Source organism: Halichoeres trimaculatus, unplaced genomic scaffold (assembly GCF_033239565.1).
Source record: "Halichoeres trimaculatus isolate MK-OKI-2021-1 unplaced genomic scaffold, fHalTri1.1 fHalTri1_scaffold_3, whole genome shotgun sequence".
NCBI classification, from domain to species: Eukaryota; Metazoa; Chordata; class Actinopteri; order Labriformes; family Labridae; genus Halichoeres; species Halichoeres trimaculatus.
This window is the reverse complement of record NW_027437181.1, coordinates 12214845-12324869: the sequence shown is the minus strand read 5'-3', so window position 1 is coordinate 12324869 and position 110025 is coordinate 12214845. Positions and strand designations below refer to the sequence as shown.

Below are 110025 nucleotides of genomic sequence, written 5' to 3'. Positions count from 1 at the left end.
GCGTGTGCAATACATGCTGCCTGCCTCTCTCTGTGAGGATGAATCAATGATAGAAAAGCTAATTCTGCTGGGCAACACTCGCCCTCAGCAGTGGACTGCTCTAATTACACAACAGTGTAATTTAAATCGAGCAGACTCATGCTGGATTTTGAGCAAAGTGACTCCAAACACTCAGATAACACTGAAGTCTGAACACCTGACAGACTCTCCCTTGTGTATAAGGTACTCCAAAGGTACTCAAGGAGTCTTGCCATTTCTCTCTTTACTGTAAGTTTTTGTGTGTAGACACATCAGAGCTGCGAGTGTGTGTGTGTGGCTGAAAGGAGGCAGTTGCCAAGAGAGAGAATGCAGCCAATTTATGTAACTCTTACTTAATCGCTTTGCTGGTGTTTTACCGGTTTTGTATCCTGGGTGGCCACAGCCAGTTCAGTCTGGACCAAGCAGGGGGAGATGTGGAACTGGGGTGTTGTTATCCATCTCTAGGAACCAGTTTAGAGCTTTTGTGTTGTATGTATGTGTGTGTGAGTGTGTGTGTGTGTGTGTATGTGCGTCATTCTGGCTGTTGAACCTAAATCAGTAACCCGGACTGTTGTTCTCTACATTCCCCTGTGACTCTGTGGCTCAGTTGGGATCGAGTCACAATACCTCACCCAACCTCTCTGGCTGTCTAACAACTGGAGCAGTGACGCACCGAACCGCCCTGAAATGTACTTTGAGAGTCCTCCAAATTCTATCTTTAGATTTTTTTTATAAACATCTCACATTGTTTTCCATTAGGGACTACTAGAGGAATTTTGGAACTGGAACTCAGTTGTCACCACAAATAGGTCACATTGGTAATAATTACGTAATAAGATCTTAATAAATAATAATACGCGGTTTCAATAAGATCCATTGTCTAGTATTTTGGGGTGGCATCAAGCGGGTACCCCCTGTTTAGCAATATGAAGCTCATAAAAACAGCAGTTCTTTGAGGTTCCTCTGAGGCAGGAACCTCAGACACCAAGCAAAAAAAGATTTTTACAGATACTTACAGCCTGATTCATAAAATAACTTAATCATCTAATTAATTCTTTTATGAGTTATTAAAGGGCTTTGCATGTATAAAGGCATGGCTGATCTAACTCACAGGCTGGCACCCTGTCACAATCTGTAAAGAGGCTAAAGGCCCGCCTCTTAGTCTAATCCCAACTCTTAACAAAGTTAAGTTGAATCCAGTATTTTCAATATGGCGTCCGATGACAACAGGCTTCACAAACTCTGTATTGGAGACAGATGGGTGATGTCACGCAGACCACGCCCATTTATTAGTCTATGGCTGGCACCAGGGACTGTCATCATATTTCAAGCAGGTGCCAGTGACATAACACTCCTCTAAACATGTCACTTTGGCAACTTTGGTGTACAGTTTAGCATTTGGCAAATTGCTAGGATACACCTCAATTCTTCCTTCACGCATTGAGAACACGAGTCAAACAGGAAGAAGTACAGTTTTGATTTTCATCTCGAAGTTACAGTTTAACAAAAGTAGGTAGTCTCTATCACATTTTTATAGTGAGTTTTGAATCAACATCATTTCTTACTAGTTTTTCCCAGTCTGAACCAGCACCAAAATTCTGTCACAATTCATTGTACTCCCACTGTGTATGTAACCAATAAATTAGCATGTCGCCAAGTCTTCAGGTTGTGCATGCTTACAGAGGTGAGATAGAACAGAAGAGAAATTTCAGCTGATGCCAGCCCTTCATTTTCAAAGATTTATTCATCAAAACTATCATCCCTCTCCTTCACTTCCCACTGAGCTAGCAGGTGGAGGAGGATCTTTTCTCTCTGTGCTGTAGCCTTTTTGTCTCAACTCCAAAATCTCCTCTTTTACCACTCCTGTCAGGTGGGTTTATCTGGTTCTTTCAACAGTAGATAAGATTTTACCCCAAACCACCCTCTCCACCTTTTTCCTTCAGGGGACAAATTGTCCCCAAGTGAGCTGGACAACCTTTAAAAGTAATCCAGCACATTTTAAAACAGTTGTTGATGCTGTTTTGTGATGAGAGTCAGTGTTATGCAGTGGGTGTCACCCTGAGACTTTTAACCCAAATTTAATCTCTGATAAACCCACAACATTTACCCCCTTCACCTCTGTTCTGTCCAAAAACTGGAATAATCTTTATGTTTCATAATCTTACAACAGTGTGACTCACGCATATGAATCATAATGTTACAAAAGACTTCCAAAAAAGACAGCTTTGGGATGCTTCAGTTACATAAGACAACCATTTCTTTATTTTCAGCTGTACAGAACATAAACAATCTCACACACACTCACCCACACAGACTCACATACAGACCCACATGTAAGTCTTAAGAAAATCTACAAAACAAAAAGTGGCTGTTTATATACCATGTGGGCTCTGAGCACTGATAAAACAGTGAATGATAAAAAAATAAGATTATTCATCCTCCTCTTCATCCTCATCCTCCTCTTCATCGCTAATCACATACTTCTTTGGCTTCTTGGTGGCCATTTCTTCCTCGTCCTCTGCCTTTCTCTTTCCTGATCCCTCACCCTCCTGTATAAAACACAACATGAGTGATATGAGTGATGTGAAATAACAGGGATGCTGACAGCAGCAGACACTCTGTTCCTCTCAGTTCTCTGTTTGTCATGTTGCTGCTGATCTACTTTTTTTCTCTGACAGAGCAACATTTTGCAGAAACAGTCTGTACTGAATTAAGTGTATGTTCTTTAAGAGGACTTGTGTTCCCCACTCTGTTCCAGTTCACATGAGGGGAATCAGACAAGTTTGTTTTTAACTTACGGTGTGTCCTGCATCATACTGCCCCCTAACTGTGAAGCAGGGTAATATTTTTCCACATACACTACACATGCAAGACTAATCCATCCAACAGTGAAATAAAAAGTATTTGAAAAGTCTTGTCTGAAATTGAAAAGCAGACATTTGTAGCTCAAAAATATGTACAATAGAGAAGAAAGTAAATTCTGATTTGGGGTTGCTTTGAGCATTTCTACAGGAGTTGGTGGTTTTCTAATAATGTGTTGGTAAGGGTTTTAAATATGTACATACTTTACCAAACTGCCATAAGATAAGGAAAAATCCCCCGTGTGGCTACACTCACCTCATCACTGTCAAGCTTCTTGGCCTTCATCAGCCTCTGAGCCTTGTCATCATCAGAGCCTTCATCGCTGTCTGAAGAGTAGATCCTCGCCCGCTCCTCTGGAAAAGTGATAAAAAAAGGAGGATGTTGATCAGACCTAAGTGACCTGAAAAACTTTTGATGAGGACATAAAGATAGAAGTGTGATTGTGATTTAACTTCCAGTCTTCCTCACCTCTCAGGCCTCCTCCTCCCTTGTATTTGCTCTTGATTGCAGCCAGGCTGATGGCTTCTTCGCCCTCTTCCTCGTCATCGTAGCGATCGGGCTCCAGGTAACTGCTGCTCAGGCCTCTCTGGTGCTGCTTCTCCCTCATCCTTCTCTGCTGGGACTCTCTGCGGATGGAAGCGCGCAGGCGTTCTTCCTCTTTCTACAGGAAAAAAAACATGGTAATGGAATTTAATAACAAGCGCAAACTTCACAGTTGAAGGTGGTTTGTTGGAGTTTTATCACTCAACAGATTATAAAAATTTTCTTGTCAGAACAGACACTAAGTTCCATGAAACACTCAAACAGGACATTGGTGTGGAACTTAAGCCACTGCTATAACTACTATATATGGCAGACTAGAGTTCATTTCCAGGGACACGTGGTTAAAAAAGGTAAAAAAACAAAAAGTTACACTAGGATAATTAAATCTATGGTAAAAAATGTTAGCAGTGTGGGAATATTTTAAACTATAGAGTGAAAACAGTCCAACAGTCCATTTGGTTGTTTTACGAGTTGAGCTGAGTTTGTTACAACCAGTTTGACATGATCTTAAAAATAAATATGAAACAGAATTTATTGCAGCAACACTGGAAAAGCTACAAGTAGGTGTGTGAATTCCTTACCTTGGCCAACCTTGGTCTCTGTGGTAGGAAATTCAGATTTCTGCTGTCTTTTAAAAACCACAACATGCCCTGATTTACTGCATGATGTGACTGCTTTGAGCGCTGACATATGCCCATGTCATAGCGGAGCCTCAAGACACACTGGATTAATTCCTCCAGTTTCAGGTGATTTAGACCAGTGGATAGTGTTATCCAGGTAAAACAACAAAAAAGCAGAGAGATATTAACATAGAAAACTAGGTTCTCTATCTTTCTTCAGCTGTCTGAATTGATAAAAGCAAACAAAACTAGAAATGAAAACAAAAAACGTTTTTGTTTCTCAGAGTCCATGTGCTTTTTGTCTCACTGATTTGAACCCTTCCCACACATATTGTTTTCATTAATGTCACATTACTCCTGAGTCAATGCTGACATTAATAAAATACTTTGTCTTTACAATTTAATTTGATATTTACAAGAAGACAAAGGAGACACGACATTGCTGAAAATCAAAAGTCTGAGCCTCGTTGGTTTGAACGCATGAAATGTATTCCACTTAGCTGCACAGAAACGGGCAGCACGTGCAACTGAACAGAGAATAAATGAATTACTCGATTTACACAAGCCGAGAGCTTTGTGTAAAAACATGAACTCAAATCTCTTCTGTCTCACTGGCTTCCACATTGAAGGCGACCCCAATTCGCCTTGGTTAAGCCTCTGCTAGTAGCTCGACAGCTAACTCAGCAGGAGAACGACTCAATTACTACGCCTCTGGCATGAACGCTGACTGAAAGGTGTAAAAGAGGCATCAAACTAATATCTTCCAGGTGCCCTTTGCATTTTACATTTAATCTTTTAATATTTGCCAATCTCCATCTGGTAATTTGGGCAGAATCCCTGGAAAAACACCCCGCAGCTGAATAAGCTCTACTTGGCTCTTTTGACTGTAATCGAGACGCCTGATGAAAAACAAACATAAGACAACAAATTGCTCAAGCTTCTGTTGTAGTTTAGTGCCAGGGAGAAGCACAGTTAAAGATGTACTGAGAGTGTTGTAGGGGGAATTCTTAACCAGCTTTAGATCACGCTGATGGTTGACTTCATTGATACACTGATGATTTTGACATCTCTTAGATAATGTTGGCGTGAGGAGAGTCTGGCATGTGACTACACTTGGAGTCAAAAGTTTGTTTGTTTGTTAAACAGTTGGAAAGTCTCATCACTGCACGTCTTCATCACGTCCAATGAGACTATAAACTTTGTTATCAGCAGAACATGTTTTGGTTGACAGTAGATACAAAGCAACCCCCACCTCTGACACGCCGACACTGTTTCCATTAGACTGGACACTGAGTGACCTCATTATGTAAGCATGCCACAGTTTGACTTTATGTAACCCAGCCTGACGCTTGTCACCACCTGGCCCCATGTGACCTCTTTTGGTCTCTGTGGAAACTAAAGAATCCTCCGTCTGGGTGCAGGAAAGACAAACAGGACAGGAACAGATGGATAGAGTGTGTGTGTGTGTGTGTGTGTGCGTATGTGTGTGTTTGTGTGAGTGTTACCTTAATCATTTCGTTGCGATGCGACTCAGGATCTCGTCCGGCCATGGGAAGGATTCGGATCTTCTGGGTTTTTGAGCAGCGGTCAGCCAAGGACAGGGTCATCTTTCTGTGAGTGGCGCTGTCTGTTGAGTGGGGCCTGGAAGTACAGAAAAAAAACAAAACACAACACCCGTGTCAAACTCAATCAAATCCCACAGTGCTTTGTTAATAATCACTTTCTAAAACATTAAAATTGTTCTGAGTGGAAGCTTTTTTTTATCCCTTTCTTTAGTTATTAAACTTGAATTCCTGGTAATGTGCAAGAAAAGCCTCAATAACAATGCAAACTGACGCATTTGCATTGCAAATTGGCAACAACAACAGTGCTGACTGCCAAACCCCTCTGAGTCCGCACTTACAAAAAAATACCAGGTGGATTTTGGGCCATTTGCATGCTATGGAAAAAGTTTTGGCAGAACTATGCATCAATATGCAAAGGAAACTATGCAATGTATGTTAAAAGAGGTTAAAACCAACACCAGGGGTAGAAAAATCAGTAAATGATGCAAGTTATATTGACTGAAGTATGTGCATATTTTATGAGGAAGGTGAAACACATGACTGATTTTCAAGCACAATTATACACAATGTACTTTTTCAGAAATGTAAACATAACTATTTGTTTGCAGAAAAGCTACTCAGATAGACAAGGTCTGAAACTTGCTTTACATCTCTAAGAAAAACTGCTTTAGCTTTTTTTTACACACTGTCCCCCAGAAACTAGGTCCTTTATCTTCTTCCTATTTTTGTGGAATCCCTTTTTCATTGTTTTGCCACAGCACAGGTTTCCTTAGAATCAGCATTTTGTCCTTTTTCCGCCCGCATAGATGCCAACATTTATGGCTGCCTCAGCTTTGCAACTTTCTAAAAAACAAAAATGCTGAAATGACTCAACAAAAACAGCTAAAGAAGCATCTGACTCATCGTCTCATTCAGAGTTCATGCTCAGAAGTATGAAAAGTGTTTCAGGGGATGAAGTCGAGATCATCTCTAATTAAAAAATGAGCTTTCCACGTCAAACTTTCTGCTCAATCACTATCTGAAGTTCGTAAAGCTCCTCTTAAAAAAATAACTGTTACCTAACCATCCGTACGCTCAGCAGCCTTAGCCTTAATCCTAATCAAACTCTGCTCTGATGATTGGACCTGATCAGTACAAACGGCAATGTCCTGTCTGAGATTGTAGAGGCCTGCGGCGCTTTAAAGCAGCTTTGGACACTTTCCTACTAGACCCATGTGGTCCCAGAAGACAGAACGTCCAGGTGGACTCAGGGCCACTAAGAAGCTTAACCAGTTCTCACTGGGAGGAAACCTGGGCCAGCTTGCACAAGGTGATCCAGGGACTTACATAGTACACTCCTGAGCAGAGCCTGAATGAAGGCTGCTATTGTTGTTGTTTGGAATTAGAGGCACCCCAGGGTTTATTTAGTGCATGTACAGCTGTAAGAGAGCCAGACAGAAGAGGAGGAGGAGGAGGAGAAAGACACAGTTTCCTCTGTGCATGGTTTTAATAGCAGCCGGTCACCTATGCAACAATGGCATGTTGGGGCATTACCTAAAGGTGAGTTTGGTTTTGAATACAGCCTGTCCCTGCAGTCCAGTTCCCTGTCTGATGAACAGGTGGTTGTGGTCACCCTGGAGAGGAGCTTTGTAAACATCAAACACTTCATTCCCCAGGTGGAGGGACATGCTGTGACAGGAGAGAAACATGTAAGAACAATGGAAAGTACAGAGAAGCAGCTGTCCACAGCTCTGAACCTCAAACACTGTGATGTAACACAAACCTGCCATCAGACCATTTGACGATTCGTGCGTTGCTCTCTCTCGTTTCATTACCCTCCTCGTCTCTCTTAACTCGCCAGCGAATTGTATTCTCAACCTGCGAAAGAGAATAAATAAAGTTTGTAGTTTGCACACGACACAAAAATACAAACACAAATATTCAGTCACATACCTTCAGTTTGAGCCTTGTCCGTCCCTCTTCATCCAGCATTTCTTCATCCTCAAATTCATCCTCATAGTACTGAGGATCAAAAGGCCTGATGAAGAAAATGAAAGAAAAGTGGATCTTCAGAAACTTAAGAGTTAAACTGCTGTAATCACCAAGAGTTTACAAACAGTTAAGGATTTTTTTATCAAAAACAAAATTTTAAAAGTGGAATAATTGTGTAACTTATGTGTTTGTTTTTCTGAGGCTCTCACCTGGGCTCCACTGACAGGAAGTTAGGCAGCTTTACAAAATAAAGGTCAGACCCCAGGTCTGTGCTGACTTTTGGGATCTCAACTTCAATACGTGTTTCAGGGGCAGGTTCCTCTTCTGCCTGCTCCCCCTCCATCCCATCTTCTGTATCCTGACACACACAGGGAGGAGAAGAGAATATTTCATATTTAAAAAACAAGATTCACTGACCTTTGGTACAGGGATTAGCTTGGAGAAGCTTAGCGAGAGGCTCAGAGAAAAAGAGATTTGGGAATATAAAAAATGATTCTGGGTAATTAAAGAGGCTTAATGGTCGGTGTAGGAAAGAGACAGAGATCAGGAGGGCAGACAGATACCAGAGGCTGTCCTGGAGTGGGAGGCTTCTCTGCATCGCTGTCAGAAGAGATGTCATCGGCCTCTCCAAACAGGTCGTCTGCTGCTGCTGATGTCTTTGCTACACAATAGAATGAAAAGCATTTTAATAACCCCATAAAGTAGCTTATAATGCTGAAAGAAAATCAGATTTGAATTGTTGATTTGACTTTGAACCAGCGCCGTGATGTCTGCAGTGTAAACAAACGTGCAAAAACCTTTTCTTACTTTTCTTTGATCCAACATCACTGTCGGAGTCTGAATCAGAGGCATGTTTTAATTTGGTTTTCTGTCTGAGAAAGTCGTCTTCACTGTCGCTGCCTTTTGCAGACTCTGTAAACAAAAGTCAAAAGTTGACAAACTGCATGGTGTAAAACAAAATGTTCAGAACACATAAAAACTTCAGAGTGGATTTTGCTCTAATCCTCTCTAACAGAATCTGAATTGTAGAGAATAAAACTGAATTCCGGCTCATGATTCACAACGTACCCTGAGGTGTGCCTGCCTTCCTGTTCCTCGGCCCCTCGTCATCAGAGTTCTCTCTGTCTTCATCAGAGTAATGGCGTTTCTCCTCTTCGTCCTCTGATTGGTCACTCTTGGCTCCTCTTTCCCACTTCTCATCATCTGATTGGTTTTCTCTTCCAGAAGCTTCTCCATCAGAGTGAGGGGTACCGGGTCCTGACTGTGGGGTCCCAGGGTCACTGTGCACACTGTATGTAAGAGAAGCATAGTGAATGAATCATGTATAAAAATAACAACATCAGGATTATTTAGGCCTGAGACGATAGTCAATAAATCAATTAATTGTTCAATATTTGAAATGAACTCAATAATTTTGCCAGCCTCAATATATTGCCATGTGCATGCGTGTTTGTTTTTGTAGTTTGGGATAAAGCTGATGAGGCTTATGAAGCCACATTGATGAGAGAAGAAATGTCTTCACAGTCTGAACAGTCCAGTTGCCTGGTTTGGAGTATTTATAATAACTGGATGGAGCTGGATGAGTAAGAATTTTCATGGACACAGAGTATAGTTTGCTACATCATAAAAGAAATTCTGTATTTTAACTCAGTTTTTTTATTCGAGAGCAATTTCTGACTGAGAGCCCATTTCATTAATATTGTTTGCTTTTTTTTTTAATATTTGAAAGTTAATGATATTCCAATTACATTAGTAAAAAATACTCATGATAAACGTTTATTGTATTTGAAAAAGGTTTATTGCATTATAATGAAATGTGTTTTTATATAAGGGGTTAATTTGGTCTCAAAATAATATTGTCCATGACTTGTTTATTGTCAATAAGTGTGGGACAGTATATCATCCAGCAAAATTTGTTATCGGCCTTAGCCTAGGATTATTGTTACTTTATTTAAATTAATTAAAACAAAAGCAAAATTTCGGGTAAAGGCCCAATAAACAAGTTCCTTGAGGAGTTTAAAAGGATTGGCAGAAAATATCTGGAAAATGTAAACAGATTAACGGTTTAATTTGTTTAAAAAAACACTAATCAAACTTAGTCATTATTAAGCCTCTTAAATGTGAGGCACTGCTGAATATCTATGATTCATTTCAGTGTTAGTTGGAATTAGGAGTTGGAAGAAGAATAGAGCATTGTGAGATTCTGTTAAAAGCTATTTGAGCTTTTTTTTAATAATCTGAGATAACAAAAACTGTCAACAAAAAATATTACTGCTTGCAACTCTAGTCTAACATGTAAGTGCTTCTGTGACAAATGAGTCTGTGAAAACCTCTGAGCATTATTTACCCAGTACATTCCTGCCTTATCATGTCTATTTAACAATAAGGAACATCTAGTGCTTGTTGTTGTACCTTCTGTCTGAGCGCACACTGCCCCTAGAGCGAGGGCTTCCTGCTCCAGACATCCCACTGCCAGCTGGGCTTCCTCTGTCAGACCTGTGGCCTCTGTCCTCCTCGTCTTCATCCTCATCTCGATGTCCCTGCTCTGAGCCACTGTGCTGCTCAGCATCAGAGTGATCCCCTTGGTCTGAGTGCATGCTGGCGTCTGATTGGTTCCCTGATCGTTCAGACTGGTTGTCGCTGCCGCTGTGCTGACTGTGTTGCTCATCCTCACTGTCGTCTCCAAACAGCTCCTGTTAGGTTAGACAGTGTGTGCAGGAGAAGGGAGTTGAGCTGATATAAAAATAAACATCATCATCTGTAAATTACCCTGTGTTCCTAACAGAGAGAAAGTTTTTACACAATTTTTACTGTCTGAGGTAGAAAAAAGACAGGGTTGATGAGCTGTTACTTGAGGAGCTTCAGAACATCACAGAACTCTTTATTTTTCTGATCTGTACTCTGATCAGTGAAGATAAACTTTTTAATCATTCACCAAAGAGAATAATTGGGCAAGCTGAATTTTCAAAAGGTGTAGAAAAAGAAACAACATAGACTTTGTCTTTTTTTCTATCCAGTTAACTTCTGATCCTAGAAAATTTCTCACCAATTGCTAATGTTTTCAAGATTAAATTTAATCTTGTTTAACTGTCCCCTCCTGCACTGCTAGACCTACATCCCCACTCTTGATCACAAACCTTATTCATACTGGCTTTTCCTCCCTCCTCATCATCATCTCGTTCCCTCTCACTATCACTTCCACTGCCAGAGGCGTTGCTGGCAGATCGTGGTCGCTCCTGCTCCGAGTCTGATCCGGACCCAGAGCCAGACTCTGAAACACAACAAGGCAAAAACGTTTTATGAAGCACAAATCATTTCGTTATGATCAGTTCACAGTGGAGCATGCTATGTATTCATCAAGCAGTAAGGAGGAGACGGTGAGATGGCACAAGGTATTAGAGCACATTTATGGTGCTGAGCTGCATTTTCTAACGACATTACAAACTACAAACTAAGTAATAAACAAATACAAAAACACTACGCAATATAAGAGCACCAAAGAAAATTGCCAGCTGAGTTTCATTCAATAAAACTTGAAATATTTGAGTTTTCGTAAGCTACCCCATCACATGCAAACCGTAAAATCAATTAAAAACAGTTAAAGTTACTTGAATTAGGCATAATGATTTAATCTACACCTGGAAAAGGGTGCAGGAAAATAACGTCTGTGATGGTATTATTATTACTCTTTTTAATGATTTAATCTAATTTTATTTTCATTTCCAACTGAAATGGATGGAGCTTTAAGTTTATTTAAAACAATGCATCAATTGGTATAAGTAATAACGAGGCCAATCAAGCATCAAACCATGTGTATTCTCAGCGTTATTTTCACGAACTAAACTAACATTTTGGATGAAACCATGCAAATTAAACGCCCGAGAATAAAACACAACTGTTATTCTTCTGCAATTTTGAGTTTAAACGACTTTGAGCCCAGATACCGTGCTAAATCAAATAGAAAGCGCTCCATCCCTTTCACGTTAGTGCTAATGCAGCTAGCTAGCTAACACTAGCTCGTAGCATTAGCAGAAAACAATCAAAGCCAGCTGGCTAATTTGGTTATAAAATCATAATTCCAATTTATGAGAGACTAATTTACCCCTCTGTTCATTGTCGCTGTCCCCATCACTCCCGAACAATTCATCCATGTCCGCCATTTTTCCCTAAACTGTTGGGAAAAAGGAACGTGAGATGCAGGAAGTGATGCGTTGAGAAAGGTTTTGTTTCCGGGTTCAGACTGAGGCTGAGTTCGTGTTGTAGTAACAGCATATGACCACAAGGAGGTGGTATATACCACGGATATACAAGGCTCACAGCCTGTGGCTCTGTGCCATAGCTCTGTGCTCAAGTTTTCTTGCCACTGAACAAAGAAAGAAAGAAAGAAAGAAAGAAAGAAAGAAAGAAAGAAAGAAAGAAAGAAAGAAAGAAAGAAAGAAAGAAAGAAATGTTTCTTTATGTGTATATTTCTATTCTTTGTTGTAGTTTCTTTTTATTTTACTCCATAATTCTTCTAAAGGCAGGTGGTAACCTTTCTGTCTGAAACTCTGGACAGATGACTCTTCTCACAGTCAGCAGCTTAAAACCCTCATTTGATATAATTATATAGATATGTGGATGCATGAATTGAATGTATGTTTTGAAATTTCTATATACATATTCTAATCTAAAAGCAGATTCCTCAAAAAGCACAACATTTTTTTTTTGTTGCCAATTCTAATATGTCTATTCAATGTTACTATGGAATTTGTATGGTGGTTATTTTTAACTTTCTCATTCTTTCTTGATTTGTGATGCATTAATTTGTATTGTGCACTTGTCATAAATTATATTTTTTTCTTCCTGTCATTTTTTCCCTCAGCTTTATGTCAGATAGTCCCGATTAGATTAAAATGTGCATTGGAGCAACGGTAACAGAAATATTTTCCTGCTGTGGGTTTAAAAAAGTGCTTCTTTTTTATTCTGATTTTCATACCATTTTTCTACTTGTTTTGTCAATTTTTTTTTATTTTTGCCCCTTGCAAAAATTAGTTGTATTTTCCCTCCAATCCCTGATTGGCTAAACTTTATGTCAACACAGTATTTCTCCTCCTGCCTTCCTTATCCAAGGAAGGCCTGCCCTGAATCAACCACCATTCATTCACTCAACCTACTCACAAACTCTATGTCACAGAGGAGAAAAACCATGTTCAATGCTACATGCTCTGTAAGCCTGATGAGAACCCTGTTTTGCCAGGAGCTGGTATGTGTACACATATGTTATAAATCTACTCTATGTATATTATCTGTGGTGTTAAACAAATTTTCAAGGGCAGTAACCTTTAAGTACTCCGTCTTTTAACAGATTATCATATCTGATCTCAGTATAAGGCATCTACAATTTTTTTCTGCACCCAGGTCTCATCTGTAGTTCCTGTTACTTGTACAGCATCTTATTACAATGCACATATTATGTGTACTGAGAGTGCATGAAATTCAATCTCCCTGCTATTGTGTAACACACTTTGGAGGATGATCTCTCCCTGAACCATAAAATTAAAGGCAAGGTAAGGTTTGTATGTTGCACAGTGTTTTGCAGGCGCCACAGGGTGTTGTTGTGTGCAAGGGGGAGGTTGTTTCAAAAAGAGTGAGCTAGGTTTTGCTTTGATCAGGTCATCTTTGTGACAGGAGCCAGAGCAGCCTGTTTTTTTTTTCTGTAAAAAGACATGTATTTAGTCAATTCGGGTATTCTTGGTATTTGGTATTTGGTAACTCTTACAGCATTGCACCTGACGCATCACTAAATTTTGAAAATGCTATGTTGCTTTCTTCTGATTGGTACAGATTTATTTGATTTAATAATGTAGTGGTACAAAGCTTGACCAAAAGAAAATAAACTCAATGAGATAAAGTCTATTTGGAATCATGTCAAGGTCCTTTTTCAGGTTTAACTGCTCCTCTTGACCTTTTGCAGCAACTGAATTTGGCTGACTTATCAACATTAATGCCAATGTAGTTAACCGTATGATAAGTACTGAGAAATAGTGCATATCTTAAAAATGTAAAAAAATATATATATAAATATATATTTTCTAATTTTTATTACGAAAGAATTACACAAAAAGAAACTTTATTATATTGTATTAAATTATGTTTAATTTAATTTAATTCTACTTAAGTTACGATATTTTTTATCTTCAATAAAAATTCTTTATTGTTTCATTAAATTTCATTATTATTTTATTTTATTTTATTTTATCTTGTTTTATTTTAATTTCTTTTTATGTTTCTCTATTAATTGTCCCTCTTGATAAGAGGGGCGGGTTAAGTAACTTCATTGGTTCATTAATAGCAGCCCCTCTTTCTATTGGTTCGATCAGACGTCACTCAGACATTGCTCTGACTCTCTCTTCCTGTGTTACCGCCCTTGGTTTGAGTGAGCAGTGAAGACATCGCATTCATTGGGAAGACTGGTGTTATTTGGACATTCCATAGTAAGGTCCTGTTAGCCTCAGGTAAGAAAACGAATAACTCTTGTGGATTAGAATAACTATATCTGTTTAATGAGCTGTGAATTTAATATACTGTCACTCGATTATGTTCTGTGAAGCTGACTGGTTTAGCTCGGCTAGCAACTTAAGGGTTAGCGCGTTAGCTGTAACATGTCATCGGGCTATTTCTTATGGTGTTGCTGCATCCGACAAATGTAGCTCAGTTTCAAAAGTTAATTTCACTTAAAGCGCTTGGACTGGCTTTGACTAATTCCTTGCTAATACGCGGTAGGTTTCGTTGGGGTTATCATAATCACTAACAGTATGTTTACTGTCTGCATGAAAATCATAAACATGTTAAGAACGAGTTAGCTAACGGCGCCCTGTAGCTTGCGGTGATCACAGGAGATGGATGAAACTATTTCGGCCAGGTAACCCTCACAAGACTGGACATGAATTGGTGTTTCAGTGATAACTAAGGTGGTATATGTCGTTTTATTGCTCTAATAATGGACCACAGATGATTCTGGTATCTGTCAGGTTTATAGTTATTGATTTATTTGGATAAATTGTGAATGAAGTCTATTTGTATTTACACAAGTAACTTAATCTCAGCTGTCCATTCCTGTCAGCCAAACAATACATCTCACTGACAAGGTATCAGAACCGCCAGTGTTGATTTGTTCGACTTAGACAAGAGTTTCGGTGTCTTAGGGACACATTTTTGGTGGTATGACTCAGATCAGTGTGGAGGGTAATGGGAGAGGCAGAGGCTTATTAAACAACAGCACTACTTGTCAGATAGGTGCAAGGTCACTGTCACTGAAACACTCCTTGTTCGAGAGCTTATGTGAAAGCTTATGTGGGTGTTTAAAAGAGGTAGTTTGACCAGCAAGGCTAAATGGTAAATGCTGGGTGTGGTCCCAGTCTTCTGGAGGACGCCTGCATGGAGGGGAGTGTGTTTTTTCCCTTCTTTACAGCCTGAAGGCAGGTGGCCTTCATGGCGCCTTGAAGCAGGTAGAGGTGGCTGCTGACACGACACTTTTTGTGATACTGCCTACTGTTTTAACTCTGTGGATCAACATGCTCCTCTAATATTATTTGTGTAACCCAAATACTTCTCTCTAGAGAGTGAAACCTGGCCGTGAGTGCTTAGTTTCACCCTCAGTGTAATGCATCCACAGTCGTGAATAGCAGCTTGTCAGGAGTTGTAACAAAGGCGTGAAAGTGTCAGTCTCTCCTGAACCTGTATTATTCACACTGCAGTCCTTGCTGAGCTGAAAGGCAGGGCACTCATTTGAAAACTGTTCTCATTATATAATAATGGTGTGTGTGTCTCAAGAGTGTGGCCAGAACAGGGGAGTATACAAATCATGGTGTGTGTTGGTTGGAGAAACACCCCACTTCCTGTCGTGCACTTGCCAAGTTTGTACAGGAGTTGGCGGGAGAGAATTTTTGGAGTGAATGAACAAAATGCTGATTGTTTTTCCCTTTTCTGAAACATTGCTTCATTGGCTTTTAAAGAGGAAAAACACGTTTTAATCGAACCAGCTGGCACTCAAACATCACCATCACCACTGAAAGTCATTGTTTGATTCTGTATCCTCTCAGTGCTTTTACTTATGTAATGCAGTTAACAGCAGGATTGGTACCCTCTGTTACTATCTCTAGCTTCCATCTGTTTTCTATCATTTCTGACACTCCCGGGCAGCTCAAGAGGTTGAACATAACAAGAATAAAGAAGAATTGAGTAACATCAGGGTGGGAAAATGAAAAGAAGGGGAGTTTGTAGGTAGGTGGGTGGAGGAAGTGCAGACTCCAGTCCCAGGGGGAGCAGAGCTGGGTCATTCTAACTATAGCCTGTTTTGTGGGTGGTGTTCTGTAATGATACAATAAGCAGTATCAGATCTCAGCTGCAAGTTACTATTCCCTCTGCCTCTGCTTCCTAGATGTGAAACAGCAACAGAAGCCTGGATGGTAAATTCTCCTCTTGATGTGTATAAATATGATGTTTCCTTCAGCTGTAACAGATTATGTAATATCAGGCAGCTATGTCTGTAATGGGGTCTGATATAAAACAGACTTAGTCTAAAATAATCTTGCATTTTGTGCATGAATTTTGGTCTGTGAACAAAGCTTAGCGTGAGGTAGTGTGTTATAGTGCAGGGGTTCCCAGATGTTTCACCCTGTGACCCCCAAAATAGTGGTGTTAAAGACCAGTGACCCACCAATCCAAAATAAATAAATAAATAAATAAACAAAAATAGGAAATGTGTCACACTGATCAATTTTCTGTTTGTATAGTTTCACCTACAATTTGACTCCTACTTTTGGTTTTATTTTTACAGTAGTAGAGGGAAAATGCAGTTATAACTATTGAATTCATTATTAATATGGAAGGCATTTTGCAGGGTCCTGTCAGGTAATATAACAAAAAATCTTCCTCCATGCTCAAAGGCTGATCATTTTCTTCATAGCCTTCTGTTTCTTCAGGTGGTCCCTGCTGTATTTCCAAGCTAAATGACTGAAATTAAGCCTGTTTGTAGGTTGTTAAAATGCAGATGCTTTTTCAGAACCCTTAGTCTTCAGTTTGGAGTTTTTATCTGGTCATGAAACAGACTGACACTGATACTGACCTAGAAAAGCTAACAGGAACATCAGTGTAAAGATGGACCATGTCTGTACAGTTGTTTTAAATGTTTGAAACCTCTGTAGAGCTGAAACGATTCCTCGAATGATTCGAGGTACTCGATTACAAAAAATACTCGAGTAATTTTCTCAGCCTCGAGGAATCGTTTAACTTTAAGACAGATCAAAGAGTGGTATTTCAAATAGAGCTGAGGCCATATGAAGAGAGTTTTCAGTAGGGCTGCACGATTATCGCAATCGCAATCGCAATGTCAGGACATGCAATTACGTAATCGCAAAAGAGGATATCGCAATCGCAATCGCAATGTCGGCACATGCAATTCAGATTTTTCTCCATGATAACCAAGCAAATCTGCAGAGTCATCATGACACAACCTTTTTTATTTAATCGCAAGCACAATCGCAATCGCAATATTTTCCACCTAATCGCAAATCGCACCTTTTCCCCAAATCGTGCAGCTCTAGTTTTCAGACCCCTCGAGCTACCTCTTATACAAAATAGCATTTAGCAACAAATCTAGCTTCTTTTCTGGAGTTTGGAGACTGATGGGTCATTCTACGAAACGGGTGCCATTTGGGTCCGCAACATTTGATGAGATGTACAAGGCACAAAAAATGTGTTCAAGTGTTTTTACAAATCTTAGGGCTACCAAAGCAAGTGCTCTCATTGACATGCTGTATCAGAAAATTCTATTTCTTAAAGAGAAAAATTGTCATTTGAAAAATAACTGCTCTTTAACTAAAGAAAAATGTATTTTATCCGATTACTCGATGGGATTTTCAGTAGAATACTCGAATACTAAAATATACAATAGCTGCAGCCCTAAACCTCTGTTAGGGTTGATGTTTCCATAAAATAATAAGCTATACAATATTGTAACAACCTCTGGCCTCTTTTTCAATGGTGAGGAGTTTCACTGAGTGATAGGTGAGTGTTAAACAGCAGAATGTCATTTTAAAATTGGTGAAGAAATATGATGTACTGCTTTGTGCGGAATTGACACAACCTGAAAAATCCTCATAGGAGCTTTTAACTAGTCCTTTTCAAAAAGTGTTGTTTGCTCCTCCACAAATCAGCTCTACTTCACTAGCTTGTTAAAGCTTTCTAGCATTTATAAGCTGTTTTTGTACACATAACTCAGAGTGTCATATTAGCCATAAATATATTGGTTAATTAGAAGTTCTATCTGCTGATACTGTTATCTTGCCAATTATATCATGCATCCCTGCTTGATCCACAGCAAGGAACACGCCCAAGAGCGAATCACTCTGAGTACTATCAACAATTAAAAAAATGAGTTTTCTTAACATGCTGTTAATTGTCTCATCTGACACTTAAGCCTTAAAAAATGTGATATGTAGTACCAGATTAAAACTCCTGCTTTAAACCCTGGTTTTGTATTATACAAACAGTTTTACACCTGTAAGTTTATTTTTATTATTTTTTTTATTTTTGGACATATGCTGCTATTGCAATTCAGCATGCAATTTTTTAATGGGGGCATCTATCTTCTGTATTATTCACTAGACACAAGTAATAAATCATTCTATAGTTTGACCAAAACGACAACGGATACTGTCAACACACAAACAATTCTTTCTTGCACTTTTTAATTAAAAAGAAAAAAGGAACTCTGTGAAATTTAACTAAACCCCCGTTGTCAGTAAGATTAACAAACCATACAAAATAAAGTAAACAAGGAGTTTGGCTCTGTCAGCCACATTCATTCTACTGTATGGATATCTGTAGTTCACAGTTTTTTCCCAGAAAATCCTGCATTTTGACTTTTTCTGGTTTTAAGGAAGAACAGTTACAAGTTACTATATTCCCTCCAGGTCTCTGTGCATGATTTTTTTTATTGCAGCCTTTATTTGAAAATTGCATTTTATAACATTGCAATGTCAGTTTTAATTCAATTACTTGTTCAGGCCTAGTCAAGTTAACTGTAATAGCTGTGTCCGTCTGTCCTGGTACAGTCTTCAGTCCTGTGTTTACGTGCTGCACAGTAGCCCGAGGTTACTGGTCAGTGTGGGGCAGCTTAAGGTGAGTGTAGAGTGCAGACAGGTTTGCAGTATTATTGGCTCTGAGCCATATGTTGTTGTCCTGGAGGATTAGAAGACGAGGAAGAGAGAAAGGAATCAATCAGATTGGACTAATGGATCCTCTCTGTGTCTCTGTGCCTGGGCTTCAACCCACCCATAGCCATCATTATCCCTGTCTGCATGCTCCATTACTCTCCAGTCTGCTGGGCCTCACTGTCTGCAGCGCCTGTAGCTTTAAATGTGTTTATTATCAGTCAGTAAAGTGGAAAGTGATTTTCAAAGCGATGGATAATATGTTAAATGGTGTTGGATAGAGCTGATCTTGCTATAAGAGCATTATGTGCGTGCCTGTGTTTGCGCCCCCTGTGTGTGTGCCCCATGTGTGTGAGACTTAACGCTTATCCCTGGCTGGAGTCTCTGCTTTTTCCAGATCTTAGTCAGAAATGTAATCCCATCGTTTAGCCTTCAACACATCTTGGAATCAGTCCGGGTAACTTAAACCGAAAGATGACCACAAAGTCATAAATCAAACTCGATTTAATGCAGCGCTAATCTTTCCATATGCTCTCTCTGGCCAGAAGACTCGACTTCTGTGGAATCAGATGAAAAGAGTGAGGCCTGGACATGAGGGATTATGGCAGAATACATCAAAGTCTTCATTCCCAAACATGTCTCTGGACACTGGAAACCTGGCGAGCTGTTAAAAAGGAATATAAGCGTAATTAAACATTAGAGCCTCCATGTGTTTTTATCTGGACCTCTTTAGTAGTGATTATGAAAAATTAACTAAACTCTCCCTCCAAAAAATACAAGAGCCATGAAAACCTGGTAATGACATCATGAGAAATGAATCCTGGTGCGGTCTCATGATCACAGAACAAAAGACTGCCTCAGTGAAAGCAGAACATTTTTCATGAGGTTTGGATTAATGGGATATTTTTAATCTAACGTGGTAGAAAAAAATCTCTGGTATGGTGCTGCATTTGTATTATTTTATGCAAGTTATTTCAACAATGTTCCTGTAGAAGCACATTTAAAGTTTGAGTTTTAAGATGCTCCAAAGCAACTAATTTCCTGCCTGTTTAGATGTAAATCTAAATTTACTATTCTTTAGACTAGCCGGCTAGTCTGAAGAATAGTTAAAAATTCAGAAAACAGTCAAAACTGAGGAGTTTATTTAATGCTGTGAAACTCAAGATCGCATAGTCTGTAGGTAAACAATATCAATAGGGTTACTGGGTGTGGCCAACACTATGGCTAACTATGGCTAACGTCCACATGCCTGTGCAGGTTACACATGACTCAGGTTGAGTTAACCAGAATATAAATAAATAGTAGTAACTTGTTAAACCCCCAAGTAGGCCTATGACGATAATCAATCGGTAAGTTTGCCAGCCTCGATAAACTGACACGTGCATGCATGTTTGTTTTCCTCCTCTCTTTTGACCAAAGTGGCTGAATGAGAAGATGGCTCACTACGTCTATCTTTCCTAACATAGGGGTGCATAGGTTCTATAGCGGATATAGCGGATTTATAGCGGAGTGAGCATCTGTCAAAAATAAGATCTTTGGCATCTGTACACACGGAGAGAGCTGAAGTGAGCGTCCTGAGGGGTAAGGAGGAAACACATGCTAATATGAGTGATGGCACGAAAGATACCGTTCTTAAGCCGCCTGCCACAGTCCCAGCGTGGAATATTTTGTTTTTATCAGAATAAACAAAGTGTGAGCTCATGAACACCAACGAGCTGATATGTCGCATTTGTTTGAAAATAGTGGCGACGAAAAAGAAGGGGAGGTGCAGCAGAACCTTGTTCTTTGACAATCCGCTCTTACTGAGGCTTTTGGTCTGCAAAGTAAATAGAAATAAAAGCGCCAAATGGTGGGCGTTCAAAGACAGCTACATTGCCAAAGAAATGCAGCCCTTCAATACGGTTGAAAGCCAGAAATGTTAAAAATGTTTGACAGACAGTACGGATTGACTGGGAAAAAGTACATGTTACAAACAATTCAGGAACTGTATAAACTCCCTTTTATTAAGGCTATAGTTTTTATTGTTGGGTTGTTTTTTTTTTAGTTTAGTTCTTTCTTTAGAGACAGGGTCTATGTTTTATTGTTTTTGATGATTAGTATTGATTATTTTCATTGACATGTATTTTTTTCTAAAAGAGAGTCCATTTCATTTTCATTGTATTTTTTTCTCTTTCTTGTTTGTTAAATTTATTATATTTTTTGTTTAATTTATTTTATTCAAAATATTCTGACCCTTTAATTACAGTTAAATACTCTTACGAAATTAAAGTTTCTTTCTTTTGATATTGTGTACTAACTTTATTATCCCATTTATCATAATTACATCAATGAAAAATGGAAAAAAAATCAAAATAATATCGACAGTAATATTGTCTATCTGCAATAATATTTTGGAAAATTATCATCTAGCAAAATTTTTTATCATGACAGGCCTAGGTGAGTGAAACTATTGATTGATCGAGGCACAGTAACCAGTGATTTTACCCCTCTCTACAATCATGAAATGTTTCATACTCCATCAAAGCTCCTTCATATAAATACATGCCATAAATGTCCTTTTTGACAAATTTCAAAGTCTAAATTACTTCATTCAAAACCTTTCTTCTCTTGCATCACTGCAGTTTGAACAGCTGATCCCCTCTCTGTGTCAGCTGTAGTAACACCCAGCAGAAGCTGTGTACTTTTCTTCACTTTAGCTTGTTTGTTTTCATGGATCTGACTGAAGGTTATTATTTTACATCATCAAATTCATACCCTGGCTTTAATCAAACTCATCAGAGCCACTGACATTTGGGCTCAGAGTCGTTTGCTGCCACTCAGGCTTGTAAGTGCCTCTTCTGTGACTCATAATCATTTCACAAATAAACATGAGGAGCTGTAGTGGTGTGATGATGGAGGAGGTGAGGAGAGTAAGTCCAGGACAGAGGCTGACAGCGAAGACAAGAAACTAAGGATTGAAAGAGGCTCAGCGTCTCCATGGATTTCCTCACTCGGGGAACTCTAGGGAGATGACAAGAAATGTTTAAAGAATCCTGTCATAAACCACTGAGCTGAAGAGCGCTGTGTTTTCCTGTTTGAATTTGAAGACCCAGATTTCATTTCTGACATGAATCATTGAGATGGTTGAGTTTTTACAAACACAGCTTTGAGTTTTCTGCTTATTTTTGCCTGTGCAAGCTATTTGGGAAAGTAAGAGTTTAAATGTGTGTACAGTTTAGTGTGTGTGTGTGTGTGTGTGTTAGAGAAAGTGATTAGGACTTAAACCATCTGTGGAGTCCTGCAGGGAGTCTGGAAATCATGAGGTCATTTTAGTTTCGGACTGTGGCGTGGGAGAGGGAACTGAAGGAGCCTCTTTAGCTTGACAGGATACGACACCCACTCCTTAACGCCGTCTATCTGAGCTTTATTTGCTCTTTACTGCTGTTTTTCTGCCTATGCAAATATTTAAAGACTTGTCTCTTTGTTTTCAGACACTGTTCTGGAAAGAAAGTACACATGCTCCTATATTTATTAAAATAAAATGTTTTGTTCCTTTTTTGAAAGATAATTATTTTCCCTCGAGTAGCAAAACTTTGAGTTCACAGAGAGTTGTTTTTTATCCTCAAGGGAGCGGTCAGAGGATTTGTCCAAGCCTGAGAAAGACCTTTTGTTGCAGCTGTGTGTTTGTGTTGCATCACTGCAAGGCCTTATTATCCAGCCCAGCTGTGAGAGACTATTGTTTCACAGGAGAGGAGATAAACAACAGCCAGTTCAGTTTAGGTGTAATGACATTACACTGTTTGCTTCAGTTAAATAGAGGAACATGTCAAGCCCTGTCACAGCTCATGTGTTTTGTGTGTCCTCTTCTTCCTTCAGGTGTCTGTTCTGTGGTCTGGAGCTGAGACGCTGAGAAGAAAAGCTGAGGTCTGCTGTTCAGTGTTCAGCGTAGCGAGCTTTAGCCGGCACCATGGCGCTGTCATTCAAGAAGGACCTAGACAAATACAAGGATCTGGACGAAGATGAAATCCTCAACAAACTGTCGGCAGAGGAGCTGAAACAGCTGGAAGTGGCTCTCGAGGAGATGGACCCTGAGGTCAGGAGTGGGACAGTTCTCTTTAGAGGGAGGGGGAGTTCCTGGAGGAGAAGAGTTTTATTAAGTATGAGGAGGAACTAAAATCTTAAAACCCGATCCCACCAGATTTGATTGGCACTTCCTACTTTCTGCCTCTTGTCTTTCCTGGAATGCAGTGAACTTCATAAATCCAAATCCAAGGCAGAGTTTGCCTCAAACAACACCTCCCAGTCCCCAGCCTCCATGGTTAGGAAAACAATTTAAGGGAGGGGGTCAGAGCTGCAGTAACTCTGTCAGCCTGCTGCCAAGTGTTTGTGTGTTTGTTTGTGAAAAAAAGCTTTAGAGTATAATGAAATTCTCCCCGGGCGCCTGGGCGTTTTATTTAGATTCCAACTAACACAGAGAGAGATGGATGATACCGCACAGTGACCCACAGGAAATATTACATTCTTAACTTTGTTCCATTAAACAGACAAATTACAATATGCTGCATTCACATCAAGAAAGATTGCTTTTAGATTCTTTGGCAGCGAGCCAGATTAACTCCTCATTCTTCTCCCCCAGGTTTTACATCCCTACAGCAAACATTTCTGTTTGTCAGAAGGTCTACGCTCACATGCATCAAGTTAGACGACTTCTTAGTCTGTTTGCGTCCTGTTTAAAGGAACCTTCAATTTATTCCTATTCATCTGGACTCCTTAACTCCTACATCTCCTGTAACTAGAGAGGCTGTAAAGGATGAACCAGCCAAACTTTGACAAAAAGTTCAAGACACAAAGAAGTGAAGAAGGCCTCAGACACAGCAATGAAAAGCTGAACAATCTGTTTTAATGGATACCATGCTGATCTGACGTCAGTACATGTAGCTTCAAACTGATACCATAGGACAATGATGCTTCTGTAGTTGAACTTTTTTTCTGATATCACTAAGTTTCCAGCTATTGTGTGGATGGATTTAGCAGGAATTGACATTTACTGTTTGCCAGAGTGTACAGTCAGGTTATTGATGTCTTCTGTGGATTGTCCGTCCTCTCTCTACAGAATGCACTCCTCCCAGCCGGCTTACGTCAGAAGGACCAGACAGAAAAGAAACCAACAGGAACGTTCAACAGAGAAGGCCTCCTCAAGTATCTGGAGAAAGAAGCCATGGAGTACAAAGACAGAGAGGATGTTGTGCCCTTCACTGGGGAAAAAAAAGGTGTGTTGGTTAATCATTTTTCATAATACAGCACAAAACCCTGGATGACTTCCTGTACAACCCAGACAGAGGCTTTTCTCCGAACTGCCTACTGCTTTTGCTTGCAGTAAGGCTGTTCTGTTGGGTCTGTTTTGTTCCCAAAGCGGGGCTAGAGCTCACGTTTTTAGCCTTTATGTCTCTAATGTACAAAACAAACTATGGGTATATCTTGGCATCTTAGTTATGTTGTTAATCATATCACAACAGAATCATCATACTTGATTTTGAATCTTACATCTAAAGTGAAACTGTTCATTATAAAAATCTGGACGGGATTGACTTTTTATTTGTACTTTTAGAGTTGATAGAAAAATCTCTTCCATATAATCCACGTATGGTTTACAAAAAGTGAATCGGTGGTTCATATGGTCTGAAATGAATTTTTAAAAAGTAAACACCTCTTTTACAACTAATAGTGACAAGATTAACCGGTGTTTCTTTTGCGTCACTTCATTTTTGTCTCACGTATCGTAACGTTAGTGTTGTTGTATTGCAGTTATAATGCTGACTAATTCCAGTAGATGGCTGTAATTGACCAAAACCTGACACCTGCATTGACAAACAGCATAAGCGCCATGCATTGTGGGAAACAGTCCATTGCATACTGGATCAGTAGGGCATCCAGGGATTTTTGGCATACTGCAGATTTTGCAAGTTTTCATATAATGTCTACTACATACTGGATTTTGGCCAAAATAGTAGGCACAACTAGTGTAGTAGGCGGTTTGGAAAACAGCCAGAGACCTCAGGTTTTTAGAATGATGGGAGATTTTTGGTGATTTTTTTTTTTTTTCAGGCTTCAAAATATCCTTGGCTCTTTTTTTTAGTGCCCAACAGAACTTACTCAATATTTTCTCTTTCTGGGACCATCCTCTGTGACCCCTGGATATGGTTGTGTGTGAAATCCTTGTAGCTCAAAAACTCAGACCAGCCCATCCCTCATCAACAATCATGTCACTTTCAAAGTCTTTTAAATTACCTTTTCCCTTCATTGTGATGATGAGTTTAAACTTCAGCAAGTGGTCTTGATGGAATTGCTGCAGTGTGATTGGCTGATAAGATATTTGCATTAATAAGCAGCTGAGCAGGTAGTTGGTGAGTGTATATCATATCTTTTTATAACATCAGGAGTTTAATGCCAGGTACACACTATAGGATAATTGGGCTGTTTTTGTGTCTAGTTTTCCTGTGGTGCAGGGTGTGCTAAGAGTAACTTTGTCCGGTTGGAGCTGCTCAGAGGCCTTCGATTGAGGGATCGTTGATAATGAACATGTTTAATATTTGCAACTTAAAAGTGTGTGGGGTTCATAACTGTTTTTTTTCCCGAAATTTTAGAGGTCGAAAACAACCATCATTGCTTCCTGCTTCCTCCAGTTTGTCTGTCATGTTTGTTTACATCAAAGTCACATTTTACTACTCCATATTTGAAATATTGAAGAATTTGATGCTCTGCTGGAGAATCGGTTAGTGTGTGGAGTGCTATCGAGTGAGCACCAAACATTTTAAGATCAGAAGAGAGAGATTTTTTGTGATACGTTTTTTGTTATCATCAAGTGTGTGCTCTTTAAATGTGTGAAGGTTTAAAGAAACCTATAATGTGTGCCAGACTTAAATACATCTCAGAGGGTGATGAACTGAGGTGTGTCTGTATTTGCATCACTAGCACACTCACACTCACACTCACACTCACACACACTCACACTGCTCTGCTGTCTTGGCATATATTATTAATGCACTTCTTCTCTTATGCAGTGAGGGGGAGGTGTGTGTGCGTGTGTGTTTGTGTGTGTGCACACACCAGGGGACAGGAGGTAGGCAGTGTCAGGAGTCTGGGTTAACATGTCCTCAATGTGTCTTCTTGATGTCGGTAGATTTATCTTTCTGAGGCAGTTTTTTATTCAGTTAGATCACAGCACGTCTTCAGACCCAACAAACTTTTATCTAAGAGTTGATATCTACACTGTCTACATTAAGTAAAAAGAATCAACCATTAAGCTTCTTCTCTTTGTGACTTTCCTCTTAGCACAGCTGTTTTTGAGATCCCTGATCCTTCATTCTAACCACTGAGTCTCAGCCTGAGTCTTTCCAGTCAAATCAATGCAAATCTGAGCCAAAAGCCTCATTTATACTAAATGATTCTCCAATTGTGTTTATTTTGTTGCCTTTACTGCTTTGTTAACATGTAAATGATCAGGTCTCTGGATGTCTGATTGAAGATCAAGATGCAGTTCCTATCTTTTGTAATGAGCCTTTTTTGTAGATGATAATTATGCTGTAATGATCCAGCTTTTGAGCAGGTAAATGTGCCAGTGTGATTAGCATGTGATGCATTGACAGTTCGTGATATGATAGAGATGAAGACACGAAGAGGAATGAAATAATCTGCCAAGACACAGCTGCTATTTCTGGCATGTATTTCCCACAGGGGGGATGAACTCTGGATTGATTCTGTGTTACAGTAAACTCATAAATAACCTTATCACTCAGAGTGAAACTGGCTCTTTTTTAGACAGATTTTAAAACATATGAATCATTCTCTATGACATGGAGCAACAGGAGGAAAACACCAGTGAGAACAGGAAATAATTCCTGGTCAGAAATTTTTTGTTCAGTGGAATTTCTTTTGTTTTTTGGATCCCCAGAGATCCGCACGCGATTCCCTCATTGGAGAGGAAATATGGAGCTGACATCTTTCCCCTGACCCAGCTCTGGCCTGTTGGAAATTATACTCCCTCTGTGGGTGTGCATGCATGAGTGTGTGACAACATGGAAAACTCAGAGCGGTGTGGTGGTTCTGTGGAATGCAGCTGACTCGCTTTCCCTTGTTATACTCACCCCCTGCTGTCAATGTGGTTGTGTGTGTGTGTGTGTTCTTTCAATAACACGTGTAATGTCGGAGGAAACAGCCTGCTTAAATACCTTGAAAACCACTATAGCCTACCTGTTGAATGTTTTAGACCTTATTTTGAATTTTTGGCATCCATCTTTTTTTGGTGTTCAAGGTCTATCAGTCTCAACATTACACTTTTGAACTTCTGAATTAACTTTCTGTAAAAATGAGCGCTGTGGTATCATTAGATTTACTGGTTATTGTACCACTTAAATCAAGGTTAAGGCTGAATGCTGTTGACTAAGTTATCATGTGTCTTTGCTAAAGTAGATATAAAGGAGTATCTTCTGTTGACTCTTATTAAGCTCTGATAAACATCTGGTATGTTTTGGTCACAGCAGAGGGGTGTGGCTGTACATCATGTCTTCAGTTTTCTGATGAACTGATTTCCCAGATGAGGAACTTTCCATGCAGAGCACTTGTGAGAGGGAACTTAAAGACAAAAAGTCTACTACTGCTAATTATCTGATTCAGAAAGTTCCAGGATTAATTCTGGTTCACTGGTTTATGACATTGGTGTTTCTACATTCTGGGCTTTATTATTATTAATTTATTATTTATTTGGTGATGAAGAGAAAATAATTGCAGAAAAAGTGCTTAGCAGAAACTGAGAGCTTATCATAAGCATGAATGGTTGTTTACAGTACGGGATGGGCATTTAAATCCTGAATACTATTTAAGAGCCTCTGACGTCTAATCCCTGTTGATTTAAAATCAAAACCCCTAAGATATATTCTGGATTAAAATAACATAAATAGCACCATATTGACCTCCAGGATGTGACCCATCCGATCCTCGCTGGAAAAAAATGAAATCTGATCATGTGTTTTTGTCTTATGTTCAGTAGAAAATGTAATTTTTTACTTAATATAAGCCACACTCAACTGACCAGAGCAGAAGCATGTCTTGTTTCTAGTTATTTAATGACAAAAATAAGGTCTGAAGTGCTTGTAACTAATTAAAAGAATTGCCAATGGAACAAGGGAAATGTAACTTGCATTAAGACATTCATCTAGTTTCAAGCAAATTTTTGAGGATTTTTTTCTTGTTCCATTGGCAGATTTTTTTTACTTGATACAAGCAATTCAGTCCTCATTTTTGTCTTTAAATAACTTGAAACAAGACAGTTTTCTGGACTTGTCAGTTGAATGTGGGTCAGATCAAGTGTAATAAGACAATTTTTACTTAAAATAAGACTAAAACACTTGATAAGATTTCAGTTTTTTGCAGTGCTGGTATCAGGTCCTGCTACAGACTCGGAAAGTAACATTAAATACACATAGGGCGGATCTATTCAGCTCAGTACTATGTTTTACTGTATTCATCACCACAGCTAGAGCTGTACATTTTTTTGTACCAAGCTAAGATACTATGAAGGACAAAGATAACTGTTGGGCAGCTTGTAGATGTTTCATGCTTGTTTCCTGAATAACTCTCAACCTTAAATTCTTTCTGCTGAGGTTTACAGTTAAATAGTAATTCCTGTTTGTAATATGTTTTTATTTCACTTTTACAGAGCTAGAAAAGTCCGAAATTATCTGTTATCCTTATTCATGGTTTCATCCTTTTATTAAGGCATAGAGGATGAGTATCAATGTTGTTATCAGGACTTAAAAAGTCTGATTGTGTCCTGTTTTCCTGTCACACAGATGACAGCCACAACAACTTATAATGTATGAAACAAGCTGCTTACATTGCTTCTCTTCAGACCATGACTGTGGCTCTAAACTCAGCCTTTTCTTCCTCCATCTGTAACTCAAGAAGCCGCTGACAGGCAGACTCTTGTGTTCCCGTCTCATTCACACCCTGATATATGGATCATACAGACCACTGTGGGGCTGTCAGTCTCTTGGCTTCGTCTTCATCCTGAGGCTCTCCAGAGGGACTGGCACAGGATACGGCCTGATGACTGTATTTACTGTTTACTAGCTTTCAGGAAGTGCCAGAGCCCCCACTCGGGACCACTTTGAACAATTTGACTGGCATGAGGGACTCAGAATGGGGGTGGGGGAGGGCCTGTTCTTGGGGTGTTTTTGTTGAAGGAGAGAGGCCTATAGAGGGACACGGAGAGAAAGAGGCAGCCTCTGCACGGTCTCTTTTCCCTGTGCAAGTGTTTGTAATGCTCCAGCAGTGCACTTTAGATTCGGCTGCACTCATTGTTCCATGACTTCCTTCACACTTTCCGTTTCTTCTATCAGATAGGCTGACATGGTGGTACCATGGTCTGAGTTCAGACAGTTTAAGCAGTGATGGCTCAGGAATGTTGTGTAAAATAGCAGGAGGTTGACCAGGCTCATTCAAACTGCACATTTGATGAGTCTTCACTTTGTGGAAAGAAGAGTTTCTATTTGATTACCTTTACAGGGTGTCCGCGGGGTCTTAAAAAGTATTAAAAGCTGATAAATCAATCAATTTTGGGAAAATTAAGGGCCTAAAAAAGTATTAAAAGTCTTAATTGTGGTTTTATGAGGTATCAAGTTTCATAGGTATTCAAGCTTTGACCCAATAAATATCCATAAATATTTATTTTCCTCCTTGCAACTGTTCCCTGATTGGGACGTTAAACATTCAGCCGATAAAGTTCTAAAATAGAATAGAATAGAAAAGAATAGAGTAACTTTATTGATCCCAAACTGGAAAATTGTTGTGTCAACAGCAGAAATCAATGGAGTCAGTTGAAAAATACAAAAAGAAAAAAGAATAGAATAAAAAAAATTCATAAAGACTCTAGTCACAATAAAATACAACAATAAGGATTGTGAGCGGTATAAACACCAGCTATAAATAATGTCATTTCTAGTTTCATAAAGAGAAATTAAATAAATCATTAAAGCAAATCACACAATCTCCGGCACATGTCCTAAATTTTAAAAATGATTAAATAATTTCTCATTTTCTTCAGCGAGTTGGCCTTGAATAACTGCTGTTTCTTGTTGTGGGAGTGTTGATAAACCTGCCTTTAGTTTCATTTGTTCTTTCAAGCTTTATTCCTCCTTAGCTTACATCATTTCTATAAAAATGTTAACTACAACTGTTAAAAAGTGGATGCCAACAACAACTGAAAGTTGCGATAAAGTCTTAAAACTTTTTTAAAGGTTTTTGAAAAAGTCTAAAAAAGGTATTGAAATCAATCTCAGGATTTTAGCATATACCCTGCTTTAGTGCATTTTATTTTATAAACATATGCAGTGAAAAACAAGGTGAAAATAATGACCCACTACTGTACCTGTGCTAATTCCTAGTGAGCTGCAAGAAAGTGTTAAACATCTAATCAGCTTAGGTAAACGAGCCAACAAACACACAATGTGGTTTCTGCAGAAATAGAGTTTAAAGCTCAAGAGGAAAGGAAGGTGTGGAGCTTTTTAAGGTCGTGCTGGGAAGTGTGCTTAAACTGTAAGGAACTCAAAATCTTCTCATTCCTAATCAGTGTTAATTCCAAACCTTTCTGTGCATGTTATTTGCACTGTGGTTCTATCTGGGAATGTGTCCATCTGCTTGTAAACGGACTCACAGAGCAGCATTTGGCAGGCATGCAGTCTTATGACACGAGGATAGAGTGCAGGAGAATAACAAGGCACATTATCCAACAGTCGGACACTTTCTACAGAATTAGGGGTGTTGAGTAACATCTAATGAAACCTCTTCCTGGCCTGTGTGTACCTGTTTCTGCCATGTGTGTGCATGACAGAGTCTTTTATTGCTTGTCCATTCTTTATGAGACCTGGATCCTCTGTTTGAGTTCAGAACTTGAATGAAATACTTTTCTTTTTCCCTCTGTCCTTGTAGGTAAAGTCTTTGTTCCGAAGCAGAAACCAATCGAAACATGCCAAGAAGAAGTCACAAAATTGGATCCTGAGTTAGAGGAAGCCCTGTCCAGCGCCACAGATACAGAACTGTGTGATTTAGCAGGTAAGAATAGCGTAAAAAAAACCGCAGACATTGAACTCCTTCACTCCACTGTGAAAGTCACTCTCCTTCACTGTGTGAAAATCTGTGTGAAATGTGTTTCTCATGGCCTCTGGATTAGATTAACTTAACTTCAATTACCACCATGTACGTAAACACAGAAGCAGACAAAGTTTCTCTCTGCCCTCATTAAATCCTGTTTTTTTTTTTGTCTTTCAGCAATCCTGGGTGTTCACACACTGGTCACCAGTACTCAGACTTATGATGGGACTGGGAGTAAAGCGGGTTACAATAGTAAGTATAACCAGGGGATTAACCCTTTGAGTCAAAAGGCCAGAAGAATCACTTTTTTGACCTTTGGCTTTGTTTCTTACCTAGACGTGATCAAAGGGGAGAAGATGAATCCTGTCTTTGATGAGCCTCCAAATCCAACAAATGTAGAAGAAACTCTGCAGAGGGTAAAAAGCAACGACAGCTCCCTAAAAGAGATCAACCTCAACAATATTAAGGTACATGTAAAAATCAAGATTATTTTTATGTTTGTATGTTTGTATTGTAGAGTATCCCCTGACTGTTGTGTTTTTGTGTGTTCTTCAGAACATTCCTATCCCCACGCTGAAGGACTTTGCCAAAGCCATGGAGAAGAACACGCACGTCAAAAAGTTCAGTATGGCAGCTACGCGGAGTAACGACCCAATCGCTGTGGTAAGATGGCGGCTTGTGGGCTTTTTAACAGCTTTGTTTACAGCAGAAAACCCTGTCTTTAGCATCTTGTTTTATATGGTTCTCTCCCTTTCTTTCCACACTTCTCAGGCGTTTAGTGAAATGCTGCGGGAGAACAAGACGTTGCAAAGTTTGAACTTGGAGTCCAACTTTATCACCGGAGCAGGGGTGCAGGCTTTGGTTGATGCACTTCGAGACAACGACACACTCACAGAGATCAAGATAGACAACCAGGTAACACACAGAAACAATGTTTAAACACACAGTAATGTACAGTCACTTGGGACAAACCTGTTTGAATTAGGTCTGATACAGAAATCACATCTAATAGCTCGCAGCCACAGACATGGGCGGTGTTTCAGTGTTAAGTGTGGCTGTGTTAACTGGTGACTTTCAGCTGACAGCTGACTGTCCCATATAGCCAATAAAAAGGAATGTACTGAGATAGTCTTGTCACTCTTGTAAGCAAAGGGGTTTTCCACAGCTAAGAGTGGTAAAAAAATGTTTGTGCTATGCAGTGGGTGCTGAAGAAAAGCCAACTAACACAAACCACTGCCTGAACAAGATACAAAAAGACTAGTTGGGACTTCACAGGGAAGAAAGAGAAGTGAAGCTGTGCTCTTTGTCTGCTCCTCTGAAGTTTTATTCTAAGGTGAAGCTTGACTCGGTCCATGTGTGTGTTTCAGAGGCAGCAGCTGGGCACCACCATAGAAATGGAGATAGCTAAAATGTTGGAAGAGAACAACAGCATAGTCAAGTTTGGCTACCACTTCACCCAGCAAGGACCTCGCTCCAGAGCTGCCGCAGCCATCACTAAGAACAATGACCTGGGTATGACACACACAAACACACAAACACACAAACACACACACACACACACACACACACACACACACACACACACACACACACACACACACACACACACACACACACACACACACACACCTACAAACAGACACACAACATTCACAGACAGACACACAACCACAGGACCACACAATTCAAGATTGCAAAAGCTGGATGAGTTGTTGCTGATCTCACCACCTTCCAGCTGGTTTCTCAGTCTTTGTGAGAGTGATGACGTCTCCTCTCTTGTAGCTCTTCATCCTGTCAGAGTGGGAGTAGCTCAGGTTTGATGCATGGGTGTGTCAGAGTGTTTGAATGCACTAGTCAGGGCCTTAACAGAACATGGTTGACACGGTGTGAGAGTGATGAAATCTCACTTCTTGTTTCCTCTTCACGCTGACACGCGCTGTTGAAATCTGTCCTAACTTTGACTGCTCAGCCGATGACGATGTAATATTATGTTTTCATGATAAACTAACAGGCCTGTGTAAGTTGAAGGTTGCACAGCATGTTTATTGTTGTTTATTTTGACACGTTTTACTCTGGTTCTGGTGGAAAATTTCCACTTTGCCTGATATTCATCCTGCTTTTCTTCACTAGTTCGCAGGAAGCGAGTGGAAGGAGACCTGTAGGGAACGCCCCCAACCTGCCTCTCAGCCAATCCCATCTTTTCATCTCACCACCGCGTGGAATAATTTCAGCCAATGCCCTGGTCTCATCTCACTGTGTGGAAACTTTAGTCTTGTGCCAAACTGTGGGGCAAGGCGTGCTCAACCAGAACATACATCTGAGAAGAAGGGAAATAACTGGAATTGCCCTCTCCCTTTCACGTGTTTATACTTGTGTTTATTGTTATTATTTTGTTGTTCATGTCATGAAAAGTGTAAATCTAATTAGTTTTAGTCATTCCATTTCAGCTGCTCCTATTTTTTGAGCCTTTACATGGTCTGTCCAGATATTTTATCTGTGCTTTTTCTTCCTTTTATACTCTGCTATAAACATGAACATTACCAAGTAACAGAAAAACAATAACAGAAACTAACGTTCAAAGCATCACCCAAAGCTTCCTGATGAATTTCTGTGTTGAACCAGTTAATCTGAATCAGAAAGTGAAGTTAATAGAAGCCAGATGAGTCTGCTAATGCACACAGAACGGTTCTAGCTGAGAGTAAAGTTATCGTAAGGTACGATGAGTAGTCATGTAGTCACCAGCCAGCTCTGGGTTCAGATCAGATCACTCCTGTTTGTTCCCTCTGCAGGTGTTGTTTATTGGAGTTGCCTTGTAAAGCTGGCTCGGCTGTCTCTGGATGGTTAAGTTTTGCTGACCTCATGCTGCAGTCAGCCATAAAACAGATGCTGGCTCCTGCCCTTATCTGAATACTGTAGGTATCACGCTTGATATTTAATATCGCTTCACTGTTTTTATCCTTACTGAAGATGGTGTTTTTATGGGATCAAAATGTTGGCTCCTCTGATCACTTGTATTCCTGAACAGGAAATGATTACACGGTTTCTAGCAAGCTGAGATCATACTGTAAAAGAACCCAGATATTAACCTCAGTGTGTATTGAAGATGCTTTGACCTGCTCTTAAAAAATTATGTCCTAAATGTTTGCTCAGCACTCTGTTTTCTTCCTGATTCTTAACCATGCCAAAGACTAACACACGCAGTGCTCAGTGTCTCTATTGAACTTAGCTACTGGTTCAGGTTTCAGCTTTGTCATCTACAGTCAAATCCTTACACCACATTCTCAATATCTTTTTGACAACACATCATGTCATTTTGTGTCTCCGATTTTTATTATTTCCAGCGAGGGAGTGTGATGTTAGTTGGCAAACAGCTTGTGTGAAACTTCTCAGGTTGTGACTACTTGTGAAATGTTTCTATGAACTACATCTCACAGAAGGAAAGTCCTGTACCGATCCTAAATTTAACTTTCTCACTCCCACACACACACACTTATTTTCACTTGGCTCTCAGCAGTAGCAGGTCATTGGTTATGTAACAGATGACAATGTGCTGTGTGTGCCTCTAAATGATCCTCCATTGGTACACTAACCTGCTTGAGATGGATAAACAGGACTAAATTGGGCGTTACTTGAATCTTGTACATAATGTGTAATAGGAACAATACGCTGGCATGAAGTCATCAATTGTGAACGTCATCGACCAAAAACACCCCTCGCCTCACATTCCTGGGACTGGAGTGGTTTGGCTCGGTTCAGTACTTTGGGTATTTCTCTGTTTACTTCCTCCATGATCATGATCATATCTGTAAGTGTTTCCTCTTGGACCTGTTTCTTTCTTTTTTAAAGATTTCTGTGCATTGTTGGTGGAAATTGCTTCTTTGCCTGGGCTTGTTAAGAATATTCTGTGATTAATTGTAAAATGCCATCTCAGATTTAAAGTGCACACACAAATATACACACTCACACACTTTAATGTGTGTTCCAACATAACTTTACACAGGTCATTGCTGAGATGTTTTTGTACCTTAAATCAAAACCCAGGTGTATGCTTAACACAAGGAACATGTAATGTAATATTATAAAACCACAAACTGGTAAAACGCACTGCTGAATATATGACATCCTTGAAAATAAATGTTTTTACAAACTCTGTATCATGTATTTTATCTTAAAATGTATTCGTTCCAAAAAATCTTTCTCTCCACTCAGTCCCTTTGAACTCCTGTCTCAGATGTACATAATGAACTTGCAGGCTAAAAATTACTTATAAGTTTGGTTTCCCCTTGAAAATGTAGTTGTTCATAGCAATAAACACAGTTTTAACACTAAATAAGTCAGGTGGGGACTTAGAAATGAAAGAAGTACAAACATATTGTGTATTACTCCATTCAAAATAGCCTATTCCTGTTAGGCTGTGGTGAGCATAAAGGTTAGCAGTTATGGTAGCTGCTACTTGGCACAGTGTTGTCATAAGCCAAACATGATTTATTTGATTAACTTCTGGTTTGTTATTGAGGCACTGATACAGCGTACATGGACAAAAAGAAAACAACCACCCAGTGCAAATGTCAGTGTGTTTGTAGTGGATGCTATTTTGCAGCCCTTGTGCAGGCCTTCAGAGAGTAAAATATTCAAACAAGTCTGCACTGTTAAAAAGTACAGAAAATTAGACATGGGTGCAGATTTGTTGCTCGGTTTTTAAGTGATCTGGTAGAGTTTCAGGATTTTAGTCCCTTCACAGAACAAAAACTGGGCTTAAGATGTTTTGCTGAATGAAAACTTTACAATACCCCTTTAAAGCTCCTGTGGCGAATCTACTGCAGCTCTGTGTTCTCTTTGCGCATTTGCAGAAAGGCTGAAAGGAAAGTCAGAGTAAACATTCGAGCATAAAATTTACATACTTCATATATGCTGCTGTTTACCCTTTATTTTAGCATTCTTCAGAAGTTTATAAAGCTAGCAGATATTAAATCAGGTATGAAAGTAGTGAAGAAGATTTTAATTTGATAGGGGTACCATCAGTGAATTAGGAGAGTTAGTGCAGTTCACCCTCAGGGGACAATGAATGTTTGAATCTGAGAGGCTGCACTACTCATTGTTATCCTGGTTTCACTTAGTTTAGCTCATGGTTTTATTTTCTTTCATCTTTCCAAAGAAAACAGCAAGTTCAGGAAAGTCAGCGGGATTGATCCTCTGATGATCATGAATGTATTGTGAGATAACTGTTTTTCTTTAATTTAACTTTTGGACTTCTGTGCCTTTAATAAGAACACAGGAAAGTAGTTTTGAAAAGTGGGGAAAAGAGAGGGGGATAATGTGCAGTAGCCTATAGTGCCAGGAATCAAACCCCAACTGCCTCCTTTGAGGAAGATAGCCTTTGTACATGGGTTGTGCAATATAACCACTAGGCCAAAGTCTCCTCCCCAATAAGATATTTCTATCTGAAACAACACAGTAGACTGAAAGATAGCTGAGCTGCTGTCATGAGTAAAAACCTGCCTGATGTGTAACTTATGAAGCTGCAGATTTAGGCTAAACCTCAAGTGCAAGTATTTACATGCAAGTACAAACTAAATTTCTGATAATGCAGAGACAGACAGACCTTTCAGTGCTGGGAAGTGCTCTAGATGGTGCAGCCTAACCAACGTATGCTCCCTTTTAATCAGATCCAGTTTTTCAGATTGTTTGCACATGCCTGAGAGGTGATGTAATGTATATGACTCCATCGCTCTCTGGGCTTCCTGTGCTAGAGAGCTGCGGTGAGCTTCTGTCAGAGAAAACTCTGCACTGCTGGCAGCAAATTCTGGTTTGTGTGTGTGTGTGTGTGAGAGAGATAGAGATAGAGTGTGTGTATGACTCAAGTGTTCCTCCTCCACGAGAATAGGCAGGACGGGAACAGCAGGTTTGTGTCATGTCTGTTCATCACTCCTGGAGGCATTATTAGAGAGGAAAATCCAAAGGTAGGATCAGAACTTGAGACCAAAACACGAAGTGATGGCTTACGTAAGAGAATTGAAACTATGACTATAACTGAACACCACCTCTTTTGCTCTTCTGTAAAAATAGTGTAACTAGCAGGTCATAATCTGTGTCTTTAGATCAGATTTCAGAGCACTATTAAAAATTATTAGGGGTGAAACAACTGTGAGGAGTTTCTCCACAAACAGTTAAATTAAAGCACCAGCTCATAACATGCTGTGCCTTCAATAACAGAGTATGAAGTGAATGATATCCTCTGTGGCATGGGCAGTCAGATTAGCTGTGATATTAATTTGGATGGTGGTCAGGAGGTTGGATTAGGTGCAGCCCAGGTCGTGATGCTAACAAGGATTAAACATCACTGGACTGGATCGACTCTAACATCAGACTCAACCTGTCCTCACGTGATCTGCTTGGAAGGTAAAAACGCAGCTGGTGTTGCACAAAAAAAAGTTAGTCTAACACTTTTAATCCCCATTTTTTCTGCCTTTACTTCAGCTTCCACACACCATGCCCTCTGTCCTTAAACAGGTATGTCCACCTGCAGTTTCTCAGTTTCCATCAGGGTGAGTTTGAAGTCCTGCCAGCTCAAAACAAAGCTCCCAGCTGCCCCTCTCCTCCATGACCTCATGTGCTTGGTAAACAAAAGCTCACAGATTATGTGGAAAACACATTACTGCATTCAAGGAGCCTGGCTAAAGGTGTGAGCCAGTCTCTTGAGTACTTAACCACTTGAAGACTGTTTATTATTGAAGGAAAGCAAATAAATTGATACTCTAACAGGAAATGGAAATCCTCCGCTAAGCTGAACAGACTCCAAAACTTGTTTTTTGTTTTTGTTGGAGCCTCTTCAGTCGATAACTGACGTGTTTCTGGAACAAGAAGAGAAGAAAGAGACTGTCTCCTACAAACACATTGTTATACCCAGATGGGGTATGTAATCACCTAAACTGAAAACAGTGAGGTCAGAGAAGTCAGGAACAGCTTTGAGTGCATGTTTGATCTCATCTGTTGAAGTATGAGCCATGTTGTTATGTAATGTGGCAGACACATCACTCTTTATTCCAGAGGTGAAAAGAAGTTGCTCCTTCCTTCAAATTTGGTCAGAGAGTTCAGATTATTCTGAGCCACGAGTAGCCATAATGAAAAACAATGCATCCTGTGTTAAACTGTAACAGGAGTAACAGCCATGTCTGTTAAAAGGCAGCACTGTAGTAGTCGTATCCCTGAGCTATTGTGTTAAAAATAGTAAGTCCGCTCAGCCTCATAATGTCAAACACACTCTGCCAAGTGAAACCACAAGTAAAACCCCTGTTTGTAGTGGAAAAATAATCATCAGTACCACTGAATGATTGGCTGGAGTGAGGTTTCTGTGTGCTGGATTGTTTAAAAGTGAGGCCTTCAATTTTAAGACCTGCCCAGGCGTCTATACTATTACTTTCTTTTAAATAAAGACAAAAATACCCATCTAGCATAATGTGACTTAGTTTTGGAAGAACCATGATTATAATAATTTATATAATTACCTGGAGTGTGGCTGTTTTTTTGTATCTGTTGCAGCTTAACTGAGATTTTTTTTAAACAAATAGTCCTTGAAAGTTTATTACAAAATTATTTCCATCCAGACGGATCTTTTCAGAGAAACTGCAAAGAGTTTTCTGTTATGCGCAAACTATCTTTGATCACAAACTTAAACGGGGTGTAAAACGAGTGTAATTAAAGCTTTTCAATGATAAATATCTATTACAGCTTGTTGTGGAAGTTGCAGGGTTGATAGTGAATAAATGACTCCATCTGGTGGCTGAAATTCTTAATGGTTTGGCACAGGTGCAATACCTGAAATTCCCAATAGAGGTCAGAAACAGCTTATGTGAATTTACAGAGATCCTGTGAGTGTCTGTGTTGATCCTGTTTTGTGTGACACTTCTTTCTAATATCAGCATTGTCATGTATTCTCACAGTTGTGTTATATTTCACAGTTTAGCTGTGAATCTTTAAATGCTGATTTGCCTTGTTATCCTCTGTTATTTAGCTCTTACAGTTTTGATTTAACATGAACTTCAGTCCCTGCAAATAATAAAACCTGAGTTCTTCAGGCCAAATCTGATGTCTGCCTCCACAATAATGATAACAGGAGCCAGATTGCTCCGATTGCAACATCTCTATTTAGATACCAGGGGGTGCAATTTGATAAAGAGGCGGCTCCTGTGAGAGAGAAATAGATTGTTGTCATGGTAATGTTGTGACGGATGACTCATTCAGTTGCCTCTCCTCCCTCCTTCTCTTTGTTTCATTTGTTTGTATGTTACCTGTAAGAGAAAGGGAGAATGAGTTCATGCAGGTGAAGTCAGGGGATTCTTTCAGGGGATCACTCTGGAAATGTCGTCTCATGTTTGTTTTTTTCATCATGTATTGTATCTGCATTGAATTAGCTTCCACAAAAGGTTTACAAACCTTTCTTAAAGGCAGTGATTTGGCTCTCCTCTTACTGTACATGAGCAGATGTTCCTACTTGTACTTGGTTAGTGGATGAACATGGATAATGAACTGATTTGCAGTTCAACCAAATAAGAAAGTCCTTTTTTCCTCTTAGAAAACATCATTTGTCATTAATGAACTGAGCCCTTTCCCACTACCCTCTCTTTGTGCTCTTTACTCTTAATGACCTGATTTCCATCAGAAAATGTCAGACAGTGAGATCACAGCAGCTTCATTTATAACCAAGGGAAACTAGCTGTATTAATGAATGATTCAGAGAAAATCAACCCACTTGTTGCTTCCCTTTTTGTCTTCAATGTATAATGTTTCATGGAAGCTCATTCTTTCTACTCAAATATTAGCAGATGCCCCCGTTTTCTGTGTGCTCCTGCAAAATAGCACATTACTAACTTACTAACTTAACAGTTATAATATTTGTACCATTATTGTTGTCCATTGTCAGAACCGTCTTTCTTTATGAAGACGCAGCCACATGGGTATAACACATATGAAAAACAACCACTGGGAATTCAGTGGAACTAAAAATAATAGTGGAAAAAAAAAATCTAATGTTCAGGTCAAAGAGACAGGAGGCTGTGAACAAGGCCTGTCACTGCTGTCCAGTAATGAATACATATTAAGTCTGAGTACTGCAGGGATTTTATTTAATTTGGTCATTTAATCTTGGTAATCATTAACAAACCCGTTGCAGCCTGCAGGTGCATCTGATGATAGCAGAAGAAAAAATGAGATAAAGAGTTTCTAAAAGCATACAGGGAAAGCATTAGTAGTCTTACGAACTGACTTCCACTTTATTATTATTTAATTCAAATGGTTTTTTTTTTCTTGTGTTTTTTTTAATGACAAGCCATGATTGCAAAATTATGTTGTTGGAAGCCCATTTTATATGTTGTAAAGTGTAAAATAAAGAAACCTTTGTTTCTGCTTGACTGTCTTTGTCTATGTCTGTTGTAAGACTGTATCTCAGTCTGATTTCCATTTTAAAAAATTAAAGATAAATGTTTGTTTTTACAGTCTATGTCGACATGATTGTAAAGAATATGGAAACTTGTGTGTGGTCTTCAGTCACGTCCTTATTTGACTTTATGACACTGATATTCCAGTCTTGGAAAAATCCCCAATGTATTTGTAAATAGCTCTAATCATGTGGTGATTATTAAACAAGGCATTCATTTTTTCAAGGTTGGTCATATGAGACAGGGAACCAGGTTCCTCTCATAGATGCCATCTAAAATAACTCTCTGCTTTAGCAGCACTGGCTCCAGATGTCACATGCAGTGGTTACTAGTCACACAGACCTGCTGAATGTTTCCATCTGATGTAAAAAAAAGATTCCTCCAGTCCTTCTTCTTTGTGTCAAACAAGAAAAGTGAGTCAACTAATGAAGCTTTTTAAGCTTTATCAAGACACCAATGACCCTTCACAGACGCAAATGAGAGATTATTAAATTTGTTAAAGTGGTTGTTTGTATCCCCATTAGTTACTACCAAGGCAGCAACTACTCCTCTTCTTTGCGCTCCACTCAGTCAAATCTGTAATTACAAGTAGTACAGATTACATCAGTTTAAAAACACAATAACACATAACAGGTAAAATACATTATCAAGAACAAAACCATAAAAACCTGCTTGAGTCATATTCACACATGTCCAAAATATTACTATACAATCAATAGAAAGTGTCTTCATCATGTACTTAAACAGTGACTGCAACTTAGTTTAAAGTTTGCACATATGTCAAGAAGGATGATCATAACTCTGAGTTGAAACTCCTGGGCACACCAGGCCAGAAAAAAATTACTGAAACATGTAATTGATTTATTTTATTTATTTGACCTTTATGTTACTGGGTCAAAAATGTTAGAGAACCTGTTCTCGTTTACAAATGAGGGGTATCAGGGCCCTAAATGCTTGCTTATTGGCCGCGTTTCCTTTACACCCTATGATTGCACATAGAATTACGTAAAACCTGAACAACTTTTCGATAAACCTCACTCTTTAAAAAAAAAAAAAAAAAAAAAAAAAAAGTTTTTTTCCACGCTCTCGTGAGGTAGGCCTAGTGTTTCGGAAATTTCGATACGAGAGGTGCAAGTATTTTGAACAAATTTATTTAAATGCACTTTTCTTTTTTCTCTCTTTTTTAAATTAAGTGTTACTTCACACAAATGATAAATTTACGAAAATATGCTAAGCAAACTCTGGGTGTTTCTCCAAAGTGGCTAAACTCTGCTGGAGTGATCAGTGAATATCCGGTCTATAACCCTAGAACAGGACGACTAATGACCAGGGATGGGTCTTTGCTTCTCAGTATTCATATGTGTACCCTAGCGTGTATCAAATAGGCTACAAGGCCCCTCAGTAGTTTTTTTATCTCGTAATTTTTGAAAATGTTTTAAATAACCGTAATAGTTTATGGTATCAATGATTATTTTGAAAGTTCCACCGGAAGCTGTACTGTATGTTTTTCCGCCTGGACGTTCGGCGTTCTTTACGTTTTTACGTCAACGTAACGGATCTATGACAAAGCGAGCCGTGAGGTAGTGGTCCCCGAAACATGTCTCTGTTTCCCCGAGCCGTCATGCTGAAAATGACCGGGGATGGGAATCTCCCTGCCGCCTGAATCAGCGCCTTGCATTCTCACAACAAGTCAACAGGAGCATTAAAACAAACGGAGGCGTTCAGGCTCTTCATTTATTCAAGAGAAGATGGCGGAGTTTTCGCCCGTCCTGCCGATGCGGGATGGAGGAGGACGGTTGGGCCAACCCATCTTCCCTCGGTCCAGGTCAGGTTCCGAGTCAGAGAGCGAACTCTCCCAGAGCTTGGCCCGAACCAAGATCCGATCCTATGGCAGCACAGCCAGCGTCACGGCCTCTCTTGGGGAGAAATACATAGAGCATCGGGTTACAGACAGTGATACCTTGCAAGGGATTGCTCTCAAATACGGAGTTACGGTAAGTGTAACACTGCAACGTTAGGTTGGGGTTTGATGTTTATCTAGAGGCAACAAGATCTGACAGAATATGAAATCAGTTCATATGCATCAGTTAAGTCCTCACTGACAGGAGGCAACCACAACAACATCTCTCTTATGTGGACATCATTTATCTGTTACTCTCCCCCATTTACAGTCACTTCATGGAGTAACCTAAACTGTGAAACACCTCATTTAAGCTTCGGAGAAACCAGTGTTGTATAGTTCTTGCATCAGCTGGAACTCTTTTGAAATGTAGTTTCAGCATCTTGCAGGCTTAGTGGTGAAGGCATTTATACATACTTTCAATGGATTTCATTTTACTAAGTGTTATTTCACTTCTTTGTTTCACTTTCACGCTGCAAACACTTGGCAAAACCAGTGAGGTGTAGTGACAGCTGTGAGAGCCGACTATAAATACCTTGATATCAATGAGTTTAAGGAAGGTTGGTGAACTGGAGCAGCCCGAGGAAGGTAGCCTCTGCCCTGGAGACCAGAGGTCCTCAGATCTTCATTTACACAAATAGCCCAAAGCTCACTTTGCCTTAATGGTTAAGCTGAAATCACGTTAAATGTACATTTATTTGCACAATTGCCCCTGAGACAGATCCTGCATTATTACAGAATCAATAAGGGTTAAGCAGTGAGACTTATGCCTGAGGAAACGCTTTCAAACTTAACCTCTCAGACAAACTCTTTCTCAAGATATATCAGGAGATATAATATAACTTGCTCCTCTTCATTTTTATGCTTTCTTTCAATAATAATTCTTCTTATGAGTCTGCGATGAATCATCCATTGCTGCTGCTGTTGATTTGGTGGAGATTCCACTCTGACAACATTCATGAAAGAACAGAACAGAACGGCATCTGATGCTGTCATAGTCTCCTAAACATCTGGTGAAATACAAGAAAAGTGACAACAATCTGCTGGATAAGGGTTTAAAACTCTGTTTTAAAAGAGGGAACAACAATTATTACTCTTTTTGCTAAGTTTAACATCCTTTAACAGCTGCTAACTAACAGTATCACTCACACTAAGTCTGTATCAAATGACTGTCCCCCAAAAATATGGTAAATCAGCTATTGCTTTCCAGTTAAACAAGTTAAAATACTATTATCATTACTTCCACTACTAATACTAGCAGAACAAACAACATTAATGACATTTATAAAAGCTGTTTTTTACTTAGAAGGGAGATTTTAGACAAACTTTTGTGTAAAAAGCAAACATTTGTCTTAATGCACCAAATTTAGCCACAGCGGCTAAGCTTGGTCTGTTTTCTCACAAAATAAAAGAGCACAGTAAACAGGACATCGGCAAATCCACTGCTCTGGATTGTGACATCTTCTGTGGTTATTGCTACTAACTATGTTGTTTAGATTCCTGGATGCTTCTTGTTGAAGGTGTCAAAAGATCAGTTGAACCTCAGGCCAAAGCTTGAGTGTAAATATAAAGGAAGGAAGGAAGGAAGTGCTCTGTAAGTGTTTGTGATGCTATTTTCTCTGTCTGTCCCATTCAAACAACAGATGGAGCAGGTGAAGAGAGCCAACAAGCTGTTCAGCAACGACTGCATTTTCCTGAGGAACAGCCTCAACATCCCTGTGCTGTCGGAGAAGCGTTACATCTTTAACGGACTGTCTCTGGAGTCTCCTGATGGGGACGCCGAAGCATCATGCCAGGAGGTGGATTCCTCCTGTGTTGTCACGCAGGACATCGAGGGACCCACGCCTCCTCCTTCGCCTCCCCCTGAGGACTCCAAATGCCCCCAGCCCCAGCCCGAGGAGCTGTCAGCCAAAGACTTCTTACACAGACTGGACTTGCAAATAAAACAGTCAAAGCAGGCAGCTCGTAGGCTGAAAGAAGAGGAAGTAAGGTGAGGCATTCATGATCCAACACAAACGGCTGCTTCTTTGCTGTGTGTGCAGGTGTTTGGAGTGTACTTTTTCCCACCACTGAAGATCATTGTCTTACTTGCCTTATTTGGATGATGTATGTCTGTCAGCAAGAGATAAGATCCTGAAAACTTGGCCTGATTTCAGCTACAGTTGGAACAAAAACAGAGGGTTTGGATTAGTATCTGGGGTTCTACAAGGGGTTTTGAAACAGGGTCTATTTATAAATGCGATTTTTAAAAGTCTAAAACAGGAAAAAGAGCAGTTTGCACCCACTGTATGGTAGAAGAGATCTTTAGGAGAAGAGTGAGAACACCAAAAGTTGCAAAAAAAAGAAAAGAAAAGAATACTGCATACTTTCCAACTTGTAAGAAAATTCATTTCTAAACTGTGGTTGTTTTTTAAATATTCTTGCAAGATGGACAGAGCACATGTTTTTTTTTTGCAAATAAAAGTCCATGATCTTCTTAGAGTTGTTGCAAACCAACACTAGAATTGTTCTCTACCTCCAATTCAGCACAAAATACACCAAATCATAAGTAAAGAAGACTGATCAACCCTGAAAAAACATCTGGTTTCATGTCAATGATTACGAATCATAACAAGAAAATAAGCACCAACATTATGTTTATTTTGTCCCTGCAGGTTTGAGTCTATATAAATCCTAAATCTTAGACTCGCCACTTAAGGCCCATTTCCAGAAAGAATCCCCAAGTACAAAAGATAAACTCAGCTTTAGAGTGCTCTTAAAAGTTTTTCCCAGACACTCCTCCCTGAGCCCAGTTTCATCTGACATCTCAGTCAGCAGGAAGAGAAGCCAGATGTACTGGAGGGAAAATGTCCTCATAGATCACAATCTGGGTTTTGCCCCACTTGTCAGATGCCACATTATGCAACAGTCAGGTATTTAGCAGGAGATTTGGCTTGTTGAATCAGGCCTGAGCGTGCTTCCCGGACCCTGCATGTTGAAACACAGAGAGCTGTTCTGTTGTGGAGTAGTGATGGAGGACTGGAATAACCTCACTGTTGGTAGTTTCAGTTTAGTCATGCCTGAGTCACACTGCTGCAGTGTGTGAGCTTCTTTTTTTGCTCACTTCAGGCTGAGTGTAAGTGTGATTTGCTCAGAATGTTGTGATTGCAGAATGGATACGAGCCCTCCTGTAGCAGCTGCTCTGTTCATTTCCTTCCTGTCAGCTTCAGGATACGACCCAACCCAGCTTGTTTGACAGCAGTACAGCTGTCATCAGTTGTCCCCTCTTATCTGCTCACTTATCATTATCAGATCTGTCCTAAACAAAGAGAATCTCTTCTTACTGATCTAAAAAAAAAAAAAAAAAAAAAAAAAGGCATAGAATGAGAAATTTTATGCTCTTAAACTAATTTCTTTCTTCTTGAGATCAACTTGTGTTGACATGACAGAGAAGGACAGAAAAAAATCCTAGTTTCTTATCATTTGATTCTCCTGCTCTATGTTTCCTGACAATATTGCCGAAAGTATCAGTCACCATGATGACATTTCTTTGTTGCCTTAAATCTAAACCTGTGATTTGTTTGATGAAGGCACAAGCCTTGTGTAAATATCAAAGATTTTAATTTAGTGTCTAAATGTTTGCCCATCAGCTACAGCAGATCTTAGCCTTCTGTTGAAGCTCCATCTCTGTCCCTGACTCCAGCCACATAAAAGTCTGTGCCTGTGGAGCCGCGCTGTGTTTAAACAGAGACTCATGTAGTTGTTTCCACAAGGTCCCAGAGCAAACACAGAATGCATGCCTACTGGAAATGAATCAAACCACAATGCTTTTCTGGTAATCTGTGGGAAATGGCTGACAGATTCATACCTGTCCTTTTAAAGACCCTTTACCCACACATTGATATCAAAAAACATGATATTGTGTGGATAGGAAGATAAAATAAACATAAAAGTTAATAAAAGATAGCAGGAATGACATAACACAAGGATCCTTATTTAATAATTGTCATAGTTAAGTAAATGTAAGAAATATTCCCAAATTTTTTAGTGGGATCAAGTGCAAACTAAAGGCAAACTTTAAATCAGTTTCAAGCTATAGTATATTCATAAAAATCGGTGTTAAATAATTTAATTGAATCTTTTTTATTTATTTATTTATTTTATTTTATTTTATTTTATTTTTTAGATTCATTTATTTTTTGTTTGTTTATTTTTTGTTCTAATTTATTTATTTATTTATTTTAATTTGGGTGATTTTGTTTTATTAGAAGTGGGACTAAAATCTAACATCTAAAAACTGTGAACTGTTAAATTCTTGTGGAAAAAAAAAGTTCCTCTACATTATGTCTGGAAATGAAATTAATCTGGTAGTCTGGTAGTTTGTTTGGACCAGTAGGATAAGAAAACTGAAAGTTTAAGATGAATAACTACTTGTGCTTTTCAGTTGCACTAAGAGACACAATATGGAATATATAGGATTCTTAGAGGTTTTAAAAAAGTTAGATGAGACTCGTTTACTCCCCTCAACATCCCTCAGAGACCAGTCTTATAGTTAATCTTATTTCCTGAAAATATTTATTCCTTCAACCATAAGGAGTCTTTTTCTCTCAGTCACTTTCTCATTGTTTTAGACCTCCCTTTATATCTTTGATTTTTCTATATTTCACATTCTCGTTTTATCACTGATGGTTCCTGACTGCTCCCCATTCCTTGTTTCCAAACGCCTCCTGAACAGTAACACCTTAACTTCATTATCAAGCTTCAGAGACACAGGTTCATTATATGGAGAGGCCAGACAAGCCTTCAGCTGTGGCAGAGGACAACACTGTTGCCTGGTTAAACTCATCCATTATTTACACACACATAGCACACTCACCGAGACACTGTGGTGACTGTTTTATCAGAGGGAGAAAGACAAGAAAGGAGTGGAAAAAATGTGTCTGTCGATTTATATACAAACCGATGTGGGAAAAATCTACTCACAAGTTAAAGCTGTTGTGTCTTTTTTTTTCACCCACAGGAGCAGTGAGGAGGACTACACGGCCCCTACAACGTCATACCAGGAAATATAAAGGACCCCTCTGTTTACCTTCTGCTCTGTCTCATACTAAACGCACACACACACCTGCACACTCACACAACCTCAATGCTTATTTCCTCTCTTTCTTTTACCAAACCCTCTTTTATCAAGCGTCCTATTTGCCTTTTATTTATTGATATGCAAAAATGATGTCTACGATTGTTTTCGTTTTGTACAGTTGAACTCAGAGACTTTGCTGTGAATGGGGAGCATCTCGTATAAATAACATCTGAGCACACGCCCCTCGTCTACTCCTCATATGCTGCTGAAGCTACTGTACAGAACCCACCTGCTGCACGTTTACACACACGCAAAAACACATGCAGGCACAAAGCGTTAAGCAACTCCAGGAGGATTAGCTTGTTAGACTCGCTAACCGCCTCTCATGTTCTAAATCCCCTCTTAGAATAGTGTCATCGGAAAGTGTATTCAGGCCTTCCTCATCAGTGTTTACCCAGTACGAGCTCACCCCAAACAGAAGCGGTGGATGGACTCACGCCTTTGAACACGTCCTGTTTGCCTCATTGAAGCTTTTTTTTTCTTTGGAAACAGAAGGGAGTGCTCTATTTTTTGAGGTGTGAATGCATTATTTATGTGTGCCGAGAACTGTCTGTAACAGCCGTTTTATTGTGCTTTAAAACTATATTGTTTTATCTGAGAGAATAAATGTGTATTTAAAGCAACAGGAAGTGTTCTCATGAACATGTGGTGGTATTTTTTTCTGCACAGTTAGGTAGACAGATAAAGAAAAGGCAATGTTTTAATTGCTTTTAAACTTTAGGAAAAAATCACAAATATTTACATTTAAAAATACTTATCTTCTGGCTCTACAGAGATGGACATGTTGAACTCACAGAGACATGCAGAGAGAAGTGATGGTACGGACACTGCCCTCTAGCAGGCTCCAGAAGAATTACAGCAGAACTGAATACAGGAGTTCAGAGGGCATTGACATGATACACAACAAATATATTTTTGGTAGAATAAAAAGCAAGAAATACATAAAGATCTTACATAAACACTGGAAAAAATAAAGATAATTGGCTAAGACAGGTTACACAGAATGAGTACACTTTGATATAAAAATGAATCAGAGACAGCAGATGATAGCAAAGCTACAGCGTCATACTTAGAACATTCATTTCCCATGGGAGCAAATGCTAGCAATTTAGTGGTGAAAAGGTAACATAAAATACTTTAATTCTCTATTGATTATACAATTTTCATTATTACACAGTTTTACGTGCAAATATGATCAGTTAAGAAGCTGTAGAATAGCTCTGAGTTTGATTAAATCACTTCTCTCGATGCGCTTTAGGAATGTCTGGGAGGGGAAATAAGTTCCCCCGAGCAGGTAGATGTGGATACACAGTATAAACTTTACCATGCCATGGGAAATACATGTTAATAGTCAGGGTTTGGTTGGAGTTCATTAATCAGATTCAGTCGTGTGTGGGAGGACAGTGAGGGCGATGGCATTACAGGCTGCTGTAGATCCTCTTGATGGTGTCGCCCTCATCTTTGGCAATGATGCCCTTCTCGATGTATAAGTCAACCTGCTGGTCCATGAAGTCCTTCAGCTTGGACAGGTCATAATCTGGAAAAAGCACGCGCAAATAAAGTGATGAGGGATTAAGAGAGAGAAATCATGAAGCTGTGCTGTTTTGATCCTGCATAGTTCAGACGTTGGACTCCTGCAGTGCAGCCTTCCTATGACGGCACACCCAAACAAGACGTAATCTGGTGCGGTGGTTCATTATCAAGGCAGATTAAGGTCAGAGTTAGCATGTCTGGGGTTAAGAAGATACAAACATGGAATAAGAAAAAGCAAAAGATCACAAAGTGAGACTAACTGAAACATTAAATTTATTTAATGCAGTCATACAGGATTTAAAACAACAAACCAGCTTACCTATGAAACTAGCAGAGCGCCATTAACCTTTAAAAACACAATCTGAGTTCTCCTTGATCTGAATAGGTCATGGTCATTTAATAAAGCACCATAAGGCCACAGCAGGACTTGTCTATATTTAGGTATGAAAACAGTCTCTCTGTATTATCCATCAAAGTAAGAAATGAGTTTCCGAGAGCAAACATCTGCTGCTCCACTTCTCCTCGCTCTGAGAGAACAGCTGTCACCATTCCTCTTTATTGACATCTCAAGGTACAGTACATCTATAAGACACAGTTTGTCACAAACATGACATGTGTGAGGGATTAACACGATGTGATCAGACACCACACCAGTTTCCCCAATCTTGACTGCGAGGAGCCAACAAGCAAAACCAGGATGTCGCCTCGAAGCCCATCTGCTCGTCTGGCTAATCTGTGTAATGTGTGGGCATGGACACACACATTTGCACACACACAGAGATTGTCCTAATGGGTGCTTCTGGTAGAGTAAACACACTAAATGGCCTGTTTCGCTCTCTGTTTCTATGACACTGCTTTTTTTTTGGCTTGTTGAAAGAGCTTTTGTTCTCCTCCAGCTGTACTTTTCTTTGGAGAGACAGGAAAATTAATGAGAGGGACGCGAGCGATTTTTGTGGGACGAGGTGTGCTAGAAAAGTAGATATCATTTTTTCAAAGCTCAACTATATTTAATCGGGGTGATTTTAGAAGGACACCCAGATCCTCATTGTGAGTTTTTCTGCCTGACACCATTATCTGTCCGTCTCTTTCTGCCCAGATCCCTCACTGGCAGGAGGGGAGGCCCCTGTTGCCCCAGACAACCACTCCACGCACACTAGCATGCTAATGAAGTGTCCTATATAGAGTCAGGTCAGGGATGAGCACCATACAAAACTTCCCTGCTGCTCTGGTCTCTGCAGCGTTAGAAGCTTAGCGTCAGCCTCGGTTCTTTTGTTTGTCTTCTTTCTGTTTTAAGGTAAAAATCTGGGTCAAACTTTTTATCTGTGTACGTTTTCTGACTCCCTGGAGGTTGAATGTCCCATTTATGAACTTTTAACACATCAGGCAAGCGAGCATGACCAGTAAATATAAATCTCTTCGTGCGGGTACTTTGCCTCTTTTTTTGTCCTGTTTCCTGCAGAGATGGTCAGAGTAGACGGATGGCCTGAATAGTGAGAACTCATTAACATTTCATTCTCTGCTGCTTAATTAAGCACAACTGGGCATTGATTTTACACTGTGGAGTCCAGCAGCATGCCTTCTCCTGTTGTGTGTCAAACCAATACAGTTTGCACAGCTCTGCAGTTTCTGGGTCACATGCGGCTTCTCTCTGAGTGCTGACAGTACAGTATGGTACAGTATGTGCAAAGAAGTAAACATACACAGAAATACGCAGCATCAGTCGGGATAAAAGCCCTGATCAGGAGGAAATGTGATGATTTTTCTTTGCTAATTGTGCTGCTAGACAGTGAATGCTGAGGAGCAGGTAGGAGGGAATAAATGAATAGAGTTCTCTGTCTCTCATTAAGGAAGCTGAATCATTAGTAATTAGGACAGACTCTTGAAGAATTATCCATATTCATGAGATGTGGAGAGAAGCATCTACCCCAGTATCCCACACTCATTTCAAATGCAAATCAGAGCGAACAAAAGAGCCTTCAAATTTTGTGTTCTTGAACGCGTCTCCTCAGAACTGCTCATGACCCGGGTCACTTTAATGAGGAGACGAGAGCTTGCAAATGAGGATGTTTTTCTTGTTTTGGCTCTTATAACTTAACAAGAGTAGAGAAAACAGAAGAGTTTAGAGTGACTGATTGAAGGACCGGAGTGGAGTGTGTCTCACCATCTTTGCCTTCTTCTTTGTTGTGTTTCTTTAGCCACTCGATGTTCTTCCTGATGGCCTCCAGATACATCTCTGACTTGCCTGGCTGGCCTGAAAAAGAGGGGAAAAGAGGAGAGAATATGTGAAAATGGTTTTCTTTGATGCTTTGGAGTTTGGAGAACAGTTTGATGTCGCTTCATATCTTTTGTCTTACATCAGACCTCTGAGAGAGGCCACTTTGCTGCAGAGTCTGACAGAGCTTTTTTACATTGATAAATTATTTACCGGACTAAATTTGTTGAAGCAGTACTTTTTTTCTTCACAGGGTTGAAGGAAAGAGTGCAGAACTTAACTCTCATCTTTGAAATTGAACAAAATTTTGATCAAACTAAATAGAAATAAACAGACTCAACTCGTGCAATATGTTCATTATTTAACTCAGAATAAAATATGGATTATAATGCAAGAGCTTATGAAATATGGATTATCACTCTGCACAAATGTTACGCAACTTATGGAGCACCCTGTTAACATACACATAATACAGATTTCAGATGATATTACTCTGGATTTTCTTCATTTCCTGCAGTAGCAAATGTTCTGCTCATAATCCAGCTCCATGATACATTTGGTAAACTTTGTTTTTTACAGTGTGTGTGTGCGTGTGTGTGTTTATTTGGATTAAGCTGACGAGCATAGACAGAAATAGAGAGTAATGGCAGCTGTGACGTGCCTTCCTGTCGCTGTTTTTGGACTGGCCTAGTTCAGTGACAAACAAGGACTTAACTATGATTGGCTTTGAAACACACTGTCTATTACATGTCAGCCCTGCCGAGTCAAAACACACCATGGCTCCACCGGAGCTCTCTCCAGGAAGAGCAAAGAAGATGTTTCATTGAACTGATATGGTGGGAGTTTGCTATGATTGAAAAGTTCTGAATTTATTTGAGACTTTGGATACAAAACAACGCAATCAAATCAAACTGAAAAAAAAATAAAAGAAACAAAAAAAGGATAAAAAAAAGTAAAGAAGGAGTCATTCAGCTACAAGGCACTATCATTCTTTGTTTAAAATAGTAAGGCTGTTTAAAAACTATTAAAGCAACTTATCAAAAATCTCTACAAAGAAATCTTTTCATGTTTCAGGGGGTCATCACTGGTTTGTGGACTGACTGGTCTCAGTTGATGGCTGCTCCTCCTTGGTTGAGTCTTTCAGGTTCTCATACTCTTTCTGCATCTTGGCAGCCTCTGCCTTGGTGTTGTCATCCTCATCCAAGAGTTTTCCTGCAGCAGACAGAACACACATAAAGCATCAAGTAAGCTTGTCTTAACATTCTTTATTTAATCTATAGAAAAACTCAAGTTAAGTTATGAATATACAATTTGAAGGGGGTTTTGTCTAAATAATTGAGCAGAGCGTTAGTTTGGGCAAGCCAACAAGTCAGCTGATCTAACACCAGCCTGTATCAGCTCACAGCTTACCTTTTACACGTCCCTCTGGCAAAATGTCAAATCAGTGTTCTATTTAACTGCCTTAGCCGCCTAAGCTTCCTGCTTCCTCTGCCAACCGCTCTGAATCCTGACCCCCAGCCCAGCTCCTCCTCCTAATGCTGTCTGATTCTACAGGTGTCTTATGTATTGTCTCTGGTGTCTGACCTATGTCGTACCCCTGATGTCTTGCTGCTGCTCTTCCTGCCTTGGTTTTTCATGAATGCAGATAAGATGGAGGGGAGGTGTGCTCTCCCTGCCTCAAACTGCATCAGACAAAATGTTTTGTACCACATCTAGGTCAGGTTCTGTAACTCTTTCTGACAGCTTTAAACACCTCTGGGTATGACATCTGACAGCATTTTTAGTTAAGGTCATTCCCCGGGGTTGAACCAAATCAAGTCATCTTTGAAACCATGTATTACAAACACAAACTGCCTAAAGGCTTCTTTCAAAGGAAAACACATTTATCTTCATATCCAAATCCAATAAAGAAGTTAAACAACATGATAAAAAAATTATTCCATCCATGGTCAACAGCCCATGTTGTTACAGTTTGGCATGATTGGAAGTAAATTATTTATAAAACTGTTTACCGTTGGGTCCACTGAGGTCAAGAGGCCCCAGAGACTTGCCCAGCTTGTTCCTGGTCTGCATGGCAATCATAGCATCCAGGTTCTCTGCAGATGAAACAGACCATACGTTCACTTTTGATGCCACAAACATTGAGTCATCAGTTTGCCGAAGAGAGGATGAATGAAAACCTCTTAACCTTTAGAGAGTCCCAAACTGCCTGTGTGTGTGTGTTACTCACAGGGTGATTTCCATTTGAAAAGGAGCTTTTTCCTGTCATTGAAAAGGAGGTCCAAGGACACAACTTAAGTGATGTCTTTCCCTGTTTCACTGTTACTCTAAAAGCCCGAGTTTAGACATTGAAAAACAGAATGTTCAGCTTTCATAAGAATAAATGACCCTTTATTGAAAGACCTGGTCCCTTAGCCTTCTCTGTGCTTGTTACCAGTTTTTGCTTTCAAAACAAGATTAGAGAATTAAAAGACTTTAAAGCAGCCAGAGAATGACCCAAACAGATCATATAACTCACAAAACTGATGTTAAGTGTCAACTGATCCTCGGTGAATTAACAAAGGAGTAAACGCTGCGAACAAAGAGAGGGGAGCAGATGTTCTGCACATACACAAACCCCAGGGATCAGATGTAATTTCATCTGATAGATCATATTCCAGCAGTACATTTATTTAAGTCCCTATATTCATCATTTGAAACACAGTAGATATTGTTGAAGCAAATGAATATTTCTTTTCTGTTTTTGGTATCGATTGAAGGAGGGAAAACGGCATCAGGACATTAGAATTCTGGATGAAAGCGCACATGGACAACAAACAGATAAGACAAATAACCCAGCCTAACTCTGCTGTAACTAAAACAGCCTTACAATTTCTTCTGTCCTCCTTTTTCGTTTCTGACAACCAAAGCATCTCACTGCTTTTCACTTCCAGTGTTTCCAAGCTTCCTTCTCCAACCTGTGGCCTGAGGAAGGACCATTTCTTTTCTTCCTCCCCCGCCATCTTCCTCCTTATCTATCTCTCTATCCTCAGGCCTGTATCACCCTCAGGCAGACTGGGGATGATTGACAGCTGTGTGTACAGTTGTCTAGCTGGAGGTGACTCATCAGAGCCTAGCAGCCAGCTGGGGGTGGAAGTGGGGAAGGAGGCATTAACATGTTGCTAGGTGATGGTGGGATCCATTGGCTTATCTCCTCACAACCTATACCACAGGAGGCCAGGGTGGTTGTCTTGGAAACCCATATCTGTTGTAATGGTATACGCCTGATTTGTTCTGCTGTGTGCGTCAGAAGCGGTCTTTGCTTTTCTGTTAGGAGACACTAAAGACCGGGTGACTGCACAGAGGTCATGTGAAGGAGTATTGATTAATCCTGCTAAGGTTAGCTTTAGTTAAATTACTTGATTATGGCTCCTACAGTGAGACATGCACATCGTGAAATGAGCCTGGTTAGTTCCACGCTACACCTCTAAATTGATCAGTCAGCCGATAAATGAGATGTATTTACACACATAAAGCAAAAGATGCCACACATTTGCTCCAACAAGCTTTTCAGAAATGCTGATTGAACAGTGAGATTCAGTGTATCATTAATTTGAAGTTACCCCTTTTGGCTCAGGAAACTTGTAGTGGACATTTTCCAACCTTATTTGACTCAAAGCTGCAGTGAGGAACTTTGGGTTTGTGTTGATGTTGGAGCTCCCTCTGAACAAAGGGTACATCTTACTGCCACAGATTTTTTCCAGATCATACAAAAGTAGTATTTCATGACAAAATTATCTTCCTTCTCTCCCCCTAATTATCAATTTATCAGTTACTTTGGATATTTGCTATTTGGAAAATGCTCAAAAAGCTGCTTCATCAGGATGCTGTAAGCATCTCATCCTGTACTTACCCCACAGCAGAAGTTACAGGGATTGAAATCACTACATAGCGACATATAAAAAGCCAATCTTGATGCTGATAGTCTTTTCGGCTTTTGTAGGTCACAAAGAGGCATTAATTTCATTCTAAGCCTGTTTCATAACCAGTTAAGAACTCCACAATGACACATAAATCATTCATGACGATAATTTTGTGACTAATCGTCTACTGCTCTGATTAAAAAGTGGAAGTTAGAGTTGTCAGCACTATTTTATCAGTCTGGACTGAATGTCATTTGAACAGAGAGGGAGAGGATGAGAGGATGTTGAGTCTGAGGCTCCCCAAAGGCTCAAATGCAGAGATGACAGCTGTCCCTTACAGGTGGCTGACCTTTCCACTGGCTGCTGATGTGATGGCCGCCTGTAAAAGCCCAGCCTGGTTATATAGGGTGTCCCTGACACTAATGTGTCTGTGCAGGCTTCACACTTCACTGCACAGGCTCATGGAGGACATTTGTTTGGCTGAACATGTAGGAGTAGATATAACAACAGAGAAATGCTTGTAGAAATTAGCAAGACTGAAGCTTTTGTTCAGATGTCACACACACACAGACACAAGGCTGTGCGAGCTCATGAAATCAATATCATACTATTACTGACGACCGTTAGTGATAGTACATAGACAAACACATTCCTATTGTTGCTGGTTTCAATTTATCGCTTTTTTTGTTGTTGCCAGGAATCATCTCTGCAGAAAACACAGTTCGTCAAAACAATGATAGCTCAGGATTACATTGAGCTTATTAAGCCAAACTAGTATCCTCTGATTCAACAGTGACTGCTCAGTCAACAGCAAACACCATCATCCAATAACCCGACCACAAACAGCACAACTGCACATCTTATCATGCAATCCTCTGCTTAACGTCATGACACTGAACATACCAGAGTATGAACAAACAGCGAAAGAATTTTATAAAGTCTTACCCAGATAGGACACTCCCTCCTCTGGCGTGATTGTGCCGTATTTCACCATCATCTTCACAAAGTCGATCAGCGTCTTCATGATGGTGATCAATGTCTCTCTCTCCTGAGAGTCTTGTTCTGCAGCAGCAAACCAACAGAGGATAGTTTCAACACCAGCGTCTGGCATCAATGCTTCGTTAACAGTAATTGGTCATCTTGGTGTTAATGTTACCTCATGGGGTCTGGCTGTTGGGGGCGGTGATGATTGGATTATAAATAATTAGTCGTGTGTGTGTTTGTGTGTGTTTTATTTCCTAAAGATGTATCAGAAGCACAGGGGACTAACGAGCATTGACCTCACTTTGAGGAACATTATGTTATGACACCAACAGCTCTCCAGTGCTTTCCTCCATCTGAAGCTCTTCTATCTTTAGACAGAGGATGCTGTGAGGTGATGATCTTAAATGTCACTTCAGGGTTGTGTGTGCGTGCATGTGTTAATGTGTGTGTGTGTGTTCACCTGAGTCGAGGCTCCGTAGCAGACGGTAGAAGTTAGGGAAGTACTGCAGGTCCTGGAGCCCATCTTCAGGTCTCACCTCGTTGCCCTCATCTGTGTCTTTGTCCCAGGTGTTGTCCCCTGTGTCTTCCTCTTCCTCAGCATCTCTGTCCACCTCATCCACAATTTCATCATCCTCTTCTTCCTCGTCTTCATCATCATTGTAGCGACGCTGGGTCGGCTCCCATGTGTCCTGGAAAGTAAATGATTGTAATAGCTGTAGAAGCTTTTAAGATTAAACAATGACAGAATGTAAAGTTTGATAAACATTTATGCAGGGATAACAATATGGGTCATATTTGTATATAAACAATATTGACTTTTTGAAATGGCAAGTAATGATTTTTCCAGTGACCCTTGGGATGACCATCAGTGCATGTTGTGTACTTTATGTAAAATACAGTTTCTGAAAACAGTTTGCACATAAAAATTCAGAGTCTTTGATTTCAGAAGACTACGAAGGACTTTGAAGAGATCTTTGGTTTCTGTTTACAGTCTGGAAAAAATTCAGCAGGAACTGGCTTTATAGAGGAAAACCAATGGAGAAAGTTTAAATGGTATCCTGTTGATCGGTATGAATGTATGAGCGAATGATGCACCAAATGTAAGCGGCACTGCATTTATGTCCATGACAAATTTCCCTTCGGGGACAATAAAGTTTTATCTTATCTTATCTTATCTTATCTTATCTTATCTTATCTTATCTTATCTTATCTTATCTTATCTTATCTTATCTTATCTTATCTTATCTTATCTTATCTTATAAAATGAAGCCGAGAAACAGGACAGTCTTTAGAAGGATTCAAAACATAAGCTGATTCAAGCGCTGAAAGTCAGGTACATCTGCCATGTTAGTAGCTAACATTAGTAACAGTTGACAGGCAGCTGCTAGCTAGCATGATTTTTCTATTGCTGTATCTGTAGATGCCATTTTACCCATTTGTCTTTAACGCTTGTTTTCATCTCAATAAATCAGGATAAGGCTGTGTCCTTGTTTTTTTTTTTTTTTTAAAAAAAACCTGGATATGCTTATTACATTACTCCTTAAAAAAGTACCATGGCATGCAAACATTTCATCTTTATTTTGGAGTATTTTTGTGGTTAAAAGAATTTTCCAAGTAAAAAAAAAAGTAAACCCAACAACACAATCCTATCACCACAATCACTTATTTACCGGGTTTGTGTCTGAACCCTGGTCATCCTGCTCCCCTCTGCGCTCTTGGTCATTATTTTCGGTGTCCTCAATCTCGTTGTTCTTGGCGTTCTTAGTGATGAGATCCTGCAGAGCCTCAGCCACCTGGTACTCCAGAGTGTCTGCCTGGCTGTCTGTGATCTACAAAGAGACACAGAGAAAGACGGTCTGAGAACGACTGAGTGGAGTAACACTTGCTGTTGGGTGCCAGAACAGAACAACATGTACTGACTGTGAACTGCTTTGAATCACACACTGATTACTGTCACTTCAGGCCGTTCTCAGCAATCTGGCACCAACAAACTACTTACTGAGTGTCAGAAAAAGTAATTCACAGCTGAGCTCATGACACAAAGCTTGATTCACACTTCTCTTCCTCTCTTAGTGAAAAGGCCGAGGGAAAGAGTTCCTGTTGAGAAAATGTCAAGCTCCACGCTGCGCAAATCGAACAGCATGCAAGAGGACAAGCTCTCGACCTACCAGCCCCAGTTTAAGCAGCTTGGAGACGATTCTGTCGAACACTCCTCTGTCGTCCTCTTCGTAGATTTTGTTTGCGATCTTTTGAACAATGTCTTCTGCTGTCAGTGGGGTGCCATCTACTTGACGAAAGCTTTCTGGGTCATCTGTGTTGAGACAGAAGTGCATTTGTTAATATTTGCAACCTTATGACCATGCTTTTGGAAAATGGTAGGAGATTAAACAAATGTGTTTCTCTCTTTTATTTTGAACTCTCTACTCCATCCATCTTTTTCGACAGCTAGGAAATAAGTCTATCTCCTTTAAAATCTGATAACGTTCCATCATTGAAAAGCAATAAATCCATTTGTATTTTTCTCACTGTTAATTTCACACATCTTTCTGCATTACTATCAGAGAAATGAGCAATAGTTACAGCTTTTTCCTTACATAACACCCCTGCTGCTTCCCGATGTCCACGCACAATAAAAATAAGCTGGGCCAGAATACTCCTGCCTGTATTGGCAGCATGATTCATCACTGATCTAGTGCTCAAAAACCTTCAAATACCAGCTCTATTTTTGTCCCTCTGTGGTAGAATGAAAAGTGAAACTCGCGTTAGCCAATTTTAGACAGAAAGTAACCTGACGAGCTGCTTGTCATTGAAGAGCCGACAGAGTGAATCGATGAAATTGAGCACTCAGCGCTTTGCGCCTGAGTCACCTCACCTCTGAGACTGTCCTTTATGCTGCTGACAAGACCCAAGATCAGATTTTGTGCTTAAGAAGTGAAATGTGTGCTGATCTGATTAAATCTATACAGGGTCAAAATCAATGTACAATCCAGTAAAGGGTTGCATTATGGGTAAACTTACAAAAACTGTTCCAGATTGAGCTAAAGGATTGAGTGGAACAGCAAGTGATCTAAAATGTATTGGAAGTTTATCAAATGTATCTGAAAATTAACTGGGTGTCTATTGTGTCTGTGGTGCATGTGCAAAGATCATCTGCTGCAGTGACACCATCATTAGGGTTGAAAGCAGCATGATGACCACATTTAAACTGGAAGACTTTCATTCAGGATCCAAATAAATTGCGTCTTTGCTTTCCTCTCTTCATATGCAGTAAGGGACAGGAATTAGACAGTGACAGTATCTATGGGAAGAATCACAGTCCCGAATATGAAAAATCTCCAGTAAAGAGATAAAAGGAGTGGGAACAGTAGCTTCCCAGAAAGGGAGGGGATAATCTTCCTCTCTCGCGTGCACGTGTCCTCTCTTTGACTCTTTCTATCTGTCTGCGCTGATCCCCATCAAAGACACGTGTGCTCTCTCCCTTCTCTTTCTTAAAATGTCTGCCCAGTGGCCTGCCAGCAATGGACGGACGCACGCGGCATGAGTCCTGCCCTTAACCGAGGTGGCAAAGGCCACACAAGCAGAGGGACTCAGACCAAACACTGTGTTTACAGCAGCTTACTTTACAAACAACAGGACAGGGCCTGCTGGAACATGTGGTGACAGGTGTGCGTACCCTGATACTTGCCGTAGTCCATCCCGTTCTTGGTGGAGTCATAGTCCTCAACCAGACGTCGGCTCTTAGTTGAGTCAGACTCATCTGGAACATACTGGATGTCCTTTTTGTTTGGCACATCAGTGGACTCTTTCGATTTCTGCCCATCAGCGAGTGACTTCAGCACAGTTAAATCATCAAGGTCCTGCTGTGACTCGGAGGGGCGCTTGCTCTCTAAATAAAAAAGGGAGAGAAAAGTACAATGGAGGAAGATTAACTCTCATTCATTGTGGTTTTATTTATTTGTTTCTTCTTTGTACAAATGAAGATTGTTTTACTGGAAATGCTGCAACACAGATGTACTCAGCATAGCGGAAATACAGTTAATTGATTGGCTGTGAGGTTTCCTCTTACCGGCTGACTGTACTGCAGTCTTCACGCTGTCCGCCTCAGCAATCTGTGGAGAAAAAGAACATTAAACAAATAATTTCCCCACAGGATGTGAGCTCTGATTAATAATGTTTGCTAGAGGAACACTGGGGTTATTTGACAAGGGGTCATAAAGCCTACTTAGCCGGATATTGGATGATGAGATTGGATATGGAAAAGGAACTTACTTGCTCTTGTAGTGGTCTTTCCTCTGTCAGCTGTCTGTTGTACACAGTTTTATCTGTAATACAAAAAGGGATGTATTTGTTGGCTCAAAGCAGATTGAATAAATATCATGCAGACCATTTTTGTGGTTTAAAAACATAGAGTACTTCACACACAGTCAGGCATTACTTTTTGTGAAGAGCATATCATTTTTAAACACTGATTGACTGACTTCTTTTTTTTTGTTTGTCATTTGAACTTATGTTTAGCTATAAGACTTGTGTGACCGTCACTGCCCTCCCAGCTAACCACAGCAGAGGCAGAGCATAATCGGATTATCAAACAAAAGATTAAACCGCGTCGAAAATAGACCACAGGCTGCCATAGCATGAGAGGAGGCGTCGTTTAAAATCCAGATGGACACTACAGAGTGGGAGCCCAACTTTAAATAAGGGCTCTGCCTGTAGCTCTGTTTTCTTACTCAACAGGTCTGGATTTACTTGGAGTCTCCTTAGGATGCATGGATCCAAAATATAAACAAAGATACACAGAAATTCAGCGTTAGCTTACAAATTGTAACTATCATCTGTGACCTGTCATTATAGCTGATGTTTCACTATTTCCCTCATTTCTCGATCAGATAACCAATAGTGAGTTTATAGGAACGTGTTTTTTTTTTTTTTTTTTTTTAAATCTCAATATTTGAGATCCCATGTGTGCAGAACAGAGTTCATCCAAACGCACTTTGTGGCGTTTTCAGAATCTTTGGATTAGTCACTGACTCCAATATTTACTATAAACAGTCTTGTAGCATATGCAGGTAAAACTGTTTAACAGTTCAAAAATAGATGAATGAATACACACATATATTTATATTTTGCATTGTAAGTTTGTAAATGAGACCGTGAACTCACCATCCGTTGAGGCTGTAGTAGGTGTGGGGAAGGCAGATATCTGGCTCACTACATTCAGGGCTAGAAACTGGAAAAGGACGAAGAGGCCAACGTATTTTGACGCCATCCTGAGATACGCTGTCTCGTTTGGTCCAAAATATATCTAGCCTTTCCACCTGGCTTTCTTTTCTCTTCTTGGGTTTCGTTTCCACCTCCAGAAGAAGAAAAGTGCTGAACGTGTGGACAGCTCCGCGCTGCTGGTGCTGAAACTGTCCACGGAGGCTGCGCCCTGGTTACCCGCTGTGTGAGATGCACCGGGCGGGGAGGGGCTGACCAAATCTCCGCCGTGCTCTGGAGCTGTTATCGAGCCGCGGTGCTGAAACCAGGTCACCTCGCTTTAATAATAACCACACGAGCAGTGAGGCTCTTCAAGCCCCGTGTGAGAAACAGCATCACCTGCCAAGGCAGTAATAGAGCCCACTACAACAAGACCTGCCCCCTCTGTGTTCACAGAGGAGGAGGAGGAGGAGGAGGAGGAGGAAGGGGAGGAGAACACTACAAGAAGTGTCAGCCTTACAGCGGTGGCCAAGATTATTAAAAAACTTGGCATCTTTAAGAGATTTCAGTTGTGTTTGTTGGATTGGTCAATGAAGCAACTTAAATGAAATATCTATAAAGTCATCATTATGCTCTCTACATTATAGAAGAGCCATGATATGTAGATTGTGGTATTTTACTTGCAAACAGGAATATTAGAATGACAGACTGGAAGGTGGACATACCATATGGTTAAAATGCAAAGTGGATAAAAACAGACTGTCTTGACACTTGACAGAGCAACCAATTGTATGTACACTACAAAAAGAGAACATCTTTTGGAAGCATAGTGGTCAATAGTTTCTGATCTGTCAGGTGTTTCAACAATTTTAGCCACCACTGTATAAATACAGCCCTTTAACTGCCCAGATTTCAAATAATAAACAGGTGCTTGTTAGAATAAATCAAATTCTCAAATTTATTTATTTGAACATTTTTATACAATATACAAAATAATAAACCTCCATGTTTCTGAGAAAAAAACAAGAAGGCTGAGAAACAAATGAGTCTTTTAGCACACAAAAGTTGTATTATGAGTTGTTTGCATGGCAGTGAATGAAACGCACTGTTGACCATTTTTCGCAGCGTTTTGTAGAAAGCTCCGCCCCTTTCATGCGTCACAAACAACCTGCGTCACGGTTGTATTTCTTCCACCGGTTGGTCAATAGCAACCGTTATTAAAACGCCAAACAATTAGGCACATTAACGATGGAGGTGATATATTAGGGTTGGTTTTACGACCTCTCTCCTTTCACAAGGCCAGTCTAGTGCTAATTAGATGTAGGCTGAGGTCGCATGTGGATGAATCAGAGGTTATTAGATTCAGCTCCCAGTGACCCATTCAGATCTCAGAGTGTGGCTCCTGACAAAATAAGGTTTACTGTGTCCAAAGAGAGTTCAGTATATCAAAAAATACTGCCCTTGTTAATAAGGCTTGAAAGTCTAATGAAAGTGGATTTCCCTAGCAATATTTTTCGTAGACACGCAGTAAAACATCTCAGAGAGGAAGTGTAGAAGTAAAGAGTGAGACTCACAGCGAGTAAACCACGTGACTGTTAATCCCGATTTATGAAATCCGGATGTCTGAGATAAAAATGCATCCCGGTCAGGGATTGGATGACACTATTCCCAGAGCAGTCATAATAAAATAGATTTTACAGTACAACTCAAAAACAATTGTCATACAACCTCTATCACAGCTTTGAGTAACATGTTATTCAATGCTGTTTATCATCAATTCTTTTCCCCACGCAGTGTGTAGGAGTGAAGCTTTTTTAGCATCACCCTGATGAGATTTAGTAGCACTGTTTACTGGCTTTGGACCAGAAGCAGTTTATTTGTCTCACCTCTTCAGCTCAACTTGATATTGTGCAACTTTTAGGATAAAACAATACATTAAAATGATGCTGGAGAACATGATGCAACACCATTTTCACTGCATGGATACCATAGATAAAAAAGCATTTGTTTGAAGCCAAAGTATATCTCAGAAATCAGACCTGTTGTTTCCTATTATTTATTTTAGCTTAATTCTACATAATGAAAAAAAAGTATATTAATACCATAGATTTGAATAAAACGACAAGAAAGGCTGAGTCTGTAAACAGGAAGTAAAAGGTCAGTTTAGCTGAGTTCATACACACCTACAAAGTCATGACAGAAAGTCTAATCAATCATGACTGAATCACTGTGTATGTGAAATGTGGGTGGGAGACGTGGTCAGTTGGTGAAACTGATAAATGTCAATTGGTGGAACCAATGCTCCTTCTACACAGTGAAAATGAAAATTCAAAAGGATTTTGAACCAATTGACTCAAAAATAGACAAAAAATGGTGTCTATTGTCTGAATTGCTCAGTACAATAAAAACCCATAGGTATCTGAGTTAAGAAATGTAACATTTTAAATATACTTCTGGATGATATTTTAAAACAGAGAACTCAATTCATCAGTACACTTGCATGACCTGTAGGAGGGTGAATTGTTTAATACTTGTCATGCTTTTGTGGTCACACCATTTGACAATTTAATGGAACAGATTCTTTAGATGGTTAAAAAGTGGTAGAAATGTCATCTAAAATACTATGACAACAACAGAAATGCAAAATATATATTTAAACAAACGTCTACCATGTTGTTTTAAAAAGTTAAAAGCATTTTTTTGATACCTAACCTTATCTGTCATTTTCCCTCATAAGATTTTGGCTTTGATTCTGTTAGTCCAGGCCCATCTCTACATGTGTTAACAAAATACACTGTGGCTGTGTAAGTATAACATAAAGGAGTTTTTAAAAAAAAATCATAAACAGGATTGCATTATTGTTTTTGCATTGTTAAAAAGCCTGTGTCCATTCAGGAAGAGTTATAAAACCATAATGTACTGGGTTCTGCCAGTACATTAATTATTGATTCAGCAGTTATGCACATATTTATAACGCTATTACGTTACAGAAATTTTGATAGATTAAGCTGTTTGTGGATTGATGTATGGTTAAAAAAAAAACTCTGACCTTTGTCATGACACAAGAAACTCTATTTGAACATGTGCCATTTTGTCGGCACACATAAAAGTGTTTGGACATCTTTACATAAATCTGCTCCATCACCGTCTGTGTCCTAAGCAGTGCAGGATGGGATGTCTGAAGGATGACTTTACTTCCTGATGTCTGCTTGCTTTCTCAGCACTCTAAGAACAGGAGAGCTGCCAAAAGCAGGACGATCAGATACTCAGTGTGGTAAGAACACCAAAGGGCACCTCTAAGAAATATCAGCCGAGTTAATCACTAAATGGATCAGTGGACAGGAGAGTCTGAGGATGTGCGTCACGGCTTTCAGCTTTGCTTTGATTTATTCAGCCACATTTACAGCCAATCTCTGGTATTAGATTTTTATTAATGATCCTCCTCAGTCTTGGTGAGTCTATAGTTGTATGCAAAAAGGCTTTGTGCTGCTGACATCTGGTGTTTGATAGTTGTAATTACACATTTTTTCTGCTGTTTTGACAAAATGCCAACATGCAATCAAGAACACAGTTTTCAACTCCATGGAGAACAGACTTAATTTATCAGTACACAGCTCTGAGAGAAAAGAGATTCACACAGACTTCCTGACCTCTGATTTAAAAATCTAAACTACAAACAGCTGGTGTATCTCTAATTGCACACAGGCCTTATTTATATTCAGTTCTCATGATGACACCCCACCAAGGCAGTCCTCTTAATGGTTTCTGTTATCTGTTTAACACTTTTAGCCTCTTTACATTAATTTTTAAAGATAATTAACTGAATAAACAAATAAATAAAAATGGAAAATAAAACAGGTGGAACCTAGCAGCGGCCTGTAGCCTCAATCTTGTGTCTGTGGCTTGGTGGCAGAGTTGTAGTTCACGCTTCTTCTTGTTCTTTCACGCTTCATCAAGATGTGGGTGTGATCCCAGCTTCTGCTGGGATCACACCCACTTGTGTCAAAGTTGGATGTGTTGGCTTTACCTGATGGTTCCATACAATACAAGTCTCTGCCATCAGTGTGTGAATGTAATGTTGATGGGTGAACAGGTGAACAGGTATAGGAGTGTGCTTTTGAGTGGTCAAAAATCCCTGTAAATTATTGGTCCTAAAACATTTAACATCAATCACTACATAACCACACAAAAGCATCAGAAAAATGAGCTTTGTTGGTCTTACTTCCTAATCTGTAGCCTATTTCTCTGAACCAACAGTGTACAGACTCTGAAAGCTGCAGTGGACAGAGCCAGCGCCTGGTGCGGAATAATCAACACCATCTACTACAGGTCGGCTGACTGTGTCTTAAAAAATGTTTTTAGATTTTTCAGGATCTGAAATTAAAATTATCTCTGTGCAGGTACAGCAACCCCCAGAGTATCTGCATCTATATGAATTACAACATACTGATACTCATGCATGCATGCATGCGTTGGAAACAAGGGGCAGGTTGTGTTCAGTAACTCTTAGGTCACAGTAAAAACAACAATCTATCATCAAGACTACTATAATGAAAAGTAAGACTTGTGATTTCTTACTCATTTTTGTGACTACACATCATTACTCTATTTCAGCTTCCCTTGCCTATATGCATTTGTTTTGGTTGTGTTGTGGGACGTTTCCGGGTGGCGAGTAAGCGTGGTGACGTCAGCCAATCACAGCGCGCTAAGTACGCAAGTGGCTTTGCTTGTTGATTAGCGAGTGGAAGAAGCTAACCTGAGCGGCTAGGGCAGTGGAGTATCGCCGAGCAAGAAAGAAGCAACCGAAATGAAACGAGACAAACAGATAAAGTTTTTGCACTGAACGAGGGGGGAAGCTTGGCTCGACTTTCACTCGCTTTCGGGCACTTGGAGAGCGGCTTGGGACAAAGAGCGACACAGTTGGCTTTCTACTGCGCAGGTATGTTTCAGATACCAGTGATGAGCTTGTGCTAACACACCAAGTCAGGTGCATGGCTCTTTATCCCACGAAGAAACGCGATGCTGCAGGTGGCTTGTAGGCTATTGAATGTGTTCAAGTAGTCACGGTCGGAAGCTGAGGGTTTCAGCTGGCGGTGGCATTGAGGCAAGGAGGAAGTGCCCAGTTTGAATTTGTGTTTACTGAAAAAATAAACTCCTGTAGACCCTACTTTTAAGGTTTCACTTGACACCTGGAAGCTTCAGTCAGGACCATAGACTGTATAAAACATGGACATACTCACGATGTCACCAGTCTGTTCCTGAACCCGTGAAATGAAGTCAATCCGCGGACGCAGCCGCATTGGATCTGACTGGGTTTGAGCTCCGGTCAAACAGCAATAGGGCGCCTGTCAGTCACTTGATCTGAGCTGTGTCTCTGATTGGACAATAAGACGATGGTAATAACTTCTAAACTACCCGTGTGAGCCGAAAGCAAATCAGCGTTTCTGACGCAAGCCGTTTTTTTAAACCAGGCTGTAAATATACTTTTAATGCCGTAAATGCCATTTTTTTGGCTGGGTGTGTACGTGACTTTCGGCCTTTCTGCAGCCAGCCTCAAGTTGATGAACAGCAACTTTTAGCACTCTTGCACCTTCATTTTTCTGAACTGGATGTTGCCCCAGGTCAGGACCTGCTGCACAGTCTGAAGGAATAGTAAGAGTATATATATTTTCTTGTACCCAGATTTCTGTGGGCCCAGCAAAGATCAAATGCCCCCTGGGGAACTGTCCAGTTGCCTTAATGGTTGATCCAGCCCTGGTGCATTACCGTCTTCCTTATCAGCACACGGCAGGCATGACACTTCAGACTGTGAGCAAACTTGCAAAAGTTTCCCACTGAATATTTTAGGCAAACTATTTGAAACAACGTTTCAATTTAAGTTTTTCAAAGTTTGTGATAAGCACCTGGCCTAATATGAACCTAACTCTGAGATAGGAGAGTCATTGTTTGTGTCTGGGGAGCACTGTGGGGCCTCGTGCTGTTGAAATGGTGTTTATTTGTGTTTTTCTACAGTCGCCGTCTCCCTTTTGGGAACTTCTAAACAGAAAGTGTCTCCAGGGAACAATGGAGAGATGGAAGGACATGAGTTTTCTGTTTATATCAGGCCCAAAGGCAAGCTGTTTGTAGTACTTCAAAGAGGGAAGCAGTGAAGGATTTATACCAGAGCAAAATGAGGGGAAGAGGGTGCTTGTGATAGTTTGTCTATTTACAGCCTTCTACATCTATAAGTGGAACAATTTATTTGGTTAGTATTTCTTTGGAGAAACCTTTGGTTTATAGAAAAAATAACCCCTGTGAGGACATGCTGATCCATTCTTTGGTTCAGATTGAAGTCTGTTTCCCAGGCCTGTGTAAATACATCATATTTGAAGTGGTATCTTTGTTCTGTTTGAACAGCAGTTATGATACATTACCAAGAAGTGAATTCTCTTTCATAAAGATTTATACAAACAAATTATTGTAATAAGGTATATTTGTTTATAAGTAGAAACCTGTCATCTTAAGGACACATCTCTCAGTAAACCTTTCATCTGTGCGAGGTGGCTTTTCACCACTAGAGGTCTATGCTGTCCTCAGAAACCCACAGGGGAACCAACAGCAGATTGTACAGAACACATGGGACTCTCATGATACATATTTCTGTTTACGTTTGGTCAGTCAAATGTAATTGTGGCCGAAATGGCATTGCAGATCCTGATTAAGTTCTTTTTGATCAGCATAACCAGCTTCACTGTTATCCGCTTTGGCTCTTGCAGGCAGCCGCAGGGAGTGAGTCAACACTTCTGATCCTCTGGGACTTTTTAGAGTACAGGTCTTCCTGTCCCCATACACATGTGACCCCTAGGCAATGCTATCAACAGTTTAGCATCTCTTTTATCACCTTCTTTCTTGTTGCTTTGGTTTTCCTTATCCTCTGTGCTTTGGGCTGCAGCATCCTACATTCATTCAGATGTGGGACATTTTATCCCACCAGTGCTGAGAAATTTCTGTATTATGTAAAAATTGGTTTTGTTTGTGTTGAGTGGGTGGTCCTGCTCAGCAGCACATTTGACAGTTGTTGTATAAAGTCATTTGTGGCCTCAGAGGAACTCTGTAAAGTCTCAGAAAATGACCCCTGAAGATGTTTGAGGGTCTGTTTTCTTTCCTCTGGCTCAGAAACTGTTTTAACTTTGGGGAAGGAGTTTTAAATATGGAGATGTTTATTTACTGAAACATCAGAGTCTTTTATATACTTAGACAAAAACTGCTTTATGAAAAAAACTATTCTGCCCCAGGCATTTAAAATACAAGGAGCAGAAATGCAGGTGAATATGAATCAAAATGTAAAGTATTATGTTAGTTCAACCCACAAGTGGGGTTTAAAAAAAACTACTGTTGAGGAACTTTTTCCTTTAGCTGCATTTATAAATACTTAAAAAAAAATACACTATACAGGTGTTTGGGGCAACAATATAGCCTAGTGGTTAAGGTTGCACACTCTTTGAGGCAAGCCCTCACACAAGCAGTGACCTGGGTCACAAAAAATACTTTAAAAATAAATGAATATGGTTGCATTATTCAAAATTGACAAAGCCCTTCCCACTTTTCATCAGGGTCTTATAAAACAACCCTCTCACAATTCATTATCCCTTAGTAATATCTTTTTGTCTTATTAAATCTAACTGCATTTAAACCAGTAACAATAGCCGTGTTTCCACCAAGCAGTCTGGGTCGGTTCAGTATGGTTTGGGACGGTTTGGTTCAGCTAAGCCTGATCCCGTTTGCGTTTCCACAGCAAACTGTGCCCTCTCGTGGTAGGCGGCGTGTAAGCTGGATGCCAAAAGCCGCAGCTGTTAAACAATATTGAGACGCCGTGGCAGCGCGATACAGTTTACCCCACTAATAAATCCAACAAAGAAGAACAACGCGACACAATAAACAAAGAGCTACGATGGAAGACATGCAGCATTTCGTCCTCTCTGTGATTGGCATGTAGCTCTTTGATACAAAGTGCAGTCAAGCTTTGTTTCAGAGAAGTCTGTGTGCTGCCAGTAGAAATGCAGCCGCTGTCGGGGTAAGTGACGATTCTTTTAACCAATCAATGGTCTGCAGTGTGTTGCTCCACCTTCCAAGAGCGGATCGGTTCAGTCTGGCACCCATACAGAAGGGTCCCAAAAAAGTAGGCAGGCTTGTCTCGGTTTTTAGGGATCTGTCCCGGGATAAGTCAGTGGAAACGCCGCAAAGTGGGCGCTGTACCGTAACGAACCTAACCGGTCTGCTTGGTGGAAACGCGGTTAATGTGTATACCTGTTTGCAAATTATATCTCTGTTTGAAAATTTGCTTCTATGTTTGGATTTTCTGACTCAAGCAGCTGGGACCAGCCAGGGATGAAAATGAACTGAATGCCACTAAAATTAATTAATGATCAGTATGCTACGTTTCTCTCTATGCTCTTACATTTTAAATCAAGTATAACCCTCTAACGTAGCTCTCTTGGCAGTGAATGCATCAGTGCAAACCATTGCTCATTGGGTGGGTGGTCTGTCTGTGAGGAGACAGAGCCTTAAAACTGGACTACTTTTCTTTTTGCTGCCAAAATAATCCAGCTGGAGTCTGACCAAACCACTGGTTCTCTGCTTTCCTGGACTGGAGAGCAGAAGAGACCAGAGGGCATAATGAACCAGAGGTGAAAACTGTCAGAATTTACAGCTCATGTCCAATTTATTGTTTGCAAATGTATGCCTGGCATGCATGTGGGTCATATTGACAGGAAGTGGTGGCCTCATGCACCATTTGTGACCAATTTTCCCCATCAGAACCATCCATGTACTTTTCCATCACGGTGTCTGTTACCCCTGAAAGAGAGCAAAATCTTGTTTCATTTCCGTTTAACTGAAGGAATCTGAAATGTGTCAAGACTGCCAAAAAGAAGAAATAATTTAATAATGCATAAAACTTTTCCTTGTTCACAAGAAGGTATTGTTTCTGAAAGAAATGTGACATACTGTTTTCAAGAAATCTTTAATAAAAGACAAGTGTTACACCCTTGTAGAGAAGATTGACACAGATACATAATACACACCATGTCATAGCTGTTCTTATATACAAACACACATTTTCAAGCCAATCCCATACAAACAAATGTGCACACACACACACACACACACGCACATACAAACCAAGTGAGAGACTGATTACTACCACATACTATCTTCATAACCAAATATACCTAACGAATGCTTTTTGGCCATTGGTACAGTACAGTTTTGCACAGAAAGAGGATGACTTGGAATGCTTTAATGCATACAATATGATACAGGCTGTCCCAGTGTGCTGCACCGATCCACTGAAGAGAAAGACAGTCCAAAAGATTCCCTCATTGAACCACAGCAGCAGGATATTACATCTAGCTTCATGGATGAAAAAGAAACAGAAGACGAGAGCAAAGAAGGTAGAGGATATGAACAGTCATGGGTGAGCAAGGGGAAAGGAAATAGAAGGAGGCAGCAGGAGAGACTGGCAAGAGGAGACAGAGCTAGAGGTGACAGAGGTCAGGTGTGGGAGGTTAAAGCGTTCCTTCGTCCAGCAGTTTGTTGATGCCGTTGCAGATCTTCCTCAGAGAGAGTCTGTAGTCCTCTCCATCTCCATACAGCTCAGCCAGGAACTCCCCGTGGGCAAAATGGTTGAAAACGTGATCAATGCGTGCATGCGAGCGTGCGGTCAGGTGCTGCTCGACCAGGGCATGAAGCAGGTCCCTGCACTCCAGCAGGAGCTCTGACAGAATATTCCTGTCGAAGGTGTACTCCACCTCGTAGAACGACACTGCTGTCATGGCGGCCTGGTTCATCTTCTTCTTGAAGCGCTCCACGGTGTCCAGCTCGTCTGGGCTGAACTGGTGGTTTCGGTAGAGGATGCCGATCTTCAGGGCGATTTTGATGACGTCCTTAATGATCTTATGGGCCTCCTTCTTGCTTTTGGTGAACTCCCGGCTTGTCTTGTAGAGCTCATCCAAGATCTCGCTGCTGGTGTCGTCTGTTAACATGTTGGCCACAACCATCGTTGCCATCTTGCTTAGGATTTTCTTCTGGGCCTGCAGTGCCAGGGAGCGAGCATTGAAGCTCTCCTGTCCTGGGGGAGAAACAGAAAGACAAAGCAAGAAAGGTCAGCGAGGTTACAATACACCATATTGTCTTTCATTGATTGTGCGGCTAGCCTTGAGTGGACACTTGAGGAAATGCTGCTTTTTGCATTTCTGTATATCTGTGAAACTTAAATTTGTGTAACGGTTTGTGTTTGTCTTTGTGTTTGTTGGAGTCCTAAACCATTTTGAATACACTGATCCTTAGTGTATTTTTAATGGTTGTAGTATCTTAATCTTGGGGGCCAAACCAGGGACAGGGGTTGCAAATTAGTTATGGCTGGTAGGGCTGGGACCATATGCTTTTGTCGCGAGATGATTTTTGGGGTGCTGAGTTGATTTAAATTGCAATTCTTTTTGCAATTTCTAGTTTCCTTTTTTAACACCAGACCATGTGAAGAAGTTAGATTATGATGGGAATGTCCACAGACTATATCAGGAGCAATATTTCCTGTAAAATGCACATCATGTGAGTCAGAGAGAAACATTTCACCCTCTGCTGGAGAAAAGTGGTAACTTTTCTCCAATCCAGTTTATAAACAAAGACTGAAGTGAACAATTCAAATTGAAAAAAAAAAAAAATCAATTCTTTAAAAAAGGAATTCTGATTTTGATACTGAGGGTAGCATGCAAATACAGTGATGTGTTTTCGGTATGTGTTGGCAGATAGTGGCCTATTTACAGAACAAGTAAATATGCAACGACAGCTGTGGCTCTGAGTTCATGTCTTTCTGATGAATACAAGTCAATCATTAGTTTTATTTGACGCTCTGTTTTGGTCTCCACCAACTCCTGTATGAAATATTGTACTCTTGGAGCCAAATTCTTCACTTTTCCCAACAGCTAATCACAAACTTTATCTGATCTGATGTTTGCTGCTGGTCGGATAACTTGCAGTTTTTCAACATTATTGTTGCTCAAAACAGCAATAAAATGAGAAAAATATCCCCTCTGAGAACACCAGACATCCATTTCTGTCAATACAGGTTTGGGGAAGTTGGTTTCAGTGATTGGGTTAACCAGTCCAAAAAAAAGATATAAAACTTTTCTTTTTTTCATTTAAAGTGGAAACGGGTCTGATTCTGGTAAATGAAGTTAGATTGATAAGTGCATGCAGTGTGCTATGCCTTTGAGAGACATTGAATGGATTTAAGTTGGTATTTTTAATAAATACTGAAGACAGTTTTATTGGAAAAAGATGGAAAATGCTGAAGTTCATCTCTGTTCAGGTTATTGTTATAGGCTTTATCTGGTGCCTTTAAATTTCAGTGTGTTTACATGAAACAGCTGGCTTTCATCAGGACTTACAGGCTTTTCCAACTCTGTTGACCCTTTCTAATATAAATACAGGCCCTTCCTTCCGCCAGTTTTCTCTGACAATACTTGGTCTTTGCTAAGAAGCTGTGAGTGCAAAAAATGAGGTGATCTGAAGTTAATATTTCTGAGTTTTTGGAGGAAGACAGATTTTTTTCCTGTTACGCAACTAACTGTTGTGTAAGAAGGTCATTTGTAGCAGTATTTAATAATGTGATCTGAGTGAACATGAAGGAGCAGCACGATTCAATTCTTCTTTTGCATGATTCATTTTTTTTTGGCACAAACAAAGGTGAAATCTCCAAACTTGGATTAACAGAACAGCAGCTGACTGAAGTTTCTAAACAGAAAAAATGTACTTTTAGAGGTCTGAACAATCTTCAGGAGTTACAGGAGTAGCTCAGTCTGAGCTAGAAAAGCACTCAGAGCACAGACTTCCGACAGCAGACTGTCTGCTACAATTTGGTGTTAGTTGCAGGTTTGTACGATAAATAAGTTACCTGACAGCGTTGAAAATTATGATGAACCAGTACATATTTCATCCTCTGGATCTTAATATCCAGAATATTGCCAGGATCTGGATTGTACTTTTACATCTTTCAGAAATTATGGTGGTTTTTATGGTTATCGTGGAGTTACACAGACATATGGTGAAACCGGCCCTATCTCACAATGATAAAGACTCCTTTAAAAATGTCCTGGATTCAGGCGGTGATCACTTCCAAAATGTAATCACTTCTTCCTTATCCAATTTTTAACATTTCCTGAAAATTTCATGAAGACCTGTTTGTTACTTTTTGAGTTATGTTGTTCACAGACAAACGGACAGACAAACTCTCCCAAAAACATAACCTCCTTGGTGGAGGTAACAAGCTTCAGCTGAGGAGTAGATAAAACGTGGTGCAGCCACACTCAAGCAGGGCGGCGTCCTTCCTGGAGCTGCCTGTGCTGTGGTTGGCTGAATATGGGAGGAACAACTATCTGCTGAGGATAACATCAAACAGCTGTTCAACGATAAGAAGAACCGCTGTGCACTGTAAATATAAGAGGTCCAGAGTGATCTGAGTTTTTATCTGTGTACCGCAGGTGTAGCAGTCTATCATAGAGGAGAATATCAAAGGCTGGCTGCCCCCTCATTCAGCCTCAACAGCAGTTTAACATTTGTATGTCTGAATGTGAGGAGGTGGGTGGACTGAGGGGGTTTTATTCAGGAGCCACCCAGAGAACAAATTACACACCAGATATCTTCTACAATGATTAAAGCTCAGGAAGGACTCCTCACTCTTTCCTCCTGTTCCCTGGGCACACTGTCAGTCTCATCCTCCTCCACAGGCACATCCAGAGCGAGAGAGGGAGAGGGGGAGGATGGGGGTGTCGTTGCCCAGCAAAAGAACAGCAGATGCAGCCTAAATTCACAGAGGAGCACCTGCCATGTTTTCATTATAATTCCATTAAAATAGACAGCTATGTAACCACGCAGACTTCACACCATCAGCACATCATCTGTGTGTGTCAGGCTGTGTAAAACGGTGTGTGTGTTTTGTTTCAAAACTCAGTTACACAAGAGGTTAGGTGAAGGCTGCACGCAAGTGTAACAAATCTTATATCTGGCATTTCGTGTGTGCACAGAAGAGACATTTCATGTGTTGATCTAAAGCTGACTGACATTTCATGTAATTAGCTCAACATGGCATTTGAAGAGGCAAATATCTTTATCTACAGTCATTTATAAATATCATATGAAGTGCTGTGCATTGAAATGTGGTTGTGTGGGGTGCTGGTGTGGCCTAATGGGGAGGTCACAAGCCCCATGAGGTGAGCTCTTGAGCAGATGACCCGGGTTTGAATCACACCTGTGGCCTCTTTCCCATGTGTCACTTCCTGCTCTACCCACCATCTTGTCCTCTCTGAAAAGAAGCAGCCTGAAAAATATCTTTTAAACAAAGTAAAACTAAAAATGAGATAGGGGAAGAAAAGTCAAACAAATTAGTTTTCAACTTACTGAATTGAAAAGAGATATGTTTCGAAAGTATCTTAATTAAAATCCCTGAGCATCTCTAGTTGCTGTAAACATACACCCTAACCAGTGCCTTGTGAATCTAATAATTTTTTCTTAAATGAAAGGAATGCTTTGATAAGAAGGTTAAACTGAGGCCTTGTTATGAGGAATTGAATTGAAAAGCAATTTGAAGATTTATAAAAATACTTATCACATTAACAAAGCCCAAATGGCCAGAGTGTTAGCTTATATTTGCCAATAAACATATTAAGGACAACATCCAAAAACAAGTTAAGTTTGAAATTTGCCATGAATTTTATTTAACTGTTTCCTCTCCTTTAACTGGAACTGTCTTGGAAATCTGAAAACTGGAAATCTTCTAACCATGAGTTACATCACACTATTTTAACTGTAAATAATTCAAACTATAACTTTTTGAATAGGATATTGATTAAAACATTAGCCTGAGAACACATTTACATTTTGTAAGGTATCGACTGTAAAATCCTACACCTATCAGTAAAGGTCCCATATTATGCAGAAATTACTTTAAGTCTTTTAGTGAAATTTTTGGGTCTTTGGCTTTCCTCCCAGCCCACAAAATGTGATATTTAATGACAAAACCTCTGTTTAGTAGTGCTTGTGAATGTAAAATCCTGACCTAAAACAAGCTGTTTGGAATTTCCGGGGTTTGCCGACGTCAGCGAGTCCCTTTTTTGACCAATCAGGAGCAAGTCTGACCTGAGTGGTCCACCGGAGCAGATGCTCCCCAAACCCCCTCCCCGCCCACTCCTCTCCCCCCGCATCTTGAGAGAAATCTCTCCAACAGCGGGGAGAGGAGTGTGGCTGTTTTTGGCTGTAAACAGCCACATAGTTGCATGCACAAGCTTCCCATCTCAGAAGAAGTCAAGACTAAGTGGCTAGAGTTCATTTATCAGGAAATGTACCAGCTACACTCAGTAAAACTGTGCATGTGTGTGCTAGTCACTTCACGGCCAACTGCTTTTCCCACTTTGGACAGTACAACAGGGGGCTAGCAAATAGACTGGTCCTACACCCAGGCGCATTACCAACCATCCACCAACAAACCTCGAACCCTGGAAATGTGAGTATTTTAAATGCTGTGTGCTGTGGAGCAGATGTAAGAGATTTTCCTCAGTGTCCCCCCTGTCTCTGTGTTAGCTTCAGGATGCTAACTTTAGCTGCGGTTAGCCTGTTGTTTTAGCCTGTAACATTACGGTAAAGGAGCTTCGCTGTTTTCTAAACATTGTGCACTTGGAGCTTGTGGCGCCGCTCTCAGTGACACAGAAGAGCAGGGCGGTGTCAGCAGTGACTCATTTACATATGAAGGCCACGCCCACTAAATCAGACAGAACAGAAGGGCTATGAGAGCCTGAAAATAATGCTGCTGTGCTTGATTTATTGGCTTTTTGGACCAAAACATGTTACTACCATTTCATGAAGACATCAATGTTCCATATTAAACGGCAGAATAGGAGCATAGTATGGGGCCTTTAATATTATGCCAGGATGCCAGCTCAAGCATCTTTTATTTTCATCTTGTAACATCCCAATTCTGTATTTTCAGATACCTCTGTGATACTGATCCTCTCTGTCTTTTTACACTCAGGCCTCTCCCATGGAGACGTCTACCCTTTGCTTTGCTCTACGTCTTGAGTGTGACTCTAACTTGTCTTAACAGTTTCAATTCCATAGACTAGCTCCAAGATATTAGCCCCTTTCACAGAGGGATTCTGTGACCACGCTGTAACAAAGCACATCTGTTGTTCAGCCTCCAAACGCCTGCATGGGGCCAAAAAAGCACCTTCATATTCCTCCCACTATGTTTTACACTGCATAATGCATTGAAAAGCAAAAGCTAGGTTTGAACAAGTGACGCCAGCTTTTAAATTTGTGCATCTTTGAGTGATTTCTAAAAAGTATTGAGCTAAAACAGTATCTGGCCTGTGAATGAGGCGAGTTAGCAGAGTAAGCTATGACAGAGCAAGCAGAGGGAGTGGCACACTCTTGCACAGCAGACAGGAAGAAGCACTGCAAACAATCAAAACCTGTCTTATTTATTTATTCATATTGTGCAGACAAACAATCACAAAGTGTTTTGTTTCCATTTCACCATTTTGTTTTCATTAGCTGCTCTTTCTTCTCTTCATCTTTCAGTAACTCAAACACCAGTGCTATATCTCTTTTGTTCATGGTACTTTTGGGTTGAAAATGAGACTGTAGATTTGTGTCTTTTTTTATAAACTGATACTTTATGGCACTCAGTGGAAAAACTTAAGCCCACCAATTCGTCTCTGTAACTTTTACACGGACTGCAGACCAACAATCATGCAGCAGTCCTGACTTAAACTGAGGGAGCAGAGTAACAGTGAAAATTTGTGTTACTACACAGGTTAAGTTTTTAAATTGGAAACTTTCTTTGTACTAGTTTTATTTAACTAAAAAATCATTTTTGGCTGTATTTATTATATACCAGTGTTATTATGAGAATTTAAATTTTATTTTAGTCTCTAGTAATTCAAACTTTTATTGTAATGGAATGATAAACTGGCCTATGGATGTATCGTAAAAAATTACACAACACAGCATTTACTCTCTTTCCTGTTGTAAATCATCAACACAAGCAGCATTCAGGAGCTCTGCTACACTAGTTCTTTGCTCCGTCACTGTTTACAGTAAATATCAGTGTAGGAAAATGAGTTTGCTATCCCAGGTTGCTGTTTGGAAACTGCTCATGAGACATTGAAAGTAAACTATGAAGCCTGTGGTGAAAAATACAAACTGAGGCCTCTAGACATCAATGAGCTGGTTTCCATAATTTTTGAATAGCATCACCAGAACATATAGCTGTGTCTCTTCTTAGGCAGATCAGTGTCTCTCATCAACAGGCTCTCTTTGTCACTGTTATTTCCTGTTTCTATGAAGCAGCTCTTTGTTGCAGTGAGCCTCTGATATTCAGACACCCGACTGGATGGATTTCTGAAACCCTGGCACACTTATAAAGGTGACAGCTTGCTCCATAAAGCCGGCCTTGTCAGACCAGTGGTTGGGCTTGCTGTTCGGATTTGGATCCTACCAGAATGTGTGACCAGTCTGCGATCACTTTCTAAATGGATTCATCTCATGTGCAAATAATCCAGCGTCTGTGTTTAAAGAAGAGTTTAACTCAAAAGTGAAAAGAGTGCTGCATGAAAGAAACTGATTTGATCTTTTCTGTTTTTAGTTCAGAGCTAAAACTGGACTAATTATTCTTCCTCTGCCCCCCCTCCACGCAGCCTGGAGCCTGTTTCTGAGGACCAGCAGGTGGCTATCAGCTCATTGCCTTGACCCCTGTCTCAAGTCTGTTTGCACATTTCAAACGAGAGAAGAATGTAAGCACAAATGCTGGTGTATGTCTGTGTGTGTGTGTGGGGAGAAAAGAAATACTGTGAAGAATGGACATGAGGCTGCTGTAGGTGTGAGTCAGAGTGCTGGGGGAGGAGGAGCGTGATTCAGAGTCTGGCAGAAGATTTTAGCACATACAGTAAGTGAGGGTAGATGGTTTTAAGTGTGCACATGGGTGCTCTAAAAAGTCTGAGCACTGTTACATACAGCCTGTCACCCAGAGGCAGAGATGAGTGACATGTATGAGCCAGAATGTCAGAGTGAGTTAGCAAAGAGTCGGAGCTGTCAGGAGAAAGAAGACCAGACAACTGTTACTTATCTCTCTTATTTTCACACTTTCTCTTCTGGCTACTCGTTACTTACTCTGCCTCACTTGTCCTCGAGTGTGAAGTTGTCACAAAATAAAGTGGATATTGTGCACAGTAAGTGGGAAGAGGTTACTGAAACTGTATTCCCACATGGCCACAGCAACTGGTCCATCAAACTGGTTACATAAGAGTGTTTTGTGAGTTGGTGGAGTTTACTTCGAACATCAGGATTAGTAAGGTGCTCGCTGCTCTCTGGTCGTGGATGTTGACCAGACAGTCTCTCTTTGTTCCGCCTGATGTTTTTAGAGCATTGAGTCAACATTTTCTGCAGCGCTGCATCAGAGCATACAGTGTGGTACATGGAGAGCAGCCAGACTTGCTCTGCTAAAGGTGGAGCTCTGCAAAAACTGTTCATCTGGACTGATTTATTCCTATTTTAGTTAGAGACACTCATATCAAGGAAATGAAATTTGAGTAAATACACATCCTTTCTCCCTGGGAGATTTTGGCACATTACATGGCTAATTTCATCTTTCTGCTGTGAGTGTGTATGCTTTGGGGTCTAACATCCTTGAGCACTTCATGTCCACATTGTGTTGTTCGGAGTCAGGGTGCATCTTTAGTTCAGTTATGTCAAGTCTGTCGCTAGCACTAACACAAACAGCACTCACGCTAACTGGTCAGGATGTGGTTTAGTGTGGCACTTGTTAAAAATAATAGTGCACATTTAGGATACGCATATGCTCTTTGTTTACTGGGCTAAAAGACTTCCTAATCTGAGGAAAGTTGTGCAGCATGCAGAGCAGCTCAACTGTGAGACTGTCCTGAGTTTGATTTTGGTCTCGTCCCACAATAACCAGAGGAATGGGCCATTAGCAGGACCAGCGGCGAACACTGACAAAGCTCGACTGGCCTTTACTGAATCAACGCTGGAGGCAATCGAGGGCTTATCAGCCGGAACGCTGCAGAACACACACACGCATGACTGAGGCAACTGTGTGTGCGAGACTGCCTGTGGTGTTTTTTTTGGCTTTGGGTCTCCAGTAGAATAAACAACTTTGAGAGGAACAGATTTAAGGAGATTGTTATCACAGTTTAGAGAGAAGATGGCTTCAGTTCAGTGATGATCGATTATATGATGGTGATGGTATAATCACAAATAGTTCATGCTCTTAAGGAGACAGAGGAACTGTGATGCTTTCCTGTAAATGTGTCGTTCCTTACAACACGCACAGATAATTACCTGTAGAGAGTAGTAGCATTATAAATGTGTTTTTTAAAAACCTGCATTTTATGCAGGTTTTAACCTGCATATTGGCATCGGCTGCCCAAGTTTGGAAAGCATCGGCATCGGCATTGGCATCGGCCTCCAAAAAACCCATATCGGTTGACTTCTAGTTTATAGAGTAAAAAATATCAATTTGTTTAATAATAAGATATATACTTTTTTTAACTTAACATATTAATTCTTCAATATATAACCTTAAAATGTTGTGTTCTTGTCCAGCATGGAAAATCACCTACTCTTCCGCTCCCTCACAAGGAGGCATTTAGGTACCTAAACATAGTACCTTTTAATTTGACATAAATCAGTACCCGGTACTTTTGACAGAATTCCCATTCTTTATAAACTCCAGCCTCAGCAAGCAGAAAAAATGTAGACCTCTTTTCATCTTTCATTTTTGTTCTTTCATCAGTTTGTTGATCGACTCTCAAGTTTAATCGCCACTGCAGAATAACTGCTGCATGTGGGTTGGAATGAGCATTATCACAGATTGACCTGTGTTTTTGCCTTTAGCCCATGCTCTGTCTCTCTTCTGGAATTTTTCTTTTTTCATGACCAATCAGGTCAGTGTAGCCAAAGGGACTTCCAGTCTACGTGCTTTAAATCAATCTGTATCTTCCTGTTGAAGTCTGACCCAACAACAGACACAGACGAATAACATTTAAAAACAACTTATTTTGGTGCTGATAATCTCATTTTAAATCATGGATTATGAGCAGGTAAATCTAAAAAAATGTGAGACTATTTCTGGATCTTTTATAAGTCCTCATAGGGCCTTTCAAGTTAAAGTGAAACTAACAAAAATTTAATCTATAGACTTTACAATGATGTATACTGTTCTGTTTAATACTTTCATTTTTTATTTTTTTATATTTGAAAAAAACTCTGAAAGTCTGGTTAGATGATCTAAATTGATAACAGTAAAATAAGGGAACAAAGTCACCCGAAGATTTAAATAACAAATATGCCATCAAAAAAAGAAAAAAATAGGCTGAAAAAACATCATCTGTCTGTCACTGTCGAACATCTTTCCTAGAAAGCTGTGAGTCATTACTGGTACAGCCAGCGAATACATGATGTGAGTTTTTTCCTCTGAACCAGAGCTTGTGAAAGACTGCTCCAGGTACACACACACACACACCCACAGACAGGAAACACAATGCTTGACCAGTGTTCTGCTGTCTGGGGTTGCTAATGACAACACGCTCATGTTAAGCATAGGGCAAACGTACACAGGTGCACCGGTCATCCCTTGTTATTTCTGCTCTGAGGGAGTCGTATTACAAGTTAACCACAGGTGCTCGCACTGGTGTTCAGACTAAGTGATTTGACCGGGGCTGCATGCGATGGAGGTGTGATGGTAAAAAGAAAAACACATCTTTACTACTGTGTGTTTCTCTTCTCCCCACTCTTTCTTCCTGACGTTATTACTTCAAACAGCAAAAGTTGCTGACAGACAACGAAGCCAAGAGATGCAGAAAGAAAATAAATGTGAAAGATTTTTGTGGTGTGTGACAAACAAAAAAACTACTGAGCCCTGCAGAGCTACCTTGTTAGCCAGCTTAGATGAAATTTCCTTGCTGTACATTTAAATTTCCCAGACCAAACACTATTTCTATTTTATACCTAAGACATGACACTCTGAGACAAGCTGGTGCCAGACCATTCTTTGCACCCTGTAAATGCTAAAACTGCAATAATATTCCAGACATGTTCCTTCTCAGGCCTTTTCTTTTATAAGGGAAACAGCAGTAACAGTGTAGATCCTGTTTGGCCTCATGTGTACTGTAAAGCTGGACTAACAGGCCTGCTACACATGCAAGATATACAGGCATTAAATCTTGCAGCATGTGTGCAATTTTGCTGGCAAAAAGGGTCCAGGAAAATCCCCAAGCTTAGTGTTTTACCCATCAGCACTGCTATTTTACTGAGAACAGCAAACACAGCATTAATAGTGTATCAGTCTGAGGAAAATGTCAGGGAAAATGCTCTCCATGCAGGAGAAGTAAACACAAGTGACAGCTTGACTTCCTCTTCTTTTTTCTTTGGCCTTTTTGTGTGCTCGTGGTTTCCAATAAGGAGCTGCTGCAGACCCTCTCTGGCTGCTTTTACAGGGCTTGAGGAAAACAATGGAGTGGGTCATTCAGCAACAGTAAAGGGGGTTTTAATAGCCCGCAGAGTTTGTGTTAAGCAAGCCTGAGAGGCCAGTGGACTGGAGTGGGGAGCAAGGAGAAGTGTCTTGTGCCAGCTGGTACCACAGCTTGAGTAGATATCTAAGTTTTAAGCTTGTCTGTTGACCTCAACACACACACGCACATGCACATGCACATGCACATGCACACAGGCACGTAGTAAACAGAGTGTGCTAAGACCTACGCAAGGAATGACCTCCAGGAGTAAACAGGCAAAACATTCAAACCCTGGACCTGCAGAGGCTCCATGGAGCAGATTTTTGACTCCCACAGCTCTAATTGGAGAATGACTCAAACACACCTCCCCTGCTCACGCTATGTTCCAATCCATGTCAGTGAATTTTTGTATCTAGCTGAAAGAAATAAAGATTTAGAGAGATATAGTTTCTATTTGAGGAAAGGGAATGTAGTGCATTATTCATGACTTAAAAAATCAGACTCTGAGCCAGTTTCCAAAGGGCAACATGACGTTAAAAGGGGTCATTTACTGTGCCATTAACAGCTTCTCAGGGTGGAGAGCAGCATTCAGACCTTTAGGGTTAATATATTACTCCTTTTAATGCCCTGAAGTGAGGTCAAAGAGTTTTAAGTTCATTCCTTTTTGCAAATGAAGATCTTATAGCGTCTATGGCAGAAAAATAGAATGTGCAGGTTATAGCGAACATGTGGTGTAAGAGAAGCGAGGTTGAGGAAGGGATCCGGTGCTTTATTTAAAAAAAATTGTTAGGCAGGGGGGATTATACAGTCCCTCCAGTACCACCATAGTTTCTTTACTTGATTCACAGCTGTAAAAAAAACTCCCTCTTTTTTCCCAAACTCCTGTTTAAGGAACAAGTATCTGTTTAAAATGTTTAGTTATGTTGAAATGCTGACTCAGCATTTCAACATATTGTTATCCTGTGACTTTATTCCACTTCTTCTTATTCTTCCGTACGTTTTTTGGCTCTTTTCACAGCCTTCAAATTTTGTCCGATTTTCACCGTTCAACTTTTAAACTATTCAGCTTGTTTAGGAATAGTGTGCTATATCTTTTCACTTTTCTAACTATTAAACTTTTTGATTTATTCAGCTTTTTCCAAAAAAATTTCTCTATGTTAAACAGATGGGAAATATCAGCTCCTCTGACTAAAATCTGCTTCAACTTCAACAAGCTCTAACTTCAGCTTACTCCCACTTACAGACTTCATTTTTGCTTTAAAATGTTCACTGATCTTTCCACTACTGATATCTGTAATAACTTTTTTAATATCTTCAACTGTTTTTGAGATTTCACTGTATAAGCGACACAAACTTTTCACTCTTTTCACCTCTCCTCCTGCTCTCAGAGGGCGGAATGTTTTCAATTTGACTGAGAGAAGCAGCTGCTGCTACTGAAAAAAACTGCCGATTAACCTGCCATAAAATTCTCAAACTTGACTCAAATCAAACAAAAAAGGCTGCTACTCCTTCAACTTCAACTGCTTCTACCTTTTGCAGACTTTGACTCGAGACTCTGTTCACACATTAAACTGGTCCTATTCTCCTCATCTCATTTACACATTAATCATAGATTTCTGCTTTCTTCTACATTTTTGAGATTTCACTGTTTGGTTTCTCTCTCTTTTTATTTAATTATTTTAACTTTTGTAGGCTGATTTACATTTCCACTGTATCCACTTTCTTTATCCACTCATTGTCTTTTCCTCATTTCTCTTAACATTTTTTTTTTTCCTTTATTTTACATTTTCAGTTTTTTCCACTTTTATTCAAACTTTTCCAGCTTCAGCATTTCAACGCATTTGCTGCAAGGAAATGCAACTTCTCTAGTTTTAGCTGCTGTCTCTTTAAGGCTCCCTGCACCACAAACCCCCGTCTTTCTGATTGGCCAGCCCCCTGTAGGCCTTTCAGAGCTACAAGCCGACTTTGGTGTTTCAGGCCTGCCCCAGTTAGGAGGTCCTTATGTGATGACCTCATAAGTCAAGTCTCATTAAGATCTTGTAAAGACCTCATGAATATATCATGCTATGTTTTGATTGGACAGTTTTGAGCAGCCTTAAAAAAGATTTAGGGATTCCTACAAAGTATCGAAATGTAGCAGTTTAAAACCTGCAGGTTTCAGCGTTGTTGCTTTATTTTCATGTTTAGAATATGGAAAAGCACAATACCCCCTCTTTAAGGAGAGATTGCATTTTTCCTCTGTATTATGTTGTGCTGTTGATGGTTTGTGCATGTCTCCATCTGAATTATCAAATTAAAAGTAAGGGAACATCAAAAGGCCATAAAAAAGGATTGTCAAAAAACATAAAAGTTTTTAAAGTTACTTATTGAATTTCCTGTTGAATCTGTACTGAATAATCAGACGAAGGATTGATCTTGTGAGTTGCATTTCAAGTACCGTTCTGTTGAAGGACTTTTATCCAAACGCCTTCTCCGAAAGTTTGGCCGCCAGAGTAGAAATCAACAGATTTGTACTTGACATTATAAATGTGTTGGTCTGATGAATCTGCCAATATTTGCTCATTGGCAGATAGATTTGTTTCAGAGTGTTTTGGCCAAAATGTGGAACAAGTTGTGGATAATGCCAACTACATGTTTAAAGTAGGTCAGGAACAGTGATGCCTTCAGAGATTTCACTCTATAAGACACGTTTGCTCCATCTGTTAGACGGCCTGCTCAGCACAGCACAGGAGCTAATTTTTTTATTTTTATTTTTTCCCTTTTTTTAACAACTTATAAATGTTATTTTAAGTAACCAGTGAAATTTTGTCTGATCCATAGCCTTAGAAATCAAGCGTAAAGCTCTATTCATCCAGATAACTTTTCACATATTAAATGTTTATGTTGATGGCATACGCATACAGTATGTCAACATGTACTCAAGTGCTGGCTGAATCAAACCAGAGCTGTGCTCTTTCTCAGCTTTTTGTAAATCATACTGGTGTTCAATCAGTGTATTGCATACTATTCTATGCTTTTAAGATCAGAAACAGGACTTCACTACTGAAATCAAGTTAAAGAGGGGGTATTTCCCATATTTCCCTGTTTTAAATATGGACATAGAGTAACAATGCAGGATGTTCATACTAAATGTGTGCTGATCTTCAAACTGCTATATATTCACATATTGGATAAAACTCTGAACCATTCTAAAAACTGCTCAAAATGGTCCTCTCTTAAAAAAAAGAGCAAGATCTTGACGAGATCATAACAAGATTTGATGAATTGATGAGGTCATCACATAAGGATCTCCTTAAACTGCTCCATGACAAAATGAAGGTGTGGGCCGAAATCACCAGGCTTTACCCATAGTTACAGCCCCCACATGCCTTCAGAGGGCTGGCCAATCAGAGGGAAGGGAGCCCATGGAATGGGGAGTCTTAAAGAGACAGCAGGGTTTTCCAAAACAGCAGTGTTAGTACAATAAGTTTTTCTTTTGAGCTGTAAATCATGTAAAGCTGCCCCAGGGGTACCAGTGGAACAGCCTAAAGCATAAAAAAAACAATACCCCCAGTTTAATCACCTACAGCTCATTATCACTCTCACCTGTGCACTGACCTGAACCTATATATTTCGGAACCAACTCATTTGTCTTCCATGTGAAGTCCCCCCTCCCCAAGTTCAACCACTCTTCCCCCTTTTATCTTTATATCTGTAGTTATATGTGCTGTAATGATACTTAAAACTAAGGAACAAGAGTTGAAAATGAGCAAAAGCTATGAACATCAGCTTTATGCTTCATCTTGGAACAATGTTAAAGTGCATCGTTCCAATCAATTAAGTAAAATCAGTTGACTTGCATTTTTATTTATTTATATATTTATTTATTATGTAACCAGGAAGAGGCTTGTTGAGATTAAAAGTGTCTTTTCCAAGAGTGTCCTGGCCAAGACCGACAGCAGAAAAGTCCCAAAGTTACAACAGACACAAATACAAATTTCACTCTCAACACAACAAGTAAGCATAACAACTACTTCCAGGATTTAAAACATCACTTTGGACAAAACAAAGGCAGACAGATACATCTACCTCCAAATCATTCAAGATCCGCTTAAAACACACACAGCACAGTTCACCAAGTTTCAGGTCTTTTTCTAGGTTGTTCCAGCTGGAGGGAGCAGCAAACTTGAAAACTTTTTTTCCCCAAGTTCAGTCCTGACCCTCTGAACAGACAATACTAAAAGGTCTTGCGAGCGAAGATAATGAGTTCTTGTATTTTTCCGTACAGTTTAGATGAGTATATGAAGAAAGCAGATCTAAGATACACTTACGTGAAAAGATACCAATGTTTTAGTCTACAACAGGAAAAAAACGCCCTACATGAGAACAAAGCCAGCAGTGATGAGTGATAGCTTTAGAATGAGAGATGAACCTCAAAGCTCCATGATACACAGTATCCTGTGTTATGCAAGCTTTGAGCAGAGGAGTGCATATATAAAACATCACTAGAGTAAAACAAAGACAGAAAAAAACATCAACAAGTGTCTTTTTTCTTCAAAAGAAAGTCAGGATCTGATTCTAAAAGTGTACTTGGAAACACTATACAACAGGTGCTATACACAATAACAAGGTCCGGTCAGCCGACACCCCTCTTAAACTGTTTAGTGCATGTATGCATGTATAAATCCAACAAAGACTTCACTGGATGGTTGAACAACATCTGAAACAGTTTCAGATTTCATTTTAGAGGGATCTGAATGACTCTGTTCACTTCTTTAGAAAATACTTAATGCAGTGTTCATGTGAAAAAATGGGAGCAGAAATGGGGCGAGCCCGCGAGCTAGTTCAGGCAGTCAACTCGAGCAGCACTGCTATACACATACCACGTGTCTCACACGTCATAACCATCTTGCAATCACACTCTCTCAATTGGGCGGTCTATTTAAACGGGGAGTCTCTCATCCCTCTCTGCCTGTCAATGCCTTTGCTGCCCTGCGATTGTAATGCTGCATGTTTCTTTGCCCCCACCACCACCCCAGCAACCACCTGCAGGCTCCGGGGGGGATTATGTTCACTATGTTTTGCTCATCACTCCTCAATGTCACCATGTAAATTTATTGTGAGGGGTGATGAGGCCGGAGCCTGGACGCCAAATACAAAATATATTTGCTGCTAAATAAACAATTCAAACGTGAGTTGTCTGACTGAATTATCGTTACTGTGTTTAAACCTTGTGATACGTCTGAAACCAAACCATGACCTGATGTGGTTGTGGCTCCAACTCTATGTATGTCTCATCTGAAAATATAAAAACATTTAACAGTTTAACATAGAATATTAAAAAAAACAGTAATTTGAATAATTCTGATCATGGATTTAACTGTTTTGAGATTTTGATCAAACTTCAGAGTTAAAGGTTGGATGTATTATGTAACTAAAAGGATACCCCTAAAGAAAAACACATCAACTGCATGAGCAAATCTATGATGCAGAAAATGAAACACATGAAGCTGTTTGGAGTGTCTCATTATTAACATTATGATAATAAAGAGTTAGAGTTTGTTTGGATCTATTAGCGTGTTTATCCTGAGACTGGTCTAAGTGTCTCTGCTGTGACTAACAGTCCACAGAGAGGCACTTAGGGGGCTCTCTGACTCAGGAGGCATGGAAGAACAGATTGAGTTTGGCCGCTGCACAGCTTTATTTAATGCTCCATGCCTCATCCCGGTCTTTGCCTCTGTGTCTCTTAGTTTTATTGGACATGTCCTTGTAGAGCTGAGCCACAGAGATGAGGCAAAATGGAAGCGATGGCAGGAAATGTCTAATTGATTTAGGTTTTACCGGCTTGTTCGCCTGTCACAAGTACTAACAAGAGAGTGGAAAAGTAACAGAGTGAGAGGGAGAGGAGGGATGTCAGGGTTTTGACCTCCACCTCAAGCCCTGCCCTTGACTTTCATCACATTCGCTCTTTGTTAGGAAGACCAGAGCCGCTGCTGGTCCTCAGAGAAGAAGTGGTATCCAGAACATCCTGTAAGGCCCTGTGAGATCCCTGCCCTTTGACCTCTCCCCTGTAAAGCTAATGTCTTCACCAGCTGTGGTCTGCTCATGTCTGCTGTTGTTTAGCTGGTGAAGAGCCAGGCCACAGTTAGCTGGTTAAGCGGGCATGGGAACTAGCTGCAGGCCGTCTCCCCTCTCTTCCCCTCGCTCCTTTGGGAGCTTCTCTGGAAAAATGACTCTGCCACAACCATGAGCTCAGAGATCCTGTCAGGTGGGCGTTGTGAATGGGGAAAATGACTGTAACTTGATAGGAATAACATAGATCACGTACAGTTTAATTTCTACACCACAATAAGGATCTAGTTGTCTGAATCTCCAAAATGTTTCTATATGACCAATTATAAGCATGTGTGCTGAATTTAAGTATCAAGCAAAGTCAACTCTTGGTCAGTGGGGTTGTTAGAAAAAAAATAGCTGAAAAACCATGCATATGTTTGCAAAACATGAGCAGATAGCAGTGAAAAGCTGTTAGAATAATTAGTGAAGGATGACGCTGACTAAAGAGAAAAAGGAACTTTAGATAACCTGACTATTTATAAAGTAAGTGGGTACAAATGTGTGGGTGCATGTGCTTGTGTGGACTATAATGACAGACTGAGAGAGTGAGGCCTAATAGAGAACAGAGTGAGCTGAAATATTGGGGGTTTCTTTCCTTTAAAGGCTTGAAGCCCAGACAAAGTTTCCCTAACTTTTCCTCATGCAAACAAAGCCACAGACTTCAAACTAAGCTTTTAACAAAGAATGAAGACGGTATGAAAAAGAAGGAGAGGGGGAAAAGCTGACAGGGTTTACATTCTCATTTCACAGTGTTGAGCCCAGATTTATAGAATTGAGCAGGAACATCAGAGTGCAAAAAGAGAATATGTTTGTGAAAATTGAAACTGCACTAAGGGTTTAAAAATAGCTCCACCCCCTGCTCTCAAAGTCTATAGATGTGTCACCTCATTCAGAAAAGAAGCATGGAAGAGTGATGGAAAGAAGGATGGGGAGGAGAGGGGGTGTTAAAGAATGAGAGGTGAAATCACGGGTCCATCCTCTGTGATGCTCCTGTCAGACTCTCTTTACATCAAACACAGACCCACACAACATGAAAAACATCTTCCCACCATCGTACTTCGTTACGTCACCCACTGCTTTATCAACAACCTTCCGCAGCTCGTCCTCTAACATGGATCTCTGCTCTCCCTCTTTGTCTCTCTGCTTCTCCTCCGTCCACTTCTCAGCAGATCTACGACACTAAGCTGAGAGCAAGTGGCAAGGAAGTGAGTGTTTTCCGGCCCTGGGTGAGTCGCTCCTCTCAAAGACCTTTGCCAAGTCTCAGCATGCTGTGGCATCATTTACAAAGAGGCTGTCGTGTGCACGCACACACACACGGTGCAAATAGAGGCTCACGTGCACAACAACCTAGATCTTGCCAGCTTTCCCCATAACTTTGGCCTCCTGGTTTGTTTACAAGTTTACCAGCACTGGATTTCCGTAGAACATAGACACCATGAAGGAACAAATCACCAGACGCACTGACTGATATATTTCTAATGGAGAAGACCTGCTGCCGAGCTCTCCTGTTGATGCATCTTTGGTAAAAAGTAGTGGTGGGACTTGATTAAAAAAATAATCAAATTAATTATGCCATTTGCAATTAATTAATCATAATTAATCACATTTTAATCACATCAATATTCAACATCAGAAGCAACACTTTTCAATTCAAACAGATTTTGGTAGAAGACTAAATCATTGAATATTCTCATACACAAGTTTAAACAACAAAATCCTGTTTATTTTGTTCAGAAGATGTTTTTTTTTTGTGGACACTACTTCCAAGTACATTCATCAGCCATTATGTGGTAAATAGTGCTGTCAGGAGATTAAAAAATAATCTAATTATTTACAGGATTTGTAATTAATTGATCTAATTAATCACATTTTAATCTTATATCTTCTTAAGGTCCCCACATAAAGAATTCTGAATTCTAGGGCATTACAGAATTATAGTGCATGTCTATTTTAAAAAAAAAATTATTTCGAACATGAGGTCAAAGTGAAATTTCTGTCAAAGACAGAAACAAATACAAACAAACAGACATTATCTAATCACATATTCGAAAAGGAGTGGGATGAAGTATAAACTTATTAATTCCCACCCCTTTACTAATCGAATGAATACACGGAAAAGAGAAGATTTGTAAATCCTTTTTTTTTTCAACTGGACAATATTAATTAAAATGTCCATATTGACATTCGATTACTGTTTACTGCGTCTATAGAAGTAAAATATATTTTTAAGCGGAGGGAGGCGGAGTCTGGTGGAGCTTGTCAATCAAAATCTTGCTCGTAAACTACTGTGGGTGAAAGCGGTGCGCTCTTTGGATGAGAGCTCAGCATGGATTTGAGGAGAAATGTGAGATGACAGCGGCATAGCGAGACGCTGTGTGTCAGAAAAGTTCAGGCAGCTCACGCTCCAACTGAGGATGTGTCGCGGTAGTTCAGAGAGAAAGAGCGGCGCCATCGTGGGGAAAGTTGACGGAGATCATGGAGAGGATCAAAGAATGGAGCGCCCAAGGTGAACGTGATCAAAAAAGTTTGATATTTCTATTATTTGGACCAAAAACAGGAAGAGAGACATAAAAGAAGAGAGTCCACTCTTCTTAAGTAACTTTGGTGTTTACATAGTCATAGAAAACATTATTATTTGGGTATCAAAAGATCGTTCAAGATGCTCTGAAAATGGCTGGCAGCCAATGAGTTAATCTTGCGTTGATTTTTATAACGCGTTAATGTGCGGTGTAATTCATTAATCTAATTATCGCGTTAAAGTCACAGCCCTAGTAAAAAGTAAAAAATTCATTTATTGATCTAAAACCCTTTTCAGACATGGGGCTTAACTTTTCAAATTAAACCAAAATTTAAATAATGATATCATTAGCATTAAGTAAAAGAAGTATTTTGGAACCATCACAAGTGTGAGTGATAGTGGGATCGAAGAAAAGAAAAAAAATGCTCATTAAGTAGTTGGCAAAAAAAAAAAAATTGAAAAGAAGATCAGAAAAATTACAAGAAGAACATCAGGAAGAATGAAGAAGAAAGAGGAGGAGGGAGAAGAAACAGGGTAACCAACACTAGTGAGACAAAAGACATGGGTGGAACTGATTAGTTAAATCCCACAATAACTAGAAGTAAAGCCAAATCAGACACATGGTGAACCAGTAGTCCAAAATATAACAGGAAACACTATGAATTTGAAGTAGAAGTAAGTACTAAATGGATGTTAGAGCATAAAGGGTAGAATACACAGGAAATGGCAACTGAGTTACACAATATGACAAATTCAAAAACAAGCCAGAAGAATGATGAATAAGCCAACACAAGGCATGTTCTCCAAAATATAACAGGAACTGACTATGAAACATAAAATTAGGAAAATACAAAACTAACAAAACAACTCATGACATGTTGGATCTTTTCTGAATTAAAACCTAGAGACAGTGGGTGTGTAATCCTCAGTCATTAAGCTTGGGATGACTCTATTAAAAAGTGTGAAACAGGTGACAGGTTGTCAACAACCATTCATAGAATTCAGGGCCATAGACTGTTTGAAAGATGATCGTGGGGTCAGTTTTTTGTACTTCCTCATTGACTTTAGTTTTCAACACTAGAGACTACAGCTTCAAGCACATAAAGGTCCAACAAAACCCTTAAAATATGTCTGTTGGTGGTTAAGTCGTGTTATAAAAATGTAGCGCCTTCCAATGTGTCACAGACTTTTCTTTTTTTTACATTGGGAGACACATTTCATCCCAGAAACTGGAGATAAACAGATAGATAGATAGATAGCTAGATAGATAGATAGATAGATAGATAGATAGATAGATAGATAGATAGATAGAGCTGCTCATTGGCACACACACCACAGTTACAGCACACGCACAGCACAACCTTTTTCAGGTTAACTGCTCCTGGTGTTCATAGTCCAGAGAGGAGGAGACAATTTTTTTAAATGGCAAAAAGATAAGAAAAGTGTTAAAACTTAAAATAGTGCTGACTTAAACTGCATTTGGATCTGGAGCTATCTTTCCCTGTTTTAGTAATAATAAAGACATTTAAAGGGAAAGTTTTGTACATCAGGAAGCATCAACACTGGACTACTTCATTTCCCACAGACGAACACTGTGTCCTGATGTAAAAAATCACAACTGGTTGTTTTAATTACACATGAGGAGGTGTTTAAAGTCACAGTAGCAGATGTTACAACATTTTGAGAAAACCCACAGTGAATTAATAACAGGGAGATTTAAATATTTCTGGGGTGGTGGTTAGCAGAGGGAAAGGGGGCGGGGCTAAAAACTGCCTAAGCTGTCTCAATTACAAGTTGCCTTGCTTTGATTGAAGTGATAAAATTGGATCAACCCAGAGCTTTTGGACTCAGAGGCCCTCACTGTGCATGACACGCTTCAGTGTAAGCCTGAGTGCTGCTGCTCTCTTGGCTGCCGACCCACCACTAACTAATGACCAGGAAATAACTGTGGTTCACTCACATAAACACGCACACACATTCGTAGATTTGTTTCAGACTTCTCAGGTCTACATTCCTACTCTTAACCTAACCGTCTAAACTTAATCCCTGCTGAGTTAATTTAAATCCTAGCCTTTAGGGATAACAGTGTGTGCAGAGGTTTAATTTCTCTGAGCTGCCATTATTACCAATGAAACGTTTAAATCCACAAATGTAACTGCGGCTCTTTCTACCTCTGTGCTGCTGGCTCATACCTCCCTGAGGCAAATAGCTTTAAAGGGATCTGAAAAGCACCTTAATTGGAGTTTTACTGTTTTATTAGGAGGTGGGTATAGTGTTTTTTCCACCATGACCCTGATAACTCTATAATCAGCACTGAACGGTTCAGTTGTGCTGGAGTTAAGTGTGAAATTCTTTGTGTGTAATTGCCTCCCACTCAACCTCATTTGCTGTTGACTTTTTGCTGCCATAATAACAAAGTAAGAAAGAAAAAGCCTCCACTTAACTTCATATAATCTGCATTTAATGTTATATTTGTGGAAAGTTGGCAGGACCAGCTCAGGCGGCAGCGGCCTCCTCGGACAGAGTTGACACAGGAATCCAGACGTAAGAGGGCCGATAACTTTCCCAAAAAATGTCCACACAGGTGAAGAAATAAAGCAAACAACCACCTGCGTCATTGCTCTTATGTAAAAGTTTCATAGATCTAGATACCTGTACACTCTCAATGTTCCACTGACGCCACTCCAGCCCTCCATCAGACAGCCCTCTCCTCTCACTCCAGGCGCCACGAGTGACTGTTTGCTTTGCTCCTACTGGCCCTCCAGAGAAACCGCAGCCTCCTCCTCCTCCTGCGTGTGTCTATGAGGCCTCGTCAAAATGCCTCTGTGGTCTAATTCCATGTTTCAGTAATGGCTCAGCTGTGGGGAAACAATCTCCTCTCCAAATGTCCCACAAACACTATGAAAGGCCGCAGTATTATTGTGTTAGAACACGCATGAGCATACAAAGGAAAACGCACTCACACACAGCGGTCAGGGTTTTAGTTTGAAGCTGCAGCTTGAGGAAAAATGCTTTCTCCTGAGTCGTCTTTTCCACTTACTGCTTCACTCCTGACCTTTTTTTTTTCATCTTAGTTCGTGTTACAGTTTTCCAGAACCAGCTTCTGGTGTCTCATATGTGTGTGTGTGTGTGTGTGTGTGTGTGCGTGTGTGTGTGTGGAAGGCTGGTGTGCATTTTCCATCTGTGGGCCAGATTAAAGGCGGAGGAGAAAAAAAAAATCCAGGGATGCATGTGTTAGAAGAGCACAAGACTGAGGGAATGAGCAAGAGGAGTGCGGGCATTTTTTCAGCATGTGTCCGCACCATAGATGGGAGTGTTACACGTTGCCTGTCTCATGTGTAAAGCATCTGGTCGGTCTGCCAACATAGCAATCATATAGCAATCATGAGGCAGAAGCTCTCCTCTGATTGCCGGGTGCTCCTGGTTAAGCCATTTTTCTTTAGAGATCTCTGAAGCGTTTGTGGAAGTGAGAATTAGCGGTGATTAACACGGCCAACAGAGCTGGAGTGTTTGTTAGTGTGAATACAGAAGATGATGGTCTGGCGGGGGATTAAATTTCAGTTTTGTCATCAAACATCTGCAGTTTTTTTGTTTATATTTGAACCACTGCGTCGGGTCTTCGTACCCTTATGGATCTCACAGCTGTTATTACAACAGGCAACACAGCTTCTCTTTTCAACAAGTCTGCTTTCCATAGAAAATCTGAAGGAGCCACAATCGGCTGGAAATAGCTCTGCAGATGGCAGATTGGGTTTTGGTGTTACAGTGAGTCGCTTTGCCATGATGAATCAACCGAAAGTAGACAGTGAGTTGATTATTGAAACCTAGAATCAGACCAATAAAACCATAAAGTAGCAAAAAACAGACTTTTATTCGTTGTACCCCTAAAATCTAAAATGTGGACAGGTGTGCTAACAGTGAGTCTCACTATGACTCATGTATCAGTTCAGCCGTCTCCATCTCTGACAGTAAGGAAGGGCAGGGCTGCTGGATAAATCAGTCTGTACGTATTGTTATGGTTAGTGGCATGCTCACTGCATGACTGGGTGATAATGGGAAAAATGTGAGCCTTTGAGTTTGAACATCCTTTGTGTAAATTCTACAAAAGTTAAACAGAAAGCAGCAAAGAAAGCAAAGAGTGTGACTCTCTTTTGACTCTCTGTCTTATCCTACAGTCCAAATGTTAAGACTCAAATGATAGGCTCTCACTAAAATGTCAACTGTAATGACACATTTCCCCTAAAAAAGATACTTGTGTTTTATGCTCTTGGAAGGTTTTATGAATTTTCTTGTGTTCTTGATGTGGAGTATTTATATAGACATCTGTGATGTTACTTTCCTGCAGCAGTTACATTACAGGACAGACATCAAGACTAGGAATGGGCGTTTTAAGCAAGAAAGCTATTCGATATTCGTTTGTGACTATTCAAAGATTTTTCAAAGATCGCCTCGATCATCAAACTTGCTGTCATATGCTAGCCTAACCTTGCAGAGTCTGCAGTGTACCTCCTTTTCTTTCATTTTTTCAAGGGAGTTCCTGCATTTCCAAATCCATATTTGAACGTCTCATCATTCTTGTTTTTGCTGTGAATCCTCCAACGTGTTCACTTCTGGTCTGGCTCCATCCATTATCTCAGTTTATTGCTGTGGTCAAGTTAAATACAATCTGGTTTGGACACGGTTTGTTTTATTTTGAAAGTCATTGAGCATTTTCAATGGTTTTCGTGCACAACTTCCTGTCCCACTCGACCTGCTTTTTGTGAAATTGACGCGTAACAGCTTCATGATCCTGCACAAAACTGCTATCTGCTGCAGACAGGACAAAGCAATCTTCACATGAACTATTCAGTTTTTTTTATGTAAATGACTATTCGAATATTGGAAAATCACTGCCCATCCCTTATGAAGACCTCATTCGAGTGTTTAACTTTAAAGTTTTCACAACTCACTCAGACAAAGGCAGTTTTTGGGGCTCAATCTAGACACCTCACCTGACCTTTGTACTAGTCTTATCCCTTGAGCAGCAACAAAATACGAGATCCCAACAGCTATTATATTCAACTTGTGTTTTTGGCATTTTTGCCCTTATTGTTAGGCCAGTTAAAGAAAGACAGGTAACATAAGGAGCTGTGACTTACAGCTTATGGTTGCGGCTGGAAGTCAAAACCAGCAACCACTGGGACGAGAACTACTGCCCCTGTTCGGGGGGTACAGGCTCAAACCACTGGGCTAACAGTGCTCAAGAATCCCACCAGTATTTATGAGCAATGTGCTTATTGTTCAACTAAATGATTGCCGTCACCCTTGTTATTTGGCACTGGAATACCTGATTCACCAATTCCTCAATCTAGTGATTGTGTCCAAGCTCAAGACAGTGGCTACTATAGTGCTCCACTTACCAAATTAGACAGATGACATCTCACGGCAGTAATTTTCAGTGTTTTGATTTAAAAAAAATTGAGATATGGTTGTTTATAGGCTGAGCCTGGTTTAACTCTTTGTATGACCACTGGACTGCAGCAGCACAAACCAGACCAGGCATGTGAAGGCTAACCTGCAAGGACTACTGAAGGCTGGTGGTGCTAGTCACAGCCAACACCAACTTGACATTGCTTACTTGTGTTAAGTTGTGTCAAATAAATTGTGCTCAATGTTGACTGTTTTCTGAAGAGAGGAATTAATTGATTCAAAGCCTCAGTAGTTTTAATGTACAGACATTAAATATTAAAGCTGTTTCCCCAAGGAAAAAAAAAGCTAGCTATGCCTCTATCAATGTATGTCCAGTAACTAAGCAACTATATTCTCTTGATTAAAACCATTTCATTACAGCCCATCAGCCTTTTTCTTTTTTGAAAATCAACCTCACGAGTGTGACTCGAGGGCAGCCTTGCCTGAGGCTCAGTGTGCTCGGGTCAGAGGGGATCTCTGGAGGTTTCTAGAAGAAATGTGGGCAGAATAGATCTGAAGAATAAAACAGCATAGGTCGAGAGAAAGTTGGTGCAGCAGCAGGGGATATTCAGGAATGAACCAGAGGTTATTAATTTATAATAAAGAGAGTTTCTGAGAATGGATTTAAAGGAACGTAGCACTCACAGTTGAGTTCAACAACTGCAACTGACTTAAGGGTGAAGGAGAAGGCTGACAGGTAAAAACCACCAGACACAAAATACCGCAATATTTACACTGCTCAAGTTTTTCAGTTTCTGAAACAAATTAGGCACAGATCAATCACACATCCCTCATCCACACATCTAGAGAGATAAGGGTCATGTTTGTGTACAGCAACACTCTCAAAATACACCTGTTTTCAAAATACTTCAGCACAGGTTTCGTTAAGGGAGTTGACCTTATGAAGGGAGTCATACCTGTTTCTTTTCAATGACGAGAGAGACAAGACTGCAGCACAGACACAAAGCACCATGCATTTTCAACATGAGGCAGACTAAAGAGGTAAAATATCTTCCTACCTTACTTTTCAACTTGAATAGCATCCTTTTCAGGCCAAAAATAAAAGCTTGACGCAGTTAATCCTTATACGGTTCAAAGGCTGTCCTCTCTGTACATTACTGAGCGCTTCAATATTTGCAGCTAAATGAAAAATCTTTTCAGGATTCACCTCAGGCCCCTTCCATGGAAAACATTGTGCATCGCTTTATACTGAACTGAAAAGTAAAAAGCCTCCGTCTGCAGGTTGGCACAGTGCACTGACTGTGTCTTCATATGTAAGACCTGAGGCCTGTACGAAGAAGCACACCGGATATCTTTTTGTTGTCTGGCTTCACTAACCCTAACAAAAGCAATTGCACTAAGCAGCCATGTAATGCTGGTTATCAGACGGTCAGGGCTCTGTTTTCATCAGCATGTTGGAATCAAAGGGGGAACAGTGCAATATATGTATAGTCCTAGAGCAATCTAAGAGATTAAACAAATATGTAAAAGTTTGGCACATGAACAGCTGCACCTGGGTGATAAAGTCAGCACATCTGGTAATACAAGACCAACCGTGTGAATGTGATTCTTAGATCAGATTAATCTGATTATAACTACATTTCTGTGTTTAACTTAATAAGTTTATTTCTTAGATGTAGAAAGTAAATTACCACTGCACAGACTCTCACAGAGTGACACATTTGACTGTTAAGAGAAAGCAGGATTAGATTTTTTGACAGACAGCACAACTCAAACATGCTCAGGACGAGACAAACAAAAATAAGGAGGCACCACTTCATCCTTCGGGACACCAAAACATCAAAACTGAAAGTTCTTGGCAAGTAAATGCACATCTTCTTATTACTTTATTTTATTAGTACAAATACTAAAAGGCCTTAAAGAGGGGGTATTTTGCTTTTTTGTTTTTCTGTATCCTTTTATTCCCCTCAAAATATTATTTTTAAAACGCTTATTCCAGCCTCTTTATGAAGTGTTATAGTTAATCTGCTATCACTTTAAGGCTCCTTGCTCCCTAAATTCCCTTCCCTCTGATTGGTCAGCCCTCTGGAGAGCTGTCAGAGGTAAAACTATGGGCAGACCTTGGTGTTTGAGGCCCTTCCCTCCAACATGCTGTGAACCAGTTAGGAGGTCCTTATGTGATGACCTCCTTACTTTAAGTCTCATGAAAATCTTGCCAAGATCTTGTGCTATCCTTTGAACAAACCATTAGTATGGACATCCAACATTGTTACTTTATATTAGGGTACGAGTACCCTGTCTCGAGTACTCACCGATACAGAGTGGTACTACCAGTACTTTTGATACATTAAATTTAAGTTAACAGTTACAGATCATTTCTGATTAAAGACAGCATCTGATATTAAGTCCAAAATAAAAACAAACAGCTCTCTGTGAGTTTTTCTTTAAATAGATATTTAAAAAATAATATTAAAAGTGCAAAATAAAACTAAAAACTTTCATTGTTTAAGTATATGTCGAAGTAAACTAAAGTGCAAAATAAAACAGTTTGACTATTAACTCTCCCTGGTCCATTCATGTTGTCTTAACAGGACCTGACCAATATTTTCTGTGGTGTTAAACCGCAGTAAGTAGCGGTAACTACTGGTGAGGAGGACTTGCTCGACGTAAGATTTCTTGCCTTGAGTATCAATTGCTGGCATCTGCAGCCTTCATGAATAACAATACCTTGAAAAAAGGCTGGTATTGGCCCGATACTGATACCTGGTATCAGTACTTGCCCATCCCTACTTTATATGTTATATTATATGTTATATTATCTGTGTTTACAGCATGGAAAAGCACAATACCCCCTATTTAATGCCTTATCTCTCTGGTTAAGTGACCGACTGGTAAGTATAGATGATGCTGTTTTGCTGGTTGCGCTGTCATCCATGCATACCAAGTGTGCTGTATTAATTACCATGGTGGTATAGTATCTTTGTAAACTATTCTTGCTCTGTAAGACAAACCCATATATATATATACACTATTAAGACCTCCCACTGGTGCCTCAACCTTCAACTGTGCGTCTGAAATCATCGCATGATACAGATCTGCCATCGTCCACTGAGTATGTGTTTAAAGGTTCCTGGCTGAAACATTGAGGATCCTCTCCCTTTACAAATGGACCAAAAGACAGACAGACAATGGGCCAGATGGACAGACAGATGGCTAGAGTTCATCAGAGCATCATTACCATATTAGGCTATACAAATACAAATGAACAGGGTAACGGCACCAGCATCACAAACACTGGATAGTCTCCAACTGGGGCAACAACAGAAAATCATTTGACACCTATAAACATACAGTGTTTATTATGCATGCGCTCCATAACCAAGGATGGTCTGTACATGTTCCAAATGGGGGGGAAATTTAACGAGGGGACAAAGTCATTTAGAGTACAGTCTGAGTCTATATAGATAGCCCAGCTGAGGAAAAAAGTTTTGAGTCTCGCTGACACACTCTCCAGTTATTTTTTCATCCTCTGGTGAGTTATGAAAACCCTCTCAAGACATTTTTGATCTACAATCTTTGATCTCAACTTTATCTCCAGGAGGCTGTTTCATCTCCTGGCTTACATTTTCCATGGGATCACAGTTCAATAAATCGCCCACATGAGAGGAGTGCAGGGAAATATCCATAGAGAGGGAGGGGAAGAGAGAGACTGAACTTTACAGGGTGAGTGTTTCTGCGTGACTCCAACTGTTCACCCTCGTCGTTGCAATAAATCTTTGCCCTGCAACCCTCACTCCATAAAACATCTCCAGGAGTTTTATGTAAGAAACAAGCACACGTACAACCTACAAAACTGAACATGAATGATTAGATGGAGGCTTTAGTGCTTGCGGAGGCTGATCTGTGTGTGTTTGTGTGTGTTTGTGTTGATGCTGGATGTGTTGATGAACAAATAGGCAGCACGTGTTGGAGCTTGTCTGTTCCTGGTGGTGACTGAGCCGGCTTTCATTCGCGTACACAGCGAGGCTCTGACAGTCACCAGCATCAGAGAGTACGTGCATCAGAGCTCACACATGCTTGTCTTTGACGCATCTCAGGAATGAGCAACTTTACAGTCAGATGTCAGACACCTCAAGTTGGAAATCTGAATTTTTGTTGTCTTATAGAAGTATAATCTGCTGTGTGTGAGAAAAATGGTATAACTGAGGATGTGTCTGTGTTCAGTCAGGAAATGTAAAGAAAAGAGGAAGAAGGAACTCAGTGACTTGGAAAACCAAAAAATAACCCTAAAGAGTGTCAGAAACATGTATTTCAATGACAGCCCCGGTCTTTGGAGTCTTACCTGGAGAGAGGTCTCCGTCACTCTGCTCTCCAGAGTCTGAATCCATCTTCCCCTGCACGGCACTTGGAGGCTGCAAACACTCTCTAAGGTTCCTTTCTTCTTATTCTCTTCCTTCCTCAGGAACTCTTCTGATATCTTCACCCAGAGGGAAAAATATAAACGCAGTTTTGTGTTGTATTTTTTCTTCCTCCTGGTGTGTGAGCTAAACTTCCCCTCCCAGCCTGGATCTCTGCAGCTGTGAGAGGAATGCTACTGAACTGATCTGCTGAGCTGTCCTCCTTTTCCTTTGGCTCTCCTCTCTTCTACTGACTCCCTCAGTTTCCCTCTCATCTACTTTCCCTCCCCTTGCTCACTTTTCGGCCCGGCCCCCTCAGTTTCTCCCTTCCACTCAGTCCCTCCTCCTCCTCCTCCTCCTCCTCTTCCTCCTCCTCTCATTCGGCGCTGTCACACTCAGCCTCTTCACGCTCTCTCCACTCAAACTCTTTCTCTACCTCTTTCTGTATGCTGTAAGTGCTGTCTCTTCCTCTCTTTCTCCCTCGCTGTGTCTCTGGGTAAGAGAGCTGCCTGTGTTTAGGAAAAGCAGTGGGAGAGTCTCATTCATGGCAACTTGAAATTCATCTCCAGCAGTAAAAATCCCATGACCCCTTGTTACTGCCTGTTATAAAATCACTGGTTTACTATCTGTGGTAGTCACAGGAAGTCATTATATCATTGTTTACATGGGTCAGAAATATTTAGGTCACAATAATGAGATAGTAAAGCAGTTTTTAGGTCACATTAACAAGAAAACGATCACCAGTCTCACAGGACTCACCGTAAAGTTTTCACAGATCACATCAACTCAGGGCTAACTTTTATCTAAAGAGCTTAAGAAGCCACAAGAAGCCGTTTCCTTTTATCTGACACAATTGTGCTAGTCGTCTTTGATTGATTTTCAAGGATTCTTCAGCATGTGATATTTCGAAGGCAGTTAACAAAGCAGCCTATTCAAAGCACAAGTAATCAAGTTAGCGTGAAATTATGTGTGTCCTTGAGCAACTAACTAAAGGCAGTCTGCAGAAAACTTATTTCAAAGTTATCAGCATTCCACACAGACATGCCTAAGGAGTGTCTCTGAGGACATTTAAGTCTAAAGAAATCAAACATAAAAGGTCAGAGCTCTTCAAGAAGTGTGAAGATGCAAACTTAATGCTAACAATCTGAAATCCCTTTGTTCTTCAGAACATTTTAGTCTCTTTCAGCTCATGGTTTTGGTTTCACAGCCTGCAGCTTCACTGTACGTGTGATTAACTCAGTTTTCCAGCTGCAGGGAACAGTTAAGAGAGGGAAAGCTTTGGTTAACCCAAGGAATGCTAACCTCAATCACCGTCAGGCAGGCAGAGATAGCTGGTGAATGAACACTGCCGAGCATCCAGCAGCTAAAAGGACAGATATTTCCCTCAGGAGATGGGAGTTTGCCAGTGTTTGTCCAACACAGGACTCCCGATTAAACCAAATGTTCAGCTTTCCTAACTTAACACAAGTCTATCTAACATGACTTTGGTTCCACTCAAGGTTTCTGCCTGTTGGAGGAGGTTTCGCCTTGACAGTGTAACTTGCTGCATAGTGTTCTGTTTATGGTGGATTAAGATGAGTTAAGACAAGAGCTTTGCCTTTAAGATGGTACTGGATCTTATCCTGTCTTCACGTTTGTTTTTTTGTTGATAAAATAACAGAAAACAGTCTAGAGTTGCACTTTCTGTAAAGCATCTTGAGATAACATGTTGTGAATGAGCACTATATAAATAAAGAATGATTGATTATTGAATGGTACCAACACTCCAGCTGTGTAACATGCTTGATTCTGATTGGTTAATACTTGGCTTCCAAAATTCCCCATAGGAATTATCAAAGTTGGAAACTTCCTGTGAGAATTTTTGGAAATTGACAGGAATTTTGGGGAAATTTGGGGAAATAATATGAACTGCATTTACCTGCTCATACACATGAATAAATATTGATAATTTTGGTTTGTTATAAACATGAATGCATGCAAACATTTTTAACTCAATATTTCCAAAACAAATTAAAAGCAAAAAAAAAAAACAACAACCCAGATTTCCACGCAGATTTTTTTGGGAAAAATCAATTCAAGCTGACAACAAAAAATCCCTGAAAATATCCAATATTCCCAAATTAAACTCCAATGGAAATTTTCAGGAAACTTTACTGAAATGTGCTGGAAATGTCCCGCCCTTATACAATTAACCCATTGACAACTGTTATTGTGTTTTATAGCATTAGCAAATCCAGCGGCAGACTTATCAACCCCCACAGAAGAGTTCAGAAAGTTTAGCTCCTGCTAGACGACACCATAGGTTGTAAAGCGAGGTTTGCACCATATCAGTAAACAATGTGGCCAAAAATGTTGGTTTCTGTTAGCATGCTAATTCAGCAGGCTAAATAACGTAAACGCTCCATTCTGGGTACTCTCCAGCTATCCGACAGCAGGGAATCAGTTGAGAGAAACTTTAGGTTAGTGGTCTCTGTAAAGAAGCTAAAACCATGAGCTCCATGGACATTTGTTGTTTTTCAGAGATGTGTCAAACCCAGAGCTCAGAGAAGAAAAACAGCTTTATGAGGACAGTTTAGTTTGAACTCAGTCCATCACAGTGGAACATCTGCCAATAAATCACTAGGACTTTTCTTTTTAAAGCTGTATTCTTGAACTGTTTTAGAGCAATAAATTAATATTTTTTTTATTTTTTTTTGTTGTTGTTTGTCTTATCTGAAGTTAGTAGCCAAGTAACAAGTAGGATGATGCGTGGTCAGCAGGCAGTTATGGGAAATGGAAACTCAACCGGGTGTGAGAAGACCCTGACAAGCACCTTTGAGAGGTAACAATATCTCATCTTAAATGTGTTTACACCATAGACTGTAAAAGAAATAGACCTCATCTTGCTCAGCTTGAAGTGAGGTGGCCACAAAAACTGCTCCCCCTGGTGGCTGGCTGCAGTATAGGTTAAAAAAAATCCAGCTTCCCAGTCTTTCCAGATGGGCTGTGTTTAAACTTTAAAAAATGAGTACACCTCATAGTAATGTTTCTGATGTTTGATTGTTGTGGTGATTTAAAGACATAATTTGGCTGTCTTGTAGTCAAGTCCCCTTTTTTCTGAAAAGTTTCGTTTTCAGTAGTTGTAAGAGGTTAAAAAGGCTTTACGTCCCGTTTGATGATGAGCTGCCATTTTTGTGTATTTTTTGCAGACTCAGGCTGCACAACTGCTGCCATTGGCAGCGTCTGTTATAGGGGTATTTTGGCTTCAAAACCAAACAATGGTAAATGGTGGAGCCACGCTGCACCACTCTTTATGCAGTCTATGGTCTACACACAGTTCTGCTGCCCCAGTGGCCAAACACACAAGGACACTAGAATTTCTGTTTTGCCGTGCAGCTTTAATTGCACCGGTTGATAAGTGCCAACAAAGCAAACTGTATGTCTCATATTTCAGGCACATATTAATGTTTTTCTGTTAGTCTTTAGTTCTTACGTTAAACCAAACAACAACATGTAGTATGATTCACATTTGTTTAGTTTCAGTAACAACATGCAGGGAGAAATTTACCATACCAAAAAAAAGATATACAGTCAGTTTCCCTGCCCACTCAGTGCAGAAAGATATTGTGTTGTCAGTGTTAACAAACTATCAAAACATCCTCCTCTCTCCCACAGACGTAAACATAAAAAATACAGGCATCCAGGGAAATATTCTTAATGAACAACACTTAATCAGAAAACAACTCCGAGGCATCAAACATGAAAGAGAAGGAGTTGTGATGTAAGAAAAATGAAAAATCATCTCTGAATGGGTTTCTCTTTTAATCAACTTAAGTGACCTTTTCTCTGTGTGGAAACATGGAGCTGAGAGTCAGAGGAGCGGGGGGCAGGTGGGCGTGCGGTTGGTGGTCCGACAACAGTTGCAGGCGATACATCTCCCAGGTGTGGAGCTGACTGTTGCTCAGCGTGAACACTGGGCACCAGATGGCATTAGCCGGCCTGCCCACTGCCCCAAGGCTCACTTATCATCTACACTGCATGTGCATGTTTCTCTGTCTCTCTTTCTGTGCGTGTGTGTGTGTGTGTGTGTGTGTGTGTGTGTGTGTGTGTGTGTGTGTGTGTGTGTGTGTGTTTGTACCCTGCTTTACAACATTGCAGTGCGAAAAAGGTATGTCAGTATTTATGAACAAGCTGAGCCACTCTGGTCCAAACAATAAAGCTTCAGATCTCTTAAACCTGAGTGTGTGTGTAGGTGGTTGAGTGTGAATATGATGTTGGAGTTGAGCTGAAAGCAGAACAGTGAATCTGCAGTGTCGTGATTTTATGGAAGAATAGTTCTTATCATATCAAACAAGATATAACCAGAACAATGATATGATCAGTGCTTAGAAAAGCAACACTCAGTTCATGACGCACAGTGTGTCTTTCAGTTTACTTTCAGTATTGCAGAAGCTTTTATTTTGTAAGTCCTTTCCCTTTATAACCACAAGGTACTGTTAAACCCACTGTGACTCTGCTTGACGGGACAAACCCTCACCACAATTCACTAATGGTAGATAATGGCAGACCTCTGAGGAAAGAGGAATTCAGATCCAGAGCCATAATGTAAAAATACTCCAGAACAAGTTAAACTCCTGAGTTCAAAATCTCACCAAAGAATGATAAGTCTCAGCAGATATTATCAGTGTTTACTGGTGAAATTATTATAAGTTGTTTTTCAGAACATTTAAGATTCTTATAACATGCATACATTTAATATAGGCCAATTTGAACTTTAATTCAATCACTTACTCATTTAAATGCTTTATCAATCTGCTTGCATGCTTCCTAACTTTCTTGATAACTTGTTGACAGGTATATTTTCTAATCAACCTGCTTCGTTCCTATCTTACTTTTTTTTACTTGCTGATTTGCTGACATTTCGACTCGACTATTCACTTAATTGCCTTTTTTAATGACTTATTTACTCACATTCTTACTGTAACTAGCTTATCAACTTTAATGTGAACTTATGCTTACTTCCTAATAGGTGTAAATGATTGTTTACGTATGTTTAAGATCCACTTACTGGAAGGTTTGTCTCAGGCTAACTCACTGTTTTGACTTGATTTCTTGCTTATTTATTTATTTATTTTACTCTTTTACTTTTTTGTACTTTCTTGCTTGCTTCATGTTATTAAATTTTCTGTATTTGTCTGCATACTTATTTATTTGCTGACTTGTTTTCTTATTTATTGAACTGTGTAACTTTACTTGCTAAGTTAATAGCTAACTTGCTAATCTTTTCACTTGAATGTTGATGTGCTTGCTTACTTGCTGTCTTAATCAGTGACTGTTCTTATCAACTTGCTGGCCAACACACTTATACTTTTTACCTGTCTTATTTACATATTTTTTTCCTGATTATTTCCTTACTTGCTCTTTTACTAACTAACCTACTCCGGTGCTTACTAGCTGACTTGTTTACCTAAACTTTTGCTAATGTTTACTCATAGTTATTTACTTACAGGTTGCTTAGCTTACATTTTTACTTGCTTTCTTCCATCCTTACTTACTTACTTTTATTCTTTTGTACTGAATTACCCAGTTACTCCCACTGATATATAGACATACAGTAGGCTGGAGGCAAGGTTCACTTTAAGTGGGTCACCTACACTTTTAAACAGATGTACAGTCGCACCTACAGGCAGTCAAGAAGCTCCAGGTTTAGTCACCAGCAAAGAGCTTCATTCATCAGTTTAAGCTATAATGGATTTTTAATATCATCCTCTACTGTCATGTGAAATTATTCTCAAAGAACCATAATTAGATGAATTAAGTAGAGTATAAGGCCAGTGTGTCCCTCTGGAGTGTGGTGAAGTAGAAGTAGAAGTTTGATGGTGGGAGCTGTGCAGCAGAAGGAACTGAAACTCTTAACTCGACAATTTTAATTTGTTGAACTGGGAAAGAACACAAAGTTTTCTTGCTTGCAGCATAAAGTTACATAGTTAATTTGTTTTTTTCTTTTATGATTAATGTTGTTTCACCATGATGTGTTTTTTGTGTGGAACTCTCACTCATAACTCTTGTACTTGTATTTGGGGAGAAAAAAAAGAGTTAAATGTTGGTCCAAGTCTATCTTTCTTTAAATGTGCGTGGGTAAAATTGATGTCTGTTATTCTTGGCCACTTTTTTGAACATTGATGCTTCTTGTAACATCTTAGACCAAAATCAACAGCAGGTGCCAGTAGATTAGCAGAAAAAGAGGGAAATTACAGCTCTGACTTTGAGTCTAGATGCCGCCTCGAACTTCCAGGCAGGTCTATTTTGAAAGTGGGTAGAAAAGAGGATTTTAAAGAAAAACATCTCCTCTGAAGTTTCCCGACATGCACATGGGCTGACTCTGCAAACTGTAGCATGAGAAGGCCATGTAGTCAGAGCTGGCCTGTGATCTGGTGCCTGGGCTGGCAGAAAGCCTGACAGTCTGGACCTCTTTAGACGGACAGACACAGAGAGACAGACAAACAGACAGACCGATGGGTGTAATGAAGGAGAGATTTGCTCCTGCTTCAAGCAGAGCCAGGATCCTTTTCTGTTTAACTGTTTTATTCTGTTTCCTTGTGATAACCAAAGCACAGGAATGTGCAGTGTGTTTGAGCTCAGAGTATCAGAGAATCTGAGAGAAATTCAGACAGAAGTGTCAAAGCAGGCTGTAGGAGGTGAAATTCACATTGACAATGTACCAACAAAAGAAGGGATGTGTAAATTTCTGCATTGACCCTTTCTGTAAGATGTTTCCATGGAAACCAAGGTTCTGTTTTAATGAAGCAGTAATCCAGCAGGGGACTGAAGCACAGAGACAATATGGCTGCTGGCATTTCAAAATTTTAGCACAACAGAATGTGTGTTTGTCAGTGTTTGTCAGCGATGGACGACATGTAATCTATCAGATTGTCAATCAGAAATCAGAGCACAAGGCAGGATGAACTCAAGTTTTAAGCTGGGAGGCTGTCGTGTCTGAGTTAAGCTGACTAGCATCCTGCTTTCATAAAACTGTCATGCAGTAATAGTAATAGATAGAAGGAAAGGGAAAATATATATATCGTGAGACCAACAGAAACCACAAATGAAGAACCATGGACTTCCTTAAGAGAAAAAACAGACTTCAGATTCTGCAAAGCAAGCTGTTATGATTCCTTGAAGCATTACAGTTGTGTTTGATTCTGGTCCAAGAAAAATGCAGAAGACTTGAAATATGCATGTTTTCTTTGAGGTGTCTCACCTCTGTGAGGTGTCTCAAAGTATGAAAACTTTCACTTTAAAAGACACTGGCTAGAAAAAAAACTGCATCACTGTGACAGACACTCCAGCAACCTTTCTGCCAGAAGCAGACAAGGCTGACACAGTTTGAAACCACAAGTAAAATTCAATTCCCCTTTGAGAATATTTCCTAAACCTACACACACACACACACACACACACACACACACACACACACACACACACACACACACACACACACACACACACATACACACACACACACACACACACACACACACACACACACACACACACACACCGCAGTCCACAGTAGTAGACTTGCAGTGAATATACCACAGATCTATTTAGCAGATGCCCGATCTCCCACAGCTTGGAGTCAGAGGAATATTAGCTCAGTATTTACTTTGTTAAACACTGGATACCTCCACTCCTCTGCAAACTGCCTGAAAGAGGAAAGGCAAAAAAAAACAAAATGACACATAAGACATTTTTCAGTGATCTTAATGCAATGGGTATAAATGGGATAACTGAGTTAATAAGGTTTAAAACAATGTTATCTGTTAAACTCAGTGCGTATATTTATTCAAAATAAACTTTTAATGCCTTTTATGAGAAGTTAATACAAAGTAATTTCATTAAAGATTAATCACAAGTTTATAGCGCTCTGGTCCAATATTTTTTTTTTATATTATTATTGTGCACTTTTGCTTTTCATCAGTAGGGGGAGCATGTTGCTTGCATGTCTTCATTTCCCTGTGAGATGAAATCTTGCAGCAAGATGTCAGCTTTTTTCTATTCATTTTATCTCTTAACAGGCAAGAATGGTGCTTAAAAACATTTTTTTTAGGTTATTCAGAGGAAAATAGTTCTACATAAAGTCATTTGGGTTAGTTTCTTTTGAGTTTGTAACATTAAGGGCTTATTAATGCTTTAAGTGTTGGAAGAGCTTGGTTTTAAAGCAGAGAGCTGACTCTTGAGAGTGTTGGTTAGCATTTATTTTTAGACTTATTGGTAAAGGAGTACTGGTGATATCGACCTCAAGGGTTCAATGGGTGCAAAGTTAAATTGCTGTTACTATCTTGTACTGCTTTATTTCATACCTGTAAATAATACAAAGAAGATCATGTGATAATCGATCGATAAGTAAAACAAAGACAGTTATAGCTGAGAATAAATGAACAGCAACCACGATTTAGGAAAACATTTTGATACCAAAAGCAACATAACAGCTAACCTACAAATGATTTCAAGTGACCACAGTTGTAAGCTAGCAAACATTTTTATCGCCTGAACATTTTCGTTGGCTTTTATCTAACATCAGTGTTTGAACTCAACAACTGTTGTTACCTGATGATGTCTCAGAGAATGATGGGAAGCTTCTCTGTATTTCTGGGTTAGCCAGCAGGTAGCAATAAACAGCCTCCTCCTCTTTGCACCTCATTGTTCACAGTACGATCTGTAACTTAAGTTGCCACCATGGTTAATATTAAAAGCGAAGTAGAGTTGCTCTCCTCTGCTTGTATGCAAAATAAACGCTGTCATTTGTAACTTATGTTGAAATTTTAATCTACAACTGATTGTTAGCTGCAATTGCAGGCGAATATTGGAGGGGATAAAAAATGGTCATCAAACTACCACCAATAGGAGCTGAGATTACATTACAGCAGAGCGTGTTCAGACTCTTTTTGTTCTCATTAGTAATCCCAAATATGCCAAAGCATGCCAATCATTACACTTCAGCATCGTCTAAAGTATATCCTCTGACTGATTCTTTCATAACAAGGTTCATGAAAACAACAATATTAAGTCATCTTGTTTTTTTTAGCAATTGTCAATAGGTTAAGCTCATAGACTGAAAAAAAAATGGACACTCTCTTGCTCAGCTTGAAGTAAGGTCATCATAACAACTGCTCCCCCTGGTGGCTGGCTGCTGTATAGGTAAAAAAAAATCCATCTCCCCAGCCATTCCAGATGGGCTGTGGTAAAACTTCAAAAAAATTAATACATCCAATTGTTGTGGTGATTTGTATTCAGCTCCTCTTTTTTTTCTGGAAAAAAATTGTTTTCATTGGTTGTAAGAGGTTAAAACAAGGCTTTACGTCACATTTAACAGTCATGTTTTGAGATTGTACCTGACTTTCGCCAGTCCTATGCCAGATCAGTCTTGTGTGTAGACATATGTAGCTCTCTAGTCCTGTATCTCTTTAGTAGAGATATTGACCTCGTCTGTACTTGGTTTGGGTTTCAGCCTCAGCCTGACCTCCTAAACTAGATCAGCTACAATGATTAAGAGGCAGCTGATCAAACTAAGAAAATAGATCGATAGAAACATAGAAGGACAGATAGATTCAGTGATTGAAAATGACAGTGTGAGGCGTTTACTGTTGGAGGTGATAATTAGAGCATCTCTTCACCCTGAAGCTACACTGGCAACACAGTAGTGCTAACAGATTTGACAGATGTTGTTGAAAGTGGCACTTCATTAGTTGAACAAACACAGATTTCAGTGTTGGCCGTCTTATGTGCTGTGCAGAGATTTAGTTTGACATTTGTAGCGTCAATAGACAGACAAAGAGTCACCTGATGCGTTCGAGATCAAAAAACAAACAACCGGTAACAGACGACATT

The 110025-nt window shown here is 39.9% G+C and overlaps 5 protein-coding genes across 7 annotated transcripts; 2 read left to right on the top strand and 3 right to left on the bottom strand.

Annotated features, from left to right (window-relative positions):
• Window positions 1–2275: 2275 nt before the first annotated feature.
• leo1 (LEO1 homolog, Paf1/RNA polymerase II complex component) lies at window positions 2276–11822 on the bottom strand. Its single transcript, XM_074667294.1, has 14 exons — window positions 11682–11822; window positions 10717–10850; window positions 9992–10272; window positions 8648–8868; window positions 8387–8491; window positions 8143–8240; window positions 7789–7937; window positions 7541–7625; window positions 7371–7465; window positions 7142–7276; window positions 5549–5684; window positions 3349–3541; window positions 3136–3233; window positions 2276–2567 (listed from the first exon to the last, which is right to left on the bottom strand). The coding sequence occupies exons 1-14, from the start codon at window positions 11737–11739 to the stop codon at window positions 2448–2450; spliced, it is 1908 nt and encodes a 635-aa protein (XP_074523395.1). The 5' UTR covers window positions 11740–11822; the 3' UTR covers window positions 2276–2447.
• A 2133-nt stretch (window positions 11823–13955) lies between these two features.
• Window positions 13956–34735, top strand: tmod2 (tropomodulin 2). Of its 2 annotated transcripts, none has more exons than XM_074667048.1 (10): window positions 13956–14073; window positions 22630–22846; window positions 23867–24023; window positions 30739–30861; window positions 31078–31152; window positions 31237–31367; window positions 31456–31563; window positions 31672–31815; window positions 32268–32412; window positions 33031–34735. In XM_074667048.1, the coding sequence occupies exons 2-10, from the start codon at window positions 22721–22723 to the stop codon at window positions 33060–33062; spliced, it is 1041 nt and encodes a 346-aa protein (XP_074523149.1). In that variant the 5' UTR covers window positions 13956–14073; window positions 22630–22720; the 3' UTR covers window positions 33063–34735. The 2 variants fall into 2 exon arrangements, with proteins under 2 accessions (XP_074523149.1, XP_074523150.1); XM_074667049.1 differs by lacking the exon at window positions 13956–14073 and adding an exon at window positions 22459–22533.
• Window positions 34736–41882: 7147 nt separating this feature from the next.
• Window positions 41883–47966, top strand: lysmd2 (LysM, putative peptidoglycan-binding, domain containing 2). Its single transcript, XM_074666162.1, has 3 exons — window positions 41883–42328; window positions 43878–44224; window positions 47234–47966. Exons 1-3 carry the CDS (start codon window positions 42083–42085, stop codon window positions 47283–47285), a joined length of 645 nt encoding a protein of 214 aa, XP_074522263.1. The 5' UTR covers window positions 41883–42082; the 3' UTR covers window positions 47286–47966.
• A 69-nt stretch (window positions 47967–48035) lies between these two features.
• Window positions 48036–61599, bottom strand: scg3 (secretogranin III). Of its 2 annotated transcripts, none has more exons than XM_074666160.1 (12): window positions 61145–61599; window positions 60254–60306; window positions 60051–60093; window positions 59658–59870; window positions 58153–58295; window positions 57655–57813; window positions 56445–56673; window positions 55946–56062; window positions 53111–53194; window positions 52200–52310; window positions 51048–51137; window positions 48036–48890 (listed from the first exon to the last, which is right to left on the bottom strand). In XM_074666160.1, exons 1-12 carry the CDS (start codon window positions 61248–61250, stop codon window positions 48772–48774), a joined length of 1467 nt encoding a protein of 488 aa, XP_074522261.1. In that variant the 5' UTR covers window positions 61251–61599; the 3' UTR covers window positions 48036–48771. The 2 variants fall into 2 exon arrangements, with proteins under 2 accessions (XP_074522261.1, XP_074522262.1); XM_074666161.1 differs by having other exon boundaries at window positions 59670–59870; window positions 61145–61598.
• Window positions 61600–70167: 8568 nt separating this feature from the next.
• tnfaip8l3 (tumor necrosis factor, alpha-induced protein 8-like 3) lies at window positions 70168–100451 on the bottom strand. The gene is made up of 2 exons (XM_074665630.1): window positions 100101–100451; window positions 70168–71288 (listed from the first exon to the last, which is right to left on the bottom strand). The coding sequence occupies exons 1-2, from the start codon at window positions 100144–100146 to the stop codon at window positions 70726–70728; spliced, it is 609 nt and encodes a 202-aa protein (XP_074521731.1). The 5' UTR covers window positions 100147–100451; the 3' UTR covers window positions 70168–70725.
• Window positions 100452–110025: the final 9574 nt, after the last annotated feature.

Excerpts from the sequence above, each read along its gene's own strand:
- leo1 (XM_074667294.1), bottom strand. The coding sequence starts at position 11,739 with ATGGCGGACATGGATGAATTGTTCGGGAGTGATGGGGACAGCGACAAT. Across the intron at positions 10,273-10,716 it reads GAAAAGCCAGTATGAATAAG|GAGCTGTTTGGAGACGACAG; the intron begins GTTTGTGATCAA and ends CTAACCTAACAG. Across the intron at positions 8,492-8,647 it reads GAAGGCAGGCACACCTCAGG|AGTCTGCAAAAGGCAGCGAC; the intron begins GTACGTTGTGAA and ends TTTTGTTTACAG.
- tmod2 (XM_074667048.1), top strand. The coding sequence starts at position 22,721 with ATGGCGCTGTCATTCAAGAAGGACCTAGACAAATACAAGGATCTGGAC. Across the intron at positions 24,024-30,738 it reads CTTCACTGGGGAAAAAAAAG|GTAAAGTCTTTGTTCCGAAG; the intron begins GTGTGTTGGTTA and ends CTGTCCTTGTAG. Across the intron at positions 30,862-31,077 it reads AGAACTGTGTGATTTAGCAG|CAATCCTGGGTGTTCACACA; the intron begins GTAAGAATAGCG and ends TTTGTCTTTCAG.
- lysmd2 (XM_074666162.1), top strand. The coding sequence starts at position 42,083 with ATGGCGGAGTTTTCGCCCGTCCTGCCGATGCGGGATGGAGGAGGACGG. Across the intron at positions 42,329-43,877 it reads CTCTCAAATACGGAGTTACG|ATGGAGCAGGTGAAGAGAGC; the intron begins GTAAGTGTAACA and ends TTCAAACAACAG. Across the intron at positions 44,225-47,233 it reads CTGAAAGAAGAGGAAGTAAG|GAGCAGTGAGGAGGACTACA; the intron begins GTGAGGCATTCA and ends TTTCACCCACAG.
- scg3 (XM_074666160.1), bottom strand. The coding sequence starts at position 61,250 with ATGGCGTCAAAATACGTTGGCCTCTTCGTCCTTTTCCAGTTTCTAGCC. Across the intron at positions 51,138-52,199 it reads GCAGCCATCAACTGAGACCA|GCCAGCCAGGCAAGTCAGAG; the intron begins GTCAGTCCACAA and ends CCTCTTTTTCAG. Across the intron at positions 48,891-51,047 it reads CAAAGAAGAAGGCAAAGATG|ATTATGACCTGTCCAAGCTG; the intron begins GTGAGACACACT and ends TGCTTTTTCCAG.
- tnfaip8l3 (XM_074665630.1), bottom strand. The coding sequence starts at position 100,146 with ATGGATTCAGACTCTGGAGAGCAGAGTGACGGAGACCTCTCTCCAG. Across the intron at positions 71,289-100,100 it reads TGACGGAGACCTCTCTCCAG|GACAGGAGAGCTTCAATGCT; the intron begins GTAAGACTCCAA and ends TTTCTCCCCCAG.